Genomic DNA, 115000 nt, shown 5'->3' on the forward strand with positions numbered 1-115000 from the left:
CATGGAAGGGAATGAGGAATAGTATCAATCGCACATGTTTGATACCATTCCTGATTCCATTCCATGCATTACAATGAGCCCATACTCCGATTTCTACCTCCACTAGCCTCTCCTGAAGTATATGTATGTTGTTTTACCAACTAGAAATACAGTAACTGTAGAAGTGAAATCACTCTTACCTCTGTCTGTATTTAAATAAGTCACCATTATGCTGATGCTTTAGTCACAGTTGGGGGGCTGGGGGGGGGGGTAGGGTGGGCGTTCTCCTTCATGATGAAGCCATTAGAGCCAATTACACAACACATAAACTGGTGCTTGGCTGCACGGCCTGAGTTTCCCAGAGCGGATTTATGAGTAGCCGTTTTTAGAGTAAACCTGACTAATTTGTTTAAAGTGAAGATCTTTTAAATATGGACCGAGCAGCGGTTGCCATTGGAGACTGGGTGGATCAAAGATGGGAGGCGGTTACCGTGGGAGTTCATCTCAGGTCATCAAAGGAGCCCACACATTTGGTGACCTCACATCTACATCAGCCCTGCTTCCTACAGCATTAACATGAGCCCTGCTTCCTACAGTATGTCTTCTGTGTCTTGTTTAAATGAGTCCTGTGTCCTACAGTATGTCTTCTGCCTCTAATGTTTAAATATTCACACACAAATGGCTGGCGGTCACGTGACATAAAGTTGGCCTAATGTTTCACCCCCTCTCCTCCCCCCGCCGCTCCTTCCCCCACCCCACCCCTGGTTTCTAGAGGTTCTATCTCCACCTTGCTGTTACTGTAATTCTTGGGTGGGGGGGGGGGGGGGGAACTGTACCTCATAGCTGCAGGCCAGGGGCCACCGAGAGGCAATGCCAACCCAAACGTTGAGACGACTGAAAGGAAATTAACAAGACTGCGGTGCTGTTACCCTAAACTGTGACACACATTTACTACTATTTAGTGCATAGTTTAACTGAAATGTGAGTGTCAAGAGAGAGGGTCGTGGGGTTGCGGGGGGGGGGTGAGGGGGTGGAGAGTGAAATGAAATGTGTAGACGTAGGGATTAGTTTGCGTGCTCAATCTTGGAGTGGTGGGTGGCCCAGAAATGGACAGGAAATTATGTCATGTCATCATGATCAGTCTTGTTTGCACAAATCATCTTCCTCATAAACGCCTCCCTCCATGTATCATGTCATTGTTCTGGTGGGACGGTTGGCTAGTATCTGAGTTACACGCACACATGTTCATCATGAAATCCAGAAGACGGCATTCCGTCATATTACAATTAAAACTGAAGTAATGGTGGTCCTGTGCTCCATCAACATCTGAACAACAAACAAGTGTTGAAACAAAATGGAGGCTCAGAGACTGTTTTAATCATCAAATCTGAGGACATGTCGCTTGGTATTAGTCATCAGAGGCATGGAGGAGAGTAGACTTGTTGGAGTGCCTGGCAGATGTTGTCTACTGAAGACTAACTAAACCCAGGAGATTAACAACTCCACAGCTGTATGACCTGTTTACTGACACACACCAGACACACACACACGCACACGCACACGAACACGCACACACACACACACACACACACACACACACACACACACACACACACACAGACCCACAACAATCACCAAGCAGAGACGTACACAGACAGAAAAATTACCTTGAAAATAACACTAATATTTCAGATACACCCCCTAAGTGCCCACACCAGCGCTCATGTTTACCCAAAGACCGGGTTTTAAGGTGTTAAAATAGAGCCCTATGTGTGTACGAATGCACTGCACTTACTGTAGTGGTGGATCCCTCCAATATAAAGTTGTTTTTTGTCTGTAAATTAATATGATAAATGTAGGTCAAACATTAGACACATACATTACGTTACGTTATTCAACGACCTGAACCTCCTGGTCCTCTCACTCACATAGCCAACATGCATCCTCATACAGGGTAACCATAGAGACCATGCAAACATGAGCAGCATACGTCCCTGCCTTCGCCAGACCTGAGACTCTTCTGGAAGGTTCTGCTGGGGAAAAAGTGACACAGTGCCCACTGACCCACCTTGGCAATGGAGCACACGCAGGGGAAGAAGCAGTGGAAAGAAAACCAACAGAGAGTGGAGTTAGTTTGTTATTTGACCTCCCTCGGTCCAGTACAGAACCTGTTCTCTATCTGTAACAGAACAAGCTGTTCATCTGAGGGTCACAGCTCATCCACAGCTCTGTCACTGTTCTCACCGGGCCCGGCTGTCAGATTAGGGGCCAAATGCATAAACAAAGGCCTACTTGACTGACTGTTAGTCAGACTTAGATTAGATGTATAATTTCATCTGTTGCATAAATGTGATTTACACTTGGCTAACCTAAGTCCTACTGAAGTACTGCTTAACTAGGAAAAGACACTGAAAAAAACATGGCCACTGATAAGTGCATTTCATAATTATACAACTACAACAAAATAGAGCACTGGAGCTGGCAAATCTTTTCACCAAAATGTAAAGATATGACATATTAGGTTAGCTAGCTATTGTTTTCCAAACTAAATGAGTCATCAATTTAGATTCGGAAATGGCAAACTTGCTAGCTATGTAGGCGAATTTGCTAGTTTACCAGCTATCTGTGTCCTATCTAGCTTGTCAGCGAGCTAGTTGCCAAGGTTGACAATAAATAAACTAAGCATATAAACAGCATGGATATATTTAATGTTGTCTTATGTTCCTGTGGCCATGCTGAGATGTGTCTCAGTAGTGGCCCCTGTGGAGATATTTGCCCAATGCACCCCCTGTGGCCATCTGAGGGATATTTTAGTCATAAATAATGTGCTGTAGCTGTAACATATTTGTCAATGTCCAGCTGGGCTTATCTGCCTCAGAGATGAAAGAGGCACACGTCAACACAAGTTTTGGTTTTGCTTCTGAATTACATTTTCATTCTTGTCATTCTTGGTTCTTTCAGTGTAAAGAAGAGTTGTGAAAAACAGATAGTTATGTACAGTTGTGTTTTGTACAGATGTGTTTCTCATTGACACTGAGCTTCTAGAGAAACAATAAGTGAAGAAATAGCTAACCACGAAACAAATGTATTTGGTTCTGCTGGTCTTCTTACATTTAGAAACTTAAAAGACTACAAAGACAGAGAGGGTTGGGTCGAGGTGGGATGCCATGAGAAATCATGTCCTCCTCCCCCCTCCTCCCTCTTCCATGCTCTGGTACTCAGCCAGTATGACTTGATCAGGGGAGGCTGGTGGAGGTAGAAATCTAAGGACGTGCTCATTGTAAGGCATGGAACGGAATAGGGAATGGTACTGTAAAATATCATGACAAGAATGTGGAAAGGGAGTTGTGATTCCTCTGTACAATGCACCAGCGACGCACCAGTGCTCACGTTGTTCTTCAAACATCCCATAATACACAGTATCCAATAAGCTCACACTGGGCCTGGGTTATAACTCGTTACCATAATCATCACTATTCGTGACAATGTAACGCCCCGCCCTGTTCCTTTGTTTATGTTTGTCTTTGTTTCATGTTATTTCATTTACTGTTTCCTGTTTATTTTTGTGTTACTCACCTTGTCTCTCGTTTCAGACACTTCACCAGGTGCCCTTGTGTGTTTCCTGCCTGTGTGATTGTCTACCCCGCCCTGATTGGCTTCACCTCATCATCCTTCCCGGTGTATTTAGTCTGTGTGTTCCCCTGTCTCTGTGCCAGTTCGTCTTTGTCCCTTGTGTCAAGTGTTCCAGTGATTTTTTTTTCTCCTAGCGTTGAGTATTCCTGGTTATTTTTTATCTCTGATTGTGTTTCTGACTTTGATTTGATTGCCTACCCCTTTTCGGATTATCTGCCTGACTTTTTGAGCTGTTGTACCAAACCCTGCTTTGCCTACCCCCTTCCTGGATTATCTGCCTACCCATTCACTGCTTACCTGTGCACCGAACGTTTTTTGATACTAAAGACTATTCTATTGGATTTAATTTTTTGTCTCAGAGTCGTGCATTTGAGTCCTCTGCCTAAGTACTCCAGTCATTACAGACAACACCTTATCTCAAACGAGATAACAAGAGATCAGATTATTCTGTTGAAGTCTTCAGGCTAATTGCTATCAGCTCAGAGGACAGGAAACCATGGTGACTCAGTATGGAAGGAATGCAGAGTGGGTCTCTCTGTCTCGCCATCTCCCTCTCTTTCACACTCACTCACTCACTCCCTCCCTCCCTCCTTCTATCCCTCTCTCTCTCGCTCCCTCTCCCTCTCTCTCACAGAGACATTTGAGGGGTAGGAACACTAGTCTGTGATGTGGCTTCAGTTGGGGTTGAGTCTCAGACGTTCTGATTATTCGACCAGAACATGGAAAGCATCAAGTTAAAGCAGATGGAGTGAGGGGCACTACACGCTAAATGCTACACGCTACTCAGCCCATAGAGAAACCCAACTAACCGTCTAACTCAAGCCAACATCTACCATGCCGTTGATCTAGAATTTGATGCATTGCACTTTTATTCTTTGGAAGGCTTGATTGTTGATGTATGTTTACATAAAGATTTATAATTAGAAGATGGTTGAGTGGCTCGAAATCCAATTGTAGCCGTTGTCTGCCCCGGAAGTTAGCAACGTAGAGGTTAGTTCATATTTTGAAATATACATTTGTGAAAGTAGCTGAACAACGAAGTGCAAGTTAGTGGAAAGATATTTTAAACTGTGTAACAGAATGTTTTTATTCATGCATATTGGTGATTATTGATGAGGGCAGAGGATCTGGTCAGACTGTGCATGTGCTTAGCAGTCACTCTCTCTAAAAAACAAATAGAGGCTAACATGTTCTGTCCTGTGCGGCGAAGACATCGTAAGACCCTAGACATTACACATATTAAGCTAAAACCATTAAGGACAAGGTGCAAACATGAGTAAAACACTAATGTTCACAGCCTTCCGATTGTTTCCCAGCATTAAAAAAACGTCCCAGTCTTTACTTTTCTGGAGACTGTGGATGGACATGGATTCTGAGTGACCCCTCTGGCTCCTCTTTTCTCTGTGGTATAAATCGGTATTGAATGTCATTAAACATTCTGATGAGATCAAATCAACTTCATTGACCCAGAGGGGATATTTATCTTGGACACACAGTCCATCATGTTCATTATATGCGTTCAATATCTGATGCAGTTTCTGTCATTTCCTAAGTCAAGGCATCCAGATTGATTTCACAGTAGAGTATTTTTCAGGTGGCGTGAGAGAAGGAACGCCTGATTGGAACAATCACAGCGTTTCCCTGGAAACAGAGAGGAATGCCATGAGTAATGATTTCCTCCAATCAGAATGTGTTTTGAATCTCTCTTCCTGGCACTGGAGATTCAGCTGAGTCTTCCCCAGACAAGATCAACTGGAGGTCAAGGACCAGTAGGAGAGAGTTATCGTGACTAGAGTCTCTCTCTCTCTCTGTCTCTCTCTGTCTCTCTGTCTGTCTCTCTCTCTCTATCTCAGAGCTCAATCCAGTTTACTTGGAGGAAAACGAAGATGAGATGTCAACTCAGTAAACAGCAGGTGAATCCTCGTCGGTCGAGCCAGACAGACAAGGTTAGAGGTGAAACAGCGTACAGTAGTATAGACTTCGATACAGTACCTCTGTTAAATGCACAACAAAATGACAAAATGACAATCTGTGATTCTGGGAAGTCTCCCAATGATAAAGCTGTCTAGGGGAATCATTCTACGAACGCTTATTATGAAAATGATGATATATTATTGATATGAAATAATATTTTCTTGACATGTTTTCATTTTTGATTTAGCTATCCAGTCTGGAATAACCGCTACTTTAGCCAAAGTATGCAGGGCTACTGCCCAATGTGTCACAACACATATCTTATGGCTTTTTCTAGGACTCACAGCATCGGAGCTGATATCATGAGTGACTTTACTTTCTCCTTCAAAGCCTGCGGTCCTACTGCTACCTAGGCCTACTGTTGAGAACAGCCGCATCTCAGCTTTACAATGATGCTAAAACAACCTCTTCACCTCCAATACTGAACGATTGACATGCCGTTTTACAACAGCTGTGGTAAAGATAGGGCATCTGCTCTATGAGAGGCGGGCGGTCTGTAATTTGGTACAGTGTTGGAAACCTGTAATATTACAGTAAACAAAATTAATATTTCTAGGAAATATCAGGGGGCAGTCACAAGGCCCCAAGCAGTCTGGTCCAGCTTAATCACCTGATATTAAACCTTCACCACTCTGGAATCTACCTTCCCAGTCCTCTCATCTCCTCTCCTCGCCTCTCCTCCTCTGTCATCTCCTTTCTACTCCATCCCTCCCACATCTTCTATTGGTCTTGGCCGGCTGTGGCAGGCTGTAGTAGGCTATGGCAGTGGGCTGGGATGGGAGATCTGTGGATGTGGGAACTGCAGTCTCAGCATCAGGGCGGTCCAGGGAGGACAAAGGTAGTTGACCATGTTTGTCAGCTGGTTGTGCCACAGAATGCCTGAGCAGACAGGAGGGGGGGAGAGGGTAGAGAGGGTTGGGGGGAGGAGGATAAAGAGGGTTGGGGGGAGGGTAGAGAGGGAGGGGGTAGGAGGGGGGAGGATAGAGAGCAGTCAGATCGGGAGAGAGTTTCCAGTATGAGTCAGGAGCAGCAGTTGAGTATTTACTGGGAGACTTCGGCTCGACGGTCTGGTCCATGTGAAAGTCATTACCAGGCTCAAGCTTTAATGGCTCCTGTGGAAAGACGGGGGGGGGGGCATGTGGAGGGGGCGGGCGGGCCCAACCACAGACAGAGCTAGCGAGGACATCTCTCCCACGGACTTAGTTCAAGCCTGTCATCCATCAGTTGGAGCGCGGATGACACCCCACAACTACACGAACATTCATCAAGCGGATCCCACTACTGCATGACACTGCTACATGGCCTCCCCGGCCCCTGTCTCCACACTCTTTCACAGAGTTTCCAACATTTGAAGAAATCCACACCTCCTCTCAGATACGTTTCAGCACAGTAAGGTAATAACCTCTGACTGAAGTGTCGCCCCCCCCCCCGCCAATGGTAACGCCACCACACTACTGGGGCCAATGGGACTTGGTGTGGAACTCTCTCTCCCTCTGTATGTGGGGAGGGAGGATGTCAGGCCAGCCTTTATAAATCAGAAGAATTACTGCCATGTTTTTAGACACGACCCTCTGTCAAGCCTGTCACTCTCAGTGTCAAACAGAAACCCTAATGATGATGAGTGTTGTTAATGGAGGGATGGTGGTTGCTTTAATAACTCAAGAGTTCATCCATTCTATGGTGGGTGGTGACAGGATGGTAGAGAGGGCAGAGGAGGGTAGTGGGGGTAGAAATCAGAGGATGGGCTCATTGTAATGCATCCGTCCTCCGATTTCTGCATCCAGCAGTCTCCCCTGGTAGAGAGGGCGGTTGTCTTTGGCCCAGGCTGAATGCCTAGCAGCGCGGCGCCCAGTGACTGTGTGTGCCCAACGGAAACTCTGACACTCTGGAGCCGCTCAGCCTCCAGGCTCTCTGTTGGTCATGGAGGGATGACAAATTCTCTAACTGCCAGAGGGGCCTGTCCAGAAATAACCCCTGGTCCCACCAGCCTATTCCCTGGCCCCTAGCCCCTAGCCCCTGGCCCCTAGCCCCTAGCCCATACTCCCTAGCCCCTGGCTCCTGTCCAGAAATAACCCCTAGCCCCTAGCCCATACTCCCTAGCCCCTAGTCCCTAGCCCATACTCCCTAGCCCCTGGCTCCTAGCCCCTAGCCCATACTCCCTAGCCCCTAGCCCATACTCCCTGGCCCCTAGCCCATACTCCCTAGCCCCTGGCTCCTAGCCCCTAGCCCATACTCCCTAGCCCCTAGCCCATACTCCCTAGCCCCTAGCCCATACTCCCTAGCCCCTGGCCCCTAGCCCCTAGCCCATACTCCCTAGCCCCTAGTCCCTGGCTCCTAGCCATTGTCCCCTAGCCCTTAGCCCCTGTGGCAACGCAGGAGAGGATGTTGTACAGTGCCTTCGGAAAGTATTCAGATCCCTTCACTTTTTCCACAGGGTCGCATTCCTGAGCAGTTTTGTTCCTCTCTATTTGCTCTGTTTGTAATGACAACCTGATCCACACAGTGTGTAACTGATTCCTATGCAAATCAAATACCCTTTAAAAACAAAGATATAATTCCAAAATTACATGAACTATCATCCTTGCATTAAGATGGACTCAATTCTACTTATTGATGAGTAATTTGTTGATGACATTTTTGCATTTTAGCTCATTTTAAGAGTGTCATAGCAAAGGGTCTGAATACTTATGTACATGAGGTATATCTGTATTTAAATTTGAATACATTTACTGAAATTTCAAAAAATGTGTTTTCGCTTTGTCATTCTGGGGTATTGTGTGTGGATAGATGGCAAATTCTTTTAATTTAACCCATTTTAAATTGAGTCTATAACACAACAAAATGTGGAAAAAGTGAAAGGGTCTGAATACTTTCCGAAGGCACTGTAAGTAAACAACAGAAAAACAAGGCATCTATCCATCACTGTGCAACATGCTGCTCATGAGTGTACTAACACATGCAGCATTGTTGAGTCTGCGTGTTCATCAAGCTGTGAGCACCGCTCTTGGAGACAACGATAAGAAGCTTTGCCTTGAAACATGTGTTGGTTATTTATCATCACTGACACTGTTGATCAGTACAGACAGTGTACTGCAGAGTCATAGATTAGCCAGTGTTGTACAGTGTCAGGGTTTGGACTGCAGACAGGGATGGATGCCTTGTAATAGATTTACAAACAGAGAGCTGGCCTGGTGGCAGGACGGGTGTGTGTGATCAAACACAACTGCAAAACAGGTTTGTATACAGTGTGCATTAGCGTTTGTGAGTGTGTGTGTGTGTGTGTGTGTGTGTGTGTGTGTGTGTGTGTGTGTGTGTTTAATTCCATGCTAACATATTTAAGCAGGCACCAAAGGCACGCCACACACAGCTGTTCTTAGGCTCATTCCCCCTCACATCTGTCCCAAACATTAACTCTGTAGAAAGAATAATTTTCACATTCCAACCATCTGTTCCACCGGCGAGGCTCCAGTCATCTGACAGTCTTGGTGGGGACACCATGGCTGTGTCTCAATCCAAAGGCAGCTTTCTCCAAAGTCACTGTCCTTCCAAGGTATTGTTTTTGTGTGAAGGTAACCGAAAAGTAATCTGATTTGAGACAGATTCGAAGGTAGGGGCTACATCATACGTGTTCACACTTCACACACGGAAAAGACGCGATTCTTGTTGCTAGGCTACCAGATACAGTGGTTAGCTGGCAAGGTAGCTAGCAACGATTAGCGACGATGCAAACACAAACTTCGCAGGCATTCTCTGCTATTAACAGAGTAGCTTGATAGCATCAGGAGGCAAAATACAATGAAGGCACCCTAGCAGGCAATAATTTTAAGCTACCTTCTGAATTGCCTAATGCAGATTGTAACTTCCTGCCTTCAAACGCTTCCTTAAAAGACAGCATTCTTCCCGGTTGAGATATAGCCCATGTCTCAGGTCAGGTTGTCAGCAGCTAGTTGGTGTTGATAACGTTCTCTGGTGTTGACGGCATGTTAAGTGGGATGGTTACATCAGGGGAGGCTGGTGGAGGTAGACATCGGAGATTTCTCTCTTCGTTACATAATAATAGAGCCCCAGAGTACTGGTGTGTGTAGGTGTTGTGTGACATGCGGTCTGAGATCACGTAGCCTTCTCATCACTCTCATCAGCGCAGACATTACAACTATGAGGTCATTTCCTGGAGGTAGAACATTCCCACGCGTCCAGTAGTCTTAATGACACTTAATCCCAGATTACTGTACATCACAAAACTAATTAGGATTACACACATCACAATCACTCTATACTGTAGTTATGCAGTTTGATTGCAACTGGTCAGAACTTCTAAAGAGACCATGTATTACAGTTTAGCAGAGTTACAATCAAAAATAAGTGTTTCTTCTGTGACATCATTCTAACAATTTTCAAAAGAGGTTCACAGAGAGAGAGATCAGCATAAACATTGTGACTCTGTTGATTGTTGACTGTGGTTACCATGGCAACGGAGATACAAGCTGTTCCGCGGAGTCCCCGCCCCCTGATGTCTTGCCCTCCCCGGTCCAAATATCTCATTAGTGATTCAGGCTTTATTATCAGAGCTTTTAGAAACTGTAACGTCCTGCCCTGTTCCTTAGTTTATGTTTGGCTTTGTTTCATGTCATTTCATTTAGTGTTTCCTGTTTATTTTTGTGTTACTCACCTTGTCTCTACTCACCTGCCCTTATGTGTTTCCCGCCTGTGTGATTGTCTACCCCGCCCTGATTGCCTTCACCTGTTCACCTGTCATCCGTCCCTGTGTATTTAGTCTGTGTGTTCCCCTGTCTCTGTGCCAGTTCATCTTTGTACCTTTGTGTCATGCGTCCCAGCATTTCCTAGTGATAAGTATTACCGGCTTTTATTATTTTTTTTATCTCCGAGTGTGTTTCTGACTTTGCCTTTTTGACTACCCCTTATCGGATTATCTGCCTGCCTTTTTGAACTGCCTACCTGTGTACCGAACCTTTTTGAAAGTAAAGACTATTCTATTGGATTCAAGTTTTGTCTCCGAGTCCTGCATTTGAGTCCTCTGCCTTTTGTGAATAGTATTCCTGCCTCGGCATCAGAACAGAGCTGTAGATGGGACATCTGGACTGCGCTGCTGGGTCGGAGAAGGAGGCCAGTGATGTGCATACACACACACAGTTCACACCCAGTGAGTTAAGCCTGAGTCTCTGCCCTCCCCTCTCTCCTGGTCTGTTCCCAGGCCCAAGGGACCAGTCAGAACCTTAAAAGGGCCTTGATCTCAGGACCAGTCATGATCCATATCTCATACTGCCCTGCCTTTCCCCTTTTAACAAAACACTGGTTTCCTGTCCTCCTGTCCAGCTGAGATCATATCTGAAGAAACAGAGCGTCTCTCCTGTACTTTATATCCTTTCACCCCCTTCTTCTGCTCCTCCTTTCATTCCGTCTTTGAAGTGACATCAGACACACAGCATGCAGCACTCACACACATGCTCGTGCACACATACACACACATGCACCACACACGCACACACACACCACACCACACCACACACACACCACACACACACACAGCATGCAACACAGTTGGTGATACAGGAGAGCATAACAGAAGAGATCAGATGCTGGTGTTTTATTAGAAAGTCTAATTCATGTTTATTCCCCGCCCCCCCACCCAGATCAAACACAAAAGTAAAACAAAAAAACCCAACAAAAAAACAGAAAAACCCCAAAACACTTTTAATAACATCTTTGACAAGTACATTCTGTTATTCAGACACTGGAACATGTGTGTTGGAGGCAGAGCCCGTTCCAGAAGTGCATTTATTTACGTCACATGATGATTTCCTTCCAACGCTGAAACATTATTGTCGTAATCATGATTCCAACACAGGCCTGATAGGATGACTACAATCATGGCCTGATAGGACAGGTGCACTCTAGCACTCTGGGAGTCTCTAGCCTCGAGAGGGAGAGGGAGAGGGATTGTTTATTCATATATAACCCTATAATGACACTGTGGACGTCATTGTGGCTCTGTCTGTGTGTGTGTGTGGTCTGTATACTGTATGTGAGAGTGTAAATATGTGTGCTGGTTTATTGATAATCTCTGTCTACGACATTCATAAAAACGTATCTTTATTACAAAACTGTATTTAACAAGTATGAAAAACAAATATTGTGTAACTGTTCCAGAACTTTTACATGTCAACACTGGATGTACTCTGAAGCTCCACCAGCAAAATAATAACAACAATTACACTATTTAGCACCAGTAGGCAAAAATTCATGCAGCAAAATGTGTTGCTTTGCTTTTCCTTTCTTTTTGTGAGAAAGACTACTTCAAGATTTTTTGGGATCAAATCCTTATTGTGGAATCCAGTGCAGCCACCTTAGCTTGGGTGTAGCTTCTCATTGGCCGTGGTAGTTGGTTGTTCCTCAAACGTCTTCATCATCTTCCTCTTCCTCAGTAGAGGTATACGTTGACTAAGCACCATTGTAGTTCTATGTTCTTATTGCTGCTACGACTCCCTGGTTGACAGGTGCTGCTGAGGGAAGGACCAGAAGGCTTTAGAATACTTTAACAACTGTTATTCTGACAGCAAATCTGTTTGTCTGTATTTCTTCACACACAACTGTATTTTGCATGAACATACAGCGCAGGATGTCTGTCCCTGAGAAATGAGAAGATGACGGACAATCTGAGAAAGATACAGAACATCAAACAGACACACAAGCAGATGGGATAATCAGCAAGACAGATAGATAGACAGACAGGCAGGCACACAGACAGATAGACAGACAGACAGATGGGTGGATGGACGGACAGACAGACAGACAGACAGGCAGGCAGGCAGACAAACAGGCAGATAGACAGACACATAACAGGGCAGACAGACAGACAAGATGGAAGACAGACAAACAGATAACAGGGCAAACAGACAGACAGACAGACAATCAGTCAGTCTGCCAAACAGACAGACAGATAACAGGGCAGACAGACAGACAGACAGACAGACAGACAGACAGACAGCCACATAACATGGCACACAGACAGACAGACAGACAGACAGACAAGATGGAAGACAGACAGACAGACAGTCTCACCTGGTTTCCTGCAGGCCTTCTCACATTCCTCGTGCGTGTTGAAGCGGTTCTGGTTGCCTCCACAGCCTCCGTACCAGAAGCGCGTGCAGCTCTTACTGAGGGGATTGTAGTGCCACTTCAGGACAAACTTGGCACAGGTGCCCTCCTCCTTAGGAAGCTGGCAGATGTCCCCTCCTGTCAACGCTGCTGTTGGGGACCAGGCAAACACAGAGTAAACTGGGACGCCCGCACACCCGCCCGGCCACACACACACACACGCACACACACACGCGCGCTCTGAAGGCTAGGATATATCATGTGTAATCCCAAGATGACCTTCAGCATCACACTACAGCGTATAAAGAACTGGGACATATGTTACTATGGGATATGTCACAGTATTACATTTCTCCATTAGAAAACAGGAAAGCTGATTGGACTTGACAGTAGAGAGGGGTTTATAGGGAATACAATAGGGGGTTGGAGCTCACTCTCCACCACAACAGCCCTGCTTTCCCCTCCAAACCTCGCTTCTCTAACTGAGCTGAGAGGAGAGATCATATGACGTCCCCCCCTGCCCGTTTACACTGACCTGACCTGGCCTGACCTGATACGGAGCCAGGGGAGCAGGCATGGGTTCTACAAGGTCCACTGCCAGAAACACAATGACCCAGCAGCCAACAGAACAGAACAGCCCTTCTCAATCTCTCTCTCTCACTCTCTCTGCATGGTTATGACTTGGCCAGGCTGTGCCTCTGGGTCTGGCTCTGGGATGACAACGGTATAACTCTCCCACTTCCACACTTGGCGTCTCAATTCTTCCATAATTCATTCAGAGGGTTGGAGGGTTGTGGTCAGATACTATACAAGGCCTTCTTTGTTTAGCAGAGTGAAGGCAGGCAGCCAGGGAGGCAGGCAGGCTGGCAGGGGAAAGTGATGACGCAACCAGCTACAGTAGAAGTTGCTAAAGTGGAGGGTTTCGGTCTGGGGTTTCCACTGATCTGGGGGAGAGGGCTTACACACGACACGGTAGGCTGGATCAGAGCCATGTTGACAAGGTAGTCTGAATGTTACTGAGGGGCAAGAAGCGGTTTCTCCTTCCTGTCAGCCGGAAACATCAACGTGACATTGCTACTCAGGTAGAGTGCATAAGGATTAGGCTGTCATGTCATACAAGCTGACACACCACTAATAAACACAGGCATGTTGTTCTACCAGAGTCACACACACACACACACACACACACACACACACACACACACACACACACACACACACACACACACACACACTTTCTGTACTCACCAGGTGCTGGGAAGATCTCTGTCTCCACCTGCTCTACCTGCTGCTGAGGCTCTGGTTCTGTAGGGAACAGAGGAAACGTCTTTAGAACTAAGGCAGTGGCCACAGCTACATGATAAGGCTTATACAACTGTAGATAGTTGAATGACCCCAGTCTAGTGGGTCGGGCCGAGGCACAGTTATCTGACCACCAGGGCCACTCAGAGGTCCTCAGAGCCGTGATAGTCACACAGCCATCATCTCACAACCGGCAGTCAGTAGTAAATATATCATAATGAGCTGGTAGACAATCATGGCTGAGAAGTTGTGTGAGACGACGACCACTTAAGGCCAGTTCTGAGTAGATATCTGCATAGTCACGGTACTCCACCGGCCTGTTATAACAAACTCACACGACCACCATCGGTCAACACTAGGCTGTGTGAGTACAGTCTGTGATAATGGACCGATGGACTGTCATGGCTGTAGACGCCACATCTGCTCTGACCTGGCCTTCACTCACCTGTCACCACGCAGCGCGCCAGACACAGTGCCTCCGTCTGGAACCTATTGGTATTGCCTCCACAGCCCCCGTACCAGAACTGGGTACAGATGCCGTTCTTTCTGTCATAGAACCACCTAGCCTCATAGTCTGTCTTGCAGGACATTCCAGGGTCATAGTCAAGAGAGCACGGATCTGAAGGCTCGTTAGCTACAACATGCAAGAGACAAGACCAATTAGGGAGGGGTGAGAGGTGGGGGGTGAGAAAGAGAGAGTGAGGGAAAGAGAGACAGGGAGAGATGGGGGGTGAGATAGAGAGAGAGAGAGAGAGAGAGAGAGAGAGAGGGTTAAGTTAAGTAAATGAGTTTAGGTGCATATTAAATATTAATTCATATCAGAGTTACTGTGAGCTAGTTTGTTGCCATGACTACATCATCACAATTGGAACTGAGGCTGACCTGGAAGTGTTCAAAACAACAGGAAGTATGAGTGTATAAGTGAAGACTGTGAGGTATTACATGTTAGAGATTGTTAGAGATTGTATCAGAGTGTATTACATGTTACACAGGAGAATAAATGGAATGGAATGAGGAATGGTATCAAACACGTGTACATTACAATGAGCCCGTTCTCTGATTTCTGCCTCCACCAGCCTCCCCTGCAGTGTGAGGGGGATATCAAGAGAGTGTATTGTATGTGACAGTACATTTAGTTGAGTCATGAAAGTTGTGAGTGGTTTTGAACACTTAGAGGTAGAGTCAGTAGAGAAGGCAGGGGGTGGATGAGGAGGTTCCTATGAGTGAGATGTTGAGGAGAAGTGACCACTGGTATGGTCACTTCTTGCATGCACACACACACACACACACACACTCATGCACGCACACACACACACGTTGAGAAGAAGTGACCACTGGTGTTAGGAGAGTCATCTGCTGGTTGATGTTAGTTGATGTGAGTGATTTAGTATCAGTCTGTGTGTGTGGTCTCTGTGTTGAGGAGCCAGATCACCATCTGTAGTCCTGCAGCGGCCTGGGAACCAACACCACCACCACTACCACCAAGGAGACACTCACACTACATCAAACCCACCGCAGGTTTATATACATGTTAGCTGTCCAAACCAGCCAACCACAGCCTTGGACACATGTAAGCTCCCCCCCCCCCCCCTCCCCCTCTAATATAGCCAACCACAGCCTGGGATTCCCCCCTCCCCCTCCAATCCAGCCAACCACAGCCTTGGAGACATGTGCGCCCCTCCAAATCAACCAACCGCAGCCTGGGTTATATGTGCACCCCTCATAAACAACCAACCGCAAAGTCAAAGCAATGAATCTCTGGTTCCACACACTCTGGTGGACATTACATTACAGTGTACTGGCTATGATAGTTAGCATGTTCTTATTCACACCACAGTATCAACACACAGCAGTACCAATGTTGTATACTATAGTTTGTTTCGATCAAGACATCACCAGCCAGTTACTATGGCGACTGTTGAGTTCTGAGAGTTCTGTTCATGAGCAGGTCAGAAGAAGCAGCCCTCCCTCAGAAGCTCCCTGATTGGTGGGTGTGTGAGATGACCTCATCCCTTAGCTATTACTAATTTATGGTCCGAGCAGAAGGCTGAGCAGGGCAGAGAGGAGTGGGGGGGAGGAGAGGGGGAGAGCCAGGGCCTCCGATACAGGAGTCATAAATCAATGGATTTATTTTCCACTGAGAACTGAGGGATTATGCACCAGGAATGGCGGGTCACAGATACTGCAAGGTTAGCAGTTCTGACTGTCTCCAAAACAATTTGCTTGTTTTCTGTCTCTCACTGTAAAGCCACAGGACCTAATTATGATAATAATAATAATACTAGTTTAGGTAAGAGCTTGCCTGTCAACGAACAGTCAGTTGTTGTTATAATCTCTCCTTCATGCCCAGTGCTCTGGGCTGCAGCGTTTAGCTGATTAACAACACATTGGTTCAGCAGTAAAGTTGGGAATCACGGTGCATTAAGTGTGAAAGTGTTTCTGCACTTTGATGCTGAACTACAGTGCTGTGTTTATTGGAGGAACATGAATGTTGCCAGTGAAAAGTCAAACACTATATTGTACTGAGACTATTAGGAACAAAGCCTGTAACTGAACTGAACCCTGGGGGGGGGGGGGGGGTTGTACATAATAATAGCTGTCTCTCTTTGTGTTTGAATTGAATATTCCCATGGGCCAAACCAATTAGCCTCAATAACCAATAAATCTATCTCACTATTTAAAAGAACACATACTGTTTTCTATTAAGTGCACAATAAAACAATAATGAAAATGAAGATAAACATATGGATATGGATATAATATGGATGGCTGGGGATCAGACACACACACACACCCACACGCATACGCACACGCACACGCACACACACACGCACACGCACACGCACACACACACAGTGTTACCCACCTGTCTCAGGTCTGTCCAGCGGTGTAGTGGATATGATGCCAGTCAGCTCTACTGGGGCAGGGGCCTTGTGCTCCGCTGCTTCTGTACAATCACACACACAGTACCATGGTCAGTGGATCCACTCACACACACACACACACACACATACACACATACACACACACACACACACACACACACACACACACACACACACACACACACACATATTGTACATTTGTTGGATATGCATGAAATACTGTTGGCTCCAGTTACCCAGATATTCATGGTAGAGGAAAAACAGCTATTATATCTCCAGCCAGGTTGAAATGTTGCAACAAACTACAGAGTGGATGTGGTTATGTTCTTTCCTTTCAAACTCCTCAGATGTGACCGACTGGGTTTGAACCTAGGTCATCTGCACCCCAAGACTGTGTTAGACCCCTGAGCTAAAGGCTCATGTCCTTACTGGTGGTGAGGATGCCCTTGTGGGTGGCAGTGGCATGGCCCTGGGTGTTGCGTGCGGTGACCACGGCGTGGTACGTCTGGGCGGGGTCCAGGCCGGTGATGCACAGCTCCGTGGCGGTCTGGTTCCTGTGCATCACGGGGGTGTGGTCTCGCAGGCGTGTCACCAACACCTCGTAATAGGCCAGGAGTTTGGGGTCGGGGCTGGACCAGCGCAGGGTCAGACTGCTGGACGTCACGTTGGCCACGTGGAGCTCATCTGAGTCATCTGGGGGATGATGGGGAGGGGGGCGGGGGGGCGGGATTAATGGATATACAGCAAAACGGATATGCATTAACGGATATGCAGCAAAACAAGCCAACGCAGACAATATGCACAATAAACATGCACGAGAGTCAAACACACAAACACACTTCCGCTAAAGATTTGTTTTTGAGGAACCATCGTAGATGAACATGACTGACATGGACTTATTGAAGTGGTGGTGCCTGTAACTCCTCTCCTACTGCTTACCCTTGTGTTTCCTGGGGTGCACTGCCTGTTGGTTCTCATGATGTTTCTGGTGTTTCCTGGAGGAAGAGAGGGTTATTCACATGGACTAGAAAGCAGAATATAGTACCTCTGACTCAACACATCTGAGTTTAATGATTGAAGTACAGAGGTGGTTGTGTAGATGTGGTGAACATGAAGACTCACTCCTGTTGGTGGGGGCCGGAGGACTTGAAGGGGTTCCTCAGGGGCTGGTCACTCTGGTACCAGTGGCAGTTCTTGGACACTTCAGGTGACATGTAGAAGGCATTCTCAACTAGGGGGGACAGGGAGAAGAGGACCATGTTCATAGATCAGTTGACAGGAAGAGGAAGAAGACTACCATGTTTATATATCAGCTGACAGGAAGAGCAAGAAGACTAACATGTTTATATATCAGCTGATAGGAAGACTACTATGTTTATATATCAGCTTGAACCCCACAGATGTACCCACACATGGCCTAGCTGAAAGACCATTAGGGTAGTCAATGAGTTGTTACACAATTACTTAAAACTAATACACTGTCCACTAAGAACATTACATTCCTTTGCATTAAATATGCACAATGTGTCAAAGAAACATGAAGAAAACTGAATCAATCAAATGAGCAGCAATGGCATCAATTAAAGCCATATGTATTGAATCTAACTTGGATTGCATCCCCTTTAACAGAGAAGTATTTTCAGCACTAAAGCCTGTGTGTGATTCTGATATAAATCACTCACTGCTGAGGTACTTGGGCAGCAGCCGTCCAAAGTTCTGGATGTGTTTGTCGTAGAAGTGGGAGATGCTGTCCACCCTCTTGAAGAACACGTCAGAGGGCTCACTGGCCATGCGGGACAGGACACGGGCGTCGCCGGCACCCAGCTTCTCACCGATCCCGAAGACCACCAGGAAGTATCCCTTACACTTGGCCTCCGTGGCCACGCGGACCAGCCTGTCCTCATCCTGCTCCACCGACCCGGTCACGAACAGCAGCAGCACCTGACACCGATCAATCAATCAATCAATCAATCAATCAATCAGTCAATCTTTACATAAACTGCATTTCACAAAAGTCACAACAAACTTAATAGGAACAATAAAAACACTTCAGACGTATTAGTAATAAAAACACTTCAGATGTATTAGTAATAAAAACCTTCAGGTCTCTCTGATGCGGCGCCAGCTCGAACACCGTCTCCACCGTGGCGTCTATGGCCGCCGCCAGCGCCCGCCCACCCTCCAGCTGCGGTGACTTCTCCAACAGGAAGTCCCTGACGTCGTTCGAGGAGCGCTGGTCCGTCAGACCGATGTCCACCCGGATGGGCAACCCGCTGGCGTTCCGCACAAAGTCGTACGGTGCCTGCTGGATCATGGCCACGCGGGCGTGATGAACAGAGGCGGCCGGGTCAGAGGAGAGCTCCAGCTGGTCCACGATGTGAGAGATGTAGTGTTTGATCTCGGTGAAGACGGTGGGGTAGGTGGTCTCAGAGGAGTCCACGAGGAACGCCATGTCGATGTCCACGTCAGTGGTGGAGGAGCGGCGGTCTCGGTTGGACTGAGGAGGGACGTAGGTACACTGCTGGTCAGGGGAGCACGTGTCTGGAGGACAGAGGGGAAATACATAGTTGATCAAATAAGCATCTCAAATAATGAAATAAAGGAAAAGACACATTTTGGCCCAGGGGGTTTAGGGTTGTTATGGTTTGTATTATGTCTTTCTGGGTTAGTTTACAAAGCTATTTTCAGTTTGCATGCAACTGTCAGGCCCATGTGTGTTCAGTTAGACTATAATAGAGGTAGTCTGATCAGAGAGGGAGCTCACAGCCATAACTCAAGGCCTGGCAGGCCTCAGGCATAGGCTCAATGGGAACTACAGTGCTCAACGCTAGAAGTGAATTGTAATTTGTAGATTCAATAAGTCTCATGGGAAACAATGGGCAGTTGTCAATTCACAAACTGACTGTGGATTCACTTCTTGCGTTGAGTTTGTTGAATGGTCAGCTTTAGTAAGAGAGGACAGGCTGGATGAGAGGACAGTGTTCTTACCCAGACACACATGGCAGTTCATGATCTTCTGGATGACTGAGTTGTACTGAGCAGAGCCAACGTTGGGCAGCACGATCACCTGGGCCAGCTCTGTGTTGTTGATCTGATACACACAGAGAGAGAGAGACAGGTAACAACACGTGAGCAACACAGAGAGAGAGGCAACATGTCAACAACACAGAGTGAGAGACGGGCAACATGTCAACACGTCAACATAGTAGTTAGTAGTCTAGTATCTGAGCACCACGTGGCCTTGCTTGACCTTGAAGACACAGCAGAGAGAGGAATCGGTCTGGTAATGCGTCTATGGTTGTTGTGTACCAGGGGAGGCTGGTGGAGGTAGAAATCAGAGGATGGGCCTCATTGTAACACATGGAACACGTTTGATACTATCCCTCATTCCGTCACATGCATTACAATTAGCCCGTCCTGAGCCTACATGAGCCTACCCCCACCAGCCTCCCCTGTTGTGTATTCAATGTACGTCTGTGTGCTCAGCGCGTTCTATTCCGTTCAGCTGTTTGACACATTTACCTTCAAAGCTCCGGCCAGCTTGCGGTCGTCTCTGTTGAGCAGGAAGACGGATGCGATGCCGGCGTCGTACAGCCTCAGGGCCGCAGCGCTCACCGGCTGGGTGTCCCTCACCGGTCCGTTGACGAAGAAGACAGCCACCTTCCTCATGAGGAAGCCACTGCGGACGCGCTTGAACGTGTTCTGGGCCAGGAAGTTCATGGCCGTCTCCAGGCTGCGCTGCTTCCTGGTCTGCAGAGACTGCAGGCCCTCAATTCGCTGCACCAGGGCCCGCTTCTTCAGGGCGTCGGCGAATCGGATCTCGGTGGTGACCTCGTTGTTGTAGAGGGCCAGCGCCACGCGGGCTCCGCGGGGACAGTTGCTCTCGGAGATGGTGATGTTGCTGATCAGACTGAGGACGGTGTCACGCATGTTGTTGAAGGCGGGGCGGGGCACGCCGTCGGAGGCGTCCAGGGCGAAGGCCAGCTCCGTGGGGTAGAGAGGACACTCCTGTTGGCCTGGGAACAGCAAGGAGGACCACGGTTAGATAGAATCTCTCTAAATTACGTATATACCATCTCTCTCTATACATATACATTATGGAGAGGGCAGCTGGCCTGGGGACAGGAAGGAAGGAGGGAGGACACTGAAGCCTGCGTCCTGTTTACTACCTCCGTAATCATGTAAACATGTAAACATGTCAGATGTGATGTCAGTGTTTTCATCGGAGGTAACTCACCATAGCAACAGGCTGGAGCAGGGAGGGAGAGAACAGACGATGAGGGTTATTCTTACTATTGAACTATCACACTAGTAAACAAGTCAGAGATAACATGATCTGTTAAAGTAGTAGCATAACATTGATATCCAGTTTCACCATGCTATACTCACGGCAGTTGTCTCTGATCTTCTTTACCAGGTCACATTGCTGCAGGACAGGCGGACAGACAGATGTTAACACGTTAGGACAGGAGGACAGACATGTTAGGACAAGACAGATACTCTGGTCCTGCTGCCAGGGAAACATGTCTTCAGTAATGATTGATGGAGCTAGCTCCTACGTACCACAACGCGGGGTCCTCTAGGTCCCTTCTGGCCCTGTGGGAACACACACACATAAACACTGGAGGTTAACAGCTGGACACAGCTGGAGGGAGACAATACGATGACTAAGCACTCTTAGAGCTAACGAACAATGTGCAACATTATTTGTGTTAGTTATCTAAACAACCAAAGATAATACACATTAAGATACAATTCATATTGCACTTGGCTTCTTGCAAGAAGCAAGAATTTGTATTGAATAGAGAAAGGCTCCTTCCAGAACAGTCAAATGTAAACATGAAGCTTGTCAAAACTGTCCTTAATAATGTCTCAGACATTTAAAAGTTATAAGCATAATGGAAATGCTTCTGTAGACATGAGGCAGTGTTGATGGTCTGTGTGTGTGAGTGTGTGTGTGTGTGTGTGTGTCTGTGTGTGTGTGTGTGTGTGTGTGTGTGTGTGTGTGTGTGTGTGTGTGTGTGTGAGTGTGTGTGTGTGGAGTTTAAACAGGGCCTCCCCTGGGGTTGTAAACACATGAAGAACAGTCAAAGTAAGAGCTTACATAAGGACCATGGTATCCAGGCTCTCCCTTCTGCCCTGAGGTACCGATGTCCCCTGATACGCCCTGCAGGACAGAGACAGCACACTGGGTCAAACACCAATCATCAATGAATAGTCTCACTTGTAAACAGTATCAGAGATCAGCAGCACCATCCATATGGGCCTAGTGTCCCGTCCAGCTCCAGCCTGGTATGGCCAGAAGACACGAGGGGCAGTCAGAGGCCCATCGTAGCCCAACTCAGACACTCACCCTCTGGCCTTGGTTCCCTTTGGGGCCTGGTCCTCCCAGGGTTCCTGCGTTGCCAGCCGCACCCTGCAGGGGGACAGAGACGGGTTAGGGATGTGTGGAGGAGAGGAACATGATGGAGAGAACAGGACAGAATGAGAGTCAGAGGTGAGAGAAAGAAAGAGAGCTGTTACCTTTGGTCCAGGGAATCCAGGGAAGCCCTCATCACCCTGGAATACACACACTCCAGTTAGTACCAAGAACATCATTATTATTATTATTATTATTATTATGGGTTATAATGGCAACTGAGGCTTATATACTGTATATTTATTTCTACACACAGTTCTGTGCAGATGTCAGCGACAGTGTTGTAAACAGTGGTCATGTCTGGATGTCTTACCCTCCTTCCCTTGGGCCCTGCGATGCCAAATCCATCTCTGCCATCTTCTCCCTGTGTGGGAGATGGACATCGGAGGAGGGGTTCATTGTATGCATGGAATGGAAAAGGGAATGGTATCAGACATGTGATACCATTCCCTACTCCATTCCATGTATTACAATGATCCTGTCCTCCGATTTATACTTTCACTAGCCACCCCTGCATGTAACATAAACTTTAATTGTCTCATAAATACATCCACTGAATGGCATATAAGATGATTCCAGCAGCATCAATATAATTTATGACATCTGTCTGGGTTTTATCAAGTCTGTCTCAATGACTAAAACTCAGATTAACTGTTTGCTAATCGTTTTGAATTATGATGAACTAAGACAGGAAGTGACATCATTCTTACAGGCTCGCCACGAGGCCCCAGTGGTCCCACGATGCCTTTGGGTCCTGGCTCTCCTGGCTCACCCTAAAGAGAGAGAGAGAGAGAGAGAGAGAGAGAAAAAAAAGAAAGAAAAAGAGTGAGAGAGAGGGAAAGACAAGGACACCATTTGAATAACATTCCTACTGCCTGGTGCAGAGATTTCCTCAGATGTAATTGCATTTATGGTCTTTATTTGAAGTAGACATGACACAGGGCCTAGATGTTGTCATAGGGGCGACTGGTGTTTGTTCTAATAGACTGTGTGTGTCCTGTAATGTGAGAGTGTAGTCTCGGTGTGTGTGTGGGTGTGTGTGTGTGTGTGTGTGTGTGTGTGTGTGTGTGTGTGTGTGTGTGTGTGTGTGTGTGTGTGTGTGTGTGTGTGTGTGTGTGAGAATGTGTCTAGTAATGTGATAGAGGAGGGCTTAGGTCCAATGTGTTTATAAGTGAAACAAGGTCAAAAGGGCTAGACTGCGGCGGGTGAATGTCAGCCAGGCCAGTGATGATGCTCCCTACGGTACCTTGCGACCCAGACCTCCTCTTCTGCCCTTGTCTCCGGCAGATCCCTGGGCTCCTCCGGGTCCCTGGAACACCACATTCACATTCAGACTGGCAACGATTTACTCACATGCACTTAGGCTTTAGCTCCATGGGCTAATACCCGAGACACCGTCACCTAATAGGGAACTGTGAAGCTGCACCAAGTATGTATCATGTAAAACGTCTAGCTACAGATCAACTCCTGTCCTCTCCTCTTCTCTCTGCAGCACAGCTGTGGAACACACTCTAAACTGTAACACACTCTAAACTGTAACACACTCTAAACTGTAACACACTCCAGCTTTAACACTCACTCGTTCTAACACTCTAACACTAACTGTAACACACACTAACTGTAACACACACTAACTGTAGGCATCTCTGTTTCCCATGTTTCCTACACAACCATGTGCTTGTTTCTTTTCAGACCGCACGTTGCTCGTGTTTGCTTTTTATCTCCCCCCTAATTAGAGACCTTCTCATCAAGCCATAACAAAGTGCTGAGCACAGCTCAAAAAAAGTCGGAGCTTAAATGTCAACAGGACGAAAGTCTGAGGCTTCTGGAATCAAAGAGAACTGAATGCAGTGGGGCTGTTCATCACTCTGTTGGCCTTTGTTGGAGTCAGGACTGAGACACAGATGAAGGGGTTGATTGTTAGATGTTAACTAGAACCAACACACTTGGCGTAGCTCCCTCCTCAGTTCCATGTGGCAACATGCAGGAGAGAACAGCTGCAGGCCTGACAGGCTGTGGTTGTGGCTACATCAGTGTGTCACAGCATTAAGGGTCCCTGGCAGCCCACTCACCCTGGGTCCAGGGTTCCCGTCCTCCCCTCTGATGCCAGGAGCGCCGCCCGGTCCGGCTGGCCCCTGGAATGTCACACACACACACACACACACACACACACACACACACACACACACACACACACACACACACACACACACACACACACACACACAGGTCTACATCACAGTCTGCTCTCCTATTGGACCAAGCCCAATAGGAGATGTAGATGATAGATGGTGTTAACTACAAAGTGTCTGATTGCTGGGATTGCATCAGACCTGATTTTCTGTGCTTGATTGGTGGTTGGGCCCTAGTCCAATCAACACATGTAGGTAACTAATGTAGCCAAAACACTGAGTCATGGTTCTAATTGATGTTTTGGCATGAGAACACATGTTCTGTCAAACAGCCTGTCAACAACAAGGATGGGCTGGATGGAAAGATGCTCTTAAGGCCACTTAGACTTTAGCTCAGAGGGCTAACATAGTCTGGGTCACACTCACTCTAGATCCTCCAATGCCAGGCTCTCCCTGCAAGCCGTCGCCTCCAGGCTTGCCAGCGGTGCCCTACAGACACCAGGGAAACACACACACACACACACACACACACACACACACACACACACACACACACACACGCACACACACACGCACACACATGCACACACACACACACACACACACGCACACACATACACACACACACACACACACACACACACACACACACACACACACACACACACACACACACACACAACTTTAGTTGTAGTCCACATGTTGTATTATCAGTAGTCCTGTTGTGTATGGTAGCATGGGGATGCTGCAGGGTTTGACTCCAGCAGGTCAACACTTACAGCTTGTCCAGGTGGGCCTCTTCTACCATCAGACCCCTACAGTCACATGACACAGGGAGGGAGGGAGGGAGGACAGAGTGGGGGGAGGGAGGAACCAGGAAACAAGTGTTGGGTGAATGCAGCTTTTGCAGGTGAACAATCTGGTTGTAAAATGGATGCTGTGAGATTTTTAAGATGTTTAGGATTAGAGAAGAGAGAAGGTGGTCATACCTGTCTGCCAGGCTCCCCGGGGCCTCCCTTCTTACCGTCCTCACCTGGCCCTCCCTACGAGGCAGGAGACAATACATTAACAACAGGATGGATGGATGAATGATCATATACAGGTATATATACAGTCTCATATTGTATCACATGTGAATAAGCACACACAACATACAGCAAACATGGCTGCCAGTTAACTACACAGACATGGCTAGCTCCCTAACCATGGGTGCTAGTTAACTACACAGACATGGCTAGCTCCCTAACCATGGGTGCTAGTTAACTACACAGACATGGCTAGCTCCCTAACCATGGGTGCTAGTTAACTACACAGACATGGCTAGCTCCCTAACCATGGGTGCTAGTTAACTACACAGACATGGCTAGCTCCCTAACCATGGGTGCTAGTTAACTACACAGACATGGCTAGCTCCCTAACCATGGGTGCTAGATAACTAGACAGACACTGTGATCTCCCGAGCCAGTTAGCTGACTAGCTGGGGGATCAGGAGGACAGGAGACTATGAGGAGGACATTACCACTGGTCCCACATCGCCAGGGTCTCCTTTAGGGCCAGGAACGGTGTTGTCCTGTCCGGTGGTACCCTGAAACACACAGACACGGTTATTTACCCTAAAACACACACACACTTAGTTATTTACCCTAAAACACACACACACACACACACACACACACACACACACACACACACACACACACACACACAGTTATTTACCCTAAAATACACACACACTTAGTTATTTACCCTAAAACACACACACACACACACACACACACACACACAAACACACAGGCTCATTGTAATGCATTGAATGGAATGGGGAATAGTATCAAACACACATGTGTAAATGTAATTAAAATGAAAACCACTCACTCCTCTCTCATTGCTGTGATATACATTGTATGTGGTAAATGTATATACTTTACGTGATAATATTGACCCAGGGTCAGTCTCCCATCCCTGGCCCTGACTGGAGCCACACTCTGAGGAAGTCAACACTGACCTGGTGTCAGATCAGATCGTAATGAACGGGTAGTCAGATACTCACAGGGTCTCCTCTGATGCCAGTGTCTCCTGTGTCTCCTGCCTGTCCCTTCAGTCCTTTAGGTCCCTGAACACAGACACACACAACAGGGTTAGTGAGAGGTCGACCATGTCACAATCATGGCAATGCATGGATGAGTATCGAGATGATGGAGATGATGAGTGTGTGTGTGTGTGTGTGTGTGTGTGTGTGTGTGTCTGTGTGTGTGTGTGTGTGTGTGTGTGTGTGTGTGTGTGTGTGTGTGTGTGTGTGTGTGTGTGTGTGTGTGTGTGTGGTGGGTGTGTGTAAGCTGTGATGCTCTCAGGAGCCACTCACCCTTCTCCCAGGGTTCCCTCTGTCTCCTGGGGGTCCAGCAACACCAAATTTACCCTGATGCAAGACAACAGATATCAACCAATCACAATCACACACTCAAGCATATGGACTTCACATTCATCCAGTGGAGGCTGGTGGGTTAGGGTTAGGGTTAGGGTTAGGGTTAGGGTTAGAGAAGAGAAGTGAGGACGGGCTCAATGTGATGCATCCTCCCCTGGGTTCATCATACTCTAATAACTAAGCTCCGGCTTATGGGAACATCTTAAATGTTAGCAGAGGCATTGAGGTTGATTTACACAGAGCTTTATAAAGTCTTGGATAGGAACAGGGAGGCCAAGCTGTCAGAAGCGTTCAGCGTTCCCATGAAGCTGTGGATGGCCTTCCAGACTGTGAATGCTGCCCAGACTTCCCACTGGGCTGGAGGATCATACCAATGGCCCACACCACAGCCTAATGGTTTGTAAGCAGACCTTTAGTGTTGAAGGTTTCTCTTACCTCTTCTCCATTGATGCCATCTAGACCGATCTCTCCGTAGTCACCCTGTAACAGGACATGTGTTCAACTGGGTTAAACATCACCATTCATATTCAAACAATATCTCATTACAATTAAATCATCCATCAAATAAACAGTGACTACAGTATATTTTTTAAAACGCACCTTCTCGCCAGAGTAGCCACGAGAACCCTGAAACACAGAGGAGAAATCATGTGAGATTCTGTTGAATGCTCCTGTAACTAATACCATATGCTTTCATAACTTCACATATGATAATAACCCAAAGACAGCTGATTAAATCTATTGATTGATCAATGTATTGAATGATAAGTGTAATGATCCTGTAAGGCCAGGTGGACTCCCTACCTTGACGCCCCTCTGTCCGGGACAACCCTGGAAACCTTGAGTTCCGTTCACACCAGGAGGACCTCTGTCTCCCTGTTATTGGGTGGAGGAATAGAGAAGTGTGAGGTGTAACACACACACACATGCAGGCACAGGCACTCTGCACACACACACACACACACACACACACACAGATATGAGGAGACTTACGGGACCACCCTCATCTCCGGGATGTCCAGTGAATCCTGCTCCTCCTGGACCGCCCTGCAACACAACAACACAGCAACACACACGTTCAGCTCCACTAGAAACACAATCTTTACATAAATATTTCACACTTCACAATTCATTTTCACACAAGAAAAACAAAGGCATTCAATCAGACTAGATAGAGAACTCATTTTCAGAGGACGTTTCATCTTGTATTTCACAGGTAAATATACATAAGTTGACATAAGTACAGGTCATGCTGAAGGAGGTTAGTAACCTTGGGTCCGGGGAGGCCCACACTTCCTCTGTCTCCTCGGCTGCCTGTACACTTGCATGGTACGGCACAGCACTCCCGCTCAGCGATGTTGTCCTGGAGACAAACACACACAGAGAGGGTCATCAGGATGGGACATAGTAAAAGAACATAAATAACAAACAACACTAACTAACTAACACTTGTCTTAGTCTAAACCAGCAAACACAGGGAGTTTCAATGTATATCTCTTCAACTTGACTGGGACTTGACCATTACCTCCAGAGTAGGGGAGGCTAGTGGAGGTAGAAATCGAATGATGGGCTCATTGTAATGCATGGAACGGTATTTGACGGTATACCGTTCCTCATTCCATGCCATGCATTACAATTAACTTGTCCTCCTATTTCTACCTCCACTAGCCTCCCCTGCTCCAGAGGTATACCTGGGTTGTAGTCCGGTCACAGGCCTGTATCTTTCTGCAGTATCTGTTCCTTAGATGGCTGAGTTGGTTTGTATAGTACAGGTCTGTAGTGCAGGGGTTCCCAAACTTTTAGATCTTGCGACCCCAAATTCACATCAATAATTTCCTGTGACCCCAACAACTTAATTGAACCCCAAAACACAGCAATATAGGCTACAGGTGCAATACACAGACATTGTTTGTCTTCATGTGAAGTAAAAATGACTGTGTCTTATATATCAAATCATAGAGGTTAGCTTAATTTTCTCAGGGGACCCCAAGTTTGGGAACCGCTGCTGTAGTGAACCATCCCTCACCAGCTCTTCCAGCAGCTCGTAGTCCAGGTCCATGACGTTGACGCGCAGGGGTCGGGTGTATCTGAAGCCCCGCCCAAACTCCAGTAGCACCGCCTCCTCGAACCTTGGCACACGCTCCAGACCAACCAGGATAAAGCTGTTCACACCTGATAGAACACACACAACACTCATTACCTAGCTGCCTACAGTCAGCTGACAAACCTACACTGTTCAAATCAAATCCTTGTTGATCGTCCTCACCTGAGAGGCGCAGATCTTCAACCTTCCTCTTCATCTCAGAGTACTGGCTGTCCAGACCATCAGTCAGGTGGATCACAACCTGCACACGCCCAGAGAGACATCATCATTAAGTTTGCAGACGACACAACGGTGATCGGTCTCATCAGCAACAACGATGAGTCGGCCTACAGGGAGGAGGTCCAGCACCTAACAGTGTGGTGCAACGACAATAACCTGGCTCTCAACACCAAGAAGACCAAAGAACTCATTGTGGACTTCAGGAAGTCTAAAGCTGGCGCACACACCCCCATCCTCATCAACGGGACTGAGGTGGAGCGAGTCACCAGCTTCAAGTTTCTGGGTGTCCACATCTCTGAGGACCTCTCCTGGACCCTCAACACCTCCACCCTGATAAAGAAGGCTCACCAGCGTCTCTTCTTCCTGAGGAGACTAAAGAAGGTCCATCTATCTCCTCAGATCCTGGTGAACTTCTACCGCTGCACCATCGAGAGTATCCTTACCAACTGTGTCACAGTATGGTATGGCAACTGCTCGGCATCGGACCGGAAAGCACTGCAGAGGGTGGTGAAAACTGCCCAACGCATCACCGGTTCCTCACTCCCCTCCATCGAGGCTGTCCAGGGCAAACGATGCTTGCGTAAGGCACGCAGCATCGTCAAGGACATCTCTCACCCCAACCATAGACTTTTCACCCCACTCCCCTCCGGGAGGCGCTACAGGTCTCTCCGCACCCGAACCAGTAGGTTCAGAGGCAGCTTCTTCCCTGCGGCTGTCACCCTGCTGAACACGAACACTACACCTACCTGACAACCTACTACCCCCGCAACCCCCCCCCCCCCCCCACCCGGACAATTGCACTATTGCACTATTACTCCCCTCCCCTGCTCTTACTCTTACTCAATACCACTGCTCTTCTGTACATACCTGTCCATACTGTTCATACTGTTCATAATGCACATAATGCACATATCCTATATTTTCTTTAATACTACTGCACATACTGTAGATACTTGTTTATACTGTTTATACGGCATTCCATATTTATATTTATTCTGCATCTACCTCATGTTACTGTTAATACATATATACTGCTAGACTGCATTACCTATACAGCTCGTATGCTGCTACACTGCTCATACTGTAACTATTTATTCTGCTATAATGCTACTGCTACTCACATACTGCTATACTGCACTGCTATATATACTGCTTATACTATACTATATTATACTGCACTACTACTGATCATATATTGCACTACCTGTAAATACTGTTCATTGCACTTTCTGCTATTTTGCACTTCTGGTTAGACGCTAACTGCATTTCGTTGTCTCTGTACTTGTACTCTGCACAATGACAATAAAGTTGAATCTAATCTAATCTAATCTAATCATCATTTCATTCAATATTTACAATTCACATTTTCACCATATTCCATGTATGTGGTGATCAGTGGAGACCGGTCGAGGTAAATATATCAGTGGACGGGCTCATTGTGATGCATGGAAATGGAATGAGGAATGGTATCAAAAACACACGTCCAATTTCTACCTCGACCAGCCTCCCCTGGTGGTGATCCATATCTAGAATAAAACCACAACCCAGTTATGCAGACTCACCTTGACGGCGTCGGGAGCCCGGCTCTTAAAGTGGTTCTTGTAGGCATCGATGGTCTTGCCGTTGAGGACGTAGGGGCCTCGGCTGCGCAGCGCTCTGAAGGCCTCAAACAGCACGTCAGCGTTGTCTGTGAAGTCCAGCAAGACCGGCTCGGAGGCTGAGTCCATGGCCAACATGCCCACCTGGGACAGGAGAACATCCACAACACAGTCAGAGTACTACTGAGACATGCCATACACAACTCACTGAGAATTCTATTTGTTTTGGCAGTGGAGATCAAAAACAAATGGTGTCTTGGCCTTTGGCTTTGTCAGCGTTTGTTAGAACAATGGACAATCACTCATGTTAATAAATGACATGATGATGTTGGTGTTGATCCCTGCTTGCCCACCTGTACGGAGGGCATCTGTCCCGAGGAACAGCTGATGCCTGCCATCTTGGAGATCCTCTGGAGGATGGCGCCCATCTTGGTCTGGAGGTTGGTCTGGGCGGCGAAGATGTTCTGGGACGACACGTCGAAGCCCACCAACACCTCCAGGTTACAGGCTGAGAGAGAGAGAGAGAGAGAGGTGAGATGGTGGTTGGCTGCTTGGCTGGCTGGTTGGTTAGTTGGTTAGTTGGTTTCATGATACACATACTGTATTTTATCAAAGCAAGCACTTTCATTTTCTTACATCTAATATGCTGTATCTCTATTCCATGTCGTCTTCTATCGGTAAAATGATACCTGTTAATATATACTGTACAATAAAGTGAAACGGTTAAACCTCCATGACCCTCACCTCTGATGGGCTCCTGTGCTCCCGTACACAGCTTGATGCCCTTCACCTCATCGTCCAGCGTCTCCAGGATCTGCTCGTTGAGTTCTGACAGCTCCTGGAAGGTGCTGGCCCGGGCCACCGTGGTGGCCTCACTCCCCAGGTTGTTGAGCTCATCCTCGATGTCTCCGACCCCCACAGCGTAGATCCTAACACCCGTGGCTTTCAGTCCCAGGGCCGCCGTCTTGCCGTCGTCTGAGGAGCGCCCCCCGGTGACGATCATGAGGATCTGCGGGATGCCCTCGTCCTTGCGGCTGCCCTTGGCCTTGATGAAGTGGTTTTCCTGCACGTGGCGGATGGCAGCGCCTGTGTTGATGCGACGACCACCCTTGTACTCCGTATTGCTGATGGCGCTGATGATGTCATCCTAGAGTAAATTAATGAATCAGTGAATGAACTTCATTTTGACAATCTTAGAATGCATATAATGTTGTTTCAACGATGAGAAAACAACAATACACACATAAAAAATCACTGTGGATACAAACGTAAAAGTTCAGAAGGGCAAAAGAATGGACCATTGGGCTGAGACTGGCTATACATTTGGTACTCTAAAGCCATTTGCACACTGCCCATACAAACCCCAACAATTCTAAAGAATGTTCTAAAAGCCAACTGTCAAAACAATGCCATTATCACAGCGTTGATAAACACAGCTGGATACTGACCTTGTTATTGTAGGTGTTGAGGAAGAAGGTGTCGGTGACGTCTGTAGCATAGTGCGCCAGTCCTATCTGGATGTTGTCCCTCTCCGTGAAAAACAGGTCTATCAGGTTCAGGATGAAGTCCATCACCTCCTTGAAGTTGTCTCTGCCCAGGTTGATGGAGCCGTCCACCAGGAACACAATGTCAGCTGCCTTAGGCTTGGGGAGACCTGTTGCAGGGGGGGTGAATGAATTAAAATGTGTGTGTGTGTGCGTACATTTTGAGTATTGAGTGAGTAAGGGGGAGAATTAGTTAAAGTGAGAGAGAGAGAAAGAAGTGAATAATTCCAGTAGACCATCCAGCCGTGGCATCATGACTCACCTGAGTCCTCGAAGTCCACGGTAGGCACCTCAGGGATGGTCCCGTTGAGCCTGGCGATGAACCTCTCCTTTATGACAGGCAGGCCAGGGAAGGTAGGCACTTGGAGGACGTCCCCAGAGCTGGTGGCGATCTGGTTCAGCTGCCTGGAGTCTGCGCCGCCTGCCCCGATACCAATGCAGTTGACCCTGGATGCCTTCAGCAGCGGCCCATACACGGACACGTCCGTAGGGGAGCGGCCTCCCGTCAACACCACCAAGTGCTGTGACGCTTCGGCGAGGCGGACCCCTGAGGCGGGCTTCAGCTCGTTGCGGATTACGTACTCGATGGCCGAGGCCAGGTCGGGGGAGCGGCCGCCCATCTGGCGGAGCCTCTTGACAGCAGAGAGCACGGCTGGCTTGTTGTTGTGAGAGTTGAGGGAGAACTCAGTCTTGACCTTGTCTGAGTACTGGACCACAGAGACGCGCACCTGGGTACAACACAATACAATGTCACTATATTAGTCCCTCTGTTGTATTTGTCTTTGGCTCTGGACACATACATGCATGCACGCACACACAGACGCAGCATACGCACACACGCTCACACACGCGCACACACAGACCTGTTCAGGCTGCACGTCCAGCTGCTGGACGATGTTTACGATGAAGTCACGGATGTGGGCGATGCCCTGGGCGCCCGTGGCGTCAGACCCGTCGATGAGGAAGATGATGTCCTTCCTCCCCATGTTGAGGTTGTCTGGGAAGAGTCACAAAAACACAGTGTCACACAGGAATATTGGGAGTCACTCAGAGATCAACAGGTCAACACTGCTTAAATCCAAAAAGAAATAGAACAAAACTATATGATTCAAAAATGGTTGTTTTTGAGTGCATTACTACTGGGGAATATAACCACCTAAAACATTTAACAGAACTACTCATCTATTGTGTACGGGGGTCCCATACTACAGCATCTCTTACCAACATCCACAGTGGTGGGGACAAAGCTGCTGGAGATGTCCGTGGTAGTCATGGTGTTGACTGAGGCGACCAGCTGCTGCTCCACAGAGGGCAGCTGTTGAAAGCTGTTGACGGTGAAGACCAGCTCTGGTTTCAGAGAGATCTGCCTCAGCTCGTTGGGGTCTGCGTTCCTCGCCCCGATGGCCAGTGGCGCCACCATGGAACTCTTCAGCTTATGGGCTGGGCCGGAGACGTCGTCAGAGGACTTGCCCCCCGTGACCAGGATGAGGAACTGCGGCACGCCCTCCTCGATGCGGCTGCCCGCCGACCGCTGGTAAATGTTCCTGGAGACCCATTCAATGGCGTGGCCCGTGTTGAGGCGGTTACCTCCCCTGCTGCGGAGCCGTCTCACGGCCTGCCGGACCTCGTCCTTGGTGGAGTGTTCGTTCAGGAGGAATTCCGGCTATGGAGTGCATGGGTCATTCACTCAGTGTACAAAGTGAATTAAATTTAGAAATCCTCATAAAAAAACAATGGTAAAGGTTCAAATCGTTAATTCAGTTCAGGCATAGAGTGTATTGAATCTCAAATTGACCCCAATCCTGATATAAAAACAACAACAACTGATGCTCCAGTTGCCCTACTACGGCCCGTGCCCCTGGTTGTGACCTCCTACCTTGGCGTCTTCGCTGTACTGGACCACCGACACGCGGACATTATCCAGACCCACGTCCAGCTTCTCCACCACGCGGAGGATCATGTCTCGGATGGCGGGGAACTCAGAACGCACCGGCGTCGAACCATCGATGAGGAAGACCACGTCTCTCTTGTCTCCGCCGGTGGTGACGACGGTGGTGGTCACTAAAAGAGAGAAGACAGACATGTTAGGTTGAATAGGCGTTGATCAAATGCTGTCCAAATATAGGTTAAGAATGTAATGTACTACTGGACACACAAATACAAATCTGTATTTACCACACTACAATGAGAACCATTTACCTATTACAATGTTACTTGCTGTTGCTAGAGTAATTACATAGTTGTTACACAGGCATAGGGCAACATGACATTAATAACAGACAGAGAAAGATTACCATCCACAGTGGGGAACACGGGGCGCAGCCTGGCGATGTCGTCGTCCGACAGCTCTGTGAGTGTGGTGATCAGTTCGTCCTGGACAGTGTAGAGGCCTGGGAAGTCATCCACGACGTGGGCAAAGTTAGGGACGTAGGAAACCACCTGCAGCTCCTGAGGGTTGACATCTCTGGTCCCAATGCTGAAGGGCAGAACCCCAGACTGCTTCAGGGACATGGCGGGTCGACTGATGTCATCTGTGGAGCTCCCTCCAGAGACGACAATGAGGAACTGAGGGACGCCTTCTTGCTTCCTCCCGCCGCGTGCTGCCGTCAGCACGTCACGACTGACGAACTCCACGGCCTGGCCCAGGTTACGCTGGCGCCCGCCTCTCTGCCTCAGGCCCTTCACGGCGTTCAGGATGCCCTCCTTGGTGGTGTGGGAGTTGAGGTAGATGTCCGCCGTCGGGGAGTCGCCGTACTGCACCACACCCACCCGGATCTTGTTCTCGCCTACGTTGAGGTTCTCCACAATCCTGCGGATAAACTCCTGGATGATGGGGAACTCGCGCCCGACACCGTCGGAACCATCCACCAGGAACACAATGTCCTTCCTAGGACCCTGGGACTCAGCTGAAAGGAGAGGGAAAAAATACAATAAAATCAACCACTGCTCATTATATTTAGTATATAGTGCAGTGATACTCAATCCTGGTCCTGGAGAGCCGCAGTGGGTCATGATTTTTGTACCAGCCTAGTGCTATTACACCTGGTTGAATCATTCAAATTATCATCAAGACCTTGATTAGCTGAATCAGGTGTGTCTGGTCTTGTATATGGATTTTCCTGCTAAAGGAAAAGGTTATGGATAAATAAAACATAGTAAATGGGATAATGCAAACTTTCAGATTAATGTTTTTACAGCGGTGTTCAATATCAATTTCAAGTGATGATTGAACACTTCAGTTGAAGGAATCATCCTCTTCATTGTCTTACCTGCTGGACCAGTGAATGTGATGGGGTCAGGATACCTGGCTCTGACAACTCGTGACAAAACAGAGAAGAGCTCTGCCTGGATGTTTGGGAGGTTTCGCACATCGCGGACAGAGAAGGTTTCGTTGGGGGAAGTTGAGATGGACTGCATCTCCCGGTAGTCAGCATTGTTAAAGCCAATACTGACAGGAACCACACCGATCCGCTTCAGGGCCATCGCCCATGGTCCAACACTATCACTAGACCTTTCACCACTAAGCAGAATGAGAATCTGTGGAACACCCTCCAGCCGCCTGCTTCCAGAGGAGGCAGTAAAGACATTGCCTCTGACATACTGGAGGGCTGCCCCAGTGTTGAGGGGTCTCCCCCCTTTGAGTGTGAGGCCTCTGACTGCATTTATAACACTGTCTTTGGTTGTGTAGGTGTTGAGATAGAAATTGGTTGTGGCGTCACTGCTGTACTGGACCACAGAAACTCTGTCTTTGCTCTCCCCCAGATTGAACCTCCCCACTACTCTCTGTATAAAGTCACGTACAGCTGGAAAGTAATTTCTAGCATCATCAGATCCATCGACCAAAAAGACGACGTCCCTCTTGACCTCTTCAGGTTGAGCTACAAATAACAATAAATGTAGGTTGCGTTTTGCACAATGTCTCATAAAATGGAAAGGAACTTACTTCAAATGATCATAGCCAATGTTCTTTTGCCATTTTTTAAGAAATTAAGAATATAATCATGTTGTTGAAAATTAAAAAGAATAATGAATAATTCTGACACAGAATTTCTATATACAATAAGAATCTGTAAAATACAGAAATATAGAATATTCTGTGAAACATGAAGAACAACATTCATCACACTATGAAGACTTACCTATAAGAGTGGTGTGTTTCAAAGTGAACAGTACATCTAGCAATGTGTCGGGGAGTTCTCCAAAGTCAGTGATGGGAAAAACAAAGTTAGTGTTGGAAGCTGTGGCGGGAAGACCATTAGGATCTGTGCCGATGCTGAAGCTCACAACGCCGAGATCTCTGAGTGACGCAGTCGATTGTCTAACACTATCACTGGATGCTCCTCCTGTGAGCAGTATCAGTACTTGAGGAACCCCTTCAAGATGCCGACTCCCAGACAGGGTAATGAAGACGTTGTCCCTGACATACTGCAGTGCTGCTCCAGTTGTGCGTGGTCTTCCTCCCTTATGCTTCAATGTTCTAATCTTACTGATGACAACGTCCTTGGTGGAATAGGAGCTCAGGTGGAAGTAGACTACTGCATCTCTGCTGAACTGGACCACTGCTACTCTGTCTCTGTCTTCGGCAACGTCCAGGTTTTCCACAACTCTTCTCATGAAGTCACGCATGGCAGGAAACCCGCTACGGCTGTCGTCAGAACCGTCGATGAGGAAAACAACATCACGCCGTCCCAAACGCACTTCCACTAAGGAGGACATCACATGGTGACTTAACAAGATGCAGCTCTGGCCACAGAGAGAGGGCATAACATGCTATAACCATTTGGCATAGCAAAAGAATAGAAAGAAGTCAAACAAATTTTGCGAACACCATTCCAGCGTAAAATGGTGAGAGTCAAGCCAGTAGTGACACTTTGAAAGATGTAAAGCAAGAATTGTGACAAATCACCCAGCATTTCATTTCAAAATGCTACTTGTATGAAAGCAAATAGGAAAACTTGAACACTGTTTCACCACATGCCATTCATTGCAAGAGTAGATACAGTGGCTCATTGTTCTCTTTCATTGAAGGACAATGGCAAATTAAGTCCAATACTGAGTCAAAAGCGGAATGATCTATGATATAGGCTAATTCAGGAGTAGCGGTCTATCTTGAAGGGGAGAGCTCACGAGAAATAAGATCCATTATTCTCCCATTGGATAATAATGTCAGACAACAGAGTGGAAGGTCAACCCCATGATTCAAAGGGATTCACAAGTGTCAAGAAGCAGCCAAGAGAAAAAGTTTGTTCAACATCTCTTCCTTACCCAAAATCCCTGCATTTCTCTCAGCAGTTATACTCATTGAAGACAAAAGTTGTTTTTCCAACCTATACAGTTCAGAGTACTCTGAAAACCTAAGTGCCAAAGAGGGATTGAAGGAGAGTGCTTGCAGGTCTTCTATGTTTGTATCTTTGGACCCAACAGAGATGACCGTGATGCCCTGTTTCTGCAGAGCATCAGCAGCAGGGTGCATCAGGTCTGTGGATCTTCCTCCGCTCAGAATAACTAACAGCTGTGGGACACCGAGGAGGCGTCTGCTTCCAGCTGAACCTGTGAAAACATTGTCCCTAAGGTACCGGAGAGCTGTTCCAGTGTTGCGGTACGGACCTCCCTTATGACTCAGACCTCTAACAGTGTCAATAACCTCTTCCTTTGTGGTGTAGGTGTTAAGATACAAGTGGACCTCTGGATCTCTGCTGTACTGGACCACTGAAACTTGATCTTTGTTCTCCTCCACATTGAGTTTCTCCACCACTCTCTGAACAAAATCACGCACCGCTGGGAATCCATTCCGAGTGTCGTCAGAACCATCCAGCAGGAATACTATGTCCCTTTTTGATACTTAATTTCAGATAAAGAACACATCAAACATAATTAGTGGAAGTAATCTGTCAACTCTAGAAAAACTATGCTTAGACTAATAATGTCTTGATTATTTCAAAATGAATGAACTAATTACCTGGAGAGCAACTGCAGCTGAATGAAAGTAAACATTGATGCTATAATGAAGAGATCGACGCCTATTTAAGGAATAGGTACTCGTCTCAATTGTTGTGTTCAAAGGCAATGGAAAACAGAAGGGTTCAGTTTTAAGAGTTAAGTTGGGAATATTGCAAAGCAATATTCTGAATGTAAAGTCTGAATGTAAAACAGAAGCATTCCTTCTGAAGATTCAAGACTTTGAAAGTAAAACGTATGAAGAGAAAAGGAGAAATATATGACAGAAAACATGATCAAGATTTATGGCAAATCAGAGTTAAAAAAAAAAGCAACTTTTCATTGTAAAAAGGGACCACCATTGACAGTGGGCGGGTATTTTCCAAATAAGCGTTTTGCTTACAGACAGGATTTTGGAGAGTAAAGACAACATAAATATTGCTCAAATAAGTGTTGGTATAAACCAGTAAAAGAGTTTACAACATCACAAAACTTATTACAAACCTTGAAGCTAATACAATAGTGTCAGTGATATGCAAACAAAAATGATTTACCTATAACACCGGGACTGGAGACTTGGGTAATGGATGATAAAAGCTCAGATTGCAGGCCTGGTAGGTCTGAGAAGTCCCGCGCCCGCAGGATGAGCTGAGGGTCAGATGTGATTGACTGTATTTCTCTGGAGTCAGCCTGTCTGATGGCCACACCGATACTCTGAACTCCGAGATCTTTCAAATCAAAGGCTGCTTGGCCAACATTATCACTGGACCGCCCCCCACTCAGAAGAATAAGTATCTGAGGGACGCCCTCTTGGCGTCTGCTTCCAGAAGAGGCGGAAAAGACGTTGTCCCTGACGTACTGGAGGGCTGCCCCAGTGTTGAGGGGTCTCCCTCCTCTGTGCCTCAGGCCTCTAACAGTTTCAAGAACTTCCTCCTTTGTGTTGTAAGTGTTCAGATAGAAATGGGCCTCTTGATCTCTACTGTACTGAACCACAGAGATACGGTCTTTGTTTGGTCCCACATTGAGTTTCCCCAACACTTTATGGATAAAATCACGCATTGCTGTGAATCCATTCCTTGTGCCATCAGAACCATCCAAAAGGAATACAATATCTCTGGGACCTATAAGGCTTGCTCCTATTAAATAAACATGAAGAGAAAGGATTTCTAAAACTTTAAACGTCTACCAAGTGTTGCAAACTCATCTTGAAATAGGAAAGCTGATCAGATTAAATAGACAGCAAACATATATCGTAATTACACAAAGGGCAAATACTGAAAGGTTCATTAGTATGTTCATCAGGATACAATACAATTAATATTAAGTATTTTAAAAAATCATGAATATTAACACAAGAGCCTTGAATATGGCTAAACTGAAAATGTACGAAAGGCGTCTTACCGATTGAGGTAATGTTAAAAGTGTCAACTTTAGAGAGGATCTGCTCTTGGATGTTTGAGAGGTCAGTGAATTCAGACACTGAAACAGCATAACTTGGATTGAAAGAAATTCGCTGAAGCTCAGTTCTGTCTGACCCTTGTGATCCAAGGCTGACAATCATGACACCATGCTCCTTCAGGGTAGAGGCTGGTGTATCAACATCATCAGTGGACCGCCCACCACTCAACAGAAACAGTATTTGAGGGACACCCTCTTGATGTCTGCTTCCAGAGGAGGCAGTAAAGATGTTGTCACTAACGTACTGGAGAGCTGCCCCAGTGTTGATTGGTCTACCTCCTTTGTGCCTCAGGCCTCTAACAGTGTCAAGAATTTCCTCCTTTGTGTTGTAAGTGTTCAAATAGAAATTGACATGTTGATCTCTACTGTACTGAACCACAGAAACACGGTCTTTGTTCTCCTCCACATTGAGTTTCTCCACCATTCTCTGAACAAAGTCACGCATTGCTGGGAATCCATTCCTTGTACCATCGGAACCATCCAGAAGGAATACCACATCCTTTCTGGCGGTTGTTTGCTCCACTAGGAGTATTAGAAATAAAAAGAGAAAATCATGTCAACATTTTTTCATTGAACCTGAGTATGAAATATGTGTGTGTGTTATTTTACTTTTCTGACATATCCCAAGAGATATTTCAGAAATGCCTAAAGGATTATCCACATAAGCTTACCTATGAATGTTGGGGTTGTGGGTGTCACCTCAACAAGTACAGTTTTGAGCGAGGAGAAAAACTGCTGCTGGACAGTGGGGAGGTCAGAGAATTCAGACACAGATTGGGCATAACTAGGACCAGTGACAATCTTTTCAACCTCTCTGCTGGAATTTCTGGTTCCAATGCCAAATATCAAGACGCCACTCTCTTTGAGGGCAGAGGCTGGAGTATCAACATTATCACTGGACCTCCCGCCACTCAGCAGAATCAGTAACTGAGGGACGGCCTCTTGGCGTCTGCTACCAGAGGAGGCAGTGAAGACGTTATCCCTCACGTACTGGAGAGCTGCCCCGGTGTTCAGGGGTCTACCTCCTTTGTGCCTCAGGACTCTAACAGTGTCAAGAATTTCCTCCTTTGTGTGGTAAGTGTTCAGATAGAAATGGACTTGTTGATCTCTACTGTACTGGACCACAGAAACACGGTCTTTGTTCTCCTCCACATTGAGGTTCTCCACCACTTTCTGAACAAAGTCACGCATTGCTGGGAATCCATTCCTTGTGCCATCAGAACCATCCAGAAGGAATACCACATCCTTTCTGGCGGGGTCATGATCAACTGAGAAAACAAAGAGATTATATCAATGAAATAAATGTGGTGTTAAAGGCCCAATGAAACGCTAACACCCAATGGTGATCAAGGCCCAACTGACTTGTTGCTGTCTGTATTCATGACATGATCGGTGGCAATATGAGGAGACATACCTAACACTGTTGTTGATTCTGGAGTAACTTCAATTCCCACTGCCTCCACTGAGGACAGGAGTTGCTGTTGGACACTGGGAAGGTCAGTGAAGTCAGACACAGACAGAGCATAACTGGGATCATGTGATATCCTCTGCAATTCTCTGCTATCAGAGCTCCTTGTTCCAATTCCAAAGACCAAGACCCCAAGCTCCTTCAGAGCAGAGGCTGGTGTGTCAACATTGTCAAAGGACCTTCCACCACTCAGCAGTATCAGAATCTGTGGAACACCTTCCAGGCGCCTACTTCCAGCAGACACAGTGAAGACATTGTCCCTCACATAGTGAAGAGCTGCCCCAGTGTTGAGGGGTCTCCCGCCTTTGTGCCTCAGACCTCTGACAGTGTCAAGAACCTCTCCCTTTGTTGTGTATGTGTTCAGATAGAATTGTGCGGCTGGATCTCTGCTGTACTGAACCACTGAGACGCGATCTTTGTTCTCATCCACATTGAGTGTCTCCACTACTCTTTGGACAAAGTCAAGCATGGCTGGGAATCCATTCCTAGTGGCATCAGTGCCATCCAGCAAGAACACAACATCCCTCCTGGGAGCCCGATGCTCAACTACGGAATATCAAAGTTTGAAAGAGAGTCAAATTACATGCTGCATCCGGAACATACAGGAAAAAGCTACTATGGTCACATAGGAGTCACCCCTTTCCCCGTACTTATGCTAGGGAACATTGCTACAGAGCTATACATCTAAAATGGAATCATTAAGGAAGGCCTCAATGGAAATGGAAATTATCAAGACTGTACATTTTTCCAATATTGGTTAGACTTTGAATTCCACGTGTAATTACACTGTAGTAAGGACAGTGTAAAGTGTTACGTAAATGTCTTACCTATTACTGTTGGTGTCGTGGGGGTGCCCTGTACACCGACTGTGCTCACGGCAAAAAGTAGCTGCTCTTGGACATTGGGGAGGTCAGTGAATTCAGACACTGAGAGAGCATGACTAGGTTCAGAGGATATCTTCTGCAATTCTCTGCCATCAGAGCCCCTTGTTCCAATTGCAAACACCAAGACCCCAAGTTCCTTGAGAGCAGATGCCGGTGTATCTACATTGTCAACGGACCTTCCACCACTCAGCACAATCAGTATCTGAGGGACGCCCTCTTGGCGTCTGCTTCCAGAGGAGGCAGTAAGGACATTGTCCCTCACGTACTGGAGAGCTGCCCCGGTGTTGAGGGGTCTACCTCCTTTGTGCCTCAGGCCTCTAACAGTGTCAAGAATTTCCTCCTTTGTGTTGTAAGTGTTCAGATAGAAATTGACATGTTGATCTCTACTGTACTGAACCACAGAAACACGGTCTTTGTTCTCCTCCACATTGAGTTTCTCCACCATTCTCTGAACAAAGTCACGCATTGCTGGGAATCCATTCCTTGTACCATCGGAACCATCCAGAAGGAATACCACATCCTTTCTGGCGGTTGTTTGCTCCACTAGGAGTATTAGAAATAAAAAGAGAAAATCATGTCAACATTTTTTCATTGAACCTGAGTATGAAATATGTGTGTGTGTTATTTTACTTTTCTGACATATCCCAAGAGATATTTCAGAAATGCCTAAAGGATTATCCACATAAGCTTACCTATGAATGTTGGGGTTGTGGGTGTCACCTCAACAAGTACAGTTTTGAGCGAGGAGAAAAACTGCTGCTGGACAGTGGGGAGGTCAGAGAATTCAGACACAGATTGGGCATAACTAGGACCAGTGACAATCTTTTCAACCTCTCTGCTGGAATTTCTGGTTCCAATGCCAAATATCAAGACGCCACTCTCTTTGAGGGCAGAGGCTGGAGTATCAACATTATCACTGGACCGCCCGCCACTCAGCAGAATCAGTAACTGAGGGACGGCCTCTTGGCGTCTGCTACCAGAGGAGGCAGTGAAGACGTTATCCCTCACGTACTGGAGAGCTGCCCCGGTGTTCAGGGGTCTACCTCCTTTGTGCCTCAGGACTCTAACAGTGTCAAGAATTTCCTCCTTTGTGTGGTAAGTGTTCAGATAGAAATGGACTTGTTGATCTCTACTGTACTGGACCACAGAAACACGGTCTTTGTTCTCCTCCACATTGAGGTTCTCCACCACTTTCTGAACAAAGTCACGCATTGCTGGGAATCCATTCCTTGTGCCATCAGAACCATCCAAAAGGAATACCACATCCTTTCTGGCGGGGTCATGATCAACTGAGAAAACAGAGAGATTATATCAATGAAATAAATGTGGTGTTAAAGGCCCAGTGAAACGCTAACACCCAATGGTGATCAAGGCCCAACTGACTTGTTGCTGTCTGTATTCATGACATGATCGGTGGCAATATGAGGAGACATACCTAACACTGTTGTTGATTCTGGAGTAACTTCAATTCCCACTGCCTCCACTGAGGACAGGAGTTGCTGTTGGACACTGGGAAGGTCAGTGAAGTCAGACACAGACAGAGCATAACTGGGATCATGTGATATCCTCTGCAATTCTCTGCTATCAGAGCTCCTTGTTCCAATTCCAAAGACCAAGACCCCGAGCTCCTTCAGAGCAGAGGCTGGTGTGTCAACATTGTCAGAAGACCTTCCACCACTCAGCAGTATCAGAATCTGTGGAACACCTTCCAGGCGCCTACTTCCAGCAGACACAGTGAAGACATTGTCCCTCACATAGTGAAGAGCTGCCCCAGTGTTGAGGGGTCTCCCGCCTTTGTGCCTCAGACCTCTGACAGTGTCAAGAACCTCTCCCTTTGTTGTGTATGTGTTCAGATAGAATTGTGCGGCTGGATCTCTGCTGTACTGAACCACTGAGACGCGATCTTTGTTCTCATCCACATTGAGTGTCTCCACTACTCTTTGGACAAAGTCAAGCATGGCTGGGAATCCATTCCTAGTGGCATCAGTGCCATCCAGCAAGAACACAACATCCCTCCTGGGAGCCCGATGCTCAACTACGGAATATCAAAGTTTGAAAGAGAGTCAAATTACATGCTGCATCCGGAACATACAGGAAAAAGCTACTATGGTCACATAGGAGTCACCCCTTTCCCCGTACTTATGCTAGGGAACATTGCTACAGAGCTATACATCTAAAATGGAATCATTAAGGAAGGCCTCAATGGAAATGGAAATGATCAAGACTGTACATTTTTCCAATATTGGTTAGACTTTGAATTCCACGTGTAATTACACTGTAGTAAGGACAGTGTAAAGTGTTACGTAAATGTCTTACCTATTACTGTTGGTGTCGTGGGGGTGCCCTGTACACCGACTGTGCTCACGGCAAAAAGTAGCTGCTCTTGGACATTGGGGAGGTCAGTGAATTCAGACACTGAGAGAGCATGACTAGGTTCAGAGGATATCTTCTGCAATTCTCTGCCATCAGAGCCCCTTGTTCCAATTGCAAACACCAAGACCCCAAGTTCCTTGAGAGCAGATGCCGGTGTATCTACATTGTCAACGGACCTTCCACCACTCAGCACAATCAGTATCTGAGGGACGCCCTCTTGGCGTCTGCTTCCAGAGGAGGCAGTAAGGACATTGTCCCTCACGTACTGGAGAGCTGCCCCGGTGTTGAGGGGTCTACCTCCTTTGTGCCTCAGGCCTCTAACAGTGTCAAGAATTTCCTCCTTTGTGTTGTAAGTGTTCAGATAGAAATTGACATGTTGATCTCTACTGTACTGAACCACAGAAACACGGTCTTTGTTCTCCTCCACATTGAGTTTCTCCACCATTCTCTGAACAAAGTCACGCATTGCTGGGAATCCATTCCTTGTACCATCGGAACCATCCAGAAGGAATACCACATCCTTTCTGGTGGTTGTTTGCTCCACTAGGAGTATTAGAAATAAAAAGAGAAAATCATGTCAACATTTTTTCATTGAACCTGAGTATGAAATATGTGTGTGTGTTATTTTACTTTTCTGACATATCCCAAGAGATATTTCAGAAATGCCTAAAGGATTATCCACATAAGCTTACCTATGAATGTTGGGGTTGTGGGTGTCACCTCAACAAGTACAGTTTTGAGCGAGGAGAAAAACTGCTGCTGGACAGTGGGGAGGTCAGAGAATTCAGACACAGATTGGGCATAACTAGGACCAGTGACAATCTTTTCAACCTCTCTGCTGGAATTTCTGGTTCCAATGCCAAATATCAAGACGCCACTCTCTTTGAGGGCAGAGGCTGGAGTATCAACATTATCACTGGACCGCCCGCCACTCAGCAGAATCAGTAACTGAGGGACGGCCTCTTGGCGTCTGCTACCAGAGGAGGCAGTGAAGACGTTATCCCTCACGTACTGGAGAGCTGCCCCGGTGTTCAGGGGTCTACCTCCTTTGTGCCTCAGGACTCTAACAGTGTCAAGAATTTCCTCCTTTGTGTGGTAAGTGTTCAGATAGAAATGGACTTGTTGATCTCTACTGTACTGGACCACAGAAACACGGTCTTTGTTCTCCTCCACATTGAGGTTCTCCACCACTTTCTGAACAAAGTCACGCATTGCTGGGAATCCATTCCTTGTGCCATCAGAACCATCCAAAAGGAATACCACATCCTTTCTGGCGGGGTCATGATCAACTGAGAAAACAGAGAGATTATATCAATGAAATAAATGTGGTGTTAAAGGCCCAGTGAAACGCTAACACCCAATGGTGATCAAGGCCCAACTGACTTGTTGCTGTCTGTATTCATGACATGATCGGTGGCAATATGAGGAGACATACCTAACACTGTTGTTGATTCTGGAGTAACTTCAATTCCCACTGCCTCCACTGAGGACAGGAGTTGCTGTTGGACACTGGGAAGGTCAGTGAAGTCAGACACAGACAGAGCATAACTGGGATCATGTGATATCTTCTGCAATTCTCTGCTATCAGAGCTCCTTGTTCCAATTCCAAAGACCAAGACCCCGAGCTCCTTCAGAGCAGAGGCTGGTGTGTCAACATTGTCAGAAGACCTTCCACCACTCAGCAGTATCAGAATCTGTGGAACACCTTCCAGGCGCCTACTTCCAGCAGACACAGTGAAGACATTGTCCCTCAAATAGTGAAGAGCTGCCCCAGTGTTGAGGGGTCTCCCGCCTTTGTGCCTCAGACCTCTGACAGTGTCAAGAACCTCTCCCTTTGTTGTGTATGTGTTCAGATAGAATTGTGCGGCTGGATCTCTGCTGTACTGAACCACTGAGACGCGATCTTTGTTCTCATCCACATTGAGTGTCTCCACTACTCTTTGGACAAAGTCAAGCATGGCTGGGAATCCATTCCTAGTGGCATCAGTGCCATCCAGCAAGAACACAACATCCCTCCTGGGAGCCCGATGCTCAACTACGGAATATCAAAGTTTGAAAGAGAGTCAAATTACATGCTGCATCCGGAACATACAGGAAAAAGCTACTATGGTCACATAGGAGTCACCCCTTTCCCCGTACTTATGCTAGGGAACATTGCTACAGAGCTATACATCTAAAATGGAATCATTAAGGAAGGCCTCAATGGAAATGGAAATGATCAAGACTGTACATTTTTCCAATATTGGTTAGACTTTGAATTCCACGTGTAATTACACTGTAGTAAGGACAGTGTAAAGTGTTACGTAAATGTCTTACCTATTACTGTTGGTGTCGTGGGGGTGCCCTGTACACCGACTGTGCTCACGGCAAAAAGTAGCTGCTCTTGGACATTGGGGAGGTCAGTGAATTCAGACACTGAGAGAGCATGACTAGGTTCAGAGGATATCTTCTGCAATTCTCTGCCATCAGAGCCCCTTGTTCCAATTGCAAACACCAAGACCCCAAGTTCCTTGAGAGCAGATGCCGGTGTATCTACATTGTCAACGGACCTTCCACCACTCAGCACAATCAGTATCTGAGGGACGCCCTCTTGGCGTCTGCTTCCAGAGGAGGCAGTAAGGACATTGTCCCTCACGTACTGGAGAGCTGCCCCGGTGTTGAGGGGTCTACCTCCTTTGTGCCTCAGGCCTCTAACAGTGTCAAGAATTTCCTCCTTTGTGTTGTAAGTGTTCAGATAGAAATTGACATGTTGATCTCTACTGTACTGAACCACAGAAACACGGTCTTTGTTCTCCTCCACATTGAGTTTCTCCACCATTCTCTGAACAAAGTCACGCATTGCTGGGAATCCATTCCTTGTACCATCGGAACCATCCAGAAGGAATACCACATCCTTTCTGGCGGTTGTTTGCTCCACTAGGAGTATTAGAAATAAAAAGAGAAAATCATGTCAACATTTTTTCATTGAACCTGAGTATGAAATATGTGTGTGTGTTATTTTACTTTTCTGACATATCCCAAGAGATATTTCAGAAATGCCTAAAGGATTATCCACATAAGCTTACCTATGAATGTTGGGGTTGTGGGTGTCACCTCAACAAGTACAGTTTTGAGCGAGGAGAAAAACTGCTGCTGGACAGTGGGGAGGTCAGAGAATTCAGACACAGATTGGGCATAACTAGGACCAGTGACAATCTTTTCAACCTCTCTGCTGGAATTTCTGGTTCCAATGCCAAATATCAAGACGCCACTCTCTTTGAGGGCAGAGGCTGGAGTATCAACATTATCACTGGACCGCCCGCCACTCAGCAGAATCAGTAACTGAGGGACGGCCTCTTGGCGTCTGCTACCAGAGGAGGCAGTGAAGACGTTATCCCTCACGTACTGGAGAGCTGCCCCGGTGTTCAGGGGTCTACCTCCTTTGTGCCTCAGGACTCTAACAGTGTCAAGAATTTCCTCCTTTGTGTGGTAAGTGTTCAGATAGAAATGGACTTGTTGATCTCTACTGTACTGGACCACAGAAACACGGTCTTTGTTCTCCTCCACATTGAGGTTCTCCACCACTTTCTGAACAAAGTCACGCATTGCTGGGAATCCATTCCTTGTGCCATCAGAACCATCCAAAAGGAATACCACATCCTTTCTGGCGGGGTCATGATCAACTGAGAAAACAGAGAGATTATATCAATGAAATAAATGTGGTGTTAAAGGCCCAGTGAAACGCTAACACCCAATGGTGATCAAGGCCCAACTGACTTGTTGCTGTCTGTATTCATGACATGATCGGTGGCAATATGAGGAGACATACCTAACACTGTTGTTGATTCTGGAGTAACTTCAATTCCCACTGCCTCCACTGAGGACAGGAGTTGCTGTTGGACACTGGGAAGGTCAGTGAAGTCAGACACAGACAGAGCATAACTGGGATCATGTGATATCCTCTGCAATTCTCTGCTATCAGAGCTCCTTGTTCCAATTCCAAAGACCAAGACCCCGAGCTCCTTCAGAGCAGAGGCTGGTGTGTCAACATTGTCAGAAGACCTTCCACCACTCAGCAGTATCAGAATCTGTGGAACACCTTCCAGGCGCCTACTTCCAGCAGACACAGTGAAGACATTGTCCCTCACATAGTGAAGAGCTGCCCCAGTGTTGAGGGGTCTCCCGCCTTTGTGCCTCAGACCTCTGACAGTGTCAAGAACCTCTCCCTTTGTTGTGTATGTGTTCAGATAGAATTGTGCGGCTGGATCTCTGCTGTACTGAACCACTGAGACGCGATCTTTGTTCTCATCCACATTGAGTGTCTCCACTACTCTTTGGACAAAGTCAAGCATGGCTGGGAATCCATTCCTAGTGGCATCAGTGCCATCCAGCAAGAACACAACATCCCTCCTGGGAGCCCGATGCTCAACTACGGAATATCAAAGTTTGAAAGAGAGTCAAATTACATGCTGCATCCGGAACATACAGGAAAAAGCTACTATGGTCACATAGGAGTCACCCCTTTCCCCGTACTTATGCTAGGGAACATTGCTACAGAGCTATACATCTAAAATGGAATCATTAAGGAAGGCCTCAATGGAAATGGAAATGATCAAGACTGTACATTTTTCCAATATTGGTTAGACTTTGAATTCCACGTGTAATTACACTGTAGTAAGGACAGTGTAAAGTGTTACGTAAATGTCTTACCTATTACTGTTGGTGTCGTGGGGGTGCCCTGTACACCGACTGTGCTCACGGCAAAAAGTAGCTGCTCTTGGACATTGGGGAGGTCAGTGAATTCAGACACTGAGAGAGCATGACTAGGTTCAGAGGATATCTTCTGCAATTCTCTGCCATCAGAGCCCCTTGTTCCAATTGCAAACACCAAGACCCCAAGTTCCTTGAGAGCAGATGCCGGTGTATCTACATTGTCAACGGACCTTCCACCACTCAGCACAATCAGTATCTGAGGGACGCCCTCTTGGCGTCTGCTTCCAGAGGAGGCAGTAAGGACATTGTCCCTCACGTACTGGAGAGCTGCCCCGGTGTTGAGGGGTCTACCTCCTTTGTGCCTCAGGCCTCTAACAGTGTCAAGAATTTCCTCCTTTGTGTTGTAAGTGTTCAGATAGAAATTGACATGTTGATCTCTATTGTACTGAACCACAGAAACACGGTCTTTGTTCTCCTCCACATTGAGTTTCTCCACCATTCTCTGAACAAAGTCACGCATTGCTGGGAATCCATTCCTTGTACCATCGGAACCATCCAGAAGGAATACCACATCCTTTCTGGCGGTTGTTTGCTCCACTAGGAGTATTAGAAATAAAAAGAGAAAATCATGTCAACATTTTTTCATTGAACCTGAGTATGAAATATGTGTGTGTGTTATTTTACTTTTCTGACATATCCCAAGAGATATTTCAGAAATGCCTAAAGGATTATCCACATAAGCTTACCTATGAATGTTGGGGTTGTGGGTGTCACCTCAACAAGTACAGTTTTGAGCGAGGAGAAAAACTGCTGCTGGACAGTGGGGAGGTCAGAGAATTCAGACACAGATTGGGCATAACTAGGACCAGTGACAATCTTTTCAACCTCTCTGCTGGAATTTCTGGTTCCAATGCCAAATATCAAGACGCCACTCTCTTTGAGGGCAGAGGCTGGAGTATCAACATTATCACTGGACCGCCCGCCACTCAGCAGAATCAGTAACTGAGGGACGGCCTCTTGGCGTCTGCTACCAGAGGAGGCAGTGAAGACGTTATCCCTCACGTACTGGAGAGCTGCCCCGGTGTTCAGGGGTCTACCTCCTTTGTGCCTCAGGACTCTAACAGTGTCAAGAATTTCCTCCTTTGTGTGGTAAGTGTTCAGATAGAAATGGACTTGTTGATCTCTACTGTACTGGACCACAGAAACACGGTCTTTGTTCTCCTCCACATTGAGGTTCTCCACCACTTTCTGAACAAAGTCACGCATTGCTGGGAATCCATTCCTTGTGCCATCAGAACCATCCAAAAGGAATACCACATCCTTTCTGGCGGGGTCATGATCAACTGAGAAAACAGAGAGATTATATCAATGAAATAAATGTGGTGTTAAAGGCCCAGTGAAACGCTAACACCCAATGGTGATCAAGGCCCAACTGACTTGTTGCTGTCTGTATTCATGACATGATCGGTGGCAATATGAGGAGACATACCTAACACTGTTGTTGATTCTGGAGTAACTTCAATTCCCACTGCCTCCACTGAGGACAGGAGTTGCTGTTGGACACTGGGAAGGTCAGTGAAGTCAGACACAGACAGAGCATAACTGGGATCATGTGATATCTTCTGCAATTCTCTGCTATCAGAGCTCCTTGTTCCAATTCCAAAGACCAAGACCCCGAGCTCCTTCAGAGCAGAGGCTGGTGTGTCAACATTGTCAGAAGACCTTCCACCACTCAGCAGTATCAGAATCTGTGGAACACCTTCCAGGCGCCTACTTCCAGCAGACACAGTGAAGACATTGTCCCTCAAATAGTGAAGAGCTGCCCCAGTGTTGAGGGGTCTCCCGCCTTTGTGCCTCAGACCTCTGACAGTGTCAAGAACCTCTCCCTTTGTTGTGTATGTGTTCAGATAGAATTGTGCGGCTGGATCTCTGCTGTACTGAACCACTGAGACGCGATCTTTGTTCTCATCCACATTGAGTGTCTCCACTACTCTTTGGACAAAGTCAAGCATGGCTGGGAATCCATTCCTAGTGGCATCAGTGCCATCCAGCAAGAACACAACATCCCTCCTGGGAGCCCGATGCTCAACTACGGAATATCAAAGTTTGAAAGAGAGTCAAATTACATGCTGCATCCGGAACATACAGGAAAAAGCTACTATGGTCACATAGGAGTCACCCCTTTCCCCGTACTTATGCTAGGGAACATTGCTACAGAGCTATACATCTAAAATGGAATCATTAAGGAAGGCCTCAATGGAAATGGAAATGATCAAGACTGTACATTTTTCCAATATTGGTTAGACTTTGAATTCCACGTGTAATTACACTGTAGTAAGGACAGTGTAAAGTGTTACGTAAATGTCTTACCTATTACTGTTGGTGTCGTGGGGGTGCCCTGTACACCGACTGTGCTCACGGCAAAAAGTAGCTGCTCTTGGACATTGGGGAGGTCAGTGAATTCAGACACTGAGAGAGCATGACTAGGTTCAGAGGATATCTTCTGCAATTCTCTGCCATCAGAGCCCCTTGTTCCAATTGCAAACACCAAGACCCCAAGTTCCTTGAGAGCAGATGCCGGTGTATCTACATTGTCAACGGACCTTCCACCACTCAGCACAATCAGTATCTGAGGGACGCCCTCTTGGCGTCTGCTTCCAGAGGAGGCAGTAAGGACATTGTCCCTCACGTACTGGAGAGCTGCCCCGGTGTTGAGGGGTCTACCTCCTTTGTGCCTCAGGCCTCTAACAGTGTCAAGAATTTCCTCCTTTGTGTTGTAAGTGTTCAGATAGAAATTGACATGTTGATCTCTACTGTACTGAACCACAGAAACACGGTCTTTGTTCTCCTCCACATTGAGTTTCTCCACCATTCTCTGAACAAAGTCACGCATTGCTGGGAATCCATTCCTTGTACCATCGGAACCATCCAGAAGGAATACCACATCCTTTCTGGCGGTTGTTTGCTCCACTAGGAGTATTAGAAATAAAAAGAGAAAATCATGTCAACATTTTTTCATTGAACCTGAGTATGAAATATGTGTGTGTGTTATTTTACTTTTCTGACATATCCCAAGAGATATTTCAGAAATGCCTAAAGGATTATCCACATAAGCTTACCTATGAATGTTGGGGTTGTGGGTGTCACCTCAACAAGTACAGTTTTGAGCGAGGAGAAAAACTGCTGCTGGACAGTGGGGAGGTCAGAGAATTCAGACACAGATTGGGCATAACTAGGACCAGTGACAATCTTTTCAACCTCTCTGCTGGAATTTCTGGTTCCAATGCCAAATATCAAGACGCCACTCTCTTTGAGGGCAGAGGCTGGAGTATCAACATTATCACTGGACCGCCCGCCACTCAGCAGAATCAGTAACTGAGGGACGGCCTCTTGGCGTCTGCTACCAGAGGAGGCAGTGAAGACGTTATCCCTCACGTACTGGAGAGCTGCCCCGGTGTTCAGGGGTCTACCTCCTTTGTGCCTCAGGACTCTAACAGTGTCAAGAATTTCCTCCTTTGTGTGGTAAGTGTTCAGATAGAAATGGACTTGTTGATCTCTACTGTACTGGACCACAGAAACACGGTCTTTGTTCTCCTCCACATTGAGGTTCTCCACCACTTTCTGAACAAAGTCACACATTGCTGGGAATCCATTCCTTGTGCCATCAGAACCATCCAGAAGGAATACCACATCCTTTCTGGCGGGGTCATGATCAACTGAGAAAACAGAGAGATTATATCAGTGAAATAAATGTGGTGTTAAAGGCCCAATGAAACGCTAACACCCAATGGTGATCAAGGCCCAACTGACTTGTTGCTGTCTGTATTCATGACATGATCGGTGGCAATATGAGGAGACATACCTAACACTGTTGTTGATTCTGGAGTAACTTCAATTCCCACTGCCTCCACTGAGGACAGGAGTTGCTGTTGGACACTGGGAAGGTCAGTGAAGTCAGACACAGACAGAGCATAACTGGGATCATGTGATATCCTCTGCAATTCTCTGCTATCAGAGCTCCTTGTTCCAATTCCAAAGACCAAGACCCCGAGCTCCTTCAGAGCAGAGGCTGGTGTGTCAACATTGTCAAAGGACCTTCCACCACTCAGCAGTATCAGAATCTGTGGAACACCTTCCAGGCGCCTACTTCCAGCAGACACAGTGAAGACATTGTCCCTCACATAGTGAAGAGCTGCCCCAGTGTTGAGGGGTCTCCCGCCTTTGTGCCTCAGACCTCTGACAGTGTCAAGAACCTCTCCCTTTGTTGTGTATGTGTTCAGATAGAATTGTGCGGCTGGATCTCTGCTGTACTGAACCACTGAGACGCGATCTTTGTTCTCATCCACATTGAGTGTCTCCACTACTCTTTGGACAAAGTCAAGCATGGCTGGGAATCCATTCCTAGTGGCATCAGTGCCATCCAGCAAGAACACAACATCCCTCCTGGGAGCCCGATGCTCAACTACGGAATATCAAAGTTTGAAAGAGAGTCAAATTACATGCTGCATCCGGAACATACAGGAAAAAGCTACTATGGTCACATAGGAGTCACCCCTTTCCCCGTACTTATGCTAGGGAACATTGCTACAGAGCTATACATCTAAAATGGAATCATTAAAGAAGGCCTCAATGGAAATGGAAATTATCAATACTGTACATTTTTCCAATATTGGTTAGACTTTGAATTCCACGTGTAATTCCACTGTAGTAAGGACAGTGTAAAGTGTTACGTAAATGTCTTACCTATTACTGTTGGTGTCGTGGGGGTGCCCTGTACACCGACTGTGCTCACGGCAGAAAGTAGCTGCTCTTGGACATTGGGGAGGTCAGTGAATTCAGACACTGAGAGAGCATGACTAGGTTCAGAGGATATCTTCTGCAATTCTCTGCTATCAGAGCCCCTTGTTCCAATTGCAAACACCAAGACCCCAAGCTCCTTGAGAGCAGATGCCGGTGTATCTACATTGTCAAAGGACCTTCCACCACTCAGCACAATCAGTATCTGAGGGACGCCCTCTTGGCGTCTGCTTCCAGAGGAGGCAGTAAGGACATTGTCCCTCACGTACTGGAGAGCTGCCCCGGTGTTGAGGGGTCTACCTCCTTTGTGCCTCAGGCCTCTAACAGTGTCAAGAATTTCCTCCTTTGTGTTGTAAGTGTTCAGATAGAAATTGACATGTTGATCTCTACTGTACTGAACCACAGAAACACGGTCTTTGTTCTCCTCCACATTGAGTTTCTCCACCATTCTCTGAACAAAGTCACGCATTGCTGGGAATCCATTCCTTGTACCATCGGAACCATCCAGAAGGAATACCACATCCTTTCTGGCGGTTGTTTGCTCCACTAGGAGTATTAGAAATAAAAAGAGAAAATCATGTCAACATTTTTTCATTGAACCTGAGTATGAAATATGTGTGTGTGTTATTTTACTTTTCTGACATATCCCAAGAGATATTTCAGAAATGCCTAAAGGATTATCCACATAAGCTTACCTATGAATGTTGGGGTTGTGGGTGTCACCTCAACAAGTACAGTTTTGAGCGAGGAGAAAAACTGCTGCTGGACAGTGGGGAGGTCAGAGAATTCAGACACAGATTGGGCATAACTAGGACCAGTGACAATCTTTTCAACCTCTCTGCTGGAATTTCTGGTTCCAATGCCAAATATCAAGACGCCACTCTCTTTGAGGGCAGAGGCTGGAGTATCAACATTATCACTGGACCGCCCGCCACTCAGCAGAATCAGTAACTGAGGGACGGCCTCTTGGCGTCTGCTACCAGAGGAGGCAGTGAAGACGTTATCCCTCACGTACTGGAGAGCTGCCCCGGTGTTCAGGGGTCTACCTCCTTTGTGCCTCAGGACTCTAACAGTGTCAAGAATTTCCTCCTTTGTGTGGTAAGTGTTCAGATAGAAATGGACTTGTTGATCTCTACTGTACTGGACCACAGAAACACGGTCTTTGTTCTCCTCCACATTGAGGTTCTCCACCACTTTCTGAACAAAGTCACGCATTGCTGGGAATCCATTCCTTGTGCCATCAGAACCATCCAGAAGGAATACCACATCCTTTCTGGCGGGGTCATGATCAACTGAGAAAACAAAGAGATTATATCAATGAAATAAATGTGGTGTTAAAGGCCCAATGAAACGCTAACACCCAATGGTGATCAAGGCCCAACTGACTTGTTGCTGTCTGTATTCATGACATGATCGGTGGCAATATGAGGAGACATACCTAACACTGTTGTTGATTCTGGAGTAACTTCAATTCCCACTGCCTCCACTGAGGACAGGAGTTGCTGTTGGACACTGGGAAGGTCAGTGAAGTCAGACACAGACAGAGCATAACTGGGATCATGTGATATCCTCTGCAATTCTCTGCTATCAGAGCTCCTTGTTCCAATTCCAAAGACCAAGACCCCAAGCTCCTTCAGAGCAGAGGCTGGTGTGTCAACATTGTCAAAGGACCTTCCACCACTCAGCAGTATCAGAATCTGTGGAACACCTTCCAGGCGCCTACTTCCAGCAGACACAGTGAAGACATTGTCCCTCACATAGTGAAGAGCTGCCCCAGTGTTGAGGGGTCTCCCGCCTTTGTGCCTCAGACCTCTGACAGTGTCAAGAACCTCTCCCTTTGTTGTGTATGTGTTCAGATAGAATTGTGCGGCTGGATCTCTGCTGTACTGAACCACTGAGACGCGATCTTTGTTCTCATCCACATTGAGTGTCTCCACTACTCTTTGGACAAAGTCAAGCATGGCTGGGAATCCATTCCTAGTGGCATCAGTGCCATCCAGCAAGAACACAACATCCCTCCTGGGAGCCCGATGCTCAACTACGGAATATCAAAGTTTGAAAGAGAGTCAAATTACATGCTGCATCCGGAACATACAGGAAAAAGCTACTATGGTCACATAGGAGTCACCCCTTTCCCCGTACTTATGCTAGGGAACATTGCTACAGAGCTATACATCTAAAATGGAATCATTAAGGAAGGCCTCAATGGAAATGGAAATTATCAAGACTGTACATTTTTCCAATATTGGTTAGACTTTGAATTCCACGTGTAATTACACTGTAGTAAGGACAGTGTAAAGTGTTACGTAAATGTCTTACCTATTACTGTTGGTGTCGTGGGGGTGCCCTGTACACCGACTGTGCTCACGGCAGAAAGTAGCTGCTCTTGGACATTGGGGAGGTCAGTGAATTCAGACACTGAGAGAGCATGACTAGGTTCAGAGGATATCTTCTGCAATTCTCTGCTATCAGAGCCCCTTGTTCCAATTGCAAACACCAAGACCCCAAGCTCCTTGAGAGCAGATGCCGGTGTATCTACATTGTCAAAGGACCTTCCACCACTCAGCACAATCAGTATCTGAGGGACGCCCTCTTGGCGTCTGCTTCCAGAGGAGGCAGTAAGGACATTGTCCCTCACGTACTGGAGAGCTGCCCCGGTGTTGAGGGGTCTACCTCCTTTGTGCCTCAGGCCTCTAACAGTGTCAAGAATTTCCTCCTTTGTGTTGTAAGTGTTCAGATAGAAATTGACATGTTGATCTCTACTGTACTGAACCACAGAAACACGGTCTTTGTTCTCCTCCACATTGAGTTTCTCCACCATTCTCTGAACAAAGTCACGCATTGCTGGGAATCCATTCCTTGTACCATCGGAACCATCCAGAAGGAATACCACATCCTTTCTGGCGGTTGTTTGCTCCACTAGGAGTATTAGAAATAAAAAGAGAAAATCATGTCAACATTTTTTCATTGAACCTGAGTATGAAATATGTGTGTGTGTTATTTTACTTTTCTGACATATCCCAAGAGATATTTCAGAAATGCCTAAAGGATTATCCACATAAGCTTACCTATGAATGTTGGGGTTGTGGGTGTCACCTCAACAAGTACAGTTTTGAGCGAGGAGAAAAACTGCTGCTGGACAGTGGGGAGGTCAGAGAATTCAGACACAGATTGGGCATAACTAGGACCAGTGACAATCTTTTCAACCTCTCTGCTGGAATTTCTGGTTCCAATGCCAAATATCAAGACGCCACTCTCTTTGAGGGCAGAGGCTGGAGTATCAACATTATCACTGGACCGCCCGCCACTCAGCAGAATCAGTAACTGAGGGACGGCCTCTTGGCGTCTGCTACCAGAGGAGGCAGTGAAGACGTTATCCCTCACGTACTGGAGAGCTGCCCCGGTGTTCAGGGGTCTACCTCCTTTGTGCCTCAGGACTCTAACAGTGTCAAGAATTTCCTCCTTTGTGTGGTAAGTGTTCAGATAGAAATGGACTTGTTGATCTCTACTGTACTGGACCACAGAAACACGGTCTTTGTTCTCCTCCACATTGAGGTTCTCCACCACTTTCTGAACAAAGTCACGCATTGCTGGGAATCCATTCCTTGTGCCATCAGAACCATCCAGAAGGAATACCACATCCTTTCTGGCGGGGTCATGATCAACTGAGAAAACAAAGAGATTATATCAATGAAATAAATGTGGTGTTAAAGGCCCAATGAAACGCTAACACCCAATGGTGATCAAGGCCCAACTGACTTGTTGCTGTCTGTATTCATGACATGATCGGTGGCAATATGAGGAGACATACCTAACACTGTTGTTGATTCTGGAGTAACTTCAATTCCCACTGCCTCCACTGAGGACAGGAGTTGCTGTTGGACACTGGGAAGGTCAGTGAAGTCAGACACAGACAGAGCATAACTGGGATCATGTGATATCCTCTGCAATTCTCTGCTATCAGAGCTCCTTGTTCCAATTCCAAAGACCAAGACCCCAAGCTCCTTCAGAGCAGAGGCTGGTGTGTCAACATTGTCAAAGGACCTTCCACCACTCAGCAGTATCAGAATCTGTGGAACACCTTCCAGGCGCCTACTTCCAGCAGACACAGTGAAGACATTGTCCCTCACATAGTGAAGAGCTGCCCCAGTGTTGAGGGGTCTCCCGCCTTTGTGCCTCAGACCTCTGACAGTGTCAAGAACCTCTCCCTTTGTTGTGTATGTGTTCAGATAGAATTGTGCGGCTGGATCTCTGCTGTACTGAACCACTGAGACGCGATCTTTGTTCTCATCCACATTGAGTGTCTCCACTACTCTTTGGACAAAGTCAAGCATGGCTGGGAATCCATTCCTAGTGGCATCAGTGCCATCCAGCAAGAACACAACATCCCTCCTGGGAGCCCGATGCTCAACTACGGAATATCAAAGTTTGAAAGAGAGTCAAATTACATGCTGCATCCGGAACATACAGGAAAAAGCTACTATGGTCACATAGGAGTCACCCCTTTCCCCGTACTTATGCTAGGGAACATTGCTACAGAGCTATACATCTAAAATGGAATCATTAAGGAAGGCCTCAATGGAAATGGAAATTATCAAGACTGTACATTTTTCCAATATTGGTTAGACTTTGAATTCCACGTGTAATTACACTGTAGTAAGGACAGTGTAAAGTGTTACGTAAATGTCTTACCTATTACTGTTGGTGTCGTGGGGGTGCCCTGTACACCGACTGTGCTCACGGCAGAAAGTAGCTGCTCTTGGACATTGGGGAGGTCAGTGAATTCAGACACTGAGAGAGCATGACTAGGTTCAGAGGATATCTTCTGCAATTCTCTGCTATCAGAGCCCCTTGTTCCAATTGCAAACACCAAGACCCCAAGCTCCTTGAGAGCAGATGCCGGTGTATCTACATTGTCAAAGGACCTTCCACCACTCAGCACAATCAGTATCTGAGGGACGCCCTCTTGGCGTCTGCTTCCAGAGGAGGCAGTAAGGACATTGTCCCTCACGTACTGGAGAGCTGCCCCGGTGTTGAGGGGTCTACCTCCTTTGTGCCTCAGGCCTCTAACAGTGTCAAGAATTTCCTCCTTTGTGTTGTAAGTGTTCAGATAGAAATTGACATGTTGATCTCTACTGTACTGAACCACAGAAACACGGTCTTTGTTCTCCTCCACATTGAGTTTCTCCACCATTCTCTGAACAAAGTCACGCATTGCTGGGAATCCATTCCTTGTACCATCGGAACCATCCAGAAGGAATACCACATCCTTTCTGGCGGTTGTTTGCTCCACTAGGAGTATTAGAAATAAAAAGAGAAAATCATGTCAACATTTTTTCATTGAACCTGAGTATGAAATATGTGTGTGTGTTATTTTACTTTTCTGACATATCCCAAGAGATATTTCAGAAATGCCTAAAGGATTATCCACATAAGCTTACCTATGAATGTTGGGGTTGTGGGTGTCACCTCAACAAGTACAGTTTTGAGCGAGGAGAAAAACTGCTGCTGGACAGTGGGGAGGTCAGAGAATTCAGACACAGATTGGGCATAACTAGGACCAGTGACAATCTTTTCAACCTCTCTGCTGGAATTTCTGGTTCCAATGCCAAATATCAAGACGCCACTCTCTTTGAGGGCAGAGGCTGGAGTATCAACATTATCACTGGACCGCCCGCCACTCAGCAGAATCAGTAACTGAGGGACGGCCTCTTGGCGTCTGCTACCAGAGGAGGCAGTGAAGACGTTATCCCTCACGTACTGGAGAGCTGCCCCGGTGTTCAGGGGTCTACCTCCTTTGTGCCTCAGGACTCTAACAGTGTCAAGAATTTCCTCCTTTGTGTGGTAAGTGTTCAGATAGAAATGGACTTGTTGATCTCTACTGTACTGGACCACAGAAACACGGTCTTTGTTCTCCTCCACATTGAGGTTCTCCACCACTTTCTGAACAAAGTCACGCATTGCTGGGAATCCATTCCTTGTGCCATCAGAACCATCCAGAAGGAATACCACATCCTTTCTGGCGGGGTCATGATCAACTGAGAAAACAAAGAGATTATATCAATGAAATAAATGTGGTGTTAAAGGCCCAATGAAACGCTAACACCCAATGGTGATCAAGGCCCAACTGACTTGTTGCTGTCTGTATTCATGACATGATCGGTGGCAATATGAGGAGACATACCTAACACTGTTGTTGATTCTGGAGTAACTTCAATTCCCACTGCCTCCACTGAGGACAGGAGTTGCTGTTGGACACTGGGAAGGTCAGTGAAGTCAGACACAGACAGAGCATAACTGGGATCATGTGATATCCTCTGCAATTCTCTGCTATCAGAGCTCCTTGTTCCAATTCCAAAGACCAAGACCCCAAGCTCCTTCAGAGCAGAGGCTGGTGTGTCAACATTGTCAAAGGACCTTCCACCACTCAGCAGTATCAGAATCTGTGGAACACCTTCCAGGCGCCTACTTCCAGCAGACACAGTGAAGACATTGTCCCTCACATAGTGAAGAGCTGCCCCAGTGTTGAGGGGTCTCCCGCCTTTGTGCCTCAGACCTCTGACAGTGTCAAGAACCTCTCCCTTTGTTGTGTATGTGTTCAGATAGAATTGTGCGGCTGGATCTCTGCTGTACTGAACCACTGAGACGCGATCTTTGTTCTCATCCACATTGAGTGTCTCCACTACTCTTTGGACAAAGTCAAGCATGGCTGGGAATCCATTCCTAGTGGCATCAGTGCCATCCAGCAAGAACACAACATCCCTCCTGGGAGCCCGATGCTCAACTACGGAATATCAAAGTTTGAAAGAGAGTCAAATTACATGCTGCATCCGGAACATACAGGAAAAAGCTACTATGGTCACATAGGAGTCACCCCTTTCCCCGTACTTATGCTAGGGAACATTGCTACAGAGCTATACATCTAAAATGGAATCATTAAGGAAGGCCTCAATGGAAATGGAAATTATCAAGACTGTACATTTTTCCAATATTGGTTAGACTTTGAATTCCACGTGTAATTACACTGTAGTAAGGACAGTGTAAAGTGTTACGTAAATGTCTTACCTATTACTGTTGGTGTCGTGGGGGTGCCCTGTACACCGACTGTGCTCACGGCAGAACGTAGCTGCTCTTGGACATTGGGGAGGTCAGTGAATTCAGACACTGAGAGAGCATGACTAGGTTCAGAGGATATCTTCTGCAATTCTCTGCTATCAGAGCCCCTTGTTCCAATTGCAAACACCAAGACCCCAAGCTCCTTGAGAGCAGATGCCGGTGTATCTACATTGTCAAAGGACCTTCCACCACTCAGCACAATCAGTATCTGAGGGACGCCCTCTTGGCGTCTGCTTCCAGAGGAGGCAGTAAGGACATTGTCCCTCACGTACTGGAGAGCTGCCCCGGTGTTGAGGGGTCTACCTCCTTTGTGCCTCAGGCCTCTAACAGTGTCAAGAATTTCCTCCTTTGTGTTGTAAGTGTTCAGATAGAAATTGACATGTTGATCTCTACTGTACTGAACCACAGAAACACGGTCTTTGTTCTCCTCCACATTGAGTTTCTCCACCATTCTCTGAACAAAGTCACGCATTGCTGGGAATCCATTCCTTGTACCATCGGAACCATCCAGAAGGAATACCACATCCTTTCTGGCGGTTGTTTGCTCCACTAGGAGTATTAGAAATAAAAAGAGAAAATCATGTCAACATTTTTTCATTGAACCTGAGTATGAAATATGTGTGTGTGTTATTTTACTTTTCTGACATATCCCAAGAGATATTTCAGAAATGCCTAAAGGATTATCCACATAAGCTTACCTATGAATGTTGGGGTTGTGGGTGTCACCTCAACAAGTACAGTTTTGAGCGAGGAGAAAAACTGCTGCTGGACAGTGGGGAGGTCAGAGAATTCAGACACAGATTGGGCATAACTAGGACCAGTGACAATCTTTTCAACCTCTCTGCTGGAATTTCTGGTTCCAATGCCAAATATCAAGACGCCACTCTCTTTGAGGGCAGAGGCTGGAGTATCAACATTATCACTGGACCGCCCGCCACTCAGCAGAATCAGTAACTGAGGGACGGCCTCTTGGCGTCTGCTACCAGAGGAGGCAGTGAAGACGTTATCCCTCACGTACTGGAGAGCTGCCCCGGTGTTCAGGGGTCTACCTCCTTTGTGCCTCAGGACTCTAACAGTGTCAAGAATTTCCTCCTTTGTGTGGTAAGTGTTCAGATAGAAATGGACTTGTTGATCTCTACTGTACTGGACCACAGAAACACGGTCTTTGTTCTCCTCCACATTGAGGTTCTCCACCACTTTCTGAACAAAGTCACGCATTGCTGGGAATCCATTCCTTGTGCCATCAGAACCATCCAGAAGGAATACCACATCCTTTCTGGCGGGGTCATGATCAACTGAGAAAACAGAGAGATTATATCAGTGAAATAAATGTGGTGTTAAAGGCCCAATGAAACGCTAACACCCAATGGTGATCAAGGCCCAACTGACTTGTTGCTGTCTGTATTCATGACATGATCGGTGGCAATATGAGGAGACATACCTAACACTGTTGTTGATTCTGGAGTAACTTCAATTCCCACTGCCTCCACTGAGGACAGGAGTTGCTGTTGGACACTGGGAAGGTCAGTGAAGTCAGACACAGACAGAGCATAACTGGGATCATGTGATATCCTCTGCAATTCTCTGCTATCAGAGCTCCTTGTTCCAATTCCAAAGACCAAGACCCCGAGCTCCTTCAGAGCAGAGGCTGGTGTGTCAACATTGTCAAAGGACCTTCCACCACTCAGCAGTATCAGAATCTGTGGAACACCTTCCAGGCGCCTACTTCCAGCAGACACAGTGAAGACATTGTCCCTCACATAGTGAAGAGCTGCCCCAGTGTTGAGGGGTCTCCCGCCTTTGTGCCTCAGACCTCTGACAGTGTCAAGAACCTCTCCCTTTGTTGTGTATGTGTTCAGATAGAATTGTGCGGCTGGATCTCTGCTGTACTGAACCACTGAGACGCGATCTTTGTTCTCATCCACATTGAGTGTCTCCACTACTCTTTGGACAAAGTCAAGCATGGCTGGGAATCCATTCCTAGTGGCATCAGTGCCATCCAGCAAGAACACAACATCCCTCCTGGGAGCCCGATGCTCAACTACGGAATATCAAAGTTTGAAAGAGAGTCAAATTACATGCTGCATCCGGAACATACAGGAAAAAGCTACTATGGTCACATAGGAGTCACCCCTTTCCCCGTACTTATGCTAGGGAACATTGCTACAGAGCTATACATCTAAAATGGAATCATTAAGGAAGGCCTCAATGGATATGGAAATTATCAAGACTGTACATTTTTCCAATATTGGTTAGACTTTGAATTCCACGTGTAATTACACTGTAGTAAGGACAGTGTAAAGTGTTACGTAAATGTCTTACCTATTACTGTTGGTGTCGTGGGGGTGCCCTGTACACCGACTGTGCTCACGGCAGAAAGTAGCTGCTCTTGGACATTGGGGAGGTCAGTGAATTCAGACACTGAGAGAGCATGACTAGGTTCAGAGGATATCTTCTGCAATTCTCTGCTATCAGAGCCCCTTGTTCCAATTGCAAACACCAAGACCCCAAGCTCCTTGAGAGCAGATGCCGGTGTATCTACATTGTCAAAGGACCTTCCACCACTCAGCACAATCAGTATCTGAGGGACGCCCTCTTGGCGTCTGCTTCCAGAGGAGGCAGTAAGGACATTGTCCCTCACGTACTGGAGAGCTGCCCCGGTGTTGAGGGGTCTACCTCCTTTGTGCCTCAGGCCTCTAACAGTGTCAAGAATTTCCTCCTTTGTGTTGTAAGTGTTCAGATAGAAATTGACATGTTGATCTCTACTGTACTGAACCACAGAAACACGGTCTTTGTTCTCCTCCACATTGAGTTTCTCCACCATTCTCTGAACAAAGTCACGCATTGCTGGGAATCCATTCCTTGTACCATCGGAACCATCCAGAAGGAATACCACATCCTTTCTGGCGGTTGTTTGCTCCACTAGGAGTATTAGAAATAAAAAGAGAAAATCATGTCAACATTTTTTCATTGAACCTGAGTATGAAATATGTGTGTGTGTTATTTTACTTTTCTGACATATCCCAAGAGATATTTCAGAAATGCCTAAAGGATTATCCACATAAGCTTACCTATGAATGTTGGGGTTGTGGGTGTCACCTCAACAAGTACAGTTTTGAGCGAGGAGAAAAACTGCTGCTGGACAGTGGGGAGGTCAGAGAATTCAGACACAGATTGGGCATAACTAGGACCAGTGACAATCTTTTCAACCTCTCTGCTGGAATTTCTGGTTCCAATGCCAAATATCAAGACGCCACTCTCTTTGAGGGCAGAGGCTGGAGTATCAACATTATCACTGGACCGCCCGCCACTCAGCAGAATCAGTAACTGAGGGACGGCCTCTTGGCGTCTGCTACCAGAGGAGGCAGTGAAGACGTTATCCCTCACGTACTGGAGAGCTGCCCCGGTGTTCAGGGGTCTACCTCCTTTGTGCCTCAGGACTCTAACAGTGTCAAGAATTTCCTCCTTTGTGTGGTAAGTGTTCAGATAGAAATGGACTTGTTGATCTCTACTGTACTGGACCACAGAAACACGGTCTTTGTTCTCCTCCACATTGAGGTTCTCCACCACTTTCTGAACAAAGTCACGCATTGCTGGGAATCCATTCCTTGTGCCATCAGAACCATCCAGAAGGAATACCACATCCTTTCTGGCGGGGTCATGATCAACTGAGAAAACAGAGAGATTATATCAGTGAAATAAATGTGGTGTTAAAGGCCCAATGAAACGCTAACACCCAATGGTGATCAAGGCCCAACTGACTTGTTGCTGTCTGTATTCATGACATGATCGGTGGCAATATGAGGAGACATACCTAACACTGTTGTTGATTCTGGAGTAACTTCAATTCCCACTGCCTCCACTGAGGACAGGAGTTGCTGTTGGACACTGGGAAGGTCAGTGAAGTCAGACACAGACAGAGCATAACTGGGATCATGTGATATCCTCTGCAATTCTCTGCTATCAGAGCTCCTTGTTCCAATTCCAAAGACCAAGACCCCAAGCTCCTTCAGAGCAGAGGCTGGTGTGTCAACATTGTCAAAGGACCTTCCACCACTCAGCAGTATCAGAATCTGTGGAACACCTTCCAGGCGCCTACTTCCAGCAGACACAGTGAAGACATTGTCCCTCACATAGTGAAGAGCTGCCCCAGTGTTGAGGGGTCTCCCGCCTTTGTGCCTCAGACCTCTGACAGTGTCAAGAACCTCTCCCTTTGTTGTGTATGTGTTCAGATAGAATTGTGCGGCTGGATCTCTGCTGTACTGAACCACTGAGACGCGATCTTTGTTCTCATCCACATTGAGTGTCTCCACTACTCTTTGGACAAAGTCAAGCATGGCTGGGAATCCATTCCTAGTGGCATCAGTGCCATCCAGCAAGAACACAACATCCCTCCTGGGAGCCCGATGCTCAACTACGGAATATCAAAGTTTGAAAGAGAGTCAAATTACATGCTGCATCCGGAACATACAGGAAAAAGCTACTATGGTCACATAGGAGTCACCCCTTTCCCCGTACTTATGCTAGGGAACATTGCTACAGAGCTATACATCTAAAATGGAATCATTAAGGAAGGCCTCAATGGATATGGAAATTATCAAGACTGTACATTTTTCCAATATTGGTTAGACTTTGAATTCCACGTGTAATTACACTGTAGTAAGGACAGTGTAAAGTGTTACGTAAATGTCTTACCTATTACTGTTGGTGTCGTGGGGGTGCCCTGTACACCGACTGTGCTCACGGCAGAAAGTAGCTGCTCTTGGACATTGGGGAGGTCAGTGAATTCAGACACTGAGAGAGCATGACTAGGTTCAGAGGATATCTTCTGCAATTCTCTGCTATCAGAGCCCCTTGTTCCAATTGCAAACACCAAGACCCCAAGCTCCTTGAGAGCAGATGCCGGTGTATCTACATTGTCAAAGGACCTTCCACCACTCAGCACAATCAGTATCTGAGGGACGCCCTCTTGGCGTCTGCTTCCAGAGGAGGCAGTAAGGACATTGTCCCTCACGTACTGGAGAGCTGCCCCGGTGTTGAGGGGTCTACCTCCTTTGTGCCTCAGACCTCTGACAGTGTCAAGAACCTCTCCCTTTGTTGTGTATGTGTTCAGATAGAATTGTGCGGCTGGATCTCTGCTGTACTGAACCACTGAGACGCGATCTTTGTTCTCATCCACATTGAGTGTCTCCACTACTCTTTGGACAAAGTCAAGCATGGCTGGGAATCCATTCCTAGTGGCATCAGTGCCATCCAGCAAGAACACAACATCCCTCCTGGGAGCCCGATGCTCAACTACGGAATATCAAAGTTTGAAAGAGAGTCAAATTACATGCTGCATCCGGAACATACAGGAAAAAGCTACTATGGTCACATAGGAGTCACCCCTTTCCCCGTACTTATGCTAGGGAACATTGCTACAGAGCTATACATCTAAAATGGAATCATTAAGGAAGGCCTCAATGGAAATGGAAATGATCAAGACTGTACATTTTTCCAATATTGGTTAGACTTTGAATTCCACGTGTAATTACACTGTAGTAAGGACAGTGTAAAGTGTTACGTAAATGTCTTACCTATTACTGTTGGTGTCGTGGGGGTGCCCTGTACACCGACTGTGCTCACGGCAAAAAGTAGCTGCTCTTGGACATTGGGGAGGTCAGTGAATTCAGACACTGAGAGAGCATGACTAGGTTCAGAGGATATCTTCTGCAATTCTCTGCCATCAGAGCCCCTTGTTCCAATTGCAAACACCAAGACCCCAAGTTCCTTGAGAGCAGATGCCGGTGTATCTACATTGTCAACGGACCTTCCACCACTCAGCACAATCAGTATCTGAGGGACGCCCTCTTGGCGTCTGCTTCCAGAGGAGGCAGTAAGGACATTGTCCCTCACGTACTGGAGAGCTGCCCCGGTGTTGAGGGGTCTACCTCCTTTGTGCCTCAGGCCTCTAACAGTGTCAAGAATTTCCTCCTTTGTGTTGTAAGTGTTCAGATAGAAATTGACATGTTGATCTCTACTGTACTGAACCACAGAAACACGGTCTTTGTTCTCCTCCACATTGAGTTTCTCCACCATTCTCTGAACAAAGTCACGCATTGCTGGGAATCCATTCCTTGTACCATCGGAACCATCCAGAAGGAATACCACATCCTTTCTGGCGGTTGTTTGCTCCACTAGGAGTATTAGAAATAAAAAGAGAAAATCATGTCAACATTTTTTCATTGAACCTGAGTATGAAATATGTGTGTGTGTTATTTTACTTTTCTGACATATCCCAAGAGATATTTCAGAAATGCCTAAAGGATTATCCACATAAGCTTACCTATGAATGTTGGGGTTGTGGGTGTCACCTCAACAAGTACAGTTTTGAGCGAGGAGAAAAACTGCTGCTGGACAGTGGGGAGGTCAGAGAATTCAGACACAGATTGGGCATAACTAGGACCAGTGACAATCTTTTCAACCTCTCTGCTGGAATTTCTGGTTCCAATGCCAAATATCAAGACGCCACTCTCTTTGAGGGCAGAGGCTGGAGTATCAACATTATCACTGGACCGCCCGCCACTCAGCAGAATCAGTAACTGAGGGACGGCCTCTTGGCGTCTGCTACCAGAGGAGGCAGTGAAGACGTTATCCCTCACGTACTGGAGAGCTGCCCCGGTGTTCAGGGGTCTACCTCCTTTGTGCCTCAGGACTCTAACAGTGTCAAGAATTTCCTCCTTTGTGTGGTAAGTGTTCAGATAGAAATGGACTTGTTGATCTCTACTGTACTGGACCACAGAAACACGGTCTTTGTTCTCCTCCACATTGAGGTTCTCCACCACTTTCTGAACAAAGTCACGCATTGCTGGGAATCCATTCCTTGTGCCATCAGAACCATCCAGAAGGAATACCACATCCTTTCTGGCGGGGTCATGATCAACTGAGAAAACAGAGAGATTATATCAGTGAAATAAATGTGGTGTTAAAGGCCCAATGAAACGCTAACACCCAATGGTGATCAAGGCCCAACTGACTTGTTGCTGTCTGTATTCATGACATGATCGGTGGCAATATGAGGAGACATACCTAACACTGTTGTTGATTCTGGAGTAACTTCAATTCCCACTGCCTCCACTGAGGACAGGAGTTGCTGTTGGACACTGGGAAGGTCAGTGAAGTCAGACACAGACAGAGCATAACTGGGATCATGTGATATCCTCTGCAATTCTCTGCTATCAGAGCTCCTTGTTCCAATTCCAAAGACCAAGACCCCGAGCTCCTTCAGAGCAGAGGCTGGTGTGTCAACATTGTCAAAGGACCTTCCACCACTCAGCAGTATCAGAATCTGTGGAACACCTTCCAGGCGCCTACTTCCAGCAGACACAGTGAAGACATTGTCCCTCACATAGTGAAGAGCTGCCCCAGTGTTGAGGGGTCTCCCGCCTTTGTGCCTCAGACCTCTGACAGTGTCAAGAACCTCTCCCTTTGTTGTGTATGTGTTCAGATAGAATTGTGCGGCTGGATCTCTGCTGTACTGAACCACTGAGACGCGATCTTTGTTCTCATCCACATTGAGTGTCTCCACTACTCTTTGGACAAAGTCAAGCATGGCTGGGAATCCATTCCTAGTGGCATCAGTGCCATCCAGCAAGAACACAACATCCCTCCTGGGAGCCCGATGCTCAACTACGGAATATCAAAGTTTGAAAGAGAGTCAAATTACATGCTGCATCCGGAACATACAGGAAAAAGCTACTATGGTCACATAGGAGTCACCCCTTTCCCCGTACTTATGCTAGGGAACATTGCTACAGAGCTATACATCTAAAATGGAATCATTAAGGAAGGCCTCAATGGAAATGGAAATGATCAAGACTGTACATTTTTCCAATATTGGTTAGACTTTGAATTCCACGTGTAATTACACTGTAGTAAGGACAGTGTAAAGTGTTACGTAAATGTCTTACCTATTACTGTTGGTGTCGTGGGGGTGCCCTGTACACCGACTGTGCTCACGGCAGAAAGTAGCTGCTCTTGGACATTGGGGAGGTCAGTGAATTCAGACACTGAGAGAGCATGACTAGGTTCAGAGGATATCTTCTGCAATTCTCTGCTATCAGAGCCCCTTGTTCCAATTGCAAACACCAAGACCCCAAGCTCCTTGAGAGCAGATGCCGGTGTATCTACATTGTCAAAGGACCTTCCACCACTCAGCACAATCAGTATCTGAGGGACGCCCTCTTGGCGTCTGCTTCCAGAGGAGGCAGTAAGGACATTGTCCCTCACGTACTGGAGAGCTGCCCCGGTGTTGAGGGGTCTACCTCCTTTGTGCCTCAGACCTCTGACAGTGTCAAGAACCTCTCCCTTTGTTGTGTATGTGTTCAGATAGAATTGTGCGGCTGGATCTCTGCTGTACTGAACCACTGAGACGCGATCTTTGTTCTCATCCACATTGAGTGTCTCCACTACTCTTTGGACAAAGTCAAGCATGGCTGGGAATCCATTCCTAGTGGCATCAGTGCCATCCAGCAAGAACACAACATCCCTCCTGGGAGCCCGATGCTCAACTACGGAATATCAAAGTTTGAAAGAGAGTCAAATTACATGCTGCATCCGGAACATACAGGAAAAAGCTACTATGGTCACATAGGAGTCACCCCTTTCCCCGTACTTATGCTAGGGAACATTGCTACAGAGCTATACATCTAAAATGGAATCATTAAGGAAGGCCTCAATGGATATGGAAATTATCAAGACTGTACATTTTTCCAATATTGGTTAGACTTTGAATTCCACGTGTAATTACACTGTAGTAAGGACAGTGTAAAGTGTTACGTAAATGTCTTACCTATTACTGTTGGTGTCGTGGGGGTGCCCTGTACACCGACTGTGCTCACGGCAGAAAGTAGCTGCTCTTGGACATTGGGGAGGTCAGTGAATTCAGACACTGAGAGAGCATGACTAGGTTCAGAGGATATCTTCTGCAATTCTCTGCTATCAGAGCCCCTTGTTCCAATTGCAAACACCAAGACCCCAAGCTCCTTGAGAGCAGATGCCGGTGTATCTACATTGTCAAAGGACCTTCCACCACTCAGCACAATCAGTATCTGAGGGACGCCCTCTTGGCGTCTGCTTCCAGAGGAGGCAGTAAGGACATTGTCCCTCACGTACTGGAGAGCTGCCCCGGTGTTGAGGGGTCTACCTCCTTTGTGCCTCAGGCCTCTAACAGTGTCAAGAATTTCCTCCTTTGTGTTGTAAGTGTTCAGATAGAAATTGACATGTTGATCTCTACTGTACTGAACCACAGAAACACGGTCTTTGTTCTCCTCCACATTGAGTTTCTCCACCATTCTCTGAACAAAGTCACGCATTGCTGGGAATCCATTCCTTGTACCATCGGAACCATCCAGAAGGAATACCACATCCTTTCTGGCGGTTGTTTGCTCCACTAGGAGTATTAGAAATAAAAAGAGAAAATCATGTCAACATTTTTTCATTGAACCTGAGTATGAAATATGTGTGTGTGTTATTTTACTTTTCTGACATATCCCAAGAGATATTTCAGAAATTCCTAAAGGATTATCCACATAAGCTTACCTATGAATGTTGGGGTTGTGGGTGTCACCTCAACAAGTACAGTTTTGAGCGAGGAGAAAAACTGCTGCTGGACAGTGGGGAGGTCAGAGAATTCAGACACAGATTGGGCATAACTAGGACCAGTGACAATCTTTTCAACCTCTCTGCTGGAATTTCTGGTTCCAATGCCAAATATCAAGACGCCACTCTCTTTGAGGGCAGAGGCTGGAGTATCAACATTATCACTGGACCGCCCGCCACTCAGCAGAATCAGTAACTGAGGGACGGCCTCTTGGCGTCTGCTACCAGAGGAGGCAGTGAAGACGTTATCCCTCACGTACTGGAGAGCTGCCCCGGTGTTCAGGGGTCTACCTCCTTTGTGCCTCAGGACTCTAACAGTGTCAAGAATGTCCTCCTTTGTGTGGTAAGTGTTCAGATAGAAATGGACTTGTTGATCTCTACTGTACTGAACCACAGAAACACGGTCTTTGTTCTCCTCCACATTGAGGTTCTCCACCACTTTCTGAACAAAGTCACGCATTGCTGGGAATCCATTCCTTGTGCCATCAGAACCATCCAGAAGGAATACCACATCCTTTCTGGCGGGGTCATGATCAACTGAGAAAACAGAGAGATTATATCAATGAAATAAATGTGGTGTTAAAGGCCCAATGAAACGCTAACACCCAATGGTGATCAAGGCCCAACTGACTTGTTGCTGTCTGTATTCATGACATGATCGGTGGCAATATGAGGAGACATACCTAACACTGTTGTTGATTCTGGAGTAACTTCAATTCCCACTGCCTCCACTGAGGACAGGAGTTGCTGTTGGACACTGGGAAGGTCAGTGAAGTCAGACACAGACAGAGCATAACTGGGATCATGTGATATCTTCTGCAATTCTCTGCTATCAGAGCTCCTTGTTCCAATTCCAAAGACCAAGACCCCGAGCTCCTTCAGAGCAGAGGCTGGTGTGTCAACATTGTCAGAGGACCTTCCACCACTCAGCAGTATCAGAATCTGTGGAACACCTTCCAGGCGCCTACTTCCAGCAGACACAGTGAAGACATTGTCCCTCACATAGTGAAGAGCTGCCCCAGTGTTGAGGGGTCTCCCGCCTTTGTGCCTCAGACCTCTGACAGTGTCAAGAACCTCTCCCTTTGTTGTGTATGTGTTCAGATAGAATTGTGCGGCTGGATCTCTGCTGTACTGAACCACTGAGACGCGATCTTTGTTCTCATCCACATTGAGTGTCTCCACTACTCTTTGGACAAAGTCAAGCATGGCTGGGAATCCATTCCTAGTGGCATCAGTGCCATCCAGCAAGAACACAACATCCCTCCTGGGAGCCCGATGCTCAACTACGGAATATCAAAGTTTGAAAGAGAGTCAAATTACATGCTGCATCCGGAACATACAGGAAAAAGCTACTATAGTCACATAGGAGTCACCCCTTTCCCCGTACTTATGCTAGGGAACATTGCTACAGAGCTATACATCTAAAATGGAATCATTAAGGAAGGCCTCAATGGAAATGGAAATGATCAAGACTGTACATTTTTCCAATATTGGTTAGACTTTGAATTCCACGTGTAATTACACTGTAGTAAGGACAGTGTAAAGTGTTACGTAAATGTCTTACCTATTACTGTTGGTGTCGTGGGGGTGCCCTGTACACCGACTGTGCTCACGGCAGAAAGTAGCTGCTCTTGGACATTGGGGAGGTCAGTGAATTCAGACACTGAGAGAGCATGACTAGGTTCAGAGGATATCTTCTGCAATTCTCTGCTATCAGAGCCCCTTGTTCCAATTGCAAACACCAAGACCCCAAGCTCCTTGAGAGCAGATGCCGGTGTATCTACATTGTCAAAGGACCTTCCACCACTCAGCACAATCAGTATCTGAGGGACGCCCTCTTGGCGTCTGCTTCCAGAGGAGGCAGTAAGGACATTGTCCCTCACGTACTGGAGAGCTGCCCCGGTGTTGAGGGGTCTACCTCCTTTGTGCCTCAGGCCTCTAACAGTGTCAAGAATTTCCTCCTTTGTGTTGTAAGTGTTCAGATAGAAATTGACATGTTGATCTCTACTGTACTGAACCACAGAAACACGGTCTTTGTTCTCCTCCACATTGAGTTTCTCCACCATTCTCTGAACAAAGTCACGCATTGCTGGGAATCCATTCCTTGTACCATCGGAACCATCCAGAAGGAATACCACATCCTTTCTGGCGGTTGTTTGCTCCACTAGGAGTATTAGAAATAAAAAGAGAAAATCATGTCAACATTTTTTCATTGAACCTGAGTATGAAATATGTGTGTGTGTTATTTTACTTTTCTGACATATCCCAAGAGATATTTCAGAAATGCCTAAAGGATTATCCACATAAGCTTACCTATGAATGTTGGGGTTGTGGGTGTCACCTCAACAAGTACAGTTTTGAGCGAGGAGAAAAACTGCTGCTGGACAGTGGGGAGGTTAGAGAATTCAGACACAGATTGGGCATAACTAGGACCAGTGACAATCTTTTCAACCTCTCTGCTGGAATTTCTGGTTCCAATGCCAAATATCAAGACGCCACTCTCTTTGAGGGCAGAGGCTGGAGTATCAACATTATCACTGGACCGCCCGCCACTCAGCAGAATCAGTAACTGAGGGACGGCCTCTTGGCGTCTGCTACCAGAGGAGGCAGTGAAGACGTTATCCCTCACGTACTGGAGAGCTGCCCCGGTGTTCAGGGGTCTACCTCCTTTGTGCCTCAGGACTCTAACAGTGTCAAGAATTTCCTCCTTTGTGTGGTAAGTGTTCAGATAGAAATGGACTTGTTGATCTCTACTGTACTGAACCACAGAAACACGGTCTTTGTTCTCCTCCACATTGAGGTTCTCCACCACTTTCTGAACAAAGTCACGCATTGCTGGGAATCCATTCCTTGTGCCATCAGAACCATCCAGAAGGAATACCACATCCTTTCTGGCGGGGTCATGATCAACTGAGAAAACAGAGAGATTATATCAATGAAATAAATGTGGTGTTAAAGGCCCAATGAAACGCTAACACCCAATGGTGATCAAGGCCCAACTGACTTGTTGCTGTCTGTATTCATGACATGATCGGTGGCAATATGAGGAGACATACCTAACACTGTTGTTGATTCTGGAGTAACTTCAATTCCCACTGCCTCCACTGAGGACAGGAGTTGCTGTTGGACACTGGGAAGGTCAGTGAAGTCAGACACAGACAGAGCATAACTGGGATCATGTGATATCTTCTGCAATTCTCTGCTATCAGAGCTCCTTGTTCCAATTCCAAAGACCAAGACCCCGAGCTCCTTCAGAGCAGAGGCTGGTGTGTCAACATTGTCAGAGGACCTTCCACCACTCAGCAGTATCAGAATCTGTGGAACACCTTCCAGGCGCCTACTTCCAGCAGACACAGTGAAGACATTGTCCCTCACATAGTGAAGAGCTGCCCCAGTGTTGAGGGGTCTCCCGCCTTTGTGCCTCAGACCTCTGACAGTGTCAAGAACCTCTCCCTTTGTTGTGTATGTGTTCAGATAGAATTGTGCGGCTGGATCTCTGCTGTACTGAACCACTGAGACGCGATCTTTGTTCTCATCCACATTGAGTGTCTCCACTACTCTTTGGACAAAGTCAAGCATGGCTGGGAATCCATTCCTAGTGGCATCAGTGCCATCCAGCAAGAACACAACATCCCTCCTGGGAGCCCGATGCTCAACTACGGAATATCAAAGTTTGAAAGAGAGTCAAATTACATGCTGCATCCGGAACATACAGGAAAAAGCTACTATAGTCACATAGGAGTCACCCCTTTCCCCGTACTTATGCTAGGGAACATTGCTACAGAGCTATACATCTAAAATGGAATCATTAAGGAAGGCCTCAATGGAAATGGAAATGATCAAGACTGTACATTTTTCCAATATTGGTTAGACTTTGAATTCCACGTGTAATTACACTGTAGTAAGGACAGTGTAAAGTGTTACGTAAATGTCTTACCTATTACTGTTGGTGTCGTGGGGGTGCCCTGTACACCGACTGTGCTCACGGCAGAAAGTAGCTGCTCTTGGACATTGGGGAGGTCAGTGAATTCAGACACTGAGAGAGCATGACTAGGTTCAGAGGATATCTTCTGCAATTCTCTGCTATCAGAGCCCCTTGTTCCAATTGCAAACACCAAGACCCCAAGCTCCTTGAGAGCAGATGCCGGTGTATCTACATTGTCAAAGGACCTTCCACCACTCAGCACAATCAGTATCTGAGGGACGCCCTCTTGGCGTCTGCTTCCAGAGGAGGCAGTAAGGACATTGTCCCTCACGTACTGGAGAGCTGCCCCGGTGTTGAGGGGTCTACCTCCTTTGTGCCTCAGGCCTCTAACAGTGTCAAGAATTTCCTCCTTTGTGTTGTAAGTGTTCAGATAGAAATTGACATGTTGATCTCTACTGTACTGAACCACAGAAACACGGTCTTTGTTCTCCTCCACATTGAGTTTCTCCACCATTCTCTGAACAAAGTCACGCATTGCTGGGAATCCATTCCTTGTACCATCGGAACCATCCAGAAGGAATACCACATCCTTTCTGGCGGTTGTTTGCTCCACTAGGAGTATTAGAAATAAAAAGAGAAAATCATGTCAACATTTTTTCATTGAACCTGAGTATGAAATATGTGTGTGTGTTATTTTACTTTTCTGACATATCCCAAGAGATATTTCAGAAATGCCTAAAGGATTATCCACATAAGCTTACCTATGAATGTTGGGGTTGTGGGTGTCACCTCAACAAGTACAGTTTTGAGCGAGGAGAAAAACTGCTGCTGGACAGTGGGGAGGTTAGAGAATTCAGACACAGATTGGGCATAACTAGGACCAGTGACAATCTTTTCAACCTCTCTGCTGGAATTTCTGGTTCCAATGCCAAATATCAAGACGCCACTCTCTTTGAGGGCAGAGGCTGGAGTATCAACATTATCACTGGACCGCCCGCCACTCAGCAGAATCAGTAACTGAGGGACGGCCTCTTGGCGTCTGCTACCAGAGGAGGCAGTGAAGACGTTATCCCTCACGTACTGGAGAGCTGCCCCGGTGTTCAGGGGTCTACCTCCTTTGTGCCTCAGGACTCTAACAGTGTCAAGAATTTCCTCCTTTGTGTGGTAAGTGTTCAGATAGAAATGGACTTGTTGATCTCTACTGTACTGGACCACAGAAACACGGTCTTTGTTCTCCTCCACATTGAGGTTCTCCACCACTTTCTGAACAAAGTCACGCATTGCTGGGAATCCATTCCTTGTGCCATCAGAACCATCCAGAAGGAATACCACATCCTTTCTGGCGGGGTCATGATCAACTGAGAAAACAGAGAGATTATATCAATGAAATAAATGTGGTGTTAAAGGCCCAATGAAACGCTAACACCCAATGGTGATCAAGGCCCAACTGACTTGTTGCTGTCTGTATTCATGACATGATCGGTGGCAATATGAGGAGACATACCTAACACTGTTGTTGATTCTGGAGTAACTTCAATTCCCACTGCCTCCACTGAGGACAGGAGTTGCTGTTGGACACTGGGAAGGTCAGTGAAGTCAGACACAGACAGAGCATAACTGGGATCATGTGATATCTTCTGCAATTCTCTGCTATCAGAGCTCCTTGTTCCAATTCCAAAGACCAAGACCCCAAGCTCCTTCAGAGCAGAGGCTGGTGTGTCAACATTGTCAGAGGACCTTCCACCACTCAGCAGTATCAGAATCTGTGGAACACCTTCCAGGCGCCTACTTCCAGCAGACACAGTGAAGACATTGTCCCTCACATAGTGAAGAGCTGCCCCAGTGTTGAGGGGTCTCCCGCCTTTGTGCCTCAGACCTCTGACAGTGTCAAGAATCTCTCCCTTTGTTGTGTATGTGTTCAGATAGAATTGTGCGGCTGGATCTCTGCTGTACTGAACCACTGAGACGCGATCTTTGTTCTCATCCACATTGAGTGTCTCCACTACTCTTCGTACAAAGTCACGCATTGCTGGGAATCCATTCCTCGTGACATCAGATCCATCCAGCAAGAACACAACATCCCTCCTGGGAGCCTGATGCTCAACTACGGAATATCAAAGTTTGAAAGAGAGTAATATTTCATGCTGCATACGATACATACAGGAAAAAGCTACTTTGGACACATAGGAGTCACTCCTTTCCTGGTACTTATGCTAGGGAACATTGCTACAGAGCTATACATCTAAAATGGAATCATTAAGAAAGGCCTCAATGGAAATGGAAATTATCAAGACTGTTATGTAGTTAGGTTAACTTGACTCATATTGTTGTTACATATTGTAAATACAGTGTAACTATAAGTTATTCCAAGTAAGTCCAATATTTGTTACACTCTTATTTACTTGTGTAATTACACTGTAATAAGGACAGTGTAATTCGTTACGTAATTTTCTTACCTATTACTGTTGGTGTCATGGTTGTGCCCTGTACAGTGACTCTGCTCATGGCAGAAAGTAGCTGCTCTTGGACATTGGGGAGGTCAGTGAATTCAGACACTGAGAGAGCATGACTCGGTTCAGAGGATATCTTCTCCAATTCTCTGCTATCAGAGCCCCTTGTTCCAATTCCAAACACCAAGACCCCAAGCTCCTTGAGAGCAGATGCTGGTGCATCTACATTGTCTCTTGACCGTCCACTACTGAGGAGAATGAGTATTTGTTTCACACCTTCGGAGTGTCTGCTCCCAGAGGATGTTGTGAACACATTTTCTTTCACAAATGTCAGAGCTGCCCCTGTGTTGAGGGGTCTACCGCCTTTGTGTGACAACCCCCTCACCGAGTTCAACACGTCTTCCTTTCTCAGAAAAGAATTCAAATAGAAATTTGCCACTGCCACATTGCTGAATTGGACCACAGAAACTTGGTCATTATTTTGTCCCACGTTGAGACTTTCAATTACTTTGTGGAGGAAATCCCGAATAGCAGGGAATCCATTTCTTGTATTGTCTGATCCATCCATCAAAAACACTATATCTCTTCTACTTTCATCACTTTCCACTGTTGATATATGGAGAAAAAAACACATTTATTTTAGATATGAAATCAGCTATAAGCCTTCCTCATGAAGATAACTCACTGAAGTCATTTACTGCAAGAGGCCTAACAGCTCCAATGTTTAACTCTTAAAAGGATGCTATTCGTCAGAATTATCATAACCAAAAGAAGCTATTGAATTTCTTACCAATTCTAGTCGCCTCCGTTGGTCTCACTTGAGCTAGACGTGTCAACAAACTTTGTTGAATGTTCTGAAGATTTGCAAAATCAGGGACAGAGTAAGCATAATTTGGATTTGATGAAATTGCTTGCATTTGAACTGAGTCAGTCATTCTTGATCCAATTGCAAATGTTACAACCCCTAATGACTGTAGTGCACTTGCAGGACCTCGAGGAGAATCCCGAGACCTGCCACCAGCCAGCAGCACCAGGATCTGATGGGCCCCCTCGTGATGTCGACTCCCAGCACTAGGAGTGAAGACATTGTCCTTCACAAACTGGAGGGCTGCGCCAGTATACTGAGGCCTCCCGCCCTTGGGTCTCAGTCCTCTGATGGATGTGAGCACATCGTCTCTGGTCTTATGAGTATTCAGGTTGAAGTTAATTGCTGCATTGTTGCTGTACTGCACAACAGCAACTTGATCTTTTCCCTGGTCCAAGTCAAAATGTTCCACCACCATTGCGACAAACTCTCTTATTGCTGAAAATCTAATCCTGACATCATCAGATCCATCAAGGAGGAAAACAATGTCTCTCTTCACACTCAGGCCTTTAACTAGGATCAAAATGGTTCCACATTAGCAAATGTGCACATACATCATGCGACACATACATCATGCCAATTTGAAATAATCGATTAGCTACATATTTTTCAATTGTCATAATCTATCAATTTAAGGCACACACAACCTGCCCAGCATTTGGAAAATACAGTAACCATTTTGTGCAAATTCAAATGTATCAAGTCAGTGGGCAATGCCCCTGTGATGAAATGCACTAATTCTATGAAGTGATTCTCAGTGAAATGGTTTAATATTATGCCCTGTGTCACTCACCTAGAACCTCACCTGGTTGTACTGTATATTTCTGAGAGGCAACTGCGGAAAGCAACTGTTGTGTAACAAGCGAGAGGTCAGAAAACTCCTTGAGCAGATATGCCTGGTTTGGACTATATGCAAGGCTCTGCATCTCCACTCTATCTGCGTTATTGACCCCAACACTGAACATCACGATTCCAGTTTCCCTCAGTCTCTCTGATGCTGCCAGAGCATCATCTTGAGACTTTCCCCCACTCAGCAGAATCAGTATCTGAGGGACGCCCTCTTGGGCTCTGCTCCCAGCGGAGGCTGTAAAGATGTTGTTCTTTACGTACTCAAGAGCTTGCCCAGTTTTCAGGGGCCTTCCTCCTTTAAGCCTGATATTGTGTATCCCTGTCATGACATGACTCTTCGATGAGTATGTGTTTAGGAGGAAGTTAGTGGTGGGCTCAGTACTGTACTGGACCACAGCAACTTGTGCTTTGTTTGGCCCAACATCTAGATGTTCAACAAATTGGCCGACAAAATCACGAATTGATTGGGCACCGGCTTGCATATCATCAGACCCATCAAGGAGAAATGTGATATCCACCCTCTGGATATCTGATTTCAAGATAGTGGACATGTCTGAAATGGGCAAAAAGAAACATTTCACAACTAATAGGGACTTCTATAATGTACATGCTCAGATAGCATCACAATACTACTATCTCACTGTAATAATCTCTGTGATTTTCTAACTCCCAATGTGTGGGTGAAATTATTCATAAATAACAATAACCTTACCGATAGCAGTTGGAAATGTAGGTGTTTCCGGGACACCACTCATCACACCTATCACTCTAGAGTACATGCTGTCCAGGTTGTCAAAGTTGTTAATTGAAAAAGAGTGGCTGGGTGTAAAAGCTATGGTCTGTAATTCCAGAGTATCGGCATTCTGTGTTCCGAGGCTGAGGGTTCTAATTCCATTCCCTCTCAATGACTGTGCCGCTCCCCTTATGTCATCACTAGACCTCCCACCAATGAAGAGGAACAGATACTGAGGCACATCCTCTGCACTCCTCCCTCCAGCTGAAGCAGTGAAGACATTGTCTCTGACAAACTGCAGCGCTGCACCAGTATTGAGGGGTCTGCCCGCTTTGTGTCTCATGGATCTTATGGAAGTGAGCACATCATTTGTAGAGGAGTATGAGTTTAGATAGAAATTGGCTGTGGTGTCTCGGCTGTACTGAACGAGGGCCACGCGGTCCCCATTCTCCTCCACATTGAGACTCTCCACTATTTTCTCTGCAAAGCCACGGATCCCCTCAAAACCACTTCTAGAGTCATCAGATCCATCAATAAGGAATACTACATCCTTCCTGTCAGAATCTGAAATGAAGGCAAAGAGAAGTTGCAGAGGCACAGGAAAGGAGGGGACAGAAAAGCAGCTGCAGTGCTATCAAAGTCATTGATAACATAAAACATTATCAATAAATAAAATGTCTATAGACTTGATTTCAAAGTGAAATACAGCATATTCAATCACAATTTACATGAAAATAAAAATGGCCAGGTCTTACCAAAACTCCTAGTAGGAACAGTTGTCTCAGGTTGGTGAGACGCTTCCTTAACCAATGACAACAGTTCCTGCTGAATAGTGGGCAGGTCGTCATAATCAGTGATAGAGAGGGCGTAATTAGGCTCATGGGATATGGTTTGTAGTTCTAGTGTGTCAGCATCCCCAGTGCCAATACTGATTGAAAAGACCCCCCAATCTTTCAGCTTTGTGGCAGGCATTCGTATGTCATCATTGGACCTCCCCCCACTCAGCAGAATCAGTAGCTGGGGAACTCTTTCCAAACGTCTGCTTCCGGAAGAGGCAGTGAAGACATTGTCTCTCACGTACATGAGGGCTGCCCCAATGTTGAGGGGGCTTCCTCCTTTGTGGCTCAGGCCTCTTACAGCATCAAGAACGTCATCTTTTGTTGTGTGTGAGTTCAAATTGAAATTGACTTCTGCTGTATCACTGTACTGAACCACAGACACACGATCTTTGTTCATGGCTACAGCAAGTTTCTCCACCACTCTCTGAACAAAGTCTTGGATATCTGTGAATCTCCTTCTGGTATTATCAGAGCCATCAAGTAAAAATACAATATCCCTCCTGTCATCATCTGCTGCAATCATAAGCAGTCATGAAATGGGTTAATACTCATGAAAGAAGAGTCTTCAAATGATACATTTTGGGAATTCAACACACCAAACCTTGCCTGTCTTTGTGTAGTGAAATACATTATACAAAACTCCTTTAACCATCTACAGTATAACTGCTGTCATTGTATCAAATGTAATTCACAATGATAACTGTTGTCTTACCCATTAGTGTTGGCAAGCTAGCAGATATTTCAACTCTCTCAAGGGCAGAGAACACTTGCTTTTGAACGTTTTGGAGATCATAAAAAGTTGGAGCCGAGAAAGCATAGCTGGGTTCATGTGATATGGTTTGAAGCTCAAGTGTATCAGCATTCTTTATTCCAACCGTTAATGCCATCACACCAATTCCTTTCAGGTTTGTGACGGCATTTCTGACATCATCACTGGACCGCCCCCCAGTCAGCAGAATCAATAACTGAGGGACGCCCTCTTGACGTCTGCTACCAGAGGAGGCAGTAAAGACGTTGTCCCTCACGTACTGGAGAGCTGCCCCGGTGTTGAGGGGTCTACCTCCTCTGTGCCTCAGGCCTCTAACATTGTTAAGAATTTCCTCCTTTGTGTTGTAAGCGTTCAGATAGAAATGGACCTCTTGATCTCTACTGTACTGAACCACAGAGACACGGTCTTTGTTTCCTCCCACATTGAGGTTCTCCACTCCTCTCTGAACAAATTCACGCATTGCCTCAAATCCATTGCGAGTATCATCAGAGCCATCCAGTAGAAACACTACATCCCGCTTTGATTCAGTTTTATCTAGAGATGCATAGGAATGTGATTCAGTAACCTTGGATACTGTTCAATAGAGATTGTTTAGCCTATTATTTATAACTAGAACTATTCATAGTGAAAAATTGACCAATACAGTAATGTGTAAAGATGCCTGTGTAGTATTATGAATGTACTGAATAAGTTCAGTACATTCAGTACAGTTATTTTCAAGAAGAATAAGACACACAAAACCTTAAATATGACGTTTCAAAGGCGTAGGCAAAGAGACCCAGAGAAATGTAAACTTCTTACCTGGCAGGATAGGTGTAGCCAATAGTCTTGGCTGACGAGGTACCCTTTTTATAAACGACAGAAGTCGCTGTTGAATGCTTTCAAGGTCATCGAACCGAGGGACAGAGAGAGCATAGGAGGGCATATGTGCAATCATCTGGAGCTCTAGTATGTCTGCATTTCTTGACCCAATACTGAATGGGACAATTTTCTCCTGTTTCAAAGCAGTAACGGCAGCCCCGACATCATCCCGAGACCGGCCACCACTCAGCAGAATCAGTATCTGAGGGACGCCCTCTTGGCGTCTGCTTCCAGAGGAGGCAGTAAATACATTGTCCTTCACATAGTTAAGTGCCGCTCCAGTGTTGAGGGGTCTCCCTCCTTTGTGCTGCATGCTTCGAATGGAACTGAGAACACCTTGTTTTTCAGGGTATGTGTTCAGATAGAAATGGATCGCAGGGTCTTTGCTGTACTGGACCACAGAAACACGGTCTTTGTTCTCCCCAAAACTGAGATTCTCCACCATTCTCTGAACAAAGTCACGCATTGCTGGGAATCCACTCCTAGTATCATCAGACCCATCCAACAAGAACACTATGTCTCTCTGTGCAGCATCTAATTCAACTAAGAAAAACATTGAAAGACATATTTAATGATAAAATCAATCAAATGTTGAGTAAAACTTTACATAAAGCCAAAAGGTAGGCTACACAATATCACTTTCATGTATGAGCATTTCTAATGCCTTATTATTAGAGTCAATATGTGTTTATGTGGCATTTTTTCTAATGTTTCAAAATGGCAATTCAGAATCATTCTGAGATGCCACTAGCATTGTAAGAAGGCTCTATGTGCTTAAAAAGCCTTATACTTAATCATATCTATTGGCTTTAGATAAAGTGTTACCACATGGTGTACTATACACCTACTGTATGTGTAGACCAAAATAATGGAAAACATGGTTAGAATATTCTCAATCTTAGACAAAAGCTCTAGGAATACAGCCAATTGTTCTAACCATGTTTATAAATCCATGCAAAGAAACTGGAAAGAAATGTAGAGAGTCATAAAAGGGTCTTAAATGTCCAAACATTTAAGAAAGTTTGTAAATAGACATTAAATGTCTCTGGAAAAAAACAAGAAATGTAAGATCACTCTTCTTCCATAAAGGAGGGAAGAGAGGGGTGTGTAAGTAAAGTATAAAAATACACTGTCAATGATGTGCAGTCGGTATCATTGGCTCAAGGAAGAGCTCAAGCTGAAAGGCCAGGGAAAAGTAAAATTTCTTGATGTCAAACAACCAAAAGAAAGGCTTTCCAATATGTAACAAGAGTCAAACAGGAAAGTATATGCCAATTTCTTAGACCCAAATAAAACATAACTCTCCCACCACCATCTCCGGTGCGTTGTTTACAGTAATACAGTAATCATGGGTATGACTATTTAGCGACAGCATAACCATTCAAAGATACTGGCCTCTAGTCAAAGCAGGCAGTTTGAGGGAAATGAAACTGATCCAGTGATTTTCATCAAAGGAAAGTGCAGTTTCATAAGTCTTCAAACTATTCGAGACCAATAGTTGCTAGAGGGGGGGAAATAAGCTTAACTTGATTCTTGACTGCGAATCGGGGCAGCTCTTACCGACAATAGTAGGGGGCTCAACCCCCATTTTTGATTGGACAAAGGCCAGGATCTCCGGCTGTATGGACAGGAGTTCACCAAAGACTGGTAGGTTGAAGAGAAATCTAGAGGAGTAGGCGATTCTCTGCAGCTCCTCCTCCCTAACATTTTTCATCCCGATGGCGAAAGAGAGAACCCCAAGACGTTTCAGGTCGGCCCCAGCAGCTGTGACATCATCGTCGGATTCGCCACCAGTTAACAAAAACAGCACCTGAGGAACCCCCTCTAGACGCCTGCTCCCATCGGAGGCAGTGAGAACACTGTCCCTGACATACTGGAGAGCTGCCCCTGTGTTCCTGGGTCTTCCTCCTTTGTGCCTCAGGCTTCTAACAGCGTAGATGACGGCCTTCTGAGTCTTATGAGTTTTAAGGGTGAAGTAAGCAGTGGCATCATCACTGTAAAGCACAACGGCGACGCGGACGTTTTCTCCATCAATGTCAAGTTCGGAGGCCATTCTTCGTATGAACTCTCTGATGGCAGGTAGGCCATTTCTGGTGTCGTCTGAGCCGTCAACGAGAAACACTACATCCCTTTTCATGCCCCCTGTATCAACTAGATGGTGAGTGTCTGCTAGATAAAAAATGGGATACATTGATGGATAATTAGGATTTAGAGATTTAAAGAGCACATTTATGGTGTACAAACTCCATGTAGGCCTATCAGTGTTAGTAATAATAAAAGCTGAATATGTAAGACGTCACTTATAAAAATAACTACTTCAACTTAATTCTAATCACTTAATTTTCATGACTTCATCTGAAGCCATATGAGCAACTGAAACCTTAGGCTTAATACGTCTATTGACAACACACTTGTGCACGCATATTTGCATGGGAGATTGAGAAGCTGAAGGTTTTACCATGCTGGACTACTGCTCTGAAAGTGATCATCACAAGCATAATAACACAGGACCATCTTTTAATCGAAAAAGATGTCAAGTCTGGCATAGTTCCTCCACACAAGGTTGAGGTAAGAGAGAAATAATGAAGTTGAATGTGTACAGAAGGTGGAAAGATTTGGGATTCAAGAGAATAAAAGTTAAAGTCAAAAGAGAAAATATAGCGTTCTCAAAGAGAAAATAGTACTTTCTCAGTCATGCAGAAAATGCACGTTGCCTAGATTATTTAAAAGATTACTCTACTAACACTACATTTACCAAAACGCTCAGAAATCAAAGAAATCATCATGCTTAAATTCCAGCATTGTTCCAAAGACAGAGAATATAGTATGCATCATGTTATTAGCATACTCATATCCAAGCTGAAGTTCTTACCTACTAAATCAGGGGTTCCTGGAGCCACAGATTCCTCTGTGTCTTTAGACATGCTTTTAAGTGAGGCAACAAGCTGTGCCTGGGCAGAGGGCAACTCAGAGAACTCATTGACCTGGTACGTGAGACCAGGTTGGAAGGAAATCATTTCCAACTCCTGGGGATTAGCATCCCTGACTCCGACCCCCATTGCAATAATTTCCCGGTCTTTAAGAGCCAGAGCCGGGCCCTTGACATCATCTCTGGAGGGTTTGCTACTCAGCAATATCAGTATCTGAGGCACACCCTCCAGTCGTCTACTCCCCGTGGAGGAGGTGAACACATTGTGTCTGACAAATTGGAGAGATGCCCCAGTGTTGAGGCTCCTCCCACCCTTGTGCCTCAGGTTACTCACGGCATTCATGACAGCCTCCTTGGTTTTGTGAGAGCTCAGATAGAAGTGGGCCTCTGGTCTGTCAGAGTACTGAACCACTGAGATTCTGTCTTTGTTCTCCTCCACAGACAGTGTCTCCACTATACTCTGAACAAAGGCTTTCACTTCTGGGAATCCATTCCTAGTGCCATCAGAACCATCCAACAGGAATACTATGTCTCTTTTCACATCCTCAGCATGGACATGGACTGAGACACAACAGACAAGGCACGTTTAGAGGAACAAACATCACAGCACAGCGAGAAGAACATCAGTCGGAGCGTTACACACAACAAGACAGATCAGAAAAGGTTTGTCTTACCTTGCTGAAGGACGATCTCTAGCTGGTCCTTGGGGAGGCTCACATAGCTGTTGAGCCTCTGCTGGACCGAATCGAGCTGGCTGAATTCCTTCACGTTGAAAGCAAAGGATGGGTTGTGTGAAATGGCCTCGATCTGCTTAGGGTCTGCATTCTTTACACCAACACCAAAGGGTACCACACCCTCTGTCTTCAGGGCCACGGCAGGCTCCTTCACATTATCCCTGGACTTGCCCCCAGTCAGAACTATCAGAAACTGGGGGACATGTTGTTGCACCCGGCTGCCATAGCTCGGGGACAAGATGGTGTCCTTCATGAAGTTCAGGGCAGCTCCTGTGTTAAGACTCCGCCCTCCAGCCAGACTCATGGTATCAACGGCCCTCAGGACCTCGTCTTTGGTCTTATAGGTGTTGAGGTAGAAGTTGGGGGATGGCTTCTCACTGTGTTGGACCACTGATATCCGTACTCTGTCCTCTGCAATATCCAGAGGCATAATGACTTTTTTGATAAAGTCCCGGATGTAAGGGAAGTCGGCCCGGACTGCGTCAGAGCCGTCAATCAGGAAGGCAACGTCCCTCTCACCTCCTGAGACCACCACTGTTAAAAAGAGTGCAAAAAAACATTATCACACCTTTTTTTTTCGCAGATTTGTTTGACATCTTTCATACTCTTTTTAAAGGTGCAAATTATTAATATATAGCCATTGATTCTTGAAGAATATTACTAATAAATGCCTCATGAACTTAGTTCAACTTACCCTATCAGAACCCAACATATAAGCTTGTTTTACTCCATTGTTTGTAAACAATGTAATTGAAAATAAACACTGTATAGCTTCAAAACATGGTTAAAACTAGCATTTTGATCTCATTGATGGTCAGTCCTTGCAACCAAAGCTCAATCATAGTCTATGAAATTTCTGAGCGGTTAAATTTCTCCAGCCGCACCCGTCAGCTGTTTACCAAAAAAGTGGTGGGGAGACCACTTTGTTGTTGTTTGAATACCAGATTGCCCCTTTAAACATTAATGTGAATGTGCAGGCTAGACATTGCAGTCAGAACACTTCACCCATGGTATATTCATTGTATCGAAAATGTAAAACTATTACAAAGTAAAAACATAAAGTAGCTCACCAGTTTCCTCTGTGATCTCAGTCTCAATAGTATCAGTATCTCCCACCACAGTGATCAGAGGGGTTCTTATCTGTGCAACCACACTGGGCAGACCAGAGAAGCTGCTCTCATAGTAGGCCAGGTTAGGAACAAACGCTACAGTCTGCAGGAAGGCCTCATCAGCCTGGGCAGCACCCACTGTGAAGGTCAGCACCCCCGCGATGGCGACCTTGTCTGCTATCCTCTTAACCTCATCATGAGCGGGACCACCAGTGATCAGGACCAGCACCTGCTGGACACCCTGCCTCTTGCGGGACCCGGCTGAGGCCTGGAACATGTTGGCCAGGGCGTAATCCATGGCGGCACCTGTGTTGAGGGTGGTGCCGCCTGTCAGCCGGAGCTGGGCCACACTGTTCAGCACATCCTGCTTGGTGCTGTGGGTGTTGAGATAGAACTCGATCCTGGGGTTCTCGGAGAACTGCATCAGGCCGATCTGCACCCTGTCGGGACGCACCTCCAGGTTGTTGACCATGCTGCTGATGAAGTCACGCACGTAGGGCAGGTTGGCGTTGCCCACATAGTTGGACCCGTCCACCAGGAACACGATGTCTCTGACCACACGCTGGGTCGTCACTGTCGTTATCTCAATCACTGAGGAGGGGGGACACACAGGGGGAAAACAACCATCACATCTCCTCTATGCTATGACAAAGTGATTATTGATTGTAATGTATAACAGTATGTGAATACAATGCAAGCACACAATGTTAATTGGATGTAAAATGTGATCCAGGTGTGTTGACAAAAGCAACACAGCATCATCAAACATAAATAATGTTGAATCTGTACACTGTAAATACATAAAGGGAGGCTGCTGGAGGTAGATTGATACCATTCCTCATTCCATTCCATGCATAACAATGAGCCTGTCCTCTGATTTCTACCTCCACCAGCCTCCCCTGATGGTGAACTGACTGCAGATGTTACCTGGTTCAGTGGGACCCTCTGTCACCACCACCCCAGACAGAGTGGAGAGAGCAGAGACGATGACGTAGGGCTGGCGCAGCAGGATGCGGAAGTCCTTCAGCATGAACACCAGGGTCTCAGCAAAGGCAATCTTCTTCAGCTCCTGTTCATCAGCAGCCTTGGAGCCAGCGGCCATTGTCAGCACCCCCATACGCTGCAGAGCCTCGGCAGCCTGGTCGACACTGTCACTCGACTTCTTACTGGTCATCAGCAGCACCAGCTGGGGCACCCCCTTCTGGATACGGCTGCCCTTGTCACCTCGCAGCATGTTGGTCCTCACAAAGTCCAGGGCCGCCCCGATGTTGACCGTCTGGCTCTGGCGGGGCTTGATCCGGCCCAGCGCGGCAACCAAATCCTCCTTGGTGCCGTAGGCGTTCAGGTCTATCTCAAGCCTGGGCGTGCCGGCGAACTGGGCCACACCCACTTGCACCTGGTCCGGGCCGATGGGCATGGTGTCAACAAACCTTTTGATAAATTCGCGCATTGCATTGACAATGGTGGCACCCATGGTGCTGTCAATCAGGAATATGATGTCTCTCGGTTCAACGGCTAAGGCTGGAGGAGAAAAGAAAAACGTGTTTTAAAAAATTATGCTATGATGAAAATGTAATATATATAGTATTGAATATGTCCAATATATAAATCATGACATTAAAGTTTGCCACGACCACTTACAAGTATTATCATTAGGCTCATTATCAATATCATATGAGTAAAACATAACCTTATATCATGAGTACCACAATTGGAAAGAAAAAAGTAGTATTGTAAGAGTTATAAAATGAGCATGAGCTAAAGGTCTATTAAATTGTTACAGATATAGTCTAATCTTCTCTCCATGGTATATGCAGGGAATTTGACTAAATCCTTACCTTGCAAATATAATCAGGTTCAACATACACTTCATACAAAATACCTCTTTTACCTCTTACATTGCCCTCATGTTGCATCACCCCCCACCACCTCAACCCTCCTCCCCACCACCACCACCCCCCTCCCCACCACCACCACCTCCCACCATCTCCCCTCCCCACCTTGCACCATAGTTACCTACCTTGAGTGATCTCATTCTGAACCACAATGGTGCGCTGGACCACCCCGTTAATGTAAGACAGCAGCTGGTCACCCATGCCTGCTAGGCCTCTGAAATCGGGTGCGGCCAGAACAAAGCTCTTATCTGAGGCCACTGTCTCCAGCTCGGACGTCGCCGTGCCGCCCACCACCACACCAAACGTGAGAACACCAGCCTGCTTTAGGGCCCTTTCACCCACACTGACATCATCGGTGGTTGGGCCTGCACTGATCACCACTAGGGCCTGGGGCACCCCCTCATCCGCCCTGCCCCCCGCCGTGTCTACCAACAGGCTCTCAGCGACCTCCTCCAATGCCGCTCCGAGGTTAGCCTCGTCCCCGCCCGTGAAGGTCAGGCCCCTCACTGCGTCCAGGATGGCAGCTTTGGTGTCGTAACTATTTAGATAGAACTGAATCTCGGGGTCGGCGCCGTACAGAACCAGGGCCACCCTGATAGTGTCCCTGCCCACGTCAAGCCCTTCTACAACCTTCAGGGCCATATCACGCACGCGGGGGAAGTTGGCGGCTCCAACGTTCTCTGATCCGTCAATTAAGAGTACAAGGTCAGCTGACTCTTGTGCTTAAAGGGGAGAAAAAGAGAGATAGAGAGAGAGAGACAAAACAGAACAAAATGCAACATGTGAAAGCGTTAAAACAGTGAAAGACAGAGAGAGAGTGAGAACAGACAAACATGCTGGCACATTATTGCATGTGTAAAGTAAGATTCATGGTGAACACAATCAATCATAAAACATCACAAAAGAACTTCATACTGCATGTAGACTGAACCAAGGAGCTCTTTGACCTAAACCTGACATTATCATGTATGTGTACTACTATGTATTTCGCTAGAATATCAATGTATTGTTATATGTGTAGTTGTGTTTGACTGCCATTTGACTGTAAAAATGTGTTGGACAGTGTAAAAATAATCTATATCGACAGCTTTGTAGTGGCAACTATAAACCATACTAGTGACTGTGGGAGGGACAACCCTGTAAGAGTTCATCTATATATCTATATTATTGTATATTATTATTGAGCATTTATCATGACCTTCAATATTAGATGTCTAACATCAGTGTTTGGTATGCTGCCCCTAGCAGCTCCATTGAGTTCAGCCACCCCATGCAGACTCATGTTATAGACTTCAGAGACCATGTGACCAGTCATGAGCCTCTGGCCCATCCTTGTTGCTTAAGAGACCCTACTGGAGGCTAGGGGAGGCTGGTGAAGGTAGAAATCGGAGGACGGGTTCATTGTAATGCATGGAATTGAATGAAGAATGGTACCATTGCTCATTCCATTCCATGCATTACAATGAGCCCGTCCTCCGATTTATACCTCCACCAGCCTCCCCTGCAGGCCTAGCTTAAATTATGAGACTCTACTGTAGGCCTGCCATCAATCAGGTGAATAACTAGAACTTCTAGAAGTTCTTTGTAATTTCGTTAGAATTTGTTCTTTATACCTGTGGCTATACGTGTCTAAATGAAGTGGCCTTTCTTTTCATCTGTAGTAGTAAACTAGGCTTAGGTTTAATGCTATACGGCTATTTCTATGGAAAAACTGTCGAAAACTGCTGTTAATCTGACTTTAGATAATGTAATTAGGGCTAATCTGACAATTTAGCTCCGCTGCAGGTCAAGGATGGGTCCAGGCAGGTTCATCACCGTTTCAGTTATAGAATATTACACACATTTTACCCAGTTATGAAGACATTAACTGATAAACACACAAACAAACACACACACACACACACAGACACAAACAAGACACACAGGCAGTGGTGGGTGGTTAGCCGTCGTTAAAAGCTGCTGATGGAACTGTGTTTAGGGAGGTCTTCTTTGAGGGACAGTCTCTCCCCAATAACACTTGTGGTGAAAGACCTGAGCCATAGGGTGCTAATGGAAGGGTTCTGTATGGTTGTGTGAGGGTTAACTTATCATTTATTTGTAAATGAATGGCGCGCGCGCGAGAGAGAGAGAGAGAGAGAGAGAGAGAGAGAGAGAGAGAGAGAGAGAGAATAAATACAACTTATTGAATTTAATTGAAATAGATATCCTGTCACTGTGCCATTTTGAAAGATGGCGTCATGAATGTTGAATGGTTTGAAACTCCTACGTGTAGTTGTTGTATCTAGTAAACTTTGTTGTATTGCAAACTAAAACCTGCCACCTAATGGTCACTTCTCTGTACCATATTAGGCTAGTATTAAATTAGCACTGGAGCAACAGTACTCCCATTTCCTGAGATGGATGCTCTCAGTTCATGCTACAAGCATTATTATTATTATTATTATTATTATTATTATTATTATTATTATTCTCTGTAGAACTGGCTTGGCAGAGGCATAGCAGCTGTCATAATCAATTAAACCACCACAAGTCCTCCTCTAAGAAGCATTAGGAGTGTCAATCACATGACATCACATGCATGTTTCACATCCTGGTGGTGATTTTAAAGGTGTTATAGGCGAATTAAAGGTGATGAGAAACAGTGGAGTTAATATAGTAGTGCTGGTGTATGGTAGATGAAGGTTATGGTGTTAAATCCCCTTTAATAGTGTTAATAGTAGAGGGTCCAGACCATGGCCAGACATTCACCAGCGGCTCCTCCACAGGGACACCAGAACATTAGTGTGGTAGTGACACCCAGTCACACACCCCCTCCAGTCGTTACCTGTCCCACTTGTCCAACCTCTTGACCTTCGTGGGGCCACCACAGCTACCGGGGCGCCCCCCCTGCCCTCGGGCCCCGCCTGGGTGACCGCTTCACACAGCCCCACCACTAAGTCCTGGATCACCCCCCGCAGGGCCGGGAAAGAGTCTACGCTGAACACGTGAGCGTTGTGGGGGTCACTAGCCATCTCCCTGAGCTCCCATTCCACGGCGTCTTGCACCCCCACCGCGAACACCTCCACCCCCGCCAGACGCAGCACCTGTGCCGGCTCCGTCACATCGTCCTGGGACCGCCCGTCCGTCAGCACCACCACAGCCTGAGCCACCCCCTCCCCGGCGCGGCTGCCCGCCGCAGCGTTGATGTGGGCCCGGGTCAGGTACTCCAGCCCCAGGCCTGTCCTGGTGCCTCCACCACGGTAGGCCATGGCCTGGATGTGCTCCAGCGCCCCCCGGGGGGAGGCGTAGGTGTTCAGGTGAAACTCTGTCCTGGGGGAGCTGTTGTACTGGACCAGGGCAAACTGAAACCTGTCCCCGCTGCCCTTGTGCAAGGCTTTAACAACGCTGTATAGAAACTGTCTGACGTGCTCAAAGTTCTCCTCTCCCATACTCCAGGACGAATCCACTAGAAAGTATATATCTGCAGCCAGGCCTTGTGCGCAATCTTCAAAAGAGAAAACCACCCGGTGTTGAGGATTTCCTCTCACTGAGCAGCGCCAGAGGACAGATCCAGTGGAATAAATGGAACCACGACCTTGTTTGTGTGCCAAGCCCTAGTCTGGCTCTTCTGGGAACAAAACCCTAGTGACTGGTGCTAACACACTGCCTATAGGCAATACACACAAATCATACCTATGAATCAATCAATCTATTGATCGATCAACTTTATTTTTCCCAGAGGGTATATATTATTATAAACTGAGGTAGAACTTGGAACTGTGAATCAAAGCCCTCTCCGGTTTCTCACCTCACCCGCACATGTTTGTACAAATGTAATTTTGTTTTCTTGGCATCAACAACCTGCTCTTACTTGAGTGCTAAATAAATAAAGCTCCAATCACCCCTCTGGACCTGTGCTGTGAAGCTGCAGAGTGGTTCCTGATGTTGAGCTGTTCTCAATCAGACCTGTTAAACCCCTGTCTCCCTACAGGGTCAGACCTGTTAAACCCCTGTCTCCCTACAGGGTCAGACCTGTTAAACCCCTGTGTCCCCACATGGTCCTGTTAAACCCTTGTGTCCCTACAGGGTCAGACCTGTTAAACCCCTGTGTCCCTACAGGGCCCTGTTAAACCCTTGTGTCCCTACAGGGTCCTGTTAAACCCCTGTGTCCCTACAGGGTCAGACCTGTTAAACCCCTGTGTCCCTACTGGGTCAGACCTGTTAAACCATTGTGCCTCTACAGGGTCCTGTTAAACCCCTGTGTCCCTACATGGTCCTGTTAAACCCCTGTGTCCCTACATAGTCCTATAAAACCCATGTGTTCCTCCAGGGTCCTGTTAAACCCATGTGTTCCTACAGGATCCTGTTTAACCCATGTGTTCCAACAGGTTCCTATTAAACCCCTGTGTCCCTACAGGGTCAGACCCTTCAGACCCTGCACCCCTGAGTCTTGTTTCAACCCCAACCCCTTCCTATAACTTCACTTTGACAGCAATGCTCGGAATAACCTGGATTCTCATTGCAACTTCTCTGCTGCATCCGAGACAGTTCCATATATTGGCCAAATATTCCATTTGGCCAATATATTTGTATCCACTGATCTTTGCATTACCTGGATGGGCAGACAGTTACAAATGACGCTCTCCAGATAATACCAAGATCAATGTATATCTGAAGTGCTAAATGAGATCTGATACTAAGCATTGCTGATTGCTGGAGAACTGAGCCCACTCCAGGCACACAGGCTCTAGACGCATCAGTCCTACAGATCTGGGATGTGGCCCTGGAGAGGGCAGCATAGGCACAGCTAAGAGGAACACAGGAGAGATCTGTGAGGGCAACTTACCATCCTGAGCATTGAGTTTGGGCAGCAGTCCTGTGAACAGGACGCCCAGAAGAGCACACAGCGGTAACAACCGTTGTCTCCCCATCTTCTACCACAGCACCAAGAAGAAAACCTGCGGGGGAGGAAATAAAGTATGCATTGTCAATGACATCAGGGTTGAGTCAATAGATTTCGAGTGACATTAACATACTTTTTTAACGTTTATTCAGACAGACACACACACACACGCACGCACACACACACACACACACACACACACACACACACACACACACAATTTCAGATGACAACTACCATAACATGCACAGAATTCTGGATTCACTCCATATGTTTGTTTTTCCTCTTGTTTTCATTCTACTCCCTTTCCCACATTCATAACATTGAGTAAGCACATTCCACAGGGCCAAAAGCATGTTCAGAGTTATATTTAATCTTCAACACACCATTGGAGAAGATGAAACAACAACCCTCCTCCTCCTAGCCTCTCTCTTAGTGTGTTCAGTGCTCTGTGCTCCATTGCTACCACAGCGTGAGAGAGGGCTAGGGCCCAGCCAAGCCTCGACAGCTGTCTAGTAGCGAATTGCTGCCTCCACCATATCAACACCAGCCTCTCGCCAGCACATATCTCCACTTCAGGGTTCACAACAACACTCCCGTCCCATTGGCCTGGGCTCCAGGGGAGGCTGGTGGTGGACCGGCTAATGCATGGAATGGAACGAGGAATGGTATCAAACATGTGTGCTTGATACCATTTTTCATTCTATGCATTACAATGAGCCCGTCATCTAATTTCTACCACCACCAACTAGCTGAGCCTCCCCTGGTCTTAACACACCGCTGTTGTGACTGACGGGGTTCAAACCCAGGTCTACTGTGAGTCACAAGACTGTGTTTGCCCACTGAGCTAAAGCCTAGGCAATTGGGGTGTAACGCAAAAATGTAACTAATGACTTTTCCCAGGGCGTAATAAGTAAGGTAATTGATTATTGTTTAACGAAGGAACGAGTAATAGGTAATACAATTGTTTTGAGGAACGGCTGCAACACTGGTAGCAGTATAGTGTTGCTTAGGCTAGCAGGGCTTAGCACGGCCTAACCAGAACCACCTGTCATAACAGGCTCTGCTGCCGCATTAAAAGCAATCTGCCGTTGGCCAGAGGTGGATTTTCCACCTTCTAACCGTTGTGTTCTTAGAGGGGTGTTGGACTGGAAAGTCCAGGTTCACGTTGGAGATTATGTTTTCTGTTGAGTCAGCGTTTCCCTATTTGTGATGTTTAGACATGTCCAGGGAAATTAAAAACCAATAAAAAAGGTCACACTAGAACCCAAAAGTCAATAAAAGCTCCATAGGAAGGAAATTCTATGATAGTGTTTTGGAGTCCGATTCAGAGTTACACTGAAGCAAATGACAATTCTTATTGGACCTCCATGAACACATGGAGGTCTTTCTTTCCTACATCCCAGAGGCGTAATTGCAAGAGCTAAGGAAATTAAAAGTAGGCTGCTGAGTGCTGATTCACACACACCTTATCAGGATGCCACACACACAGCATGGACCCTCTCTCTCTCTCTCTCTCTCTCTCTCTCTCTCTCTCTCTCTCTCCCTCTCTCTCTCTCTGTCTCTCTCTCACACAAACACACACACACACACACAAACACACACAAACACACACACACCAGTGCAGTATCACTATAACCTCATAAACTTGCTAAGTTCCTTGCCAGAGCACTTCCATTCATGCCGTTACCCATTAGAGACCCATTAGTGTCCCCAGAGACAGCCTCTCATGGCTGGGGAGAACAGCAGAGTCACCACAATGGTGAGAAACACTCCATATAACACCCATCAGGAGAGACTCTAAACGCTGGAATGTCTGCTGATGCAGTCACTGAGTTCAGGTTGTGGTTAACTTTACGTGAAAAAGCTGCAGGGTATATGCTGACTTCAAGAGAGGCTGGTGGAGGCAGAAATCGGAGGACGGGCTCATTGTAATGCATGGGATGGAATGAGGAATGGTATCACACACCTCTCATTTCATTCCATGTATTATAATGAGCCTGTCCTCCGATTTCTACCTCCACTAGCCTCCCCTGCTACCTATACTTTTAATAACACTCAACCTCAACCCTCCTCGTCTGTAAATCTCACCATGGAACCATATTAAAACTCTAACTGCCAGAAGAGTTGCTCTGCCATTAGAAACATTTTCACATAGACAAATGAACGCCGTTACTGAACAAAAGGGGCCCAAGAAATAAAACTGCCTGGGCTGGCATGCATGGCCGCTGACTGCGAATGTGTGTGTGTGTGTGTGTGTGTGTGTGTGTGTGTGTGTGCGTGCGTGCGTGCGTGCGTGCGTGCGTGCGTGCGTGCGTGCGTGCGTGTGTGTGTGTGTGTGATAACTGGGATGGTATCTATCATTAACTTAATGATGGGGGAGAGAACCTGACCAAAGCCCCGTGGTGGAGACTCACGGGAATGTGTTTTTAACAGGCGTAAGTGCCCTCACACGGTGCACACTGGCAGCTAGAGCAGCCAAGACAGTGTGGAGGGCAGCTACACACACACACACACACACACACACACACACACACACACACACACACACACACACACACACACACACACACACACACACACAACGTGCTTGTGCACACAAAAACACATAATGGTGAGAAATGTGTCCAAGAACAAGGGAGGAATTTAGAGTTACTGTAATAGGAAAGAGAGAGGAAAGTTAAGCTCTGTAATGATGGAAAATTCAGGTGTTGTAAGCTTTTCCCCACGCCTGGAAAACATTCACTCGAAAGTAAGGTATATTTTCCTCATCCAGACTATTGAAGGCAACAATTAGTAATTTTTGATCATATCAGACTCTCACCAAAACAGCATGGGTTGTTTATGGTCACCATAAACATTAGATGTATAGCAGGGGAGGCTGGTGGAGGTAGAGGACAGGCTCACTGTAATGCAAGGAACGGAATAAGGAATGGTATCACATGGTAATGGTATTACAATGAGCCAGTCCTCTGATTTCTACTTCCACCAGCCTCCCCTGCTGAGCTCTGCTACCTACTGTTTACTGATCAGCACTGGGACAAATTAACCACAGTGCCCTCTAGTGGGAGACAATAGGTACAACACTGCTCTGATGCCCTTCACAGCACATTAGGCCATACCGCTCTCTAACTGGCTCCAGATGTTTCACATAGTTAGTGACATGTGTATTATGTAGCTTCTCTACACAAAAGGGACAGTCTATAACTATAACTTCAGGTCAGGAAAAACATGGTCAGGGAAAACTCCCAAGATCTACATGAATTGAATAGTATAGTAAGTAGCATATACAAAAGAAGGATGGATTTGAGGAACGTTTACAGGATTGGATTCTGTCCATACACTGTGTCAATGACATCATGCATAGAGTAACACACATAAAGCTCAACTGATTTGGCATCTACCATTGTTCAGTATCCAAACTGTTATTACTACCGCTAATTAAGCATAACATTGCTGGAGAGCGGAGGAATTTAGAATAGCAAGCATGAAGGAAATCTGATGAAAGTGGGCAAAGCAGCTGTAACTCTGAGTGCTGTGCAGGTATCCAGTACAATGGACTGCATTCACACTTCAACACCAGCTGCACCTGTCTTTACAGCAACAAGGTCAAACCAATGTCAAAAGGAGGAAAATAAAATGAGTGAAAACTTGCTCTGTTGCAAACGCTAACCAAATGAGGCCAAACACTAGTCAAATCAGGCCCAACGCTAGTCACATCAGGCCCAATGCTAGTCAAATCAGGCCAAACACTAGTCAAATCAGGCTCATAGGTCCCAGCAAAGCTAATTCCATTTCTGGCTCTCACCGGTTGTGGAAAATATACTGCATCTATGTACCTAAGATCCTATTTCCGTCCGATCCCACCAAATCTGCCCTCAATCCCCTTTATATGAGCTGAAGCTTGGCTGCAGAGACACAGAGAGGCTAAAAGACCCTCTTTCACAGAGATGGAAAAGCCAGGGTCAGCAGTGTTTGAAACCAAGCCATCCACAATACCCAGCAATAATGAAGAGTAAACACTAGCCTGTCAAGATAAATGCAACATTGCCAGCGTTGAGTAAAGATCACGCTTATTTATACACATTGCTTAGTCCAGTGTTTATCCAGACCCCAGTGTAGAGGAGAATGCAGCCTAGCCTAGCATCTGTCCTCAGTGTTTAGACTGTTCCATAGCTCATGTCTAAACACATTCACTAAACATTCTAGAGGAGAATGTTGTAGGCTATAAGCTTCTGAACTGCAGATATGTAGAAGACTGGGGTAGCCTGTATGTTTACATCAGGGGAGGCTGGTGGAGGTAGAAATCGGAGGACAGCCTCACTGTAATGCATGGAATTCCATTCCGTTCCATGCATTAGAATGAGCCCCTCCCCCAATTTCTACATCCTCTGCTGTACAGTAAATTACTTAAGGTAAACATTATGCCATAGTCACTGTGGCGATGACTGGGCCGAAACTGCTGTGAGCTCCTAGACCTCCAGCTCTCAGACAGGAGCAGCCTCTAAGCTCCTAGACCTCCAGCCCTCAGACAGCAGCATCTCTAAGCTCCTAGACCTCCAGCCCTCAGACATGAGCAGTCTCTAAGCTCCTAGACCTCCAGCCCTCAGACAGGAGCAGTCTCTAAGATCCTAGACCTCCAGCCCTCAGACAGGAGCAGTCTCTAAGATCCTCCAGCTCTCAGACAGGAGCAGCCTCTAAGTCCATTCATCCACATGTCTTTAGCATGGTCACTAGAAAGCCACTTCTCTCTGCAGCAGGAGCCAGCCTGACCAACATTGTCATCATGTTATCACCATGGCACTCACTCATCACCACAGGGGACGACACAGAGCATGCTCTGTTTAGCTTCTGGCTCAGGCCAACGTTAGCTAGAGACAATGGCAACACAACAAGTTAAATATAGAGGACAAAATAGAGAGTGGGTGGAGAGAAAAAAACAAACACACACAATTGTCTCTCCACAATATCCCCAACCATTTCCCGGACGACACAGTGATACATGCAGAGTCATGAAAATCTGCTTCTAACCCCAAACCAATGTTATGAATGACAGTAGGTAATACAATATACGTGTGTGTGTGTGTGTGTGTCTGTGTGTGTGTGTGTGTGTCTGTGTGTGTGTGTGTGTGTGTGTGTGTGTGTGTGTGTGTGTGTGTGTGTGTGTGTGTGTGTGTGTGTGTGTGTGTGTGTGTGTGTGTGTGTGTTTGGGTAGCTTCTGTAATACTTTTGGCTCATACTAAATCTTCATGGCTGAATGCCTGGTTGACTTGATCAGCTTCTCCAAATAAGCAATATAGCCAATTTCACTTTACTATGGAGAACTAACAGAGTGACAAAGGGATAAAGGGAATGACTTGTCAAAACAAAAAGTATTCAAGACAGTCACAGTGGGTCTGGTCCTAAGCTGAGACACATGTTCCTAACCCAAACATTCACATTCAGTATGTCATGCATTATGTCAGTGGGTGTACTGCATAGTAAACATGACATATGGATCTCAATATAAGATTTGGCCCAAGCCCATGGCCCACGGCTCAAAACACAGACACTTGGTTTCCCCTATCATCTCACTATCCTTCAGTTCAGTGAGTTTCCTCCATAAACACAGCTTCAAAGGTCTTCTAAAGTATGCTGACCCTCCCCAAGGTTCTCAGTCTGTACCAGGGAAGGCTGGTGGAGGCAGAAATCGGAGGACGGGTTTATTGTAATGCATGGAACAGAATAAGGAATCATTCCATTCCATGCATTACAGTGAACCAGCCCTCCGATTTCTACCTCCACCAGCCTCCCCTGGTCTGTACAGGTGTCTGTTTCACTGGGAGAGAAGTATTTATATGGACAGTTATCAGTTTGACAGCCAGTGAATCTGATGTGCACACAGTGGCTGACGTTTGGGTTCAAAAGGATGTTCTCAAACATTAATTTTATAGATGAATCCCACAAACACTTCAAGGGGAAGACCACACACACTGGCGTACAGACCAAAGACTCCCAGGGCACTCTATCAGTCATTTGAAATACAGACCCACCAGGCTCTCTCAACAGTAATTAGAGTAACATACACATTCCAAACTCCTAACTAAAGGGCTACTAAGGAAGCCCATTCTCTAGGTCTGATACCCACAAACCCCAGGCTCTATACAACTCTAATCCACAAATCAAGTCATCAAATCAAGTCATCACTACACACACAAATCTCCCCCTCTCAAACCGCCCACTCTCAGCCCCTTGCTCACAGACTCCACAATTTGCAGTAATGAACCCCCCCCCCCCCCCCCCCACTGACACTAAAAAGACCGCACACACTCATTCAGGACATAAACCCTTAAACAGACAAAGACATTAAACACACACACACACACCTCATGCTCTTCTCTAGTGCAAACAACCCCATGTGTGAACCACAGTCAAGCCCACCACTGTTTGTACCATGTTGACACAATATCACTACATGCCACTCCACATGGGTCCCAGAGCACTCAGGACTGAACCACAACCTGCTGGTCTGAGGGGCTGGTCTGAGGAGTTGGTCTGAGGGGAGCTGATCTGAGGGGGGCTGGTCTGAGGGGCTGGTCTGAGGGGGTCTGAGGGGGTCTGACGGGCTGGTCTGGTCTGAGGGGGTCTGAGGGGGTCTGATGGACTGGTCTGGTCTGAGAGGCTGGTCTGAGGGGGTCTGAGGGGCTGGTCTGGTCTGAGGGGCTGGTCTGGTCTGAGGGACTGGTCTGGTCTGAGGGGCTGGTCTGAGGGGGTCTGAGGGGCTGGTCCGGTCTGAGAGGCTGGTCTGAGGAGGTCTGAGGGGCTGGTCTGAGGGGGCTGGTCTGCCAGCAGGACTAGTCAACCAACATGACTTGCATGTTGGATACCATTCCTCATTCCATGCCATGAGCCCATCCTCCGATTTCTACCTCCACTAGCCTCTCTCCCTGCACCTACTGTACAAGTTCAGGTAAAAAATAGAAGCTAAGCCATTTCCCCACTGATTTATTCTACTCTATATTCTATTTATATATCTTCAAAGTTCCCTTCCATCTTGCCAATTAATGTCTGTCTGCCCCGAGAGAGCCTGGCAGGATATGACATGTGTGCAGCAGATGAGAGGAGGATCAATTATGAAGTTAAAAGAGTGCAGGACAGTCAGGCAGAGAAGCAGGCCGGCCAGTTCCACAGCTGGTCTACGTCAGACTGTCTCCCTCTCCTAGCAGATGTGTGTCTCAATGCAGCGGACCGTCTGTCTGCCTTCCACCCCTCCCATGAGCCCCCAAACACTGCTATTGGTCAACATCCAAACAATCATATGATCGATTAACGTGGGTGACTATCAGCGATATTCTTTGTATGACTCGTCATAGAGAAACTGGGATATTTTAAGATGTATGATTATGGTGACACTTACATATGTTACAATGTCAACCCTTCTCTACAGGACACAAACACACACCACCCTAATGTTTGGATGGAACAGCTTTAGACAGGGTTGACAGTAACTTAGATAATGTTAACTTTTTAGGGGGGGGCCCCATTGATATTTAAATGACTAAGGGGGGGGTGGGGGCTGTAAAGGCGGTGCTTGGCTTGCCCAGATTTCTGCCTCCACCAACCTCCATTGCAACAGAGCTATCCTATCATACATTTGAGCTCATTAGCCAAACTTGAATTGGACGTCCACCATTAACATGAGTGATTGCTTGGTCTGTACAGCATATTCATTGGACTATGTTGGCGGGGCAAATATTTCCTCTGAAAACAGTGACCTTTGACGAGTTCTTTCAGAGGAGCCTTTTTTGTAAATGGTTCCAAACCCCCACTTGTCTCTCTCTGTGGAAAATACACACAAACACACACACACACACACACACACACAAACACACGCACACAGTGGGGAGCGCGGAGGAGCGATAAAGCACGAGACCCAGGCTGATTTACAAAACAACTGCCCTGCCAATGGCCTAGCCCAGATAACAGCTTCCCTGACTGGGGAAGGACAGCAGTCACTGTCTGGAGTCAAGTGAAGAAGAGAGATAGGCCTAGCACTTATGAAGCAACGTAGACCTATTAAGGACAAACTTTACACCACTTTGGGCTGAGAAATTCTTCTCCTCTTAGCTCGCCTCTGCTTACTTTTACCGAAACAACATTTTCTTGGTCCTTGGTCGTGTAGCACTGGCCACATCAACCCATGAAAGCAACTATTTCAGGCAGCAGAAGCTCATAACACAAGTGTTCTGAGTTTTGAATGCAACTCAATTCTGCATTTACTTAAGCGGGAGGGTAGAATCACTTGATTTTCTGTTGAGATCCCGGTGCACACAATAAAACACCTACAGAATGGCAGGGTTGAATTCCAGTGTCTCCACTTGGACAACCTTGAGGGGTGAGGGTGAAGATTAATGGTTTACACCTGGTTTCCCCCAGCAGCTCGGGATCTCATACCAGGGACCAACTCCCCCTGGTTCCCCCAGCCTAGTCCATCTGGCCGCTGGTGTGGAAAACGCTCTCTCTCTCTCTCTCTCTCTTTCTCTCTTTCCCCCTCTCCCCCCCCCCTTCTCTCTCTCTCTCTTCACACTTTCCACTCTCGCATTGGCTCCAGAGGGTGTGGTTTTTGCACCGAAAACATCTCCTCTCTCGACCGCTGAGCGCTTGGTGGTGCTCACGCCAATGTGGAGACTCAACCTGACATGCTGGAGATAACGCTAGACTGACTCTTCAGGATCAACTAGCTGCACGGCTAGGCTCATCTCTAATGAATTGTATTCTCACAATTAAACAGCTGCAGGAGGCGACTTATGATAATGCAAAATGCACAGAAATAAACAAACAAAAGATGTGACTTTAACATGAGCAATGAACGCTTTTGTTTTACTGTGGATGTTCAATAGGTGCCCGACTCAAATAAGGCCTTAATACACGGTTTAATCAACACTATATTAAGAACAGTGAAGGCTGGTGGAGGTAGAAATCGGAAGATGGGCTCATTTACAATTACAATTACAATGAGCCCGTCCTCCGATTTCTACCTCCACCAGCCTCCTCTCGTTAAGACCTCTCTGGCGCGCGACTCTTCTGTCTATGCAGCGCCTTATATGTTCACAACTCTGGTTCAGATAAACTATCTCCACTGTGATCTGACACTTTGATGCTGCATGGCATTTCAGGGAGTTTCCTCGGCGCTCAGAAGGTTATTCAATACATGCACTGAATGCAAGGTTGCAGAGACCATGCAATATGTTCATGTGAAATGGCTGCATTTCTCTCCTCTCCTCTCCTCTCCTCTCCTCTCCTCTCCTCTCCTCTCCTGCCCTCTTCTCTCCTCTCCTCTCCTCTCCTCTCCTCTCCTCTCCTCTCCTCTCCTCTCCTGCCCTTTCCTCTCCTCTCCTCTCCTGCCCTCTCCTCTCCTCTCCTCTCCTCTCCTGCCCTTTCCTCTCCTCTCCTCTCCTCTCCTCTCCTCTCCTCTCCTCTTCTCTCCTCTCCTACCCTCTCCTCTCCACTGCTCACCACATGTCTTGAGGCGTTGCATCTCTGCGCCCTGGCTGTGGCTCACCTCTAGCCCTTCCACTCCTCTCACCCTCTAAGTATAGGTATCACTCTCCAGTCACACACATGGCAGGCTGATATTTATGAGCCAAAAGTCAACATGTCAAAGAAAACCTATGATTATGGCACACAGTCATACACTCATATGTTCAAATGAGAGGTCCCATCTTACACATGACTTCACAGGGGGTCAAACTTAAGGACAAAACAAAAACTTGCAATGACATAAAAAATAAAAAATAAAACATTCAAGTTGTGTGTGTTCTAAAACTGTGGAAAAGCCATCCCCACCACTTTCTTTCTCTAACTTTCACTGCTTTGGAGAACTACTGCAACCGTTACAACATTCCAAGAGGCTTCACCACACTTACCCTGAGCTGAAATAGCTGTATTCCACAGTCTTTGGTTCAAGAAAAACAATCTGTAAAATGACAACTGGATCTGGGTTGGCCCTTAGGTCATTATCCTCCTGGTATTCCCCTCTGTACTGCTGCTGGCTGGTCCTGGCTGGTCCTGGTCCTCCCCAGGGAAGGTGGAGATGAAGCAGATAACAGCCTACTGACAGACTATCTGAGACAGATAGATACCCTCCTAGTCGCTCACCAGTGGAGCTGTGGCCTCGATGCAAGCCTGTGACGGGACAAAGTCCTCAGCTCCTGGAGCCCTGCCACCCCTCTCTTCCTCCTCCTCCCACTTTCTCCTAGGAGGGATTGAGGGAAGGAGGGAGGAGGGGAAAAAAAGAAAAAAGGAAAAAGAAAAGGAGTGTTAAACGAGAAACAGACGCACAGCCCTGTTTGGTCTGGATGGGAGCAACCGGGAGGATGATGTCACAAACCTGGAGCGGGATTCTCTTCTGCTCCCCCCCCTCTTCCATCCATCCATCCAGCCCTCCCTTCCTTTCTTGCTCCTTCTCTGCATCGCCCTTAGTGGATAACCTGGCAGTACCTGAGATCCGGATATATTTCAAACAGAAAAGAAAAAACAAGAACAGCATGATTGAGTTATCAGTCTTCCCGTCTTTGTTTTTGCCGGGGGAACTAGCCTCAGTCACAGCTGAGTAGAGTTTGGTTGAAGCTGATACACTGACATGTGATGGTGCTACGTAGGCCTAGCCCTGGCAGGCCCTGCTCTAATACTAGCCATGCTGACAGGCCTCCATGAAAGGGTGTTCGGGTTGGAGGGGAGGGGGGGGGGGGGGGGGGGGGTTGGAGGGGGTGGTGGAGGGGGTTACCTCTGGCTCTTGGTACTGCTTCTCTTATATCACTGGCTCTTCGGACTGGAGACCTAGTTCTCTTGTAACATGTGCGTCTGAATTAAATCACCATGGGAGCACACTAGAGTTGCGGACATTCCTTTTTTATTTTCTCTCTTTTCTCTCGCAACAAGCACATCCTGCCAACCTGGAACACAGAGAGAGAACACAGTGACCTCCAAAGGCCCACTCTCTCTTCCTGGTCCATGTTGGGAGGGTTCTGCATGCAGAGCACCAGGACCAGACTGGTACCAAGAGTCAGTAGTCATTCAATTGGCGGTCGAGTGTTGAGTGGTTTGTGTTATAAGGTTGTTCCACTGGTGTACAGCAGTAACACAAACATTTCAACTCCATCCCTGTGCAATTACAGAACAATTGTATACACGCTATTGTATATTGTGTAACACAATGTATACATAACAGAGTAACTGTGCAGCTATAGGAATATCTCATGGCTGTTGTCTGACTAGGCCTCCAACATTCCTGTTGATGCAGTTGATGCGTGTGTCGATGTGAGACCTTGGTTTAGAGCCTCTCCAGATGAAGTGAATTCACAGGCTGGCTGGTTTAGATGTCCTACTCAGGAATGTGCAAGCAGCTGTAGATGCAACGCTGCTGCTAGGGCTAGGCTAACAACAGTCTGCTAAAGTAACCATACACTTGGCTAGGCTAGGGCTAGGCTAACAATAGTCTTCTAAAGCAACCACACACTAGGCTAAGCTAGGGCTAGCTAGCAACAGTCACACACCAGGCTAGGGCTAGGCTAACGACAGTCTGCTACAGCAACCACACACTAGGCTAGGCTAGGACTAGGCTAACAACAGTCTTCTAAATCAACCACACACTAGGCTAAGCTAGGGCTAGGCTAACGACAGTCTGCTAAAGCAACCACACACTAGGCTAGGCTAGGGCTAGCTAGCAACAGTCACACACCAGGCTAGGGCTAGGCTAACGACAGTCTGCTACAGCAACCACACACTAGGCTAGGCTAGGGCTAGGCTAACGACAGTCTGCTACAGCAACGCCACACTGCTGTAAACCTCAGCCTGACATGGCCCCAGTATATCATGGCGCCCCTGATAAAGCCTGACAAGCGCCTGATAATAACACTGCTAACGACTACAGTATTGTTGCAGGCAACCCCTGGAAACCACACCCGCCTGTGCAGAACCTCCAGGGCCCTGTTTAGACAACAGACAACACGTCGCAATCCTCCCAGTAGTTGTAGAGGAATGCGTTTCTAAACCTCTATTTCCTGGACTGGACCTCCATCATTCTAGCTCAGGGGAGGCTGGTGTGTTTGATATCATTCCTCATTCCATTCCAATGAGCATGCATTACAATGAACCCGTCCTCCGATTTCTACCTCCACCAGCCTCCCCTGTTCTATCCGGTCTCTAAACTCCATGCCGTGCAAGTTCTTCTTTGTATACTCACTCGGACGTTCAGCTACGATCACTCGTGCATTGTTAGACTGGTGTACAAATCAAATGCACAATTTGCGGTAGTTGCTAAAAATTAGTTGCTCATGTTGCATTTCAAAATCACTCTGTAACTGTAAACATGTCAACCCATCTCTGGATTAACTGTAGGCCTAAGAAACGCAGAGTGCACTTTAGAAGATTTGTGAAAGTCAAGGCCTATGAGAGGGAGACACATTCCAGAGAACCGTGCATTTTAATGACAGTGAGCTAAACCAGACTGTCAGGTCACTGCACTGTTAAATTAACCTCCTCTTATATCTGTTCAGACACAGCTGATGGTTCAGACATGGCTGATAACTACCAGCTATCGCCTGTTATGTCACTGGAAACGTGTCCTGGAAACACTATAGTCTTGGGGGCTCTACTACTCTTAACTACCCCATAATGCCGCCAAATATCAAGCAACCACAAACCCTGTGGACTGCCCCAAACTACCCCAAAACAGTCCGAGTCCATGTTTGTCTGCAGCTTGTCTGTAGTTCTTGATTATCAGCCCTAATATTTCCTGGATTGCCTTGCTCTATTATGGCGGTGCTAGGCAATCGCTGCCTGGAAATGGTGTCATATCCCATCGAGTTACAAGCCGATTTATGTTCTGACACAACATGAATATCTTAGCTGTTCCCAAATGAGTGATCCGCTATAATGAGGTGAAGCACAGTGATGACATAGGCCTAGGCCTAGCTCTTGGACTGTGCAGATGACAAACTCACCGTGTTTGGAGAGCATATACTCATTCGATGAGTGTGACTATGAGTTCATAAAGTAGAAACAGAGCAGAGAGATCCCACTGTGGGGGCACCGCATCACGTCTCTCGGCATACAGGGCAGCAGGTCTAAGAGCAAAACCAAACACGGCTTCCATATTTCCCCTTGAGACCAAGGACTACCCCAACACAGGCCCTTCAATATCAAAACCCTTCTCAGTTCTGATGTGGCAAGCGCTATTGATTAGCCTATATTGTTGTATATACTATTAACATCTCACTCACGTCCTTTAACAATTGACCAATACATCAAGGAAGGCAGAGCTCAGCTGACATCTGGGGTAAGGATCTTTGGTGACCTCATCAGGGTGGATGAAAGCAGTCGGAGGGCCTCTCTGTGCTAGCCTGACCGTTATTACCTCCTAATGAGCACCAGATCTCAGAGATACGAGGCCAGGTATGTGACACAGGACAGATGGGACTGAGGGACTACAGTATGTACAAATAATTCACTCTTTAAGGACAGAATGGATGACAAATTTAAGAAGAATAGAGTCTTTATTGTTATGAACCAACGTGTTTTATTAGGATTCTGAAGGTACTGAAGAACTACAGTACAGACAGGACTGAAGGACTCAAGCCTTTTCCTCTGATGGAAACTCCATGTGTGTTTGATACCATTCCTCATTCCATTCCATGCATTACAATCCATCACCTCCGATTTCTACCTCCACCAGCCTCCACTGATCCAGATGATACGATGGGGTGTGGTTCAAAGAGTGTTCAGGGTCTGTGTGGAAATTATGAAAAGGAAGGGAAATGTTGTCCTGGTTCCCAGTCCAGCCGCGGCACAGAAACATGCTGGTCAGTGTGGTTGGAGTTTCTCAAGTGTTTATTTTATATTCATCCAACAGCATTACGAACGCCTGCGTCATAATCAAAGTATTAACGTTGGTGGTTCCTTCCCCTGCCTGCCTCCCGACATGAACACATTAGCAAGGGGAACAAACCCTTCAGTAGTCACTGGAGGGAAAATGTGTCAGGTCTACCAACCTGTTTATTGCCGTTGGAGGACGTACAAATAAAAGGGTGGGGATGGAGGTGTCTCACGCTCAGCTCATGTTAAAAATATAACTTGGCAGCAGGAGGTGAGAAGTTGACCGGTTACGATAGACAGAAGGAGCTGCAAATTGAGGGAGAATGGCAGGCACACACTTAGAGTGTCAAACTCAGTTCAGCTCCATTTCTTTAAGAGAAATGGCCTCATTAGGTCTATGTCATGCTGTGCTTGTCACAATGCTTCATAACTCGTGATGGTAGGTAACAAACGGATAAACCACATAATTAAGGGAATTACTGTTGAATAATTTGCAGTAATGATAATATTGTATATATCTTCGAACATTTTCCTTGTTCTCTTGATTGCCCAGAGAAACAAATACATCGTACTCCCCTATATTATCCAATACTCATCCAATCACACAATTATCACTGAAGATAAGGTGGGCCTAAATTTCAAACAGCTGTATGCAAACTGTAGTTTACTCATTCAACTGCCGTGCAAGTTCTTCACCTCAGATTTAATAGCTGCAGTTGTTAAACATGCATCTTCTCACATTGTGGTCCGGCAGAAACCACAGCCCTCCCCCAACTACATAGTACATATGTGAGAGAGGTAGAGTGCATTGTGGGTAATTCAGATACGGATGGGATTTTAATTGATTGATGTGTTTTGATTCTGTGCCTCCATGCTGACTCTCCCTAAGACGTTTTACTGTTAGTTAACAGTCCACTGGGTCAAACTGCAGCCTCTCATGAATCAAAGTGACCCTTAATGAGTTGTGACTGGTTTTGATCTCTGGCACATTTACGGCCCTACTAGATGGTCTTCCTGGTTCAGGCCCCACATGAAATGCCATCCAATCACAGTGAAGTATAAGTCAGTGTGTGCTGTGATAGGGGCCCCAGGCCTGCATGCCTCTCTTCAGCAGGGACGTATCAGTGCAGACAAGGAACAGAACAGGTCAGATGTCACATATTCAATTTTATCCAGAGCCAGGTTCAAAGAGCTGAACCCTGTATAACCTTTTAGGGGTCCCCAGGGACCAGAGGCCTAAACTGGAAGCCAGAGAGAGAGAGAGAGAGAGAGAGAGAGAGAGAGAGAGAGGAGGCCCAGAACCATGCCCTCTCCGCTCTGAGGGAGATCCCCCCTGAGACATATAAAGACAACTCTCACTCTGTGCGACTCTCGAAAACCCAAGCTCACTGTCAGTCAGAATCCCTGGCTATAACCAGCCTCATCCCCATCTAAACAACAAAAGACAGATGAACTCATAAAACAATCTTTTCCCACTCTTTTTCTTTGCACACTCACACTCACTCTTTCAGTCTTCCTGCAGAGTCGTTATGAGGAGAAAAAGATCAGCTCTCAAGAGACAGAGTCACAGAGGCATGTTTTGGATTAATGGAGTGAGGGAGAAAGAAAGGCAGAGGAAGGGTAGTTATGAGAGAGAGAGAGAAATATTGAGGGGGAGAGAGAGAGAAAGAGAGAGAGAGATAGAAACAGACAGAGGGGGGTGTCAGGGGCTCAATGGCAATAAGGCAGAGCAATGCACAGGGAGAGCTGGCCTGTACAGTGGGAAGACTGGCCATGTGGTAGGGACCAGGGTGGGTTTTTGTTCCACACACAGCAGTGCAATGGTCATTATCATATGTTTATTCCTGCGGTCTCTGAGTTCCAGTGTAGGTCTTTACAGTACATACAGTGTGACTGAAGCGGACATGTGCTGTTCTTTCCACAGGCAGCCATGATGAGGTATGAGTCAGAGGGGCCTGGAAGACCCACCCACGTCTCAATGAAAATATTAAACTACAAATATGAGGAGAGTATATATTTTTTCATGTTTTCAGAACATTGACATTTTGAAGTTGTTTTTTACACACACAGATACTAACTAAATCTACGATGTATTGTAAAACGAGTCTGTATAGTCAAACACATAAACTCAGTTGACCAATGATACAAAAAATTATAATCAACTAGGAAATGGGGATAATATGGTGAATAAGCACAATAGACCCCTTAGATTACAGTATGTCAAAAGGAATGAGCAGCAGTGACCCAATATGACCCAGCAGTGACCCAATATGTTGGGGTGAAGCAGAGGACAGGCTATTATGTATCCCATGTAGGCACAACATATCATAAAGTACAGAACATCGGTGCAGAAAAGCACATAACATCAACATTCATTTCCTCACATCCACCGAAGGCATATATCGGCTATACTCACATGGCCCTGCATCTGGACAGGCCTATGACATCTGGAGGCCCCGGCCGCAGCCTGAGTATAGACCTAGGGCTCTTCGCGGGAGGATTTAGCTGCCTTTGAGTCTTCTCCTCAATAAATCACCAGATTAGGGGTTTCATTTGTTGGGACTAGAAGTGTGCCAAAACAGTGCTTAGGAAGCTCACCTCTCATCTCTCGGGTTGGACAAGGACTGAAGGCCGACACAGAGATTGGAAAGAAAGAAGTCGAAGTGGAGAATATTTCAGCACTAGTTGTCACATTGATAGTCTTCTCTCTGGTCTTTCCACTGCCGCCAAATCCCCCCTGGACCTGGACCTGGGAAACATCCAACCCTATTTCATCATGCTGAGCTTCCATGCAATCACACAGACCAACAGGGATTATCTTAATAAATTATTGGACAGCTACCCAAAGCGTCCAGCAAAGGTCATTTAATGACCATTCATTATAGCCCCGTCTGTGAGCTTGTTTATATTTTAATGTATCTATATACAGTATTCCACCATATTGATAAACGTATTAACTTTAGTACTTTACTACCTTATCAGCACTTTACTGTGCCTTAATGCCTATTGTGTTTGTTATTATTCTCTTTTATTCCTACCTATCCTATTATTTACACTACGCTGTTGAGATGTTGCTCGTTTCCAGAATGCCATTGTAGACTACTGTTCACATCTGTATCCCGTGCATATAATAAATAAACTTTATATTTATTGATTTCCCACCGAAAAACACTTTCATCATACAGGTACTGACTCGAGACAGTGTAAAAGGTAGCTAGCTAGCCTTGATCTTGCAGACTATTGAGCTAACGGTTTTAACTTGCTTGCTTTGCTCTCCAGCTCGCCTGGCTAACACATCAGTAGATTTTGACATTACGTGACATTATAATTCGAACCATCTTCAAAGTCAATTTAATTGGGTGTCAGGTTGCACACGTCATTATGAATATCGCCAAACTTACCAGGAACAAATAATTTCTCCGTTTGTGGAGTTTGTAGCCCATAGTCAAGATGTGAAAATAACCGTTACTCTCGTGACAGTTCGACCTCTGGAATGTCGCTTGGGCGCACTCCGACTTTACCGCGTATGAATTGTCACTTGTTGCTCACGTACGTGTTCTTGTCAAATCAGCCAATATGCACACACACACACACGCGCACGCACACACACACACACACACACACACACACACACACACACACACACACACACACACACACACACACACACGTACCTGATTGATGAGGAACCTCGCTTGTGGATTGTCAAGCATTTAGGGTATGTCTCAGTTAGCCCCCGTTCATTTGCCATGATAGGGAGAAATAACAGCTCTGAGTCTCTGGTCAAAACAATGTGCGCTTGGCAGGCACACGCATCCAGAGGCGGAACTATTGATCTGAGACATAATTTAGATCTCTAAGCCTTTTGGAAGGAAACAATGAAGAAGATTGATTTAAGACAGCCACATTAATGCTGTAGCCCAAATAGTCACTAAGCATGATGAGAATGTGTTACAAGTGTCAACACTGCAGCCTAGGCCTAAAAAAATAGACTAGGCCATGAAGCAATTTATGATGAATAGAATCCTATTTAAATGTAAATACAAATCCCATTACATAATGCAGTTGCATAAATAATGTACAGTAAGTGATGCAATGTTACATGACTGTTGTAATAGGAAAAGCTGAGATCTCCCTAGTAACATCCTCCTCAACGAGAGCACTTCCTGACTGGGGAGTCTGCTATCTCCATTATACACTGTAAATGGTCCCCTCATCTGAGACAGGTTCCTCTGGAACAACATCTGGAATATGGCTGTGTGCATGTGTGTGTGTGTGTGTGTGTGTGTGTGTGTGTGTGTGTGTGTGTGTGTGTGTGTGTGTGTGTGTGTGTGTGTGTGTGTTTGCGCGTGTGTGTGTGTGTGTGTGTGTGTGTGTGTGTGTGTGTGTGCCTGCATATGCTTGTGTGTGTGTGTGTGTTTGTGTGTGTGTGTCTGTGTGTGTGTGTGTGTGTGTGTGTGTGTGTGTGTGTGTGTGTGTGTGTGTGTGTGTGTGTGTGTGTGCATGTGTGTTTGTCAACAGACAGTCCAGGGAGGGAGGGGGTCTTACAGGGCCAGAGAGTGCAGGGAAAAATAAACGACAACACAACTAAGTCAAGGGGGGACCCCCAAAGTGTGGAAATGGCCGACACAGCTGACATGTTTTACACTGTGTGCGTGTGTGTGTGTGGGTGTGTGTGTGTGTGCGTGTGCGTGTGCGTGTGTGTGTGTGCGTGTGCGTGTGCGTGTGTGTGTGTGTGTGTGTGTGTGTGTGTGTGTGTGTGTGTGTGTGTGTGTGTGTGTGTGTGTGTGAAGGGTTGCTAAGTGACAAACCACAGAGGAACCACAAAAGAAGCCAAAGCTATTTGCTCAGGTCATTTTCACACCACAGAGCCAAACCAAACCCAGAGACCTGAACCCATAACCTTGACATGCAATTGGTGGACCACAGAACTAATTTCTGATTCCTCTAGAGGCCGTCAATTAAATAAAGTTTATATCATCTCGTTGGAGATCAGAGGTAGTCTAGCAGTGGTGGGAAGCAAATTACCAGCCCGATGTTTCCACGTTGTCATCACAAGCCCAGGGAATCATCATCAGAGAAGTGTGTGTGTGTGTATAATTTGTTAAGTGAGAGGGGGTGAGAGGGAGGTAAGAGGGGAGGTGGGAGTGAGGTGAGGGTGGGGGTTACACAGACTTTCAATTAAAGGAGCAGTCTACTTCTTCTACTCAGTGGGAGGGACCAGCCTGTTCTTAATCTGTGATGTCCTCTTTAAGTTATGTTGTTTTGTTTGTGAATTAAACAAAGGCAACGGTGATGAGGAAAACATGTGCTTTCATGTTTGTAAATTGTCCTCGGTTTTGTAGAGAAAAACTTAAATGACAGACTGAATTCCAGAATAAATACGCTTCAATGTTCCATAATACATAACTGTTAATGATTTACAGACTAAATTTAGTTCAAAACTGTTTTGAATTCCAACTGTCATAAATTTGACAGTAGTAAAATCGAAGCTAGCCATCATGTGTGTTTGCCGTTGAATAATGATACTTCAATATCGGATAGATTGTAGTTAAGCCGCAAACCTTATCCTGGAGGACGAGGTAGGGAGGGAGGGAGGGAGGGAGAGATGGTGAATCCTCACAGCTGAGCTCAGCAGAGTAGGTAAAACTGACCAGTTTGCTATTTTCGATGGCATCCTCCCATCCCCAGCGCCCAGGAGAGAGGGGGAATATAAAAGACAAAGGCTAAATGGGAAGCAGACATCCCTAACCGTCATCCAAGAGAGAGAGGGGGAAGAGAGAGAGAGAGAGAGAGAGAAAAAGAGAAAGAAAAAAAAGAAAGAAATCCCGCTCTGGGCCTGAGAGGAGGAATCTGATGGAAATGTGTTGAACACATGGAGAGCACAGCTGCAAGCCATCTCTCACTGAGGCCATTTCCTTTCATTCCTCTTCATTCTTATAGGGATTAAACACTGATACTCTGGAGAGTCACACACACACACACACACACACACACACACACACACACACACACACACACACACTGATACTGGAGAGTCACTATAGCTTCCAGATGATGCAGCCTGCTGTTGGACAGTGGAGGGACGTGGTCGGCTGCTCGGCCACTCTGTCCATCTCTCTGGAGCCTGTATTGACAGAGGGTGGAATCCTCGAGACCCGCACACGTAACTCCAAAGTTTCCATAAATCTTGCATTTATGTCAATGGAATATTTAAGAGATTATTTGATTCGATTCAATTCCCAGAGTGTCTCAGAGAAGCAGGAGCTGATCTAGTCCCCACATGTCCAGATGATCTGATTGATTACGATCTAACAGGCAACACTGATCCTGGATCAGCAGTGCTACTCTGAGACGCTGTATGAACAAGGCCTTGGTCTGGACTCAGTCACCTCTACCCTAGTGTGTAGCAGGCTAGTGTGTAGAAGGCTAGTGTGTAGAAGGCTAGTGTACAGCAGGCTAGTGAGCAGCAGGCTAGTGTGTAGCAGGCTAGTGTACAGCAGGCTAGTGTGTAGAAGGCCAGTGAGTCGCAGACTAGTGTGTAGAAGGCTAGTGTGTAGAAGGCTAGTGTGTAGAAGGCTAGTGAGCAGCAGGCTAGTGTGTAGAAGGCTAGTGAGCAGCAGGCTAGTGTGTAGAAGGCTAGTGAGTAGCAGATGAGTATACAGCAGGCTAATGAGCAGCAGGCTAGTGAGCAGCAGGCTAGTGTACAGAAGGCCGGGCTGGCTGTGCGTCAGTACAGGAATCCTTACACTAATTGCAATAAGTCCCATCTCCATTCACACTACCATGAGGGGAAATACATCGTTATAAAACACTGAACATGATTCCTACAGGACATAAGCAATAGCCTACATAACATCTGATTGGGACACAATGATGCTGCAGAATTCATAACACTTGTATCCTTGAGGGCGTACTGTGATCGCCCTCCAACTCTCCTCAGGGTCATTGACATGTCTGATGTCTTCCAGAGTCTGGATCCAATGGTGCTGAAAGGTTGATAAATAAACCTTCCGTCTCTCTCTGTAATACAGATGTATAATTGTGATGATACCTCACCATAAGCTTGCTGTTGGCATCTGCACAATAATTATAGTAATAAATCAGGTAGCAAACTATACAAACTCTGGTCTTCCAGGGAGTGAAGGGGGTGGGGGCCAGGTGGGTGGGGGTAGGGGGGTGGAGGTTGGTGGGGTGGTAGCCCTCATATGGAAACATCAAAGCCTTGTTTCTAAAGTGACCCTCTCTTCAGTCTCTGTCACTGACACAGCGAACTCAAACAGCCTTATGTCACCCTAGCCCTGTGAAGCACTGGCAGCTTCTTGGGCCTGTTGATAGTTGGGAGTTACATCGTTTCATCATCTCAACAGCAAAGGGGGTCTCAGTCTGTTTTGGTGAGCTCACACATACACACACACACACACACACACACACACACACACACACACACACACACACACACACACACACACACGTGGATGCAATCTGTTCCCAATTGTAGACATCCCATTTCGTATATGAAGAGCAATAAGGTCAGGAATTGAAAACATGCGTGGTTCTCTTGACCCTGCCTTGTTCTTCCAAACCCCTCTGGACCATGTGGAAATATAACACC

The 115000-nt window shown here is 46.5% G+C and overlaps 4 protein-coding genes across 4 annotated transcripts; all 4 read right to left on the minus strand.

Annotated features, from left to right (window-relative positions):
* Nucleotides 1-11190: 11190 nt before the first annotated feature.
* LOC310813378 (collagen alpha-3(VI) chain-like) lies at nucleotides 11191-103557 on the minus strand. Its single transcript, XM_083682342.1, has 50 exons — nucleotides 103437-103557; nucleotides 93475-93586; nucleotides 88775-89371; nucleotides 87682-88275; nucleotides 86716-87345; nucleotides 85586-86179; nucleotides 34622-35233; nucleotides 34204-34388; nucleotides 33549-33990; nucleotides 33191-33324; nucleotides 32590-33055; nucleotides 32232-32437; nucleotides 31528-31930; nucleotides 31137-31291; nucleotides 30748-30927; nucleotides 29129-29207; nucleotides 28889-29034; nucleotides 28133-28225; nucleotides 27856-27909; nucleotides 27667-27738; nucleotides 27463-27489; nucleotides 27298-27342; nucleotides 26803-26856; nucleotides 26491-26553; nucleotides 25960-26025; nucleotides 25430-25483; nucleotides 25220-25255; nucleotides 24867-24929; nucleotides 24381-24443; nucleotides 23555-23617; nucleotides 23019-23081; nucleotides 22622-22672; nucleotides 22413-22448; nucleotides 22243-22305; nucleotides 21994-22056; nucleotides 21453-21485; nucleotides 21279-21315; nucleotides 21127-21138; nucleotides 20412-20905; nucleotides 19878-19980; nucleotides 18988-19430; nucleotides 18572-18830; nucleotides 18012-18120; nucleotides 17829-17884; nucleotides 17319-17582; nucleotides 16871-16951; nucleotides 14450-14638; nucleotides 13951-14007; nucleotides 12667-12852; nucleotides 11191-12107 (listed from the first exon to the last, which is right to left on the minus strand). Exons 2-50 carry the CDS (start codon nucleotides 93557-93559, stop codon nucleotides 12064-12066), a joined length of 8904 nt encoding a protein of 2967 aa, XP_083538468.1. The 5' UTR covers nucleotides 93560-93586; nucleotides 103437-103557; the 3' UTR covers nucleotides 11191-12063.
* LOC310812677 (collagen alpha-3(VI) chain-like) lies at nucleotides 35415-52778 on the minus strand (the record flags this gene model as incomplete). Its single annotated transcript, XM_083681331.1, has 21 exons — nucleotides 35415-35446; nucleotides 35597-36205; nucleotides 36467-37070; nucleotides 37750-38168; nucleotides 38819-39248; nucleotides 40422-40990; nucleotides 41137-41736; nucleotides 42018-42617; nucleotides 42767-43363; nucleotides 43510-44109; nucleotides 44391-44990; nucleotides 45140-45736; nucleotides 45883-46482; nucleotides 46764-47363; nucleotides 47513-48109; nucleotides 48256-48855; nucleotides 49137-49736; nucleotides 49886-50482; nucleotides 50629-51228; nucleotides 51510-52109; nucleotides 52259-52778. 21 exons carry the CDS (start codon nucleotides 52776-52778, stop codon nucleotides 35415-35417), a joined length of 11571 nt encoding a protein of 3856 aa, XP_083537457.1.
* Nucleotides 52934-70405, minus strand: LOC310813140 (uncharacterized protein; the record flags this gene model as incomplete). The annotated part of the gene is made up of 22 exons (XM_083682002.1): nucleotides 52934-53601; nucleotides 53883-54482; nucleotides 54632-55228; nucleotides 55375-55974; nucleotides 56256-56855; nucleotides 57005-57601; nucleotides 57748-58347; nucleotides 58629-59228; nucleotides 59378-59974; nucleotides 60121-60720; nucleotides 61002-61601; nucleotides 61751-62347; nucleotides 62494-63093; nucleotides 63375-63974; nucleotides 64124-64720; nucleotides 64867-65466; nucleotides 65748-66347; nucleotides 66629-67228; nucleotides 67378-67974; nucleotides 68121-68720; nucleotides 69002-69601; nucleotides 69883-70405. 22 exons carry the CDS (start codon nucleotides 70403-70405, stop codon nucleotides 52934-52936), a joined length of 13173 nt encoding a protein of 4390 aa, XP_083538128.1.
* Nucleotides 70606-84119, minus strand: LOC310813141 (collagen alpha-3(VI) chain-like; the record flags this gene model as incomplete). The annotated part of the gene is made up of 12 exons (XM_083682003.1): nucleotides 70606-71228; nucleotides 71375-71974; nucleotides 72256-72855; nucleotides 73005-73601; nucleotides 73748-74347; nucleotides 74629-75228; nucleotides 75378-75974; nucleotides 76121-76720; nucleotides 77073-77672; nucleotides 78058-78218; nucleotides 79936-80077; nucleotides 83543-84119. The coding sequence occupies 12 exons, from the start codon at nucleotides 84117-84119 to the stop codon at nucleotides 70606-70608; spliced, it is 6297 nt and encodes a 2098-aa protein (XP_083538129.1).
* Nucleotides 103558-115000: the final 11443 nt, after the last annotated feature.

The sequence above is a fragment of the Argentina silus genome (genome assembly GCF_951799395.1).
Source record: "Argentina silus genome assembly, chromosome: 12".
Lineage (NCBI taxonomy): Eukaryota > Metazoa > Chordata > Actinopteri > Argentiniformes > Argentinidae > Argentina > Argentina silus.

What these genes read in the sequence shown, in the direction of transcription:
- LOC310813378 (XM_083682342.1), bottom strand. Translation starts at nt 93,559, where the DNA reads ATGGGGAGACAACGGTTGTTACCGCTGTGTGCTCTTCTGGGCGTCCTG. An exon ending in CAGGGCCCAAGGGAAGGAGG is followed by an intron (nt 22,449 to 22,621) that starts GTAAGACATCCA and finishes TGTGTATTCCAG; the next exon opens with GGTGATGAGGGCTTCCCTGG. An exon ending in CTGGATTCCCTGGACCAAAG is followed by an intron (nt 22,306 to 22,412) that starts GTAACAGCTCTC and finishes GTCCCCCTGCAG; the next exon opens with GGTGCGGCTGGCAACGCAGG.